At 41.7% G+C, this 144179-nt stretch overlaps 6 protein-coding genes across 11 annotated transcripts; 2 read left to right on the top strand and 4 right to left on the bottom strand.

Annotated features, from left to right (window-relative positions):
- Positions 1-23627: 23627 nt before the first annotated feature.
- trabd2a (TraB domain containing 2A) lies at positions 23628-79812 on the bottom strand. 2 transcript variants are annotated; one of them, XM_070988963.1, is made up of 7 exons: positions 79179-79812; positions 77697-78257; positions 55109-55255; positions 54355-54529; positions 33668-33758; positions 30133-30405; positions 23628-25201 (listed from the first exon to the last, which is right to left on the bottom strand). In XM_070988963.1, exons 1-7 carry the CDS (start codon positions 79281-79283, stop codon positions 25003-25005), a joined length of 1551 nt encoding a protein of 516 aa, XP_070845064.1. In that variant the 5' UTR covers positions 79284-79812; the 3' UTR covers positions 23628-25002. The 2 variants fall into 2 exon arrangements, with proteins under 2 accessions (XP_070845064.1, XP_070845065.1); XM_070988964.1 differs by having other exon boundaries at positions 23628-25198.
- Positions 79813-95346: 15534 nt separating this feature from the next.
- hook3 (hook microtubule-tethering protein 3) lies at positions 95347-118978 on the bottom strand. 3 transcript variants are annotated; one of them, XM_070988673.1, is made up of 24 exons: positions 118811-118978; positions 111938-112023; positions 111651-111723; positions 111492-111542; positions 111223-111355; positions 111044-111111; positions 110676-110738; positions 110276-110359; positions 107891-108054; positions 107650-107790; positions 107189-107276; positions 106914-107027; positions 106659-106769; positions 106415-106499; positions 106237-106306; positions 103935-104075; positions 103442-103529; positions 101820-101854; positions 101633-101715; positions 101406-101506; positions 101224-101328; positions 101047-101118; positions 100532-100668; positions 95347-100356 (listed from the first exon to the last, which is right to left on the bottom strand). In XM_070988673.1, the coding sequence occupies exons 1-24, from the start codon at positions 118865-118867 to the stop codon at positions 100344-100346; spliced, it is 2163 nt and encodes a 720-aa protein (XP_070844774.1). In that variant the 5' UTR covers positions 118868-118978; the 3' UTR covers positions 95347-100343. The 3 variants fall into 3 exon arrangements, with proteins under 3 accessions (XP_070844774.1, XP_070844773.1, XP_070844775.1); XM_070988672.1 differs by having other exon boundaries at positions 98730-98890; XM_070988674.1 differs by lacking the exon at positions 95347-100356 and having other exon boundaries at positions 100394-100668.
- Positions 118979-120950: 1972 nt separating this feature from the next.
- On the bottom strand, positions 120951-125338 carry rnf170 (ring finger protein 170). 3 transcript variants are annotated; one of them, XM_070989685.1, is made up of 7 exons: positions 125099-125338; positions 124226-124389; positions 124002-124077; positions 123318-123432; positions 123012-123085; positions 122680-122811; positions 120951-122284 (listed from the first exon to the last, which is right to left on the bottom strand). In XM_070989685.1, the coding sequence occupies exons 2-7, from the start codon at positions 124363-124365 to the stop codon at positions 122015-122017; spliced, it is 807 nt and encodes a 268-aa protein (XP_070845786.1). In that variant the 5' UTR covers positions 124366-124389; positions 125099-125338; the 3' UTR covers positions 120951-122014. The 3 variants fall into 3 exon arrangements, with proteins under 3 accessions (XP_070845786.1, XP_070845787.1, XP_070845789.1); XM_070989686.1 differs by having other exon boundaries at positions 120976-122284; positions 125115-125250; XM_070989688.1 differs by lacking the exon at positions 125099-125338 and adding an exon at positions 124875-125055 and having other exon boundaries at positions 120976-122284.
- Positions 125339-125613: 275 nt separating this feature from the next.
- Positions 125614-128114, top strand: gpn3 (GPN-loop GTPase 3). Its single transcript, XM_070988832.1, has 8 exons — positions 125614-125773; positions 125931-126039; positions 126434-126601; positions 126749-126873; positions 126998-127113; positions 127340-127436; positions 127531-127659; positions 127758-128114. Exons 1-8 carry the CDS (start codon positions 125726-125728, stop codon positions 127821-127823), a joined length of 858 nt encoding a protein of 285 aa, XP_070844933.1. The 5' UTR covers positions 125614-125725; the 3' UTR covers positions 127824-128114.
- Positions 128115-128168: 54 nt separating this feature from the next.
- arpc3 (actin related protein 2/3 complex, subunit 3) lies at positions 128169-131518 on the top strand. The gene is made up of 7 exons (XM_070988833.1): positions 128169-128287; positions 128678-128777; positions 129413-129489; positions 129869-129937; positions 130222-130348; positions 130739-130833; positions 131258-131518. Exons 1-7 carry the CDS (start codon positions 128282-128284, stop codon positions 131318-131320), a joined length of 537 nt encoding a protein of 178 aa, XP_070844934.1. The 5' UTR covers positions 128169-128281; the 3' UTR covers positions 131321-131518.
- A 171-nt stretch (positions 131519-131689) lies between these two features.
- Positions 131690-135519, bottom strand: LOC139348587 (ubiquitin-conjugating enzyme E2 G1-like). Its single transcript, XM_070988831.1, has 6 exons — positions 135075-135519; positions 134560-134662; positions 134366-134463; positions 134018-134196; positions 133455-133565; positions 131690-133274 (listed from the first exon to the last, which is right to left on the bottom strand). The coding sequence occupies exons 1-5, from the start codon at positions 135115-135117 to the stop codon at positions 133479-133481; spliced, it is 510 nt and encodes a 169-aa protein (XP_070844932.1). The 5' UTR covers positions 135118-135519; the 3' UTR covers positions 131690-133274; positions 133455-133478.
- Between the last annotated feature and the right edge of the window lie 8660 nt (positions 135520-144179).

Below are 144179 nucleotides of genomic sequence, written 5' to 3'. Positions count from 1 at the left end.
AAGAGGTGTCACAAGAGGAGGTTTATTTTCATTGGCAAACTGTTGAATTGAGTCTTAAACTGAGTACAGTATTTATATTTGCTTCCTGGGATCCCGAAGAGGGGATAAGGACTCATTCATTGATAGCCAAGAATGTTGATGAAAATGAAAATATTAAATAATTGGCTAATTAGACCTAAATACATGTTTTTGCCATACCTGCCATATGTTTTGTTATGAATAGGCTACTATACAGTACCTTATTAAGTGTAACATTTTCTATTTGGAGATGTTCTATTGATGAATAAGTTGTTGGTGACCTCAAATCTACAGCCTGTGGTCCTGTCTCCAGATGAATGTGGCTTTAATTTAGCTTATTTCCCCATGTTTCACATGGCTGTCATGGTGATGTTAACTGCTGGAGAATGTGCGTTGCTGCTTTAGAGTGTGAACTCTAAACGTTACACCAGAGAATTTGCTATCAAGAAATCACAGAATCAGAATGTCTCTTCTTTTCCCGAGGGGATAATTAGTACAACTCGCAGAAATGTAGTTGCAAGCATACATCTGAGTCAGAAATAAGTATGAGTCTTGTCTGCCTCAGTTATGTGCTGGTCCAGTCACAAGAGAAGTTAATCAATTGATGCAGACCTTTGAGTGACAAGTTTGGGGACCCCTGCACAAGAGTTTTGCCTCGAGGTAAGACAATTACATAGGTTTATTAGGTTTATTACCTTGGCGTGATACCGGGATGGTCCAGCACTTTGGCTCAGACTGAAATATCTGTTGCAATGAAATTTGTACATTCATGGTCCTAAACGGGCGGATCTGACTATGGTGATTCCCTGATGCACCATTTTTTCTTCAAAATTTAGTTTGTAATACTATAATTAACATAATTGGTTTGCTTTATATTATCTGTAAAATGAATTGCATTCCCATAGGCCTCAGCTACACTTTGCGTATGGTGCAAATTAGCAAATGTTAGCATGCTAATTCAACATATGCCCACTAAACATCAGGATGTTAGCATTGTGACTATGTTAGTGTGGTGACAGCATCAAAGAAAATCCTCATAAAGCTGTTAACTGCAGATTCATACCACCAATTTCCACCGGGCACTTCGTCCACGTTCTGTCCATGATGTGTATGCGATGGCGAATTGGCGTGTAGCATGTGTTTCAGAAGCGTAGAGCAGACTGAGCCAGACAGGGAGTCAGAAAAAACAAAACAAAACAACAACTTCCTACCTATGCAATTGATAGACATTCATGAAGTGAATGGGCTAGCTGCAAAATGATAAAGGAAGCTAATAAAACCTTGATATATTTACCCTTTATACGTATGGTTTTCCTGCATTTTAGTTTGTAATTCAGGTATTTTTCTAAACAGTTACAAACAGGCAGCATAAAGTTCATTTGTACGGCTGACTCAAGTGAGGCTGGCACAGAGAGAAAGGCAGACTCATGAAATGTGATGTTTTTAGAGCTCTTCTGCAGCCGACCAGACAGCCCACAACAGGATTGAACAGCACAGGACTTTTTTTTTTTTTTTTTTTTTTTTTTTTTTGGTTAATCCAGTTTTATCAGTGTTGCTAGATTCTCTGCAGACTGGCGAGGTGACTGGCCCACCGGGAAAACTCCCGTCAGTCCAGATGGTCACTTCACCACACAGTGCGACGAAAAATGGAGGAGTGGATATTGTAAGATTGTGGAGTGTGTGTGCATGGGAGGTGACTGGAATAAACTGGCCAATTTGGTGGGAGTGTTTTGACATTGTTTGGAATATCTGGAGACACGGTAATGATGACTTTGACTGCAGGTTAAATGAACTAATGTAGATTAAATCACATCTTGCAATTGAAATTTTTATCAGCAATCCTGATTTAAATGAGATATTTTATTATCCTAAAGCAGAATATTACAGTACTGACGGTATATTTCATTGTATATTACAGTGACAAATGGACTGTGTGAACTGCAGAATCACCACCATGAAATAGAAAGGTTTCCAAACCTCCATATCAAATTCGGCTTAAAGCCCCCATTCGGCCTTGGGCTGCACTGTTGTCCTTATCATTTATCAGAGGGGACAGGATTGTGGTAAGGGTTCACCAAAGTACAACTCCTCACAGATTTGTAAGCATCAACAGTGCCACCCACAGGTCTTAAAACATTGCCCTCTGTATCCACTCCATCAATTCTTCATACCTGCAAGTGATCTGTTTTAAGCTCACGTATCATGTGCTTTTTCTCTACATTTTGTTTTTCTTTTGTGTGTCCCTGATGGTCTCTTTTTGTCTATACAAAGAGGGGGAAAAAAAGGAAAAATGAAAGGAAAATCAAGATGTGCTTGTCTTGATGTGTACACTGAGCGTTGGAAGCAGGAAACAGCTGAGAGCAAAATGAATGCAATGAGAAGTCAGAGATGAAAATAAGAGACAATCAGAGAAGGGGGTGATAATAGTTGCAGAAATGATGTATGACAGTATAAAACGCATATTATCAGTAGGCTGTGATCAACCTGAGACCTGAGGGAGAGACAGACTGCATGGCAGGTACAGATGTAAGAGTTACTCCTACTGCATCAAACATTATCTCTCAGCATTAAAATGTTATTGAAATTCTCTTACAAACTTCAGCATGTAGTTTTTCTTTGTAAAAAGAAGTTGTTACCTTAGATTTTTCCAAAAAAAAAGAAAAAGTGCTGGAGTCAAAGATCCAAAGGTATTGACAAGAATTTCAAGTCCTACATTGCATGAATTTAAAAAAAAAAAATTCAATCTAAATATCTGCAAGACTGAGGAGAAATGCCAAGAGCAGGAAGAGAACGGAGAAGGATCAGTTAACCAAACAATACTGGACAAGAATACAAAGGACACTGACACTACATACACAAGATGGTGAGCCAATTAAATAGAAGGGAACGGCAAGGAAAGAATCTGTATAGTCATACCCTGGTGAAGACTCTCTGAGTCGTAACGTATTGGTTTATCCATGAATTTATATTCATAATTAGAGTGCTTCGAGTTCCTTTTGGACTGCCAACTGATACCCTGGACTTCCATTATAAGTAAGCTGGACAGTCACAGTTTTTTGTTTTTTTTTTAAATCCTAAAAATAGTGTGTATCAGACACTGGACCCTGTTTAAAGCATTCTTCAGACAATAATATTCTGCATTGGAAGTTTAAAGTCTCCATTATCTGCATCATGATCTCCATAATAATGGCATCCATTCACAATAATCTATTTTTGCAAACAAACCATTTTACTTTTCATTTACGTCCATGCCGATTTTGAATAAGCGCAAATGAAAACTCATATCTGGACTTGTTGACTGGAACAAGGACAAATACTCTGGAAGCGCGCTCATTTCTGCGAGGGCCTAAAACTCATAATATTTTAAATTGTTAGCAATTTCCCTTTTAATGAAATACATCCACATGAGTGCTGATAGAGAAAGGCGAATCAGTTCTTTGTTATGTTCTTCAGGCGCCACTGTCCCTCCAGGGTTCCCTCCCCGATGTGCCATTACGGTTTCCATTATCAAACCTCTCTGAGTTTACAATGAGAGTATATTAAAAGTTATGCTGTTCTCAAAGTGTTTTTAATTTTCAGGTTCTCGCTCAGCCCAAAGACCTCATACTTTAGCTCATTACCATTACTCTGAAGGGTCTGTTGGATAATTGTGCCATTGTTTTATAGTAGACTGGGGAATATTGAATATGTACTGCGTTCAGAGCTGGTTATAGCCAAAAATGATGTGACTACTGTGACAGATTCTCATTATATCTGCGGGTTAAAAGCAAATCACAGGTTTCTTCCCCATTGTACCAAACGTGTTTGTGAAACACACTGTGTCCTAGTGCTGCCTCTGCCAAGGCTGGATTACCTGCATCAGGGCTTCCAGGTTCACTGTGTTGTGGTTATTTAACTAATTGCAATTTTGTTCAGAATTTTGCTCCACTAAAGTACAACATCAACAGACATAACCCTCTCTCTTAGTCAATTGTACCTAGTTTGGTGGCCTTCTGGGTACAAATCTATCTTTAAAAATCTTAATTTTGTCTGATAAACTGCCAGAGAAAGGACAGATAGCATCCCAGCCCTGGAGTGCTGCTTTGTGTCTGGTGATCTAATAAAAATATTATGAAACTGTCACTTTTAGTCTGCTGTGTGCTCTGGATTTCATGAAAACTAAGAGGCAACAGGATATATATACTATCCACAGAGGGCAGGAGATGAGCGAGCCGATCGCAGCTCAGAGGTACATTTTTACCTTGGCTCCCCAGAGCGTTAATCGATCCTAACTGCTGCCACATATGAGAATGAAATGGACCATCAGATAAATACCGAGTTAGTTTAAAACAGTTCTTGTAATCAGCAGCTAATGAATACCAGGTGTGCCAGCTGAGGAAGCACATGTCAGTCAGGTTGAAGCAATGAAATGAAAAATCAGCTGCCACACCTGTTATTTATTAGCCGTTAGCCTAAAACTGCACGCTTGCAACTGCAAAAATGACTTTTCTTTATGTAGGGGGAGTAAATTGACTCTGTTGTTTAAACTGAATCCTCTCACATGCCTAGAATAGATGCACATAAAGACCCTGTGAAAGTCTTCTCGCCTTGATGCACAGGAGGTCTCCAGGACCCTGTGACGTCGCAGTTTGGTGTGGGTCAACAGAGCACACACGCCTAAACACAGTATCAGTCACAGGCAGCAAAGCACTGCTTTCAGCCTGGTGTTAAAGGTCATAAGGTGAGCTGTACTGTATGTGGATTGTGCAAAGTCTGCAAGCATGATTGTGAGAGCTGTGAACATGCAAAATGAACCTTCATATATTTTCTCCTCTTCCAAGGAAAAGCAATAAAGGAATAGAAGAGAGCTGTTGGAGAGCCTCTCTGACTGACTTCTTTTCATATAAAGCCTAAAACCCTATCACAACCTTCGAATTCCCACATGCACATCTGTCTTGTGGCCCAAATTCCTCCTTACACATGCACAAACACAGACGCACCCACGCAAACTGAAGTGAGTTTAATATTCCAAACAGAGATCTGGAAATCAAATGAGGCTTATAGGATGAAACCTGATAAGAATCTAGAGGGAGGAAAACACGGCTTCAATCAGATTTGCCAAACAACAGCAATTACAGTGATTTCTACTAAATGAATTTCAGCTTTGGCTGCAAGGCTTTCAGAAAACAACACTTCTCTGTGTCAAACTGCCATCTAGTGGTCAAATATTGCAACTGGTAGAGGGCCTCCAGCGCTGTCTCTATGGCAGACTCCCTTTTTTATTTTTTTTATTTTTTTTCTACTTTTTGACTTGTGGGCAAAAAGCAAAATGCCTTCTCTTCTCTGTCATGAATCACTGTAGGCTTCTAAGTTGTCATCCATCTTGGGCAGAGGTAGCCTCACCTGTTTCAGGGGCGCTGTACGTATCAGCTCTGATGTGCATCTCCTGTTCTGGTGTCAGTCTCCTTTCTCCCTCTCTGGCGCTGTCACGGCTATGATCGCTGACGCTTCCTGGAGTCGATGAGGTTCATCTGCTCCAGCTTTGCCTTGTCAGTGTCAGTTATCTGAGCGTCACTCTTGAATACCGGAGGAGCCACGAGCTGCTGCACAAGGCTCAATCTTCTGCCTCACGCCAGAAAGGAGAGCAGCTCTAATATGCTCTAATATGTTAAGCCTATGTGGGTATGCAGCAAATGATTAAGCTATTAAAAATGATTCTGTTTGATTGATTGGATTATCCTTGGCTCTTTTTTGTGGGTGTAAGCTGTCCAACATGAGCTGAATATTTCAGAGCTAATACAGTGTTGCTTTTTTAATTAAAATTTTCAGGTCAGGACAACCTCAGAGGTTTTATTCCCCGGCTTCTTAAAATCATCACCGAGCATGTTTAGTGCCCAGAAGGAGTCAAGCTGTCAAGGTGAGGGCGAAGGCTCAAATCCAACACCCACTGTCAAGTGAGGAGAAAATGAGGCTTAATAGCTGAAAATACATAAATCCATTTATGAGTCACTCATTTTTTGCACTTCAGACTTTTTTAATGATGTCACTGGTCTACTGCTAACAAGATTAGTTTCTCATACTGAACATTAATCTTGTGAGTCTTGTCATTATGCAACAAAAGCACAAAAAAGCATCGACCCTCTGTTCTTTACATAAAGAAAAAATCCCTTTATTTCTGGCTTTTTTGCTACATCTTCATAGTAAAAAACACTTTTCATAGTTTTCTGCCGCCTTGGCATGCTAACCAGTCCTGGATAGGTCACATCTCTGCATGTCACTATTTGCAACCCCCCTCTGGGTTTGTTTGGGCAGCTATCTGTCATTTGGGACCTTTTAATGGTCATGCTGTATTTACATGAAAATCCCCTCAACATGATATTTGGATTTCCATGAAAACATGATGACATCTGTTCACGGTGAGCCCGGACGGACCAAAGAACCGCACTTGGAATGTGTCCCTTTCCTGTCCCTCTGAAACAAAGTTGAAAAATTGCAGGAAAACTTTTTTTTTTTTTTTGCGTGTGTGGAATGAATGCACGACACAACACTGAGATGCAATCGCGAGCTGTTTACATGGCGCAGTGCAGGCAGCTTATTGAGATCAGTTACAAAAATGTGGTTTAAGGAAAGCCCGGACAGTCATTTTGAAAGAGAAGCTTGTAGTTGAAATGAGTGTGAATAACCGGGACGGGAGAGCGGTTTACAGAGGAGGGTGTCATTGTAAGAACATGTATTTTTAAATCACAAAAGGCAACAGGAGACTGGGGCAATCTTCAGTGTTATGGTGCTCTTTTGAGAGCTGGAACTCATTTCAGAATCACAAAATAACAGCATGCATTCGCCTCACACACATTCACCACATTATTTAAAAAAAGAAGAAAAAAAAACAGGAAAGCAGCAACTTTTCCTTTTATGGAGAATCTCTGTCTGTGAAGTTAAAGTGAAAATCCAAGGAGGGAGATGGAGGCAGAAATTAAAGCAAAAGAGTCAATAGCAGGCTTCATTTTAATTGCTGTCTCAACAGGCCAACGTCTGACAGGCAGGTAAACATCCAGACTGTTAATTTGCTTTCTAGCACTGCTTTGGAAGCTTAGGCCAAAAGAACATTTGGCTGTTTTTGTTTACACAGTATCAGTGTAACTGACCATGAAGAGACAATTTTACTAATTTTCACATTCGAAAAAATTGGAAATTGAGAGATCAACGTCTTATGTTAACCCGCAGAAAGTTAGTGATGATTAGACTTTCACCCCAGAAACAGAAACAGAAAACTCATTTAATGACCAACTATTCAGTTCAGTAGCTAATGTTTGTCCAATAGCTTCGTAAATGAATCCTATTCTGGGAGATTTTCAGGAGGAAGCCCTGTTTTTGTAGATGCTTTGGGACATGGTGATATTTCACAGTTTTATTTCAGCCTCTGACTTGAAATCAATCTTGGCAGGGCGATGAGTCGGTCTCAGGCGCTTTATATTCAATAACGTTATCGCCAGGTGCTCGGAAAGAACCTGAGGTGAAGAGACGGGGAACATGGAGAGACTTCACACTAACATTTGAGAGGTGGAAAGAATGGTTAAGAATTTCAGAGGGGCTGGTAGCACTGCCATCCTTCTTTCAAAAAAGGTGATGGATTCAGCCTAAAGGAAAGAGCTAAAATGTCTGGAGAAAGGCTTCACTGCAGAGGGTTTAATATGTGATCCTTGTGCGACAGGCAGTATTCTCTGCCATGCTATGCTTTCTACTCCTCAGTCTAGGTAACAGAACATGCAGTTAACTGGAGTGACAGACACTTTAATGAACACTGTTGTGGACTACAAAGGTTAAAATTGGAAACCATTCATTTAGACAGGGTGCTTTGTTAAATGCATCCCATCAAATCATAATACTTGGTGAAATGCAGCATGCTTAATGATTATGTGTCTGTAGTGTGACTGGAGTAAGAATTATTGTTCTACATCCATTGTGTTGGCAACTTTTTTCTTCAGTTCTGGAGTCAGGACTTGGCGGACGTTCACCAAAATTGTCCTCTGCACACACATTAAGCATACGTTATCTTCTCTTCTTCAGTCCCTCAATTATACGCAAGTGCTGAGCCGCTGCTCTGCTGCATATTATTGCCAATATTGCTGTATTTGTCCAACGTAGAATCTTTCACAATAAGTCAGCCAAAAATATGATCAATGATGCTGTCTGCTCAGGACCTCGGGGATCACAGAAATGTTTTACTTTGCCTGTCTCACAACATTTACCCCTAATGTTTATCCTGTCATTATGCACTCAATTTATGACTCTGATAAGCCAACAGAAGGCTGCAGAAGAATGATGTAGCTGTAGCTGAATTGTCAGTAGAGCAGTCGTGTACACACAAATCTCAATGGGATAGGATGCAAAACAATGAAACTTCAATACAGGGGGTATCCACACACCGGGAGCTTCCTTTAATTTTATTAACTACATCTCAGCCAGTTACAGGTTGTCCTCAGGCAAATACCCACAGGAAGGAAATGGGGATATATGAAACTCAATTAAGTAAGTAATGGGGGACGGCAAGTCATTAAGAAGCATATATAGTGTGTCAAATATCCATAGCTTTGAAAGTTGTTGATGTAAATAGATTAAGTGTAATCAAAAATATTCTCTATATATAAGTTGTCAGGGGTGTCTTCTTTCCCCCACCGCTACCAATTGTTTTTCAGGCCATGAGTACATATAGGACTTAGGGGGAATCAGAAGAAGGAAAAAAGAGAAAACTGCACCAAGACAAGGATTATATCTGTCTGAGGCACAAGAAACAAATATATAGGCTATAATAATGGGATATGTCTGCAAGAAAGGCTGAATATAAAAGTCCTCATTTAAACCATGAAGGTGTTGAGGGAGTAGAGTCAGGAAGTCTCCTGCTTGTTATGATCACCCCCTTCGAGGCGGTTTGTCAACTTTTTCAGTGCCCAGGTATTTTAAAGTGGATGCAACGAGCAGCTGTGGCTTTATGTATGCTCTGATTTTACTCCTGTGTCCCTGTGTGGTTGATCATAACATTGCAAATAAAATTACAGGAAAGGGAGCCGTGATTCAAGCTACTCCTATTCCAGGTTTACTGCAGCTGAACTGTCACGTTTATGCCATTTGATGCAATTTGTGCACAAGACAGACAGAGTTGTATGAGTGGAAGAGCATTCTCCAATGAGATGTGAAGAGGGAGGCGTGCAATGTTATTATATTTTTATGGCAATTTTGTTGGACTTACTGCCCTAAAAGTCAGCCATACTAACAAGAAAATGAACAAATACTGGTCCTTCTCTGATGCTGTGAAACCCTTCCATGGTTTTCCATTTGTAAAGACCAAGTAATTGGTAATAGTAATGATAAAAAGAGAAAAAAGGATCATCCCATCATCCCACCATTCCTCTTTGACTAGAACTCCAGCAGTTCTCCTCTCTGTCGATGCTCTATTTCTGGGGGTTTTGAGCAAAAGGCAGCCACCCTGCAGGGGTCATTAAAGGCCATTGGTGATAGAGTAAGTCACATTGAAAGTGCAGGTATGAATAGGAGAAGAGTTCGTTTTATCAGCTGAGACAGTATGAAGATGAGCAAAGCCTCAATCCCTGCCCGTGCCTCCGTGCTGCAGGGCTGTAAATATCCACTCGGTTAATGAGGTGTTCCATGTGTGGGAGCTTACATTTACTCTCCAATAAGCTTCTGCCAGGGACAACATCACTTCCCATTTCTTGTAATGGCATTTTAATAGATGCTCATTTAAAAACATCACTGCAGCCTCAGTGTAAGGGACAGCGGCAGGTGCGGGGGATAGAAAAGACTTAAGTGCATGTGTCTTTGCATGGTTGTGTGTGTGCGTTTGTGTGTGTGCTGGCCAAGTACAGCTAATAGTGGGAGGGACAAGTAGGGAAAATAAGGACACAGGTGATAGATACAACCCTGACCCTCACTCTTTTGCAAATGCGCCTTTTACTGACAGTGTTCCTGTTCCTGAGCCCATCCTTTATACTATCACCTGTTACCAGTGAACCTGTTTACCTGTGGGATGTCCCAAACTTGTTTGAAATGTGCAGCTGCATGAAATTTAGAATAAGCATACAATTCAGTGAAGTTGATGAGGAAAAAAACATTAAATATATTGTCTTTGTACTGTTTTCAATGGGATATATTTCCAAAAGGATTAGCAAATTCTGTTTCTGTTCTGTAGCAAATATGTTTACAATACCCAAACCCCCAGTTTTACTCCTTTTAGGGCCTTGGGGTACAGATTAGGAAGCTGTTAAAGTTCATCATCTTTCATCTCAGGCACAAATCCCAATCCTTTGTCCTGTTCTAACAGGCAGTTTTCTAAAAGGTAGATATTTGTATGTGGTGATTGTATCTTGAGGGTTTCAAGTGATTGAATTTGGCTGTGTTTACATCAGTACCTGTATGGTTTATTTCCCAGTCATGCATCAGGTAAATGAATGCAGAGTAGGTAGATGAATACAAATAGTGAATCATAGGGAAGGCAGCAGGGAAAACAGCAGAAAGCTGCAGTTCCAAATAATTCATCACTTAACTGATTGAGCTTTGGGCAAACTAAGTGCTATAGATTAGTAACCGACGAACTGATTAACTTCACTATATCTGAATTGTCATTACTGATGTATAATTTCTCTTTAACTATGGAGAGTGGTGTATTCATCTGAATCCATCCAAGAACAGAGACAATATGGAGGTCTTTTTGCCGGGTTTGTGCTCACTTTTCTCCTCATCAGTTCCACTCGGGGCCCAGAAGAAGACACTGTGCAGAATATAAAGAACAGGGAGTGCATACTTTAAACAAGTGTGCACAGTTAGTGTGGTTTGGTCTTGATGAAAACAGTCTCCCTTTGGTCTTATGGGGTCTAATGATTGCTGTATAGGAAGCTGAAGGGCGCTGTTTATTAAAATAATTTTACTCCCCCAAGGTTACAGCCATTTCCTTGGAATTTGTACTTAATTTTCGGGGCTGTACTGAGAACCGTATTGCGTCCTAGAATTTATGTTACTTAATATAAAATGTCTTCAATGCCCTCTTTAAAGAAAAGATGAAAATTTTGGTATTCCTGAAGAGAACCTCAGTGCAGCAGCATAAAAACAACTAGATCTAAAGTGTATAAAATAGATAAGACAATGACAAGTACTATATAATGAATATAAATCAGAATCAGAATCAAATTGTGAATTGTTTCAGTTACAGGTGCTCCTTAGAGATAGAAGAGGTAAACGTGGTGCAATTTAAAGAGAAATTATATATATATATATATATATATATATATATATATATATATATAGTACAGTTTGATAGCCACAGAATGATTTCCTGCCTGTGGCCATGTTCACTGTTGCATTTTGGTGGGATGAGTCTCTCACTGAAAGTACTCTTGTGCCTGACCAGCACATCATGAAGTGGGTGTGAGACGTTGTCCAAGATAGTCCTTAGCTTAGTCAGCATCCTCCTTTCTGACACCACCGTCAGAGAGTCACACTCCATTCCCACAGCGTCACTGGCCTTGCGGATCAGTTTGTTGAGTCTGTTGGCGTCCGCCATCCTCAGCCTGCTGCCCCAGCATGCAACAGCATAGAGAATAGCACTTGCCACCAAAGACTCATAGAAAATCCTGAGCATAGTCCAGCAGATGTTAAAGGACCTCAGTCGCCTCAGAAAATAAAGACACCTCTGGCCCTTCCTGTAGAGAGCGTCAGTGTTCTTTGCCCAGTCCAGTTTATTGTCAATATGTACCCCCAGGTACTTGTTGTCCTCCACAATGTCCACACTGACCCCCTGGATGGAAACAGGGGTCAGCGGTGCCTTGGTTCTCCTCAGGTCCACTACCAGCTCCTTAGTCTTTGCCACATCAAATCACTCCTGTATATAATATTCTGTATCATTCAAAGCTATATTGATGTCTTTTCTGCCAAGATTACCGAAATGAAAGAGAATACAACGGCACTACTACCTGACAAGTCAAATAAGATGACAAAATGCACAGTTTGTCCATGGGATTGATCAGAAACACAGCCATTGTTCATTATTAGCTTGTACTTTTAATAACCATATCTAAGACGTTAGAACAAAATAAGGGTGTAATTACATTTCCATGTTCTAATATTCTTTTTTCATTTATTCATTCATTCATATTCACAGTCACATTCATTCGTACTTTTTTTAATAAAATCTTCAATATAATAATAATACAGCTTTTCCAGTTTCCAGTTAGCCCTTACATTTGATGCAACAAAAGGATGCATCATTTTATTGCATCCTTTGACATACTGTCACTGTGTGGCCTTAAAACATCATGCATAATGTATAAAATGTATAATGCATGTTAATGCATTCATCCACTGATACACTGAGGTCATAGATTTATCTCCTCTGTTTCAAGCTTTATAGACCTCTGAGGGCCACATAATCCGCTGGATGTCACACTGGTACATCCATTTTGGTAATAAGTGCCCACTTCCCTTTTGCCACCAGGCATAAATCTACCCACTAGGAACTTGTGTGCAGAGTGAGTTCCTATTAACTTCAAGCAAACCTGCAATGTTTGTTTTCTTTACCAGAATAAAGACCAGAATTTTAATGTCTGAAATAGATGTAACATTACATTACATTTTTTTTAGGTAACTGCATTTCTATTGTCATGTCATTATGCTGACATGTCATCTATGTGTGGAAATGAGAAAATATGGGGCATTAATATTGACTTACTCTAAGAAGTCAAGAGTTAAGTTTCAAATGTTAAAATAACCACAGATCTGTGAATTGACTTCAAGCTCTCCCTCTCTTCAGCACTGACATACTGCATGTATTAAAAACGACATGTAAATTTTGCACTGAAAGGTGATTGATTTTTTTTTTTTTTAATTGTCTTAAATTTTTGAGTTGTGCAGCCTGTGTTTCGAAATTATTGTTAACTCCAAAAAATCCTAAGATTTGATTCGAGTTCAGCAGTGCAGTCTGTCTGTTTGAACAGCAGGATCATTGGGAAGAAAGCCAAATCCAGCCTTGCTGATGCTCTCTTATCATGCCCTCGACACATTTCAGATGTTGCCCTCTGTTTTTTTTTGTTTTTTTGTTTTTTTCCAGGCTGTAAAAAATGATTCTATGATCTTTTGTCACTGGGCGATTGCTCCAGGGAGTTTCGACCTCTGGCTCCTCACGTTTTCGTTCCAAGTTGGTGAATTTATTGTATCTCATAACTGTTTTGTTTGTTATTGATGTGATGTTATATTTTAGTATCTCTTTACTTGTTGTGTAGTGACTGAATGTAACTAACTGCTCATACAGAAATACAAGTGCAGTACACTCACACACATCTGAGGTACGTTTCAAAAAGTACTACTTTTACTACATCTACCACCGCTGTTGTTGTGTATCATCTACAAATATGATGCATATTTTTATGTTTTTATGTTATTATTATTATTGTTATCTCATGCCATCATCCACTTTCTCTTCTTTTCCTTTTCTTATGGAATATTTACTCTAATCGGGACAATAAAGGTGAAATATGGCACAGAATTACCGGTGTAATGGGCCCTGAAATGCAGAAATGCAAGATAATTCTAGAAATAGCACTTAGAAATAGCACTGTAATAAAAAAAAAGGACCGTGAAAGCTTGCAGGCAACCACATTCACTGAGGCATTTATTTTTCTTTAACATGTAGGAGTCTTAATCTATTTATTATCTGCTCATTTTCATATGGTCGACAGAAAATGAGCCTCATACAGTCAATGAATTTTCTCTCCTCCTCCATTTCTCCACTCATCATGATGTAATCCTGGTCTGCGCTCTGGTTGCGTCTGTCATCTGTAAAAATCTGTTACTCAGAAGCATGCAGCAGCTCCACAGCTGTCAAAATCTGTACAACAAAATACAACACAAGCTTAGAAATGAGACCTGTCCGATGGGCTGAATCACCTGCTGCCAAGCTCAGGATGCAGAGGTGGCAAGAGCTTATTCTGACAGGGCTGATGGAGAGGCGTCAGCTGGAACGCAGTCCCTCAGCTCACAGGCAGAGGGCAGCAGAACACACCGTTGTATTGCGGAGTGACTAACATAAAAGCACAGAGTAGGGATTTTCAGCACCACATCCCTGTGTTTTTCAGACCCAGCAACACACTCAGACAGAAACTGTTCTACCCACAGACCAAAGCACAAGAAACGCTATCTGGTGCATGCAGTCCAGTGCAGTGAGGAATGCACACACTTCTATATCACAGAAACCCATGAGGGCCAGCTCCTAAGGTCAAGACTCAGCACTTTACCTACACCTGAAAGATAAAGGAACACTCAGCCAAAACATTATGACCATCGCCGTAATGTTGGACCTGAGTGGTCAATGTTTTGGCTCACTGAACATCACAGAGCTGATAAAATGTTTTCTATTCCTGTCCGACCCTTGCCTCTATCTGTTAGTTACTGGCTTAGGGTTCATTTTAAAGTGCCCACAATATTTGTCAGTGTAGACTGACATTTCAGCTTATTCAGCCAAGATTTTCTGAATAATCCCTTCATTGAAGTTGTTTGGAAATGAAAGGCAAAAGAAATAAAACACATCAGGGTATATACAGCACCAGTCAAAACTTCAAAACCTTCTTATTCAGTGGGCCAGACAATTCAACAAATACTGGTTGAAACCCTGGTGCTTAAATACTTTGTAGGCAGGTGAGTCTTGATTGCTTGATTGATCGCACCTGTGCTCAGGAGGAGAGGAGTCTGGGCCCAACCTGTCGGCCCCGCTCAGCAGGATGGGCCTTGTTCTGTTCTGTTGTGTCTGTGACAGTGTCTGAAATGATGAATGTAGTGCATGGCTTCTATGTGAAGATACATAGCTTAAATATGAGTATAGCTACCCAAAATATGAATACAGATGGCCTAAATATAGATTGCCTAAACATAAATATAGATATTTGCTTTAATAATTTGCCTTTTTTTGGTGAATGGCTAGACATATCATTAGAAAAATACATGAAAGTCTTAATTTTCTGTACTATTATCTAATTTTATTGAACCTGGACTAGGGTAAGGCTTCATGCTGTGGTTCCATTGCTCACAAGGCCCAGATATCTTCGATTACTCAAAGCCAGTAACAAATATTGAGTCCTTTGTGAAAAAATTGAAAATCACACTTCATGCTGCCTAACTGGAGTTGATAAAAGACAGAAGTGGTGGACTGTAGAATTATTTTCCTTGATGGTTTTTTAAAAAGAGACACTTCAATGAAAATATTACAAATTACATATTGAATACTTTCTATGAATCTTTTCCTTGTGTCTGTCTCTCCCTGTCTGTGTATGCGTGTGTCCCACCTACTGGATTGGCTGTACCTGTCTACACCTCATCACCTGAGCACAGCTGAGACTCATCTGCCAATCACTCACCTGCTGTCCGGCGCGGCGGTCGCCTCTGAAAAATATCCTTCTTCTTGTATTCTGACTGTTTGTAATTTGTCAACACCAGCTGAATCAGTCTACCACAAAACAACAAGCAAACACATTTTCATCACACTAAGCGTCCACTCAATCATTTCACCCTGCACACATTCACAACATGGGTTAGTTCAATTCCATTCTCTTTATGCATGCATGCAATGTCGCACCAGACTCTACACTCATCCATTTAGGCTCTGTGGAGGAGAGGCTACGTGCGTTTTTGGCCAGCATATGCAGACTTAAAAAGGCTCTGCTTACCTTTGTTTGGGTGGCAACCACTGATCTGAGTATCAGCAGCTCCGTCCAAGCCTTCAGCTCCCTTGAGGCCCTCCTGGCTGCCTTTCTAATGATTAATTTGCAGAAAAGCGGTCTGAGCCAGATGGGTTCACATCCACTTACACATCAATAGAATCACTCTAATAATGATCAGCAGTCATAGGGGTCTGATGTGATAGGTGTATTGTGTGTTCCCAAAATGTGCACAGAAAACCGAGCTGGTCCCGGGATCAACTGAGTCAGAAACACAAATCACTCTCACTTACCCCTGCACATCACTGCCCCCCAAAGTTTATTGGTCTTTTCATTAACTGAATATACAGTAAATATCAGCACACTCCCATAGCACAAGGTACCAGACACCATTCTCATGGACTGATATCTTCATGGGAATGGACATCAAACACATTCTTGTCACACTTGGTTCCAGATATCATTATATTTGAAGGCGCACTCACAATTTCAAACCATTATATTCTGCAGGTCACAAAAAATTTAATTCATAGCAACACAAATATACAGAAACTATGCAATTATGATGATGTTATATTAAATGTTATCAATCAGTGTTACGAATGAATGTATTTGACTAATAATCAGTGTATCCACAGCCTGATACATCTTCTTCTTCTGTGCCACAGAGCTCTATTGAGCTCACATCAGCGAGCCACACTGCTGCACTGGGTGGTATTTTCCTCCATTACCATGAACACACACTCTGTAGTTTATTTGGACTGAGTCCCAAATGCACTGTCCTCCAGCTGGAGATACTCACGTGAGCATCAGATGTGTTTATTAATCTGCCGCCGAAAATGTTCCTCAGCAAATTCCTCCTGTGTAACATCTGTTAAACACTGTGCCCAGCTGTTTTAGGACATTTTTTGATTCAAACATATTTTCACAGGTAGCTCCTCTCTCTGAGGAGGAGATTGAGGCCTTTGTCAAAGCTGATATACTGATGGAGACGAGCACACTGACTCCAGAGAGAATTTTTTTTTACACGTTGCCCTCTCTAGTGCACTAACCTGCTATCACCACTGAGGGTCAGCAGTTCATAACCCTTCATGCTACAGCAGGTCTCTCCCCTGAGCTTTCACAAAGCTGCATCATATAGATTTTTTTTACCCCACAAATCAACAAATCAAATGCTTTAACCTGCTCATTGTGGAACGATACTCATCTTAATTGAGATCAGGAAGTTTAAGGTGTATCAACACCTTCGGCATCATCCACTAGAAACTCATTATTCTGCTTGTGTGAGTCCATATTGATCCAGGAGACGATGTGGGGGATCCTGGCACTGTCCCTCGTCTGTCAGCAGACACCTGAGGACTCTCTGAGCTCAGAGGAGGCTGACACAGCTCTGGGATTTCTATCCTAACGTAAACCCAAGAGGGGTAGGTAAGGTCAGTCGTTAGTGTTAAGGTAAATCTCTGAAAAATGAATGTAAGTCTAATGTGTGTGTGTGTGTGTGTGTGTGTTGTGACTCCAAGTTCGAGCTCCCAGTGTGGGCTTCCTTCTATCAATAACATGCACCAAAAAAATAGTTCCCGTGAATGGGATCCATTGACCCGGGCTATAACTGAGTGACACCCTGTGGTGTAGTGCTAGCGCACAGATGGTTCATTTGTTTATAAGCTGACAATCACAGGCGGACCAACCCTGAGAGGCACTGACAGACATAAAAATGCTTTTTTGCTCTAAAACTCCTTCAGAACTGAAAATGTGATTTTACATGCACAGGGAATACACAGCTGCTTTGATCACTGCTGCGAGCATCGAGAAGAGGCCGCTTTCTCTGAAAGAAAAATCTATTTCAACTCATGCTGAAACTTCAAAAGCATTTGTTTGATTAGGTCACATACCTACAAAAATATCCCGATTAGTCATGATTACAATGCATTCTGTGGTAACATTAAAAAGCTTAAGAGGAACAAAACTCCAAAACATAAATTCCTCTCACAGTTTGAGGTTGGGCTTTGGTTATTCCTTCAAGAACCAGTCCCAGCCCTTGTTGCACAAACACAACAAGGGCAGGTTAATGGAAAGGCCTTTTTGAGTCCTGTTCTAGTCAAGTATCCAATATGCCCTTACTGTGGGACAGTGTGCCAGCATGCACAATACCAGAGCCCTGACACTGAGGCCACTTAATGAAATTCAATCATTTTATTATCTACACCTGTGCTTTTCCTGCTGTGACATGTCAAAATGTCGGCCGTTAAAAAGACCTGGTAATTAGGTTTGAAACCAAACTGTAATAAAAATGACTCAGGTGTACTGTCAGAGCTACTGTTTAGACAGTAAATTTCACTGGAGCTCTGTATTCAGTTCACACTCCCTTTGAAAGGCTTTATGGCATGGAATGCCTAAGCACAAGCAGACGGCAGTATTTCATTTCAGGTTTCTTCAGGTTGCTGTCTGAAGAATATCAACATGTTGCCAGCAACTATGACATTTTGAGGGGGACGATTTATTGCTCTGTTTGTCTGTTCAGTTATTTATTGGAGTATTCCTAGTATTCTGAAACCATAGTCCCGGTCCACAGAATAGGTAGTTGTATGTACCTCCTAACTATGGCAATAACTAACAATCATTCAGAATAAACAATTTAATGGAAAAGTGCAGAGCCCAGAGGGGCACAACAGAGGAGAAACAGATGCACAGACCTTGCAATCAAGACAATCAAAGCCCTGAATATTTCCAATATATGCATCTTCCATTGTCCTTGCACTGATTTAACCTCACTGAGACAAATACATTCCTTAAGTTTTCAGTGTTTCTGTGGGCAGATTCACACAGAGGAGGTAGGCATTATGAAAATGTTCCAAATCCAGCAGGCCTTTGGGAAACCCAGCAGATGCAAAGGGATCTTGGGATCTCGGCTTGTAGCACCTAAAGTGCGATGCATTGATGTTTAAAGGTCTAAAACTCAAATCCTCATGGGCCACGTTTTCTTCCCCTCTGACAGTATACTGGCACTGGATGCTACAGGATGAGGCAGAAAACAAATATTTCTTGCTGGGGCTGGAGAAACCATGTGTGGAATTATGTTTCTGCATAAAACAGCCATCTTATTGAAATTAAATGCAATTAATTAAAGCAAAAATGCCAAACATCTGCTGGTAGCAGGTTTGCTATAATGAGGATTTGTTGCTTTTCTCGGTTTTCATCTTATTGCAAGTCCAAAACCATTAAATGTGTTGGTTGAGGGACAAAAACAGTGTAATTTGAAGATGTCTGTGAAAATTTCTTATGGACTTATGACTACTTTTTGCTCATGCTAATTACTAATACTTAAAAATTAATCCTCAGCTGCAAAAGTTATTGAGACGCTCAACTGTCTATTCAGATGATATACGATACAATAATTGTCTTCAGAGAGAATGTGGGACAGTGGGAAGGGCAGGCACAATAAAAGATGTCCTAGATGAGGAAATGAAGAAATAAAAAAGAGCAAACAGTGACAAAACATACATAATACTTGTTCTCCCCTGTGTTCAGATGTTGACAGACAACCTAATAGAAGTCCTCTAACAGAGAAATCCTGTTGTTGACACTAGGAGCACCCATTGGTCAAAGCTCAAACCTGCGCTGATAACATATTACATATAACCTCAAGGGTATTTACTCTATAAATATACAGAGGACTCAGGCTACAGAGCACTTATTACCGTGGGTCTCAGTTAACGCACCGCTATGTCTCTTAGACTGATGCAGCACTAATAGCCACAGTGAGACCTACTCTACACACGGGCTTATTTGTGCAAGACTGTGAGGGATTGACCAGTACTTCATCAGATAAACATTAACACGCTAGACTTGTTTTAACAATGGGAAAGTCATTTGGCTTTGTGGCTCAAAATGAAGGAGGGGGCTGGTTGTACACATGGCTGGACCAAAGCGTAATTGGTTGGATGAATGTTTCAATGGATTGGTAATAATTGGTGAAATTAGTATCCAGGTCCTCGCAATAAAAGAGGTGAGAATTACTGATTGATCTGGACTGGATCATCGGCAGGACGATGTCAAAGTCATGAGGTGGAAAGATTCATAGAAAGCATTTCTACTCTTAGTTTTCGTTTTTTTGTTTTTTTTTGTAGTGTCTCTTTTTAAAATAAGAAAACATCAAAGAAAACAAAATCAGTCCACCACTTCTGTCTTTCATTAACTCCATTCAGACATCCAATTTTGTGATTTTCCAAATTTTGAAAGGACCCGATATTTTCAAAGAGGACCAACAAATAATGGATGATTCCACTTTTCCAGACTTATCACGAGGACATCGACCAACGAGATTTTCAATGCCATGTCTTCATCTTCGCCTGGTTTTGTGCTCCACAGGAAACAGACGTCTGCATGGACATCTGCTTTCAATTCCTACAGGTTTGCTCTGTCCAATTTGGCAGCTCCACCTCCAGTCCGGTGCATGGTGTGTTTTTCTAAGGCCCATTTTCTTATTTGATTGCGTTTTAAGGAGTAGATGTCTGTCAAGAGCATATTTGTGTCATATTGTTGCGAATGAGGGCATAATGAGAGCAAAAATCCCACAAGCGAGGGTCATAACAGATCCTAAAAAAAAAAAAAAGGATTATATGATTTGGATGTCAAATTTGTCGAAGTTGCACCTATTTATATAGATATCACTTGGGCATGAGTTCATGTGCATGTAATGCAAAGGTGATGTTGAGCCAAGTGATTCTGGTTGAAATACTATCCTCCAGCTAATTCACATCTATCATGTTCACTGCATTTCAGCCTAGAATTAGACTCACCTGTTATCAACATGGAGGCTTTACAAGCTTAAAATTATGGTGAACACAATTAGAAAGAATTGTCTGCTGGTTTCATGTCTCCTGTCCGCTGGTTAGCTCTAATGCTACTCAGTTTGACTTGCAGAATTCACACCATTATTCATGCAATGTTTCTGACGGTAAATGAGCTGTAACATCTGTCAGCGAAGGCACTCAACGGGAGGCAATTAGAGGAGTGACCTGCACCTTTGTTTGTTTATTCTTTAATAGAATGACTGAGTGACTTGCAAGGTCTGTTGTTTTAACGTTTTGTGTTACATGGAGCAGAGGAAAGATCTCGTTAAGAGTCGCAGACTGGGTTTAATGTCTTTGTGCAGTTTGCACTGGCTACACTTATGACTTCAGTTATGAAGTCTGCTTTCTCTCTGCACTGCTCTTTTCTAGCACACAGTCACACAGTGAAAGTTACAGATGTGCCACATGTTCAGCTGTGCATTTACACGTAGGATCAGCGGAAAGGTCAAGGGGGTCATTTGTTAGAGAGACAGATTGCAAAGGCCAACTGATTAAGCAAAGTGTCGCAGGTACAGGCTGAGATAATTCACAGAGGGAAAATCAAGAGGCCGTTTGTGTTAAATATCAGATCAGTCTGGGATGACCTTTGAATTCCAGATGTTATTTAGCAATCAAGTGAAGCAATTCAACTGTGTGTCAGGTCAACTTTCACATTTCCAAGAATTGTCCATAACCAAAGGAATAGCCTGGACTTGATTTCATGTGGTATTGGAATAATTGGAAAAATGAGGTCTTGAATGGGAAAATTCACATCAACAACATGTCAAGTCAGAACAACAACTCAACAAAATTTACTACACAACTTACCAGCTTTGACATCGTATACACAGAAACATGGTGGACGAAAGTAAATGTTTAGCTGATGATAATTCATGCATGCGTCAATTTTTTGCTCACATGTAATTTGTAATACGGTATTTAGTTGTAATCATTGGATGCTGTCCATGTTGTTTCCACACTATGACTTCGTGAACAGACAAAAGTTGGAAGAACGACCTCCAAAAGCTGTAAATGGGACCGTCTGAGGAGCATCTGCATGCATCTCTTGGCGGAGGGAAAAAATAGGACAAGAAATACATGAAAAACATTGATTATATCCAGGAGTTTAAGGTACATCACCTGAGTTCTCTCGCAACGTTTTAATGCAAGAAATCAAACAAAGCAGACAGAGAAAATACTCAGTTACATCTTAGTCAGGACTTTGTGGACCAAACCACCTCCCTCTCATACCTCACACCTCATTTACATCGATAAATCTCATGTTTCCTGTCTCAACCTTGCTCGTGCACATCAGTTACACAGACCTCTCTGGCCTCTTCCAGCACACAGTCACTCCTAAATCAAAGCACAAACTAGCAAGTCAATTAGCTTTCTTTTCCTGTTGATATAACAAATCAATTAGCTCTCATTTCCTGTACATCTAAAGAATCCCTTAGCTCTGGTTTCCTGTTTGTTGCCTGCAGGATCGACGTGCGCTGGCCGAGCAGCTGCCTTGTTTGTGGCAGACCACATGCACACATCAAACAGTCTCTAATAGTAGCCTTATCACAGCACATTAACCTCGCATAAACATGCCATGAACCCTGGGTCAGGTCAGGAGGGAAGCACATGCGTCTGTGTGTTTGTGTACCCACCCACACATTTGTTCAGGACAGCAAGAACATACGATCAGTCTGAGGCTGACTAGACTAACAGCTTGTATTAGCAATTAATAATATCTTTTAACGTGCCTTGAGACACATTACATCATTATGTGATGTGTATTTAATCTCCTATGATGTTAACATGTATTGGGGCATTTAAAGATAAAACTCATAAGACCTTTCTTGCACGTGCAGGGTCGCATTTGTACAATTAAACAACCTGCTACATCGGTAATCTTTAAAAATGTATATCGCCACCATCTTGCTAATATGTGCAGTCTCACAATGATGAATTTATTTTTTTCCCCCTGTGAGTCTGTGTGTGTGTGCGTCATCATGGCTAAATGTGGTCCTGGAGACACGTATTGTAGCAGGAACTACCACAGAAGTGGTTTCAGGTGTTTATACGTCTGTCTGCCTGTGGCCAGATTTTGTCAAGTGATAGCATCACAACCGTGCAAGATACAGTCACGAAACGTCACAGGTGTGTCGCTGAGATCAAAGTGAAGGCTGAGTCTGAAGATGGATTTGGTCAGTGTGTGTGCTGTAATGGAACGCATGACACGTGAGAAGTGAGTTTGGCCAAACATGCGAACTGTGTCAGATTTGTTAAATATGCCGAAACATCCATGCATGGTCAACTTTAAATCTATTAAAAGTGGGTTTGTCGTAAATGTAGAATGTGTCATTACTGGCAACAGTTATGATCAGTTGTTTGACAAGAATATAGAATGTCCAGCAACAACTGAAAGCTGTTCGTGTGTGTGCGTGTGTGTGTGTGTGCGCGCGTGTGTGTGTGTGTCAGAGACCAAAGTCAAGTAAGTAAACATTCATTTCCAGTGGGATCAGTGCTGTATTAAGCTGTGATAGCATAGCTGGTATTGTTTTCACCTTCGGAGTCTCTCTCTCTCTCTCTCTCTCTCTCTCTCTCTCTCTCTCTCTCTCTCTCTCTCCCTGTGTGTGTGTGTGTGTGTGTACGTCACGACACCTACACCTCAGTGGTACAAGGAACTTCCAATGAGGCAATATTCAGTACTTTGGCAGGTGTTCATACGTCTGTCTGTCTGTCTGTCTGTCTGTCTGTCTGTCTGTCTGTCTGTCTGTCTGTCTGTCTGTCTGTCTGTCTGTGTCTGTATGTCTGTCAACAAGCTTTACGTGTGTAGATGTGATCCAAATGAAGTTACTAAGTTCTGAAATCAATAATGTACACGGTTCAGAAGATCAGCATGAACTCCCCCGAAGATGCCATGGTAAAACAGCAATGCATATTTCTAAACACGCAAGCAGAAATGTAATAACTCTCAAGGGCAGGTCCTCAGTGACTTCCCAGTGATTGGCTTTGGAGCCAAACATGAGCAGTAAAGTCAGATTTTAATCTAGATAAATATTTTATTGTTGTCATGGTAATACTATTACAATCATCTCATGCCATAAGTGAAATGTGAAAGACCTAAAGCACTATGCTGTATGTGGTCTGTCTGTGTAGACAGCTTCCTGTACTGAAAACTGAATTATTATCATTACCATCATATGCATGTGAAATCATACTGGAAAACATCCGAAATAACACATCTGGACATCATAGTGACTGCAAAAAACACAAAAACAAAAAACTGGGAATGTTCCATATGGCCTACAGCAAAACTATAGTAGTTAAATAAATTAAACAAATGATCTCTATGTGGAAAAAAAAAAACACGCACACACACATAATATGTATCCTTTCAGCAGACACATCCAGCAAAGCAAATGATAACACTGATACATAAAGTAAAATACAATCATATGTCCCCTCCAAAATGTCATTTCAGTGGGACAGATGACGCGGGCTATGGTGGTTAGTTCCTGATTTTCTTTTCAAAAAATATACTGCATATCTATTTATATATTTATATAAACAACCACAAAACTTTTGATAATTTTCTTTTTTTTTTAATAATTCTAAAATACATCTATAATATTTAGAAACAATATGTACAATTTCCCCCCTTCCCCCGGCAGGCTTTTCAGGAATTCTTCTAAAATGGAAGAATAAATTAGGGTCTGGAGAGGAAGGCCTCTGCTCGGCAAGGCCGGGGGGTTTAAGAGCTAATAGACTTTATCTCACACCCACACACACACACACACACTCTCTCTCTTTCTCTCTCTCTCTCTCTCACACACACACACACACACACAAAGGACATATGGTTCCAGTTGTACTTATTGAAGGTATTTGATATTCGGCAATAGTTTCTACAACGTTCTCATTTTCAGTCACTTCAATGAGCTCTCATATTCTCAGAGGTTTGATGAGTATCTACTGTAACACTGTAATCCATCAGGGAACCAGCATGTTCTGTAATGTCAGTGAGATGTCCCAAAACACTTCCTGTTTTCTTTCCTGCTGTATTCCGTGTACCCGCTCCTGCTGTGTGTGTGTGTGTTTGTCTGTGTGTGTGAAATAATGGAAACCTTATGAAATGTTCAATTGTTACATAAACTTGCTCATAAAGGCCTGAATTTGTGAGAGACATGCCCTGTTGACATGAGTTACCATCCAATCCCAACAACATAACATTATCACACTTAACATCCATGGAGTGCGGCGTTACCCGACAGCTAGAGCTGATTTCACATCGTTTCTCCATGCTTTTTTCTCTGTTAACAGTCTGTGAGAGACTCCTTTGCAGCCTCCTCTGGATACTCTGAAGCATGATCAGACCTCGCTTTACATGAGCTGATACATGACACCACCATATGTGAGAGTTTATCCTCAAAGAGGCTGACTGTTTTTCTAGAGTCCCAGCTGACGCTCTACCAGAGGAGCGCAGTCCACGACTGTACTGCGAGCAATGTGCAGAGGAAGACGAGGACAGGCGAAGAGGACGAGGAGGTCGATGGCGAAGATATGTGATGGTAGTTGTAGTGGCTGTGGACTCTGTCAGGTGGCTGCACTGTGATGTAACCATTGATGATGCGAACCAGCGGGGGAGGTGGAGACTGGAAATTACTACTGTTGAGAGAAGAGAGCAGAAAAGATGATTTAAAAAAAAAAAATCAGTGGGCTCAGACAAACAAGGTGTGTATTTAATTTTTCTGGACCTTCACCAGTCTTGAATTTGTATGTGTGTGTGTGTCTCTACAGTATATATATATATATATATATATATATATATATATATATATATATATATATATATATATATATATATATATATATATATATATATATATATATATATATATATATATTTTTTTTTTTATTTATTTATTTTTTTTCCTGCTGTCAAAAATATCATGTTATTAACGCTTTAACGCAAATCAATTTCAACGGCGTCATTTTTTTATCGCGAGATTAACGCTCTTTGTGACCTAGTGAACTTGTAGTTTTTTATAAGCTGTGGCCACTGCTAGTAACGTAAGAAAAACTACAGGATCTGGTTGTAAACCGGAAACAAAACAATAGGCACGCCCCATGCACGTGTTTGGTCTTGTCCACTCGCTAGCTGTAAAAGAGTAGGCTACTGGTTTGTGCGGATGTCAAGCGTGAAACTGCGAATTGGATGCGAACAAGATTCTGAATAGAAAGTTTGGTTTCAAAAAGTTGCCAGATGGGTCGACTGACAAGACCGAAGTTATCTGTGTGTTATCTGAGTTATCATTAAGAACTAAGAACTAAGGACAAGCTTAGCCATAGCCATAGCCAAGTAATGTTCATTCTTTCTGGAGAGAAATAAGAGGCTGGGTTGATAAGCCTCTGGTGAATAAACAGAAGAGCATCATAGTCTGACTGCTTGCATGTTCAGAGGAAACTTAAGAAAGGAAAGTTTAAGCCATGGTTTAACTGCACTATAGCCTGAGTCCTAGTTTACAATGATGTGCACTGTAACTTTATCTTGTATCACCCTGTTTTGATCCCTTAGAAAGGGTTGTTGAAGGGGATTTTTTGTAACAAAGTATTTATTTTTTTGTCATCTGTTTATTGACAGTGTTAAATTGTGTGAGATTTTGCTTCAAATGCGAACGACTGCTCGAAGTGAGAATGTTAGTGTGAAATATAACACTACACGTTGTTGTTTTCAATAAAAAACATTTGCACAAAGCAAGCCTATCTACCTTTCCATGTTGATAAAAGTATTAAAATGATAACTCAAGGGACATTTAGAATAGATAAAAATGTGCGATTAATTTGTGATTAATCGCTAGTTAACAATAACATTCATGAGATTAATTGCGATTAAATATTTTAATCGATTGACAGCTCTAATATATACACACACACACACACACACACACACACACACACACAAATTCAGCATTCTGCTCTGTTTGCACTGCTAAACCACAATACCGTTGTTTGTAATTGAAAGGAAAATCATGGTGTAATCTGTGGAAGAACAGGACTCTGTCTACATTTATCATGCAGTTCGCCAGAGAAAACATGCAGATTGTGAGAGAAAAACAATGGAAATATTAATGATGGTGAAGCCTGTACGGGAAAAATAGCTTTATAGAGGAATCCAACGCAACAACACTGGCGAACCAGCAGAGCTTTCACGAACACAAAACTCCTGGGCGTAAAACTCATTGATCAGCTCATGGTTATATATCTACAGCCTGCCCGCTTCTGCTTCCTTTCTCAATATTATACAGTCTGCCATCCTTTGGCTGTCTCTATTTCTCTCTTTATCTGTCCTTTTCTAAACAAGTCTGGCAATTAAATCATTTCTGCTCTCCTGTTTGATGCAGGGACTGCAGTGCTTGGGTGGTTTTGACTGGGACGAGGCCAGGCAAAACAAACACGCAAGTTCCTGAAGTCAGGGTCTCCTCATACCAGTGGGCGGCAACAGCAATTTGACACAGCATTATAACATCCAATATTAAAGAAAAGCGATTGCAAGGTAGTGTTTCCATTTTACTGGATGTATGTTTTGTTGGGCAAGATATCTGACAAGCATCAATATGAAGAAAAATGAAAACACGGCTATCATAATTTTAAAAAAAAAAGGAACTAAATCCTGTCCCAGTCGTCGTCCTGACTGCAGACAAATGGGAGTATGCTTAGAGGCAGACTGCAAACTCTTTGGCTGAGGAAGGGACACATTTGGAAACGTTTGGAGAGTTTCGTGTCAGTCAAAATTAGATTGCCAAAACATGCTGCGTTAGAGTCAGTGATAGATGAGAGAACCAACACACAGAGAAGCAACGGCGAAGAGTGACACGCTTCATTGTGTAGTTCCTAATAGAAAAACATCATTTTTCTGTTCAGACAGAGGCTTGTTAACACGCTGAACTCTTTTTGGTGCTCAGTGTGAAATATTTCCCGCACAATTTCTCGAATCGAGCTGATAATTGAACCTTTTTAGCAAGACTTACTGCAGAGTTTCTCTGAACAGATACTTTAACGTCAAGAGAATGAAGTTATGAAGCAGGTTTATTTAGGTTTGAGGGCAAGCAGAGTGTAAGGAAACCAGGTGTGACACATTGCTCTGCCGCCCTGCATCAAACACAAGAGGACTGTGGCACTGTAGTCGCTTCTGTTTCCTGGCTTCCCTCTGCCTTTCTCTCACGGCCACCTTTTCAGACGTTAAAATATACAAAGATGTGCACCGTGTACACTTTGTAGCGTGTACACAAACAGTCTGTTTCCTTTCCATTCAAAATACAGGGTCTCTCAGAAAGAGAGAAAACATCTCTGCAGACATAATGTACACAAACGTTCACAAACCCCCTCTGTTCCAGTGAAGAACAGACGCTACATGGTGGGTTTTCTTTCCGTCAGTAATTTGGAACAGTGTATACTGTACATGGAAAAATACATGTTCATACGGGGGTAAAAGGCACGATATGCCTACGACCAGAGTTCTGCACGGGTCCAAACTCTTACCCACCTTAGCTGCAGTTATTTCTAATCCAAACTATTTATAGTGCCTGATAATTGTAGGCAGTTGTAGAGTAACCATTTTATTCATCTCACTGATTCTGTTATTTCACACTGATGGACTTCTATGCATTATGCTGTTTTACGTGGTGTATTTGCCGTTTTGTGATGCCCAGGGACAACAGATGCAAATTAGCAAGCTAAGAACGGTGCAATTACTTTTATTTGTGCGCTGTTGCTGCAAAAATAAACATTAAAATTAATGAATTAAAAAAAGACAGGTTAGAATTAGAATAAAAATCATCTGTTTCTTCCATGCACACTCAGTGAAGGACTCTGCTCAGGGGTCTCACAGCATCAGGAACTGCAAACGAATGACTGTATTATATAATGGCTCTAAAATGCTTTCAGCAGTCTTAGCTGATGCTCAAGTCAGGGAAACATGCTTCAACTTACAGAGAAATACTGTATATACACACCAGTGTATAGTTGAGATTCTGTGGGTGCAGACTGGAGCACCCACAGGAAAATGCAACCAAAGGCGAAGAGAATTTAAAGCAACGTGTATCAGCAGTGGAAGACGAAGTGTAACAAAAGCTAACATCAACACAGAATGAAAGCAAAAAGGTCCGCATGGGATGCGCAGCTGGTAATTCAAGGCCATGTGCAGACAACTTGGAAATGTGAACCACAGATTTCAAATATTGGACTGATTGTTGTCCTGAGTTTACATCCATGTGTGAGCAGTCCAAGTCTCCGTCTGCATAATGTTAAAACTAGCCATAGCAAACAAGCTCTGTGTTCCACACGAATTAAGAGCCTGGGAGGTTTGACTCCAGCATGCAAAGACACGCTCATTCAGGAGACAGATACAAGAAAATACACACATAAAAGGGCAGAATTTAAGGACCAGTGTGTAAGATTTAGACGGATCTATTATTATAATTATAATAATTAGCATTATTATTATAATTATTATTATTAGTGTATAATGACATGAAAATAAGAATGGTGATTTTGTTGTCTTAGAATTAACTCTGCAATCTGCGACCTCACTGCTAGAAGCCACTAAATCCTACATACTGGTCCATTAATTAGATTCATGTAAGAAGCTAAATCTGATTTTATGACAGTATTACTTATCAGCTTTGGTAATTCTTTGATTAATTAATTAAGGTATTAAGTTACCTTGACCTTAAGGCTGTGCAATTTTTTCAATTTCCCTGAATTAGAAAATGACTTGTGAATGTAGCCTCACAACCAGAGGGTCCTCGAGAAGTTTGTATGTTCTCTTTGTGTTTGTGTGCTCCGATTTCACCCCGTAGGCCAAAGATAAATCCTCTCATGTGCTGAGACCTTAAATGGATGGATGGATGGATGGATGGATGGATGGATGGATGGATGGATGGATGGATGGATGGATGGATGGATGGAAGGTCAAGTAAACCTCTTTGTTTCCTGCCCGCGTGCAGAATCACATCTATGAAAACGAAATATTTTGCCCTGACAGCAAACTGGGAGAAGTTTCAACACAGCAGACCACACCTTGCGCAGAGGTCTCCATATTGTCTGAAAGGTGAGCTTGTTTTGTTGTCCGGTTAGTCCCTGCCTGAAGCTACTGTGAGACTAAAACCGGATACTTAGTAGGAATTCCCAGGCTGCTATTTTCACATCCAAGACACTTATACCAGTTAGGAACTAGTCTGGACGCATACCACACTGCAGGGTGTGTGTGTGTGTGTCTGTGTGTGTGCAGACTGCATGAAGAGTGTGGTGATGCGATATGGTGGCTGTTTGAGCCTGCGGCGCCACACCAGGAAGTGTCAGTTTTATTCTATAGACAAGTGGAAAGACTGCGTTACACATTTCCAATTTCCCCTCTCACATCCTCTCTGTCGCCTCTTGTACCCTCTTCTTTTCTGCCCACCTGTGACCTAAACTCTCACCCTTTCGACATTTCTCCTCACCCCCTTTTCACAGGAAAAGAGACAGACAAGTCATTGATGACAGATTTATAGAAAAAACAAGACCCCTCATCGTTTCATCCCCCTTCCTCCTCTTACCTCTCCTCGATGCGAACCCACAGGTCATTAAAATGCCGGTGCCTCTGCTTCTTCTGCTTGTTCCTCTTCTTTTTCTTCAGCATTTTCCTCTCTGCTTTCTCCAGCAGCTCCAGGCTATCCGGTGGCAGAAGCATGTGGGGTAACAGATCGTCCTCTAGGGGACGCCCCTGATCGTCCTCTTTCTGGGGGAGCTCATGGAGGAAAGGCTCCAGGAGAGGGGACTCGTCGTGGTGCTCCTCTGAGTCTGCCGAGGCAGGTCTGGATGATGACCTCCTAGAGGATGCACATCACAGGAACATAAGATACTTTCAAAAGAAAGAGGAACAGGTAGATTTTTACACTTAGCTGTTAAATGTGACCTTTGATGCCAGCATATGTGTGATTTGACCGCACAAAATCATCAATATTTCTTGCTTTTCTTCTTTAGAAGCAGCCTCATGAGTTCAGCAAAGACTATAGATGTGAGGTTTTTGTTGCTGGCATGCACAATACGGCAGACAAAGCCATACTTGTTTTCCTCTCCGCATACAGAGAAGAATCCTCAACCAAAAATCTGTCTTTTGCATATCAACTGCCTGTGAGTATTAGACGCTGGATCAATGGCAGAGAAATGGATCGTGGTGCAGGAGTGGTTTCTGTGGATATCATTAAACATTTTGGCATGTTTTCTGTCTTGTCTTTTCTTTCCTTTCTCGCTGTGACTCTCCCTTTGAATCCATTGTAACTGCTGTGAATCTGGCCTGATTATAGCTGCCATTCTCCATTAAGGAGCTTTCAGAACTGCAGTATCTTGAAAGTCTAAAGTCAGTCAGCTTTAAATGATAGACGTTCTGTGGGCCTTTAATGTGGCCTGGTGAAAGCAGATGTGACATTGAAAATGTTGTTGGTGTCCCATCCAGCCTGGGAAGGACAGGTGAAACCACGGTCGAATAAAATCAAAGGAAGGAAGGAAGGAAGGAAGGAAGGAAGGAAGGAAGGAAGGAAGGAAGGAGACGAAGAATTCCTGTTATGTAAGAACAGGATGTCGTGGACCTTCCCAGAACCAATAAGCAGTCTAATGGAGAACATATCCAAGATTTTCTGGAAAAACAAATTAAAGCATCGGAATGGGAAGTATGAGAGAAAAACCGAAACTCATCCTTTGATTAAAGACACTCTCGCTTCTGATGAGCTGCTGGCCATTTCTGATGAGGTCAGCTCAAACAGTCACCGCGCACGCGGACGCACACGTTTGCCCTGGTTCAAATGCAGGTTCATCACAGACCCGTAATCCTGCACTGAACGCGGAGTTTGTGTGCGTGGAAGTAGATTCACCCCCTTATTCACTCACACACACACAACAGAACAGAGATTTGCAGTGAGATAGCCACCCGCACAGCGTGCCATGGTAGACTGCACTACATGCTTCACAGCAGGAGGTATGAACTCTGCAGAGGTTGGCCTTTTCAACAACACTTCAGTGGTGGCTGGTGGAGGTTGTCAGATTTAACTGCAGTGCGATCTACAGGTCCCAGTGAATAAGAGACATAATAATAAATATGAGCTCCTTATGGCAATCGCACTACCTTTACAAAAAGCTCAAGCTTGGTTTATGATAAACGTTGGAGTTCTGCAGGTTCATTGTCACAAATCACATGACTAAATGTTTTGCTAATGTCTGCTAACACTGAATCAGTTGACAAATGTTTTAGTCAGTGCAAAAGATACTTTTTTATGAAGGCATTTTACTTTTACTGCCTGCTTTACTGCCTCTTTGGCTGCACACACATTTTGAAGCTTCTCGTTTAAAGAAGCCCCACCCTGCAAGTTGACGGGATTGGTTCCTTACGTATGTAATGTATGAAAGCCTGGCTGTCTGAATTTGTCATTGATAGAGGGCCGTTCTGAGGTGGAGATGCTCAGCCATGGCGCTGACCGCTTATTTCACTCATTATATATTTGTCAACATGTCCATATGATGTTTTTTATATGCTACAAGGATAAAAACTCAATTTTCTTTGGAAGAGGTCTTTACGATCCAGATTAAGAATGCTTTTTTTTTTTTTTTTGAAGCAGCAGCAACATTAAAAGTCAGGCAGCAGTAATTTAACACAGCTCTGACTCAGTGAACAGTGAGGCTGATCAGGGGCATAAAATTACAAATAGCACCGTGTGCATCGTTCCTTTGAATCCCTCGTGCATGTGAGGGCAATCAGAATCACACACAGGAAGGACGGACTCCATTTACAAAAAAAAAATACTGTATAAAGCGGTAAATACACTCAATGGCTATTGCTGAAGGGTTTGATTGCATGAAAATCTTAAGGATTGTATACAACAGTGAAGTTTATCCTTCTAATACTGAAAGTTTAAAGGCAATGATGATCCTTTTATCTACTGTAATAACGAGACTTCTCATAATTTGGTGATTATGTAACTTCGTTTCTGTGATTACCAACTTCCTCATTAAAATGAACCTCTTCTGTTGATCTTAGAGGAGTGGTTCATTACCAGTAAATTAACAAAACACTGATTCCCCAGTGCCAATAGTGCTAGTAAATTAAAAGACCTCACAAACTGAAATAAATACTCTTGTTTAGGGGCATTTGGAGAGAGTGCCTTCTCAAAAAGGGAGAATCTCTCAATGGATGACTAGCGAGTGCAGTTTTTGATTTGCAGACAACACATTTCTCACAACGGCTGAGGCAGAACTCGAACATCTGTTTTGGGTCTGCAAATGAACACAGACCAACTATGGATTTGTGCTTACTTGGAAAATGATTTCCCATTTGAAATCCAGTCAGTGAAAAAGTTGAGAGAAACATATATTCCTGTCAGGGCCATGAGGCAGCGGTTGCCCTGTATCATGTGGCCGGGACATGAAACCTTACACCCATTTAAGTGATAAAATATGGGCCTTTGAGTTCGACAGAGTTTTTTAAAGAGTGTTTTCGGAAGAAACCATAATGTGCAACAACTACGGCGAAACATAACATTTTCTGTCCGGTTCTCTATCCGTCATCTCAGTGTTTGTCTGCTGTTTTCTTTGTCAGTCTTCTCGTGTCTTTCAGAAATTTCCCTGCTTTTTATGGAAAATTAATACCTAAAAGTGAAAAGGTCCCAGACCAATCTTTACACTGAAAACATGAGCTCGAAAAACTTGCCGAATCAGGAAAGGTCCTGAGAAATGTACTCCTTTATCTTTGTCTCCAGGAAAAACTTCAGCTATTCCGGTAAAACTTTCATAATGAATCATCTAAAGAAAACTCAGTCTCAGATTCAGCAAACATCCATCTGCACTTCAAAGTATCTGAGAGATTTTTGGCAGTTTGACTCATGAACAACATGATAAATCATTAATATAGAGAAAAACATTTTGATTTCAGAGGAAAAACTGCAGTAATTTTGTAAAATTAGAAGCTCATATAATATGGGGGGGGGGGGGGGGTCATTAAATGCACAGTGTGCTGTCATGATAAATCACAAACTGCAGTGTGTTAATGTGCCACTGGATGATGCATGTGTGTGTTTAAGGCTATTTTAGCAGTAACTTTACCTGTTTATGGGCTGCCCAGCAGGGGTGTGCTCCACCTCGAATCCCTGGCGACGAAGCACATCAATGACTGTATTGTTGCCAAGAAAGTGACCTGCGACCAAAAAAAAAAAAAGAAAAAGAAAAGTGATGACCTCCATGTCTGAATACGAGTGACGAGTTACTGCAAGCAAAATGAAACAGACGTTTATGATTCCTCTAACTGCGCTTTTTCAGGAGATCATAGGAAAAGTCCTCTGTGTGGTTTTAATACAGAAATAAAGACTCGAGAGAGGACACTTTGTCCTGTGCTGGAACAATGGCACTAGCACGCACACTGAACTCAGGCAGGGAGCATAATGACACTTGACTAGCAGAGAGAAGATACTGGTGGACACTGTATAAAGCTTTCTGTTTGAAGGGATGAAAATGAAATGAATGGTTTGAGATTGTTTAACACAGACATGAGGGCAGTATCGACCTTCTCGTCTAAGTCTTGCAAGAAAGGCAAACTAAACGGCAATCATCATCAGTGGGGTGAAAATCAAAAATCAATCCACAGTATAAGGAAATGTATTTGGAACCACTGAGAACAGAAAGATCGTCTCTGCTCCCATTCTTGCCATCAGATGCTCTTTCCCTCTTTTATACTTCCGTTGCCTCCTTAACGCTTTTCTCTTTCCTCTCTTTTTCGCGGACTGTCCCTTCGTTTCTCTTCACCTCTTTATCTCTCTTCCTCCATCCTCGATCATATCTGAGCTCCTTTCTTCCGCTTCCATTTTCATTCCTCCATTCTCCTCCGCTTATCTCTAACTTCCCCTCTTCTCCCTCTTCCTCTCTTTCTCGCCCTGACCCTCTCAGCTACATGAAGTGGGGGCATTGAGGCTTCAGGTTGCCATGTCAAGAGGTCTCCATTCTTCCCCTCTCTCTGACAAGGGGGAGCAGGGGCCCATTGTTTGGGCCTGCTCAGCCGTGGCACCACAGAGCTGTGTAAACAATGAGCCCCGGCACTTTCATTTGGCCCAGAGCCATCGATAGAGAGGCTGGCCCAGACACAGTATGGATGCCATGATGCTGCCTCATCTCTAGAACTAATAGGTATTGGCTTAAACTATGTCCCAGCATGTAACAGCCATGGAAAAGTGAACTTTAATAACTTAAATAACTTTTTCTAAACTAGTCGACTTGGTAAATGCAAGTGAATTTTGTCTTCCAAGTGGCTCTGAGAGGAAGACTGATGCAGCTTTTGAAAAAACTGACAAGCTTTGTGCACACTTTTGCCTTCTATTTGGCCTGTATGTATGTTTAAATAGGAAAAGTTACGTTAATGTGAGTCTCCACATCATAGGAACTGCTGTGTGAGAATAACTGTTAAAGTGCAAAAGAGCCATGCCTTTATTCTTACTCTGAGCTGAAATCATTATCAATACAGGTGGTCAGTTCCATGAATACCCAGCAGCTCTTAAACTATCCGTGGGAGTTGGAAACCGGAGTGAGACAGAGAGACAGAGACCGAGTTTTCCAGCCTGCCCACGTTTAGAAACAACTCAGTGTGATTTATGTGAGTTTACGTCAGGGGATTAAGGTGGGACAAATGGAGCTGTTCAGCACAATGTAGGGCCACAGAGGGGTGGGCGGACTCCAGAAACTTCAAAGGGTCACACACACACACACACACACATGCATGGAAATGCACAAATTCTAGTAGGAGGTAAACCATCAATTCTAACATGTCCCCAAAGGCTTCAGTGTGTTTTTGGGGACAGAGTGTGTGAAGAGCTGGGGGGAAAAAAAGGTTTGAGACGAACGCTGAAGAAAGAAGATATTTATATATATATATATATAAAAAAGCCACAATACAAAGAAAAAGAGAAAGAAAAAGGCTAAAACGTGACATTTGTGTGCACTGCAAAAATCAAAGAAGCTTATTTTTATGAGATCAAGTTATGATGAGAACACAAACTCCTCTTATAGTGCATTTCCTCCAAATACGTATGCTTTCAATTTTTGGAGCAGCCTGAGTGTCATTAAGCAACATCATAGAAAATCATAGACGGACTACACCAGAGTCCAACAGTCATACTTTAAAAAAAAAGTAGAAAAAAAGGCCAATCCTGCTGCTTACCGGTGCAATGAAGTCACGGAATTACAAACAAAAACATCTTTAATTAAGAATGATTGACGATGCAGAAAGAGGCAGAGAGCAGGAACAGAAAATGATGTTTTATTAGAAGGTCTGTACTTTCCTCATGTATGATGTAGCCTTTGGAAGCTGACCTAAATTTTGAGGCCACTTGATTTGTGACACTATTACAGACATCAAAAATGTAGCTCAGAATCATATAATATGTATTATATAATGCCTGAATTTAATAATATACAGGTGCATGTTTTTCCATGTTTTCCTCATTGGAGGTGAATTCATTTTCTCTGCAGAATGCTCTAAAAAGACAGGTCCATCTTAATCCCACTGGGAAAAACTTGTGGTTTCCTGAGCATTTCTAAGTTTTACATATGTTGTAAAGCTTTAAACGGGGCTCACAAAACAAAGAAAAGACTTTGCGGTGAAAAAACATCTACTGCAACACAGAGAGCATCGAGTGAGCATCAGTGTCTGGGTAACACGCGACATTTTTAGAGCTTTGGCACTCGAACGCAGCAAAACTACTTCCATATTTACATTTTCAATTTCTCCTCCCATTCTTCAGTATTTGCTTTAAAACAAAGCACACATGATAATTGTGAAGAGCGCTGACGGCGTGGCGCTGACACATAAATATTTAGCGTTCTGTATTAAGTCTGGTTCTGCCACGCTGCTTTCACACATGTTTTCATTTCACTGCATGTTGACTCACACAATCACCATCAGTTTTTCTGCTTGTTAGTTGTCTCACAGCAAATCCAAATGAAAACATTGCTTTCTTGATAATTTCATGTTCTTACTGAGTCTAATTCCACTCCTCACCATGCCACTTATTACAGTTTTCCATCCTGAGGACTCACTTCAGCGCTGCTTTAGGTTCCTACATAAGGAACAGTAGTGGTCATGTTCATTTAGGCTCCAGCTAGAAACCTGCAGGCCATGTTAGGCCCCAGACCACACTTTAGAAGCACACTTCTGGAGCAACATCTGGAGCGACATCTGACAGAAATTTCCACAGACTATTTATTTAGGGCAATTTCATACATTTTAAATCTATGAAATGGGCCAAACGTATGTGCATCAATGCACAATATGCTGACTGTATGTCTTTCCAGCAGCGCTGAGAGAGGGCAGATGGTAGAGATAAAGACTGGAGACGGACCTGAAAGCTCTCATTCACAGCTACCTGCCCACATGTAGTGACATTCACACATGGGACCACTGAGTAAGAGGGTCACAGATTAGCTCGTGTCACGGTTATAAAAACTTACAGAGTTTTTAAATGTTTACCGAGCTTTTCTATGAAGTGACGGCTGCAGTGTCTAATGATCAGGTGGCGTAGTTTAGATGCCTTTGCTGAATGGGTGCAAACTTTGAGTAGGGATGGTTCGCTACTTGTTGTGTAATACAAACGCAGCAATAACTACATCTCCTAGAAAATGGGTTTGTGAGCTGCTAATTTGCTTGGCCAAATGAATTTTGGAGGAAACACAATTGCTGACTTGATCCAGGAAGTGGGCCGTTCTTATACTGTGAGGAGGAGGAGGAGGAGGAGGAGGAGGAGGAGGAGGAGGAGGAGGAGAACAAGGTAATGTTGTTCAGTTATGGCTCCTAAAACATTTGATTAAGGTCAAGATTGTGGCTTCAAGTCAACGTCCTTAAGGTAATGTAACCATAAAATCATTACACAAGAAATATGCTGACCACAAACATCAAGGGCGTATTCACACCTGCCTTGTGTGGTTCGAACCAAACCAAAAAAATCGTTGGTGCGGACCTTTTGGGCTGGTGTGAATACAAACCATCGAACTCTGGTGCAGACCAAACAGCTATACCGAGACCCAGCCGGAGAGGTGGTCTCGGTTGGCTCCCAAACGGACCCCGGTGCGGTTCGCTTGATATGTGAAAGCAACCGTGCTCGGACTGACCCGGTCCTAAAAATGATATGCCTTTTTGGACGCAGCAGGCTCCCATTGCTGCGGGCATTATGGGAAATGTTTTGATTAGTGCGGTAACTCCAAAGATTAGCAGCACGTTATCAGACCATTGGGTTAAAATGAGTTGCGGCTCAACGTGGAGCGAAGAGGAGACGAAATGTCTTTTGGAGATTTGGGCAGACGACAACATAAACAGTATGCTCGACGTTGTGACAAACGCTTCTGATGCTCCAAAAGTTCTGCAAACGTTTGTAACTGTATGACAAATCAATACGAGTGCAACACGCTGAATCTCCATAATCTCCATCCCCCCCTTTTTTTTTTTTTTGGTTTATACCCCGTTACCCTGCCCCTGACTGTTTTGTCCAATGACTGAACAATCTTTGCACACGTGGGTTTGTTGACAAATTCTGGGCCTCTTGCGAAAACTGCAATGTGAAAAGGAACCGCACCAAACCGAAAAAGAAACACTGTATTTTGGTCCGAACCAAAGACAGCGGACCAAGGGGCTTTCCTGGTCTGAATACACCCTTAGATACTGTACATTTAATGCAAGAGTCTCCTTATTGTGCTGTTACAAAACATATTCTAGTCGCATTATGTTTCCCACAATTTGCCAAATCAGAGTCATTGTATATGAAAGGGAGACAGGTTTGCTTAATGCAAATAAGGAAGCTGCTCTTAGTCCTCCTCTTTTAAGGCGAGAGAAACCTTTCTTGCACACCTGTACTCGGTCAGAAGAACGGCAGATGAGAGCTGAGGCGGCACCCGTCCTTCAAACGGCATCCAGTCTCCACAATCAGCGGCTCACATTATTAGAACATATGGTAAGCTTTAAATAGCGTTCCTTTTCCACACACATTAATATTTACATTACAAGCTGTAACCAGGGCTCAAGCAGCAGTTCTCATAACATTACAGCATGTTGGATAAACAAATGCTGTACAGGCAGCACTGAGGCCATTCTGCACCGTATAGCCTTCGCTAGCTGTTTATGTACACACGCTCCCTGCGAGTCATCTGGGCTCAGCAGCACATAATCGCCACTAAGAACTGAATGAAGCCTTTTATTGAGGAAGATGACAGAGAGGTGTCTGGTACTTTCTTTAGTCTGTAGTATGCAGTGTTTAAGTTTGTTACTTCCTGGAAGTAACTCTTATTGCCAGTGACATAGAGCCACAAACACTTGGCTTGAAAGTACCTCGCAGCTGGCCAATTTTTTGGGGCTTTCGCTTGTTGTGTAGATATTTGACACGACAGTGGTTTTAAGAACAGCAATGGGGCATAAATTACAGCACACTCACAGAAAGAGAGTTATTAAAAGAGAGACTTAAGCTATTCAAACTATTGTCAAAACTAAGTAATGGACTGAGTTTTAGGACTTGACGTTTCTAGGACAATGGAAGCACTAACCAGGCAAAGATTTGAGTGGAAAATCACTGTTTTGGCTCGCAGGGCTGCTAACAGACAAGCAGTCTTCAACAGCGAAGGAGACGCAGCAATCCATAAAAGTGACAGTCATGTCAGAGACAAATAACAGGAAAATTACTGGTTATCCACTGGTATAAAGATCACACAGCCGTCCTGGTGTTCTGCACAGAATGCCAGATCTATATTAACACACATATCAAATGTCTGGAAACACAGGCTCTGCTTACAGAGCACTTCTCCATGTCCATTTTTTAGACCACTCTGTGCTCTGTCTGCGATGGACAGTCAAACCACCTACTCTAATAATCTACTACAAGTCAAGTACAATTTGTTTGAAAAGAACAGGACGCTCAAAACAGAGACAAACGTGATTAAATGCTGTCAAGCTGGTTGAGAATAATTAAATGTGGTATTTTTGCTTTCACACGTGTAGTGTACTGCTCAAATTTTCAGGAACATTTCCTGCATGGGATCAATATTCAGGGAAATCCGTACTGCCAGTTTCCCAACTCGAGACTGAGTAACATTTCAGGGAAAATGCTGGGACGTCTGTTGTGTGAATGAAAGCAGCAATATTGCAGGAACAGGCACGTAAAGGGTGCTTTCAACATGGAGCGAACGAACCAATCACAAGACTCCACTGATGACGTATATGAATCAGCGACTTGTTTAAGGCTTGTAAATCAAGAAACACATTGTCTTGCAGACTTGCTGAATATTAAATACATCCCTTGCTCCATCTAATCCAGCAGTGCCATGGCATGTGTGAAAAACCACAAGATGGAACAAGCACAGCTGCGTGCTTGGTTCACCCGTCAGTCATCAGCAGGATTCACCCTCTTGGGATCATGAGCTGTGGTACTAAATTTCAAGGAAATCCATCAAATAGGCCTAGTTGTTGTTGATACTTCATTCTGGACCTCCCAACCGGCTGCCACCAGCACCCCCAGGGCCGCATTGCACGAGTGGCTAAACGTTAGAAGGGGACGAGACAGGAATGCAGCACAGCACTGTTTTATGTAAAGACATCTTAACCACAATTCAATTACTGGACAGCAGCAGCTAATGTTGTTTTTTAAGTGAAACTTACATAATTTATGTAGCGTAGCCAAATTGTGGTGTTGAGAAGAGCCTCTTAATGTTAATATAATAGTCATCCTAGCAGGCACCAAGATTCTTTACCACTGGATGAGCCATGGAAAAATAGCTTCAAAAATGGCTGTTTTCGCCTGGAATCAATTTACTATGATGTTACTTGCAGCTATATGTTGTCATTTTCATCCAAAGTCCCTGCAGGATGGGGATACTCTTAACATAATAGCATAGGAGAGAAAGTCAGTAGCCAAAACCAAGAGACGTTTGGTTAAATGCGTCTGCATACAAGCCCACAAATTCAACCTAACCCCCCCCCAAAAAAAATCTCACCGTCAATGATTCAAACCAGTCCAAAACCTATCACATGTTATATTTAGTTCCAATCTGCTGCATTTCTCAATTCTTCTTCCTCTGTCTATATCATAAAAATAAATGGTATGCTTTAAAAACACAACCACATATGATTTAGCCCACTTATGTGTAGAAGGACAGAAAAACAACATAGACTGCTGCAGAACCAGAGAAGTCCGGTTTAATGGTGAAACCAGTGACTGAGCCAAATCAAACCTCCAAATGTTGTTTTAGTGCTTCTGCTGCTCAGTCATTAATGACCTACTGTACGGGCCTTGTTTGTGAAGATGATGTCATAATTTCCTTCAAATCGATGCAAGAGTTAAAACTTCAAACCCACATTTACGCTACATCCCGGATGAAACGTATTTAAAGTCTCTGTAAGCAATTTATTCTCAGTTGTCCAGGCTTAGCTGCCTTTATTTAAAATGCATCAATTCTGCATTCAAGAAACTGTGATTCAGTATCCACGCCATGATGGTTCGTATTGTTTTCTCTATATTTAAGCCTTGAATGAAGAGAAGAAATGTCTCTCATAAATGGCAAAACGAGCTGTGATGTGATTTCCAACAATAAAACGCATTTCACCTCCTGTTGCGACTTCCCCGCGGCCCCAAAGTGTTAAAATCACTGTTATAGTTATTGGCACCTCTTGAAATGGTTCAATATTCTTGACAACTTATCATAAGGATCAGACAGCTTTTCCATTCAAATTCCTCAGGGATATGGTTTTGAGCGTAGGACACCAGTGATGTGAGAAAGCTGTGATAAAAGACAGCTGTGATATGGCTGTGTGAATTTGAAAGACACAAATACGCCTCTGTTCCATGAAATAAGCCTTTCTTAAGTCAAGCCAAAGAATGCTAACATCTGAACCACCACCAAAACATTTGTCTTTCTATCTCTCTCAGCCAAAGTGAGGCGCACAGTTCAGAAACAGGAATTCAACAGGTCACTCTTTTATTGTTGAATTGATACCGATCGCCGTTTCGCAAACACGCACAGGCTGGCGAAGGAGAGATGGAGGGAAGAGGAGGGAAGCGGAGGCAGAAACAACAGACGGGACGTAGGTGCGGACAAAAAATGAGACAGTTCGACAGAAGCGGAGACGAGGGAGCAGAATGAGCGCTGATGTCAACCGCTGCATTTAACATGGAAAGAAAAACACTGAGACAAAGGGAAAAACATGCAAAACAAGGCAGGAATGTTAAGTCGTCAGATGCCAGACTGTGATTGCTGAGGATAAGAGCATCCTGTAAGGCCTTCGGTGTAAGGCTAAAACACTTCTCTGCTGAGACTATGTAGACTGTATCTTGACGTGGTGCCCATGTAAAGTCTGCCACACTAAACGGGAACGGAGCCTCTGTCAGTCAAGCAAGTGAATCTGGGCGTAGAAAAGGCAAATCTTTGAAGACGTGTGAGCAAAAGGAGGCGAGCAACTCCTCCTCATCTGCAAATATCCTCCAAGAGAACCCTCAAACAGACAGTAGTTGGTGTTGCAGCAGAGGAAATGTGAGCCGTGGCTTTCTTCACTTGCACCTCATCTGTAACTTTCACCCATCAGGACAACCTGTTGTCTACCTGAGCGAATTTATTATCTCACAGTAGACGCGTCTCAAGGCTTCTGGCATTAATGTCACTGCCCCAGACAGACATTTAAGACTGATGATCTGTTAGAAAGCATCTATTAGAGATTTATTAAGCTAGCATTTGGGGGGATGTGACAGGAATGATGGGAGAGGTGGTTTGTTTAGCTTACAGAGAACGCTTGATGAGTAAAATTGCATGCAAAATGTTAAATTTGCATGAAAAGAAGAGGATTAAAAAGACGGATGATTAGACATGCACACATTTTAATTGCTTTATCTTGCCCCGGGCCTTTTCTTTTCACATGATTTACACTTGGCCGTGTTTATCGTTAGAGTAAAAAACGGCTAAACTGTCTACACGAGTCTTCTTGGGATCATGCTGAGCAGCTTCGGCTTTGAATTTATGCTGAGAATAAATGAGAAACAGAGCACATAAGAGGCCTGTGGTGTGAGGTTGTTTTTTAAATAAACCCTCACTCAAACTTTGTGGTGGCACACAGCACTTTGGAGCCGTGTTAGGGATTACATCTGTCAGGCTGCAATAGTCTCTACACTCCCTCTCAGCGCAATGCTCAGTTTGGCTCTTTCTGCCAAGAAATTACGGCGTGTGCACACACACGCGCACACACACACCGGCTCATTCGCTGTGGTCGTATGAAAGAGTGATCAAAGTTTGAAAATTCTGTAAAAGTGAGCAGTTTTGACTAAATAAACGCGGGCACTGCCAGCTCCGAGTGTCCCTACTGCTGAATGTCTAGAAAGACTCGAAATGCTGTCGCAGAGAATATTTTTACTATAAAAGCAAGCGAAAAGAGATTTTATGCAAAGTTTAAGGGGGGTGGGGGAGGGGATACCTGCCCACCTGACCTCAGGTTGGCTGAAAAGAGTTTTCCAGGTTGACCATAAACGTACCATACGTTATTTGTGTGTAAAATCCTAATTTTCATAGTAGCTGTAGCTGTCAAATAAATGCAGTGGAGTAGAAAGTTCAATATTACACTCTGAAATTTAGCTAACTGGAAGTTTAAAGAAGTGTAACTCCTCAAAATTGTACTTAAGTACTAAACAGAAAGCTATTGGACTATAACAGGCACATTGTTGCGACTTGGCCTGTAAGGGTAACTATTAGAAACACAGGCAGCGTTCTTATTTCCTGTAATACAATGTCATTATTATTATTATCCTTCTTCATACATCTGGTTTAGTGTATTTTCTATCACAGCAGTGTGAGTCTTAACAGGATAAGAAAGCAGAAAAACACATTTCTGTTCTGCAAGATTCTGTTTATTCTTTCTGACTTTAATCTGTGCATTTTTTTCACTTGAATTACTGGATAACTTTTACGTCTTTTAGCCCAAATAAAACAATCTGAATCAATCTGCGATAAGGAGCTGCAAGCAGACAAAGCGTTGTTTTAAGGGGTCACAAATCAGCATGGTTATGGACCCCTCTGATTGGCCGTACTGACTGAATGAGACCATATGGGCTCCACTTAGTGCAGAAATGAGGGATGAATTGTTGGTTTCGCAGCAGTTTTCAATTGTTCAAAGACAAATTCATCCAAAGTGGACTGCAGTAGGAAACTGAGATTGCTTTCTACCAAACAGCACGACCAGCCACGTTGTACTTTAGATCAGCTGCAGACTGTTGTGAAATGGGGGTTTGATCACGATCATTCCGCTCTTTCACCCAGCAGGAGCTCTGAAGCTGTAACAGCGTTTCTTTTGTGGGTTTTTTCTTCCAACAAACGCGTGCTTTTGCTCGTCCCAACCTGCCAAAATGTACTCCTGCAGTTTGCATACTGCGGCCTCGACACTGCTTCCTCGGAAAACACGCGTACCCCTGCCAGCCTCGGATCCTGCTGCGAGTCTCTGCTCGGCCTTTCAGCTGTCTCGGTCCAGAGAAAGGGGGTTCGGAGGGGAGTCGGGTGCCCGTTCGCTTTTTAAAAAGCATTCCACGTCGTGCTTTTTCTCCGATGTTTTCTCACAGAGCTTCCATCTTAAACATGTGATTTAGGGTGCAATTTTGTGCCTATTTAGTTTGAGTAATCTGCGAGAGATCTTGTAGATGTCACATGAGGCCTGTGTATCATCAGTGATTTAGGTCTAGGTTATAACTAGGAGCAGATCCACAGGCCTGTAAATTCACACAGGCTCTGTTTTTGGCTGTCTTATCTTACTCTATCTCTCCCTACATCACTGTATTAGCCTTTGTTTTCCTTTATACCTCTATTTTCTGCCAGATTTCTCTCTCTCTCAGTTATCAAGCATCTGTTAATCCCATTTCATCCCTAATCATTCGTTCCTCTATCCCTCACTAACTAGTTAACCGGAGTGTGTTATGGATAGAACCGAGGGCTTCGTCCTCCAGGTCTCCTGCCTCCCTGCAAATACTTCAGTGTCACAACGAAGCATGGCCAACTTTTACATCTGCACCCACTAAAGCATCTGAAACAGCCTCAACAAAATCGTGTTTTTTATGATTACATTTGCTCCAGACTTTCAGTGACGTAAAACAGAAGTTACAAACGGTCATATTGGCATGTGGTAATTAAACCTGGGCCTGTTTGTGTTAATCAAGAAGATTATTTTGTTACTGCAGCATCAGTGGTTAGAAAAGCTTTCTTTTTCTTTCATTTGCTTAATATCTGACTAGTGAAACTATGAAAAACGCTGAAAGATATACGATAAAATCTCAGAAATATGGATATAAAATGAGTTCTATCATTAATTTTAGGATTCTTGTGAGATATGAGAGAAGATATGATCAAGAAAGGAAGCTGCAGTTTCAAAAACATGCATTTCTGTGCAGACGTAGCCCCAGAAACCCTACATCTGAAGAAGTGATTCTTTAACATGCACTCTCCCCAAGATGCCAAACATGAGGTTTGGATATATAAATATAATAAAGCTCATTTGAGTCTAAAAACGGGTGCTCTGTGGCATCCCAGAATCCTGCACTCTGGGTACTCACACAGCTTGTGTGACAATGTGCAAACGCTGTGTACGGCCAACAACACAGGCTCATTCATACAGTGAACCAGAGCAGGCCCCGCTCCAGTGAAACAAAACAGTATTGAATAACTCCACAGTGAGGCAGAAGGACAGAGTGGAAGCCACGAATCACACAAGTCATGTTTTCCTCTGTCTCCTCATATCTTCATCCCCTCTGGGCAGTGTGCTGCTCTCCTTTATGTTTGAGCCCCCAAATGAAAAGGGACAGCTCCTTCATAACAATTCCCGCTCAGAATCATCAATAGATGCATTGCTGCTCACTAGCCACATATATAATTTAGCTTTCCCTTTCATATAGGAGTGAGGTATTTCTGGTGCAAATGAAAGTTTAGCCCCTGGGCAGGCGTGTTAACGTTCCAGGTGCATCAGGAAACACTGCTGGGTTTGAATGGGGTCAGGGGTGAGGAGTTCAGCTCCTTCAATAAATCACAACAAGCTGTTGTGACAAGCATTCACTGCTATGACTGGGAGAAAAGTGTGGGCTCTATGAAATATGTCTTTCAAGTAGAGAGACTGAGGCCTTTGACCCGATGAGTGCAACAAAATGTATATGTTTAGGTGCTTTTCACTCAGCAGCTTAACAGACAGTTAGTTATTTGGAGGGGCTGACAGGTTTATCCTCCCATTTAAGAAGAGACAGAGACGTACCAGATGATGCATCGCAGACGCTCCTGACATGTTAACGTTCCACCGGTTTCGTGTTTTCCATGTTTATCTGGCCTGTATTTAGGATTGTAAATATGCGATATTACGCTTAAAGAGGAGGCTCCGAACTGAGGAGAGTGGCGAACAGCGACAGGTGATCAGTAGGTCAGTGTGTCACATCCCATAAAAGAGAGGACGACAGACACTGTCATCACGACTCTCCATCTGTTACAAACAGACGTATTTTAAAGCAGAGCGGTGAAGAGTGGACAGCCGCTGATAAGCAGGGGCGGACGCTGACAAAGTGCATTTACATTTCACTACATTTTTCGAGTATCTGTGCTTTACTTGGAAAGTTCTGACTTTTTTCACTATGTTTGTATGCTTTCTGGTTCTATTACAACGGTAATAAACAGGCCCCAGGGATAAAGTATCAAACGTCTGCCTTTTTTCAGCAACAGCTATTCATTGTATTTACCCTAATATACAGCAGTTTTCTCTGTTAGTGGCAGAGTCCGCCATTCCCCCGCTGGACTCAAATGGCCTTCACATGCACAAGGCATTCATCTTTCCCACTGATATCACCATTTACTTTCACTCTCCTGCAGCCAAATGAAGTTAAGTCATTTTCTTCGACTGTTAGTTCAGATTAAAAGCATTGAACTGCTAAATCACTGGACTTTTATTGTGAAGCAGTCACCGGAAACTCAGTCTATTTTAGTTTGTATTCATGGATTTGATGGATTATGGACCCACTGGTTGTTAGGATATGCAGTATTCAACTGACCTTGCTGTTAGCATCAGTAACAAGAGCTATTGGCAAATCAACCTTGACTGAAATCTTAAGAATTATAACTCATAAAGACCAATCAGATAAAACAAATAAGGTGGCAGAGTGGCGAGGAGCGATGAAAAAAAGCACGCTCTCCAAAACTTTCCAAAACCATTACAAATGACCAGGACAAAAATGAGTCCCGACTGTTTTCTGATCTGCGACTTCGAATAGTTAAGACAAAAACTGCGTGGTTAATGTCAGGGGAAGATCGTGGTCGTGGCTGAAGGAAAACAGTCGTGAACAGCGGTCTCCTACGCCAGCCACGTCACGCGTCGCGTTCATCCACTCTGACCTCCTGATTAGACGTTGCAGCGCCACAGCCTCATGCTGCCTCCGTCTGTTCTCGTTTCCAGTAGAAATTAATCCTCCAAGATGTAACTCTTCAAAATGAAAACCTAAAGAACAAGCTGGAGCATAAAGGTGTCATTCAAATTTAAATGCGGGACTTAATCCAGGTTTGGCAGACGCTTCGCCGCCGCCTGCCCGCTCCCTTACCGAGCGTGCGGTGGGTCTGCTCTGGATTTTAATGGTGCTGCATGACATGTGTGTACTCATGTCAGCGACTGCCCCAAACAGTTGTAAACTGGCTGTTTATGAGGGTGAGGTGCTGTGAAAAAACACCACATTTTTGACTTTCACACCATCTGGGGAAGGAAAAAAAAAGGAGAAAGAGGGCAGCGACCGCAGTGATGTAGTGCTCGGTGTGAAAACACACTGCAGGGATGTGGGCCAGGTATGCGTAAGGCTTGGCCTGAAGGTTTATGACAGAATTTGAATGTCCCATCAATCAGCTATAACTCAGAATCCAAATATTATGCACACAGGCGTAGTTAAGGCATAGTTTGTATACAAAAGTCATTAGAAAGATATTCATTTAATATACTTTCAAATTCCCTGAATTCTCTTTAGATTATTTAATAGGGTTGAAATGATCTATTTCCTGTCTGACAGCATTATTTACTGTTCTGCATCAGTCAGTTCCAGCTCTTTACTGATGCTGTACGATGTTTACACTGAGGGAAATACTCCCTGTTTTATTATTTTTTTTAGCGGTAGGGAAAACTCTCCACACTGCAACCGAAGAAAACACATTTAAATAGACAGAACAGGAGAAAATGACAAAACATCTTCATCAAACTGATGACACATGTGCTTCAAATGCATACAACATAACCAAATGCACAAATGCGCCGCAAATACTCACAACACTGCCTGCATGACTCAGATATTATTGCAGATCTGCTTGTTATTAGCCTGCCAATTCAGATAATCCAGGTTCATCACTCATTTCTCCCCGGAGACAGATCAGTTGCCGTCTGGGCTACTTGCATCGCGTTTCTGTTCTTGTCTTTTGTTTGTGTTGCGAGTATTTGCAGCACATTTGTCTATTTGGTTGTGTTGTGTGTACTGCGTGTGTTGTCAAATTGATGAAGATGTTTCTTTTTATCATTATTTGCTCGTGTTTTCTCTATTTGCACGTGCTCTCTGAAGCCGCAGTGTGTTGAGCTCTCTGCCACTGTACATCATCCAGTCCAATGGGGTTATTCTAGATGTCTCGGGCATCCTTTCAAACACATTTCCCAACACTTTGGCCTGGCATATTTGGTATCTTTATAAACTTTGAGACCTCCAGTAGAAATCAAACCAGCGTTCTGTGGGCTTGAACAAAGTTTGGAAAAACAGTTTGTAATGATGATATGCAGGATTTTGTGACTACCAGGCTTAACTTGGTAGGTTTTGCTGTTTTACTTTTAGCATAGTTTACCATGGTCGCTAATAAAATGCATTTTATTGTGTTTCCTGGGTATGTTCACCAGCGACGGGCAGTACACAGTAAATCAAAGCTTGAAAGACTAATGTTTTACTTTGTTTGCTTCTTTTGTCCCATTTATATGATCATATTTGCAGATAACATATGAGATCAAATGCAAATGGCGACCCCCGTACCAGGAAACACTTAAAAATATACCACCTTTGCCAGCCATTAAGTCAAATTCCTTCTTCAGTATTAAATGTGGCTCTGTCAGCACACGGAGCTGGACTCACTAAGTACAGTGTATTAAGTGACTAATTCCCCGCTCCAGTACCGAGAGCTACCCACATACTGACAAGGCAAGGTGCTCCGTGTGAGTTATGAGTTCATGTCAACCTCTGTCATGAGCCACAGCGCAGTGGCCAAGACAGCCATTTATTGCAGGCTACCCACCGCACTAAACAGCTCACTAACCGAGGGGTATTCACTTTAGCGTGGCCATACCAACCTAAATAGCAAAAGATCCAAAAGCAAACCTTAATTGTCTGTGAAAAGAGTCAAACATTTCAAAGTACAGTAACCGTTAGAGCCTGTCAACCACACTGGCAATTACACCACCGCAAATATTTAAATTTGTGGTTTGGGAGCGGAGTTTGAGGGGAATCATGATGTGCTAAGCAGCTTGGGGCTGAGACTGAAACATGGATGCATTCAAGCTCAGCCTGGAAAAAGACAAGAATTGGTAAGAGCCTGCAGAAACGGAGCCCTCAGCCTTCAGCGATATGTAAACACATCATTTTACTAAAGACAAGAGTGCCAGCGCATGGCAGAGATTATAAAAGGGAACACGGGTTCATATTGTATACATGGATTGGGTTACTGTACCTATGGAGCGCAGCAATAACCGCTTCCATATGCCTGTCTGAGCATATGGCGCTTTTTCAACATCATCATTTACGCTGAGTGATGGCCGTGGTATTTCAGACAAACAGATGGGGGGAAAGACAAATTTCTAGGAGGTATTTACTTACAGTACAGCAAAGTATAGCGAGGCATGACAATACTTTAAACTCAAAGCAGGGAGACAGGGCAGCGGTTTATTACACATTGAAAAACTGGAAAAAAAAAACCTTCATATTTCTACCCTCACGGATACGACTGAGTGCTTTATGTTAAATTTTATCGAAGGTACTCTTCTAAAAATACTGCAGGCCGGCCGAGATTCAAATGCTTCCTGACAGAGTGTAACAACGGGCCAATTTTATCTGTCAAAAATACAAATCCAGCCAGCAGGCACATCTTGGAGTAACACTGCCTAACAAAAATAAGCAGATCTCTGAAATCTTGCCAAATTCCAAAAAAAAAATTGCCATCACAGCATTTTTATTCACAACCTTTTGAACGTGTCAGCAAAGGTGGAGGCAGCGGCTCTGTTTTACTGGACCTCCTTTGTTTCATTTAACGCAGAAAGGCTGAAGGCTCTTCAGAAAAATCTAAAAAAACTGATATGATAAGAGACTTTGTGTGGCATGTTAGGGTTTTTTCTTATTCCATTAATCATCTCCCGCCATACTATCATCACCCGCCATAATCAAACAAACTGGGTGGTCATCGCGGGTGCGCGCTACATAAACATGACATTATTGTAAGCAGCCCTCATCATCTCCCAGTCTCTCTAAAGTCTCCAGAAAAGACGACTTCATGAGGTCTTAGACAGACAAAAAAAAAATGACGAGTGTGCGGCGTGCAGACAGAGAGGGAAGGAGGGATCCAGAGAAAGATGTGTGTGTTCCTCTGGGCTGACCGGTGACCACTTCTGTTTGTTTGACTGCTGCCTTCCTGACCGCTACTCCGACCAGACCGCTGGAAAAACAGCAGCGAGGGCTGGGAGGTGAAGCTGGTCACGGGCCTCATCCAGGCCAGTCCGAACACAAGCAGGATCGATATCTCAGAGCTGGTGTGACAGTAGTTTTCTAAAGGAGGTGTTGACTCATTGAATGCTTGATTTCATTGAGAAATCTCTCAAATAGCTTCACATAAACAAACTGCACCCTGCAATGTGTTACTCCTCTTCCAGTGTGTTTACTGACTTGGCCTCGATGTGTAAATGACTCTTGATTAATGGCACATGGTTTCAGACAAAAAAAATCTCATAGAGGGCGTTCTGTCTAACCAGGCGCAGCCCTGACTTACTTGGAAACAAATATCTTAAGGTCACAGGACATCGAGACGTATTAATTCAAGATTTGTTGTTTTATACTTTTGAGGCCAGGAAGAGGAAGATTCTTATCTAATGATGGGTCGAGACTTGGTCCATAAAGAGGAGACACTTGTAGAAAACGAGACAAGACAGAGAGAATTTGTGTGTGCGTGTGTGTGTGTGTGTGTGTGTGTGTGTGTGTGTGTGTGTGTGTGTGTGTGTGTGTGTGTGTGTGTGTGTGTGTGCGTGCACTGTAAGCACATGAGAAATCATTTAGGGTTAGAGAACGTTAGCTCTGGTTTGGCAGTGTGTGACTGTCGGCCATTAATGCTTTCTCCATAAACAATTTCCAACCCCCCCCAAAAAATCACTAAATATTTCTTCCCCATAAACACAGAAAACAATGAAAAGCAGCACATTCACTCATTTTTCTTCACTACTGTTTCACTTTTAACACTTGAGGATCTCACTGTTGCAGCCCGAGCTTGCAGTTCAGCTTCTTTCAATTACAATTTTCAAACATTTCTGCGAACATGGAGAAGCTATTCAGCTACAGACCAAGATTGATGATCCTCTGGGAGCATTTTGCTCTACTGCAGCGGCAACGAATACAAATCTATTTTAATTTAGAAAATTATTCACGATGCAGGATCTTGTTTTTGTGATGGTCTTTGCAAAGAAGTTTATAGCGTTTGCCTTAATGGATTAAAACTTATTGCAATGTACTTATTCAGATGCTCACTGTCATCAATCCCGAGACAAACAAACATGAACAAGGCTTCCATAAACATTAAATCACCCGGATACCAAAACACTTTTCTGTCATATCTTAAGTTTCTTTTGGCAAAGCCCAATCCGCATCCGACCAGGCAATTTGACAGGGGATAAATTATTGTGTATAAACTGTTTTGTTAACTTGTTGTGGCAATAAAGCTTATTACAGGGAAAAATGAAAACCCTCAACAATTTTCCACATAGGTCAGTCAGGAATCTGCAGGCCAACTCCTGCAGGCTAATGGGATCATTACTCGGGAAGAGAAATATGCTAAATATGTGGTTGCTCTTTCAAAAAAGCACAAAGCTAATTCCACTGAATCCGATTTGAAGTCAAGCCTGGATGACTTTCAAGCAATCGTGATTTATCTAAAGCTTGCAGCGCTGCAATTTAAGGGCCCGGTTCTTTCCGAGCTTGCAGCACGTCGCCGGCGAAATGAACAGGCAGTCGTCGCTCCCTGAATGTGCTGAGACGTCGTTTTGTGCAGATTCAGAGAGACATGAGATGGTCACTGATAAGACTGCTCTCACACCTGATTGGAGCAGGGAGGTTGAGTACGCTGACATAATGGGCTTCATTGTAGATCGAGTGTGTGTGTGCGCGCGCGCGCGTGTGTGTGTGTGTGTGTGTGTGTGTGTGTGTGTGTGTGTGTGTGTGGGTGTGTATGTCTGTCCTTTGACCCCTCCAGGGATAATTAAGGACACATTTTACCCAGGTCTGTCTTGGGTATAGCTTGGGGGCTGGTGAGTGTCTGTCTGTCTGTGTGTTTGGTGTGTGTGTGTGTGTGTGTGCATTTTTGTGTGTTCGTACATATGCACACGTGCACGCACCGTAATGTGCCCCATCCCGTCCCTTGTACACGCCGACCCAACCTGCCCTCCGTATGCCTAAGACTAGTGCTTCTGGGCTGATTGCCCATATCACTTTCACTCAGCAGCGTGCACACACACACGTAAATACACACAGAGACACACACCTTTTTAGCCCTTGTAAAGACACCTCCTCAGGGACACGCCGTGAAATGTAGTCCTTGTTAGGGCTGCAGTGTGTATGTGCATGCGTGTGTGTGTGTGTCTGCTTTTCCTCAGCTGTTTCCTGCCAGCTCAGAGACCAGCAGACTGTGAAGGCCTCTCTCTCTCCGCTCAAAGTTCGCTGCTTCGCTGCTTCTAAATGACTAAAGAATCTCTGGACGAGGACCCTTCTGACGACGCCATCGCAAGAAATATCTGGCCGTGAAAGTGACGGCACTTCAGTTTGATCCTCTGTCCTCCACACATATCCCATAATGTACTAAATTGAGCTATAGAGCAACAAATTGTATGTTTATGTGCCCTTCACTTTAAAAATATCATAAACTTTTTATGGCTTTTCTGGTTTCAGCGATGATTAATTGATTTGGTTAGCTTAAAAGTCCACATTGCGCCATTTGAGTGCAATGAACGACAAATTTACGACAAGCTAAATGGACATTTTCATTTAAGCATTTAACTGCAGCACATTTCCATTAAATAATAATGTTGACCATTATTTTTTTACATCTTATGATAAATTTATGACTGATGGTGACAATTGCTTGTTCATTCATATAATGTGACAAAATTAGTATTTCAGTTATACATTGAAAGTGTTGGATTGTTGGATTGAAACTGATTTATGAACACTTTCTTAAGGGGAAGTCATTTTAAGAAACTATTCACAACAGAGGCGTAAATGCAAACAGATTAATAAATGAAAAATAATCTGAGCTGCGACAACTGCGGTTGATGTTTTTCTTCTTGTTTTGTATGTGTGTTTAGATATGTAGCCCTTTCTTGTGTGGGAAGGGTTAAACATTAGAGCACATCATAAAAACTAACTAACTTAATCTGGACTAAAAAGCCACCTGAGTCAATGATTAGAAAACAGCCTCGTCTTTATTAGGTGTGAACAATGCTTTGATTAAACAACAAGAGGCCACACAAACCAATACGACTCCCACAGGAAAAGACCGTCTGCCTTAGATACACATCAAAACATGAATACGCGCACACACAGAGGCGTGCATGGTTAAGTAGACAACTTTGTGCAGTCTTCTTTGCTGTTATCTGCTCTCTTTATCCTCCCCGCTTTACGCCAAGTCTCTTACCAGGCGGCTGCTACTTATGAGGCTGCTGCATAGTTATAGAGGAATTTTAAGTATTGAACTGACATGTCTAAAACTATGTGAAAGGGCTCCACATGTCTGTTTCTGGTCAGTCCCCAACTGATAAAAGGATGTTTTATTGAGCCTCTGCTTTAGAGAAAGACCCGACACAACTGTGTTTTATTTGGACCCTAAGCTGATAAAGCTGTAGATCAATGGTTTAGTCGAGTCTGCTTTAGTTTAGTCAGCTAAGCCACTGATCAACTGCAGGGCTGCGTATTTCCCCAACTGAATCCACAAACAATCAGAGAGGAAGCAGAAAAACAGGAATTTGTCATAAAAGCTAAGTAAAGAAGCATCCTGGGAAAAATCCTGAGACGGAAAATCAGATTTGTCACATCCAGTGAAGAAAAAGGGCGATTGTGGAAACATGTTTCTCAATATCTCCAGTTTTATCATATCTGAATTTCCTTATCTGAGAGAAACTGTGTTGCCATTCTGAATAGAAAGACGAAACTGATCAGCTGGGATTTGTGTCCTCACAAGTTGTCTTTGTTTTCTCTTTCTCTGCACGAGTTTGTTAAGCTGCTCAGACTAAGACGCCTTCTGTCGCCTTTGCAGAAGTGCTCTCCAGACAATAAGAGGAATTTAATTCACTTTGCTGCAAGGATAAAAGTAATCTGAGTGCATGATAAAGACCTAAATTTTTGTCTGACATTTTAGGTTGAAATGTGCGGAGTTGATGCTTTAATGTCACAGAAATGTCGTACTTTGCTTCCTTATCCCTTTTCATGTCTTTATAGAGTGTATTTAGCACCGACCTGCTCCAAAGGCGAAGAAGAAGCTCTTGTCGGGGTGTTCCTCGAGCAGCGCCTTGACCCTCTTCCCCATCCTCTCGTTCCTCTTGTAGATGAGCTCCTGTCGAAAGTAGCTGTCTATTTCCTGGGCAGTCACCTGCTCGCTGGGTGGCAGTGTCACGTTATTGAAGTTAGGGACCTAAGGTGGAAGGGGTGATGGTTCAGTCAAACAACGAAGGTGAAAAGGAGAAGAGGGAGAGGGGGTTTCTTTTGTTTCGTCTTCTCCAGAGCTTTCATTCCGATTTCACAAAAGAAAAGGGAGAAATTCTGACAACACAGTTCTCAAAGTTCCCTCAACTTTCTTGCCAAATTACAAAAGTGATAATGAAGCTAAAAAAAAAAAAAAAAAAAAAAAAAAAAAAACTGGCCAAGGTGCACATGGATTGCCAAAAGGAAGACTGGCAGATAATAGAGAGAAGGTCACAGCAAGGATGATGAAGGGAAGAGCCGAGCAAAGAGCAGAACAACTAAATTGGCAATAGTAATAGTAAGAAAAGAAGCTGGACGAAGGGAGGGTGTAGGAGTTGGTGTGGGGGATGATAGGTCAGTCAGAGGGTTAGGGGTTAAGGTAAAAGGTCAAGGGTCATGTCACTGGGACACTCCAAAAGGTCAAAAGGTCAGAATGACTTTTAGCTTATTAACTACAGTGAAAGTAGCTGAAGTCCACTCCTACATCAGATAAGATAACTAAGGTAAGATAGGATCAGACAAGACTGACCTGTGAGGTGTCATGATTGAAGATGATGGAGTTGAGGTCTCCACAGTTGTAGTGCCTGATGAGGTCCTCAGTGGTGTAGGGGACCTGGAGGCTTCCTGCTCTTAAAGACTCCTGCTGTAATAACGTCTGGTTCAGGGCAAAGATCACCTGCAATGAGACAACTTGTTGTAGATCAGTCTGTTTTCACCCTGGTGGAAGATCAAAGCTGTATTGATCACGTGCATGTATTGGATCACGAAAGGTAGAGGGATTCATCCTGAGGGGAACATGAATGTGTGCACAAAATTTCAAGACAATCCATCGAGATTTCTCACTCATAACCTCAAATGTGAACCATGTGTTGATAGAGGAAAAGCAAGGGGATCACCAAAGTCATCGGGATGCATCATCTGGGGACCATGACTGTATGTACCAAATATTGTGCTAATCCATGTAGAACATGTTAAGGTATTTCCAGGATCAGTGAAAAGCTTGACTGGCTGGCAGCACCAAACGAAAAATAAGGGGATCACCAAAGGCAGCAGGATTCACCCTCTGGGGACCATGAATGTCCATACAAAATGTCACATTAATCCGTTCAACATTCACTGAGATATTTCGGTCTGGATCAAAGTAGTGGACACATGGATACATAAAGTTTAGGCAGGAAAGATTAAAGTTCATTTTTAAACATTTTGACTTTCTATCTTTTTATTAAACCTTCTTGACTGGCAGAAACAAAGACGTGAGCTCAAACCCAAATAGGTAATTAACTAAGTGAAAGACTTCGATTTACTGAAGCAACTGTTACAGCAAAAGACAGTTTTGAGTTTCCCCTGCCAAAACGCTCTGCGCTCTGCCGCAGAGATTCAGCTTTTGTGCGAGCGTGAAATCAGCCAGTGTTCGGCGAGAGGGCCCTGGTGAGCCTGCCGCCTGTGATCAGCACCGCAAGGACACACATATGCATACATGCACACCGATACACATAAACACACACACACACTGAAGGTCCTACAGGTCCACACACGGAAACCACTGCTACTCACCTCAGCACATGGTCTCCCTCTGATCTCTCCACCAAACACACACACACACACACACCTTTCACCCTGTGAGCCATTGATGTTGATTCCCATAAAGGAGGAAAGTTTGTATGGTGTATTTGTTTCTCAATGGAAACAATCAGTCAGATTGAAGATGTGTTTTGTCAGCTGTGGAACTATGTAAATGTGTCTACAGTATGTCTGCACGTTTTTACAATTGACTGTGCGCTGTATGCGTGTGTGCACGTGTGTGTGCGTGCATGCATTTGCTCAGATCTTTGTCAGATGAATTCTGTATTGATATGCATACCCCTACGCCGACCGGGCCGACCCAAGCGGCTGCTTCTTTTTCTTTTCCGTGTTCTGTTTTCTAAGGTGCTCTGATGACACTTTTCTCTCTCCGCTGGCCCATTGTGGGAGGCTCGGTAATGCAGTGGAGAGGAGGAGAGGAGGGCAGCGTGGAGCAGATGCCTTCTTGTCAGGGGACAAAGAACCCCTCCGTCACCCTCTCTTCTCCTCTCCTCTGCGCTCCCTCCAGCTTTCATCGGCCGCGCATCAAAGTGGCGCTCTGCATATGAAAAGGGCCCCGTCTTTATGCCACGCAAATTAGCCTATCGCCGCCCCTCCCCGACTCATTTCACAAAAACACCCTCACATCTGTGCCATGTCCGTGAAGGAAGGCCCTCATCTGCAGGGTCTCCCCTTTTTCTCAGCTCCCTCTTCTCCTCTTTCTCCACTCGCCGTGCCTTTCAGCCCCTTAAATTATGGCTGTGAAGGGAGGAGGGGGAGGGAGACGAGGAGCGGGGGTAGAGGGGGAGTATCAGTCATAGCCAGATAAAAAGAAAGAGAGTAAAAAGGTTTGGGGAAGGAAGGAGAAAGACGGCAAGAAAGCACAAGCGAGAAAGTGAGGAAGGATACAAAAAACAGGAGCACAGAGGAGGAGTGGAAGAAAGAAAACCTTGATGAATGATTTCTTTCTTTCCGCTATGATCCTCCTCTTCTGTTAGTGCACTGTGGGTCAGTGGGTGCATTTTCCCACTCGGCTCCTTTCATCAGGTCCCCCTGTTTCTTCTCCTCTACCGCTGCCCCCATCCTGCCCCCTCCAGCACGCACACACAGACACACCCCTTGCTGATATCAAAGCAAGCGGAGCCAATGAAAGTCAATAATTGTCCTTTGTCATGGAAATGTCCCCTCTTGTTGAGATGGAGTGGGGCGGGTGTGTGCATCCAGAGCAAACATCATCACAGTCAGATTCCCACATGTGGAGATCTGGAGTGTTTCGGCGGCTCGGCTGAAAAAACCCTCGCTGCTCTCGCTCTGAAGTGTGTTGGCTTAGTTTAGGATTAGCAAGAAAGAAAGTGGCAAGCATGCTCGGTGGAGTGTCTTTGAAGAGAGGTTACATTAATTGCATTTATGAAACGGGGGCTCACTTTCCAATAGTCATAAAATCAGCCCGTTGAGAACTGTAATAGAAAAGAAAGATGGCAGTAAAGTTGTTTGAAACTGAAAAAAAAAAAACCTGCAAGCATCATTAGAAATGAGACATTTCAACCTGTTTCACTCAAGCAGACTATGCACTGAACACAAGGACCTACACCTATGCTGCATATTTCTATCACACACATGCAATAAAAAGGACTGAGCTGATATCATCTTTGACAGCAGCATGACATTTTCATTGCCAAGACAAACAAATCCAAGGAGTCACCTTTTCCATGAATGACGGCAGTTTGGCGACACAGTTTCAAATCAGGGGATTACGGGGATTTGACTTTACTGTATGTTTTAATTCCAGTTCATTCAAACTAGCTTGCTTCACAACTGACAGCCCCAGGGAGGAGAGGGGGCCCTTTTAACAGCGGGACGGGATGACGGCATGACAGCTTGCAACGTTCAACATCGGCTGCTTTTCAGTTTCATCTTCACTATATTTCAAGCTTAACGCAGCCGTCTTATTCACCATAGACATAACAAGGAAAGATAAGACGGCGTCTGCGACACATTTTGTGTGTATATGAATGTATAGTGTGTGTAAACTGTATGTGAGGTCCTGTCACCGGACAAATCTGCTGCAATGTGAGCAGCTGGTAAACACCAAGATAAACTCCTTGGAGGGTAAAGCTCATTAATGTTACAGTGATTGCAACCGCTAGCACTGGAGCTGGGAGCGTTTCGATAACTTCATTATAACCGAGTTTTGGTAAGATTGCATGTGTGTGTGTGTGTGTGTGTGTGTGTGTGTGTGTGTGTGTGTGTGTGTGTGTGTGCGTGTGTGTGTGTGTGTGTGTGAGTGAGTAGAAAAGCATGTCTCTACATTGAAACAAGTATTTGAAGTGTAGCCTGTCCACACTGTTGACAGACCATGTGCACGCACACACACACACGCACACACGCACACACACACACACACACACACACACACACACACACACACACACACACACACACACACACACACACACACACACACACACACACACACACACAGCACTTGCAGCCAATTCAATGAGCTTTGGCCATCTCCCAAGTACAAATGAAGACTTCCAACAGCTCCTCTGTTTCCTCCTGACTCCTGATGTTATCTGAGTAACACAAGTCTCTCTCTTTCACCCTCTCTCTGCCTCTGTCATACACACACACACACGCACGCACACACACACACACACACACACACACACACACACACAGTGGGATAAGAGAGAGACCTGTCTGTAAATTCTACAAGAAATCAGAAGAGAAAGAAACACAACAGGGAAACCAATAAGAGGGAGGGAAGGACAGAAAGGAAGAAGACAGATAAGGAGAGAAATGGACTCTCGGTGCTGATGCTATCAGTGAAATCGCAGAGGAGGAGAGCGCAGACAGAGATGAAGGCAGACAGAAATAGACAGAGATAAGGATTCTGAGTTACTTACGTGTGATGCTATCAGTGAAACGTTAGTGGGAGCAGTCAGCCCTAAAACAAGACCTATCAGGAGCACAGCGGCGCTGCCAGGGTTTACAGAGCAGCGACTGCGAAGATCAGCCCGACCTTTACCCACCAGCACCTGCTTACCGGACTACATTGTTTAGTTTGAACTGCAGGAAGCAACTTGTCCTTTATCTCATCTTCCAGGGAAGTTTTCATGCGAGTGATTTGTTTAGGACTGATTTCTGGACTGATTGTAAAAAAAAAAAAAAACACTGCATGGGACCCAATGACTGATGAGGTTTGAGGTCACAGTTTTACATGTTGACAGTTTTTGAGCGCCTTCGTGTTTGCAAAGGTCTCAAGTGAATCATGCTGTCTTTGAGTTCGGGAAGGCGTGACAAATGAGTCGGTTTTGTGGTCTTTCACCTTGTCAGAAAACTGCAAAAGTACTTATAAAATAATACTAAATACTACACCTGCCAAGGCAAGGCTGATCCCTAGTTTGTCGCACTGGGACCCTCAGTGCAAATGCGGTTCTAGTTTCCTAAATGAATATTCCACTGAAAATCGGATCGAGGAGAGCAGCTGTGGCCAGCCTGGATTTACAGCAGGAAGCAGTGCATTTAACTAAGATGTGCTTGAACCGCACTGAGCATGTAGATAAACAGTGGAGAAGTTGATTATGCTGTACAAGTGCTTTGACATTTTGATACATTTTGCCTTTTTTTTTGCACTGATATTGGGTCAGCATTGGAAACCATTATCGTCGAAACTGACTGCAGTAGCCATCCACTGCAGAAACGTCTTTCAGCTGCTTGTGACACCTCCAAATGATTTGTGAGCAGTTCTACGTACATTATGGGTGGAGCATTACTTTAAATCCACAATCCAATGCCATCGTTTCCCATGCTGCAATGCAAGATTTTCTTGTGTGCGGACATTTTCAAAATTTCAAAAAAATTCTTTTTGGTGGTGGAAACGCTGGAAAATTTATCAAACTCCACATTAATCCAAAAATGACTGTTAAGAGATGCTGATGGCTACGGCAGCTGCAAAGAAATGGCCACAGGTATTCACTGACACTCCCCACACATGCGCACGTGCACATGCACGCACACACACAAACACATCTGCACATACATAAATCTTTCACCGCTGCACAAGTGAGCTTTCACTTTCTGGCAGAAAACCCACCATCTTAACACAGCCACACACACACACACACACACACACACACACACCTGTCAGTTTGAGTTATCTATATTGTTTTTGTCCCCCTATCCTACCTCTACCTCCTCTTTTTTTCCCTCCCGTCACCCCTTTTCTCTCCTTCCAGCTCCCCCTGAGCACATTTTCTCTAACTCCCCCCCCTACACCTCCAATCTCACTCCTCCATTCATCCTCCTATCATTTTAGTCTCCCTTCCTCTCCCCTTTGATCCCTCCTTCCCTCCCTCTCCTACTTGCATCTCTCTCTCTCTCTCTGTGTCCTTTGATCCCATACATCCCCTCTATCAGCCAGGTCTTTAAAGATTTGACCCCTGCATTCCTCAGGTCACTCATGACCTCCTCTCTGCGTGTGTGTGTGTAAGTGTGTATACACCTGTACAAGATTAGATCTTTTCTCTGTGTGTTTGTATGTACATTTATACAGTGTGTGTGTGTGTGTGTGTGTGTGTGTGTGTGTGTGTGTGTGTGTGTGTGTGTGTGTGCGTGTGTGTGTGTGTGGATTACTGCAGCCTCTGCAGAGCTCAAAGCCCACCTTTGAAGATAGCTTTATTAATTTTCCAATATGAGACAAAAGAAAGGAAATATGGGGGCTAGATTTCCCACACAGCAGAGAAAGCGAGGAGAGAGTGAAAAAGACAAGAAGGAAGATGAGGGTGTCTTTGCCAAACCGCACAGAGAAAAAATCCCCAGGCCTACATCTTTGACAATGATGACGACTAAAAAATAGTTTTTCCCCCGTTTTTGAAAAGGAAAATCCATCCTCTGGTATAATTGATATATCTTATTCCTTTTGATCTTGAACAGTTCGATCAATGAATGCTGACATGAACAGCTATCTCATACAGCCAGACAGCTGAGGTCTGTGTGCACACAGAATGTTTCTATCTCTTCAAAGTCTACATGAAAAATGTGCTTTCACTGGACAGGATAAATCTAAGCAGGGCTCATTCGTATATGTACTTGACACTCTACAGCAGCATTGACATGGAGCTGCGGCTAATGATTGTTTTCGACAACTGTTCCCATCATTTAATTAATCTTTTAAGCCATAAAATGTTGGAAAACACTGTCACAACATATCCCAGAGCACACAATGGTGTCTTCATGACGCCAGTTCTGGCTGATCAACAGTCCAAAAGATAATCAAATTACAATGAAAGAAAAAAAGTCACCGCTCTTGTCATTTGAGAAGCTTGAACTCACAAGGCGAGAAATCATTTGAACCCCTGAGCCATCGAAATCTTAATGCTCATGATGTGTCAGATAATGAGTCAGGGGTCGACCACACAAGACAGGATCCCAGGTGCAGGCTGTGCAAAGGTGCCCCTGAGACAGTTCAGCGCATGGTAGCAGGGTGCAAGACGCTGGCAGGAAAAGCGCACATGGAGCGCCACAACCAAGGGGCAGGCATAATGTACAGGAACGTCTGTAAGGTCAAAAAGGGAGACACCTCTTAAAGCCTAGATCCTTTTGGACCTCCAGATCCAGACTGACAAGGTGGTGGTGGTGAACCAACCAGACATGGTGCTCATAGACAAACAGCAGAAGAAGGCAGTAGTGACAGACGCTGCGATCCCGGGCGTCATCGAGAAGAAGGAACACGAGAAGCTCGAAAAATACCTGCAACAGTTCGATCAATGAATGCTGACATGAACAACTCTCTCATAGAGCCAGACAGCTGAGGTCTGAGTGCGCATAGAACATTTCTTCCTCTTCAAAATGTACACGAAAAAAAATGTGTTTTCACTGGAGAGGATAAATCTAAGCAGGGCTCATTCTTATACGTACTTTACACTCTACGGCGGCACTCACAAAAAGCTGCGGCTAATGATTGTTTTCAACAACTGTTCCCATCATTTAATTAATCTTTTAAGCCACAAAATGTTAGAAAACACTATCACAACATGCACAGTCCGCTCAGTAGGGTGGGTCTCCTACAATGATCATTTGATCCAGTGGATCATACTGATGGCCAACACACAAACCACATTTATATGAAGACATGGATACAGTTCATCTTTTACTGTGTTGTCTGTGTTTCTCCCCCCACCCCCACCCCCACCCCCCTCCCTCTCTCTCTCTCTCTCTTGCCCTGTAAAAACATTCTTGTGGGGTGCATTTACCTTGGTGCCCGGACGCAGCCAAATATTTAGGCTGTCACAGGGAATCAGCCTCAAACCAAATGGCTGGAGGTCTGTGCTGGTGTGTGTGTGTGTGTGTGTGTGTGTGTGTGTGTGTGTGTGTGTGTGTGTGTGTGTGTGTGTGTGTGTGTGTGTTGGGGATTGTGGTGATTGAAATGTCAGTCTCTCAAACCCCCCACTCTATCCAGCTTCAATACACCCCCGAACAAGCTGTACATGAGTCCCAGCCAACTCACCCTGAGACACACACATCCCAACTCTACATCTGTGCACACTGGTCCATAAAACGCTGGACGACAAACGAGTGAAAGCTGATGGAAATAAAGGGTCGGTCACAGTCAGTGATTCGCTGATCGATACCACCAAAAGAATAACCGATCGCCAACAATTCTAAATGAATCATCAGCAAAAATACCAAATATTTAAATGCTAAATATTTGCTGGTTCCAGATTATCAAATGTGAGGATGTACTGTTTTACATCATTGAAAATTGGAGTCTTTGACAAGACAAGATGTTTTACGATCATCTTTGGCTCTTTTTGGCTGATTTGCTGACATTTCATTAGACTAAATGATTGATCAAAGATAAAAAAAAAAAAAAAAAATCATTGGTCACTCGCACACACACACAGAAACTCACAGACACTCTGACCAAACAGGAGAGAGTTTGTGAGAGCTGGCAACCTAATACATCCAGATTCCCCCTACCTCTGTTCTGTTACTCTTCCTATCTCGCTCGCTCACACACACACAAGCACATACAAAACCCCACAGAGCAGCCACTCAGTCCATTAGTCCACCAAGAAACAACACGAGGGTCTTGAAATCGCAGCGGGCCACAAGGAAAACAGCCATCAATCTCTACGACTTGTCTGTTGACTGAAGGAACGCTGTTAATCTTCAGGACAGCGCGAGTCAAGAAAAACACTGCTGAGCTGTTTCATGCCGAGATTCAAACCAATACAGCTGCGAGCACTTAGCATGGATACACACTGACCATCCGCGCACACGCAATATTCACACTGTGTGTTTTATCGTGCAAACAGGGAGAGAAGTGCAATAAGATCAAGATTTCATGCAACAAGTAGCCTCGTTCAACATCACTGTATTGACCCTCATCATTGCATGTGTCTTCATAGCAGCACATACATGTCTGCACCAATATCAAGTGTGTGTGTAAACCTGTTGTCTCAGTTTGCTGACACTGCATTTTCTATTTGTGTTTTTCTTTCTTTTCGCACACACTTCCAAAAACACACAGAAATATACATCTTGAGGCTCTGTGTCTGTCTGTTCCTTTGTCTGTCTCAGGCTGGGCATGGTCTCCTCCACTCTCTGCTGTCTGCTGCCTAATTACCTGCGCACCTGCTTCGCATCAGGCTCATCAGACCAGCAGTATGTAAGCCCGGCTTTCCTCACCTCTGGTTGCCCATTCGTCCTGATTTCTGCTGTGTTGAAGCGTATCCCCTTTGCCTGCCAGTCACGTTTCTAAACGGCTCACCGGGAGTTTGAGTTTTAAGTTTTATTTTGGCCAATTTTCAAAGACTCAAGGAATGACCTATAGTAATGCAATTAATCAAACTGAATGAAAATCACATGAAAGCAACATATTTCATCACTGCCCAATGAAAATCAGACACAGGATCTGGAGCTTTGATTTAGATTCTTAGGTCTTTAGTGAATTAAAACATTTTAAAGCCTCCTGGATAGACTGAAAAACAGGGTTTTTTTTTTCCTCAGCTCATAAAGAGATACATTTAGATTTAGGAGATACATGTTCTTCACTGCGTTAAATATTTTCTAATGTGCAATTATACAAAGACAGATTTTTTATATTCTTTTGTATATAATGCACATAGCCTCAGCTGATTTCTTTTGTGCCTGATTGTCGTCTGTTTGTTCTTTTTCTACGTCTCCTTTTTATTTCTGATACATGTGTGATTTATATTTCATGCCTTAAATGATCCTTACGTAATCCTTCTGCGCAGGCTGATGGGTACAGCTTTGTTCGGATGCGTTCTCAGCGCTGGACAACAAAAACAGCAGACAGCAGCACCAGGAATAAATCTCCAACTTTCGACTGTGCAGGAGTCAGATAGAGACAGACAGCAGGAATCAAAAACCCACACAGCGCTATTTACGAGTATCTGCAATTCCCTTCAACCACTGGCCCAAACTCAGAACCAAGGCATCGCTGGCGGACCAAGCTGAGCAGGCCGCGTGCACACAGCCAGGGACGTTCACATTAATATGCATGTAAACACTTTTCGTCAGCTTGCATCAATTCCCTTGTTCTAAACAAAAACACCGACTCAAAGCACAGTATGATCAGACTGGACCTTTAACTTACCAGTACAATCTCTAAACCTCACACGCACATTCACAGAGCGAGTCTATGTCATGGAAAATTGGATTTAGGCTCCAAACCATCTGAGAAACGCATGTGTTTGTTGTGGTGAAAGACTGATCAATAAAGGAGACAAAGGGGATTGAGAGATAAACAAAAGGCGAAAACAGCATTGAGAGACAGACAGCGGGAGGAAAGATAGACGATGCCTGTAGGGAAGGAAGAAATGACAAAGTGATGAAGAGATAGCTGGAAAGATAGAGAGACAGAGAGGGAAGAGAGAGACGGTTGTTGTTGTGCAGACGTCTGCTGCGACCCACAGCCTCACAACCACAGACTTATAAACAGCCGACAAACTATGAAAAACATCCAAACATCCGAAATGTGTTGGGAGTTCAGTTTTTAGAAAAGTGTCCCTTTGCATTCGCTGGGGATGGGACACGCATAAACATGCTCCTGTCATGTGAGGTTAGGACCAAAATGACAACTGTCAAAGCTACACAAACGGTGCGCCATGCACTAAAAAAAGATTTCTGCTGAGGGGACGAAGTGCTGTGGCGAGAGAAGCAGCAAATGAAAGACACGCACTGAGAGACTTGGGGACAGACGGCGGTTTGCCTTTGATTTGAGATCACAAATTGGGGATTCGGCTGCAGACCAGGTTTTACAGTACTCCGCAAACCCGAAGATATTTCATTTGCAATACAAAACCTCACATTCCACAAGTTGGAATGTGAGAGTCCTTTGCATTTTCTTTTGATAAAGGATTTCAATAAATAGATTCATTTACTGTCAATCAAAGCTAATCAAAAAACCGAGTGTCCTGTTTCAGCACAAGATTACGCAGGACGTTGAAGGTGCAAAGTCTCTGTCGTCTTATAGGAAGAGGAGGCTCAAGCAGCTTTCACAAGGGATGCAGCTGCAGATTTCCCCCTCAGACAATTTGGCTTCTTTAGCGCTTTGCTAGTTGTCTCCAGTTTCAGTGGAAACTCGCAAATCAAAGTGCTGACTGTCCTGAGCTCTTTGACAGCTGAACATTCCTGTTGATTACCATTACAGCTGATATGATCGAAATTTTTGGCAAGAGATGTACTCGTGTACAGGAACATTAAAGTTTTGGTGCATCCAAAGTGACGCTGGGCTTGTTCAAACCCTGTAAAAGCACTCATGTTTGCCATGTCCCATGCAATCCAAGGTAAAACTGAGTGAGACCATTAAGAGTCCATGGTCGCGCTCGTGTCTCTGTGAGGCTCTGCTAAGGTACAGCAATACTTTGAGCTAAATGCTATTTTCAGCATGCTAACGTGCTCACGATGACAATGCTAACACGCTCATGTTCAGCAAGTGCGCTGACCATGTTCATCATCTTAGTATCTTAGCAAGAATTTGCTAATTAGCACTAAACACAATACAGCTGAGGCTGGTGTGAATGCTGTTAATTTTGCAGGTATTTAGTCATAAACCAAAGAACTAGACAAAGTTTTGACCTGTTGATGGCACTTAAAATAATTACCTTCACTATCTCCTGATGGCACTACAGGAAAAGTCAGGGGATCACCAAAGACAGAGTGATTCATCCTCAGGACAACATGAATGTTGTACCAAATTTCATGGCAATCCCTTGAAAGGTGGTTGAGATATTTCATTCTGGACCAAAGTGGTGACCAGCCAACCGCCAAACCAACACCGCCATCCCTAGAGCCGTGCAGCTTGCATGGTTGAAAGGTTATCATATCCAGAAAAGGTGCCCAAAGCTGTGAAAATAACACCAAGGTTGTAAAAACCTCTGTAAAAGGATCAAAACACAGAGAAGACAGACAGACAGAGAGAGAGAGAGAGTGAAGCGGAGTGGTGAAATGTGCTGGGAGGCCAAACAGTGGCGTTGCTGTTAAGCTCTCACAGGTTTTATGATCTCAGCTACCGCAGGCAGACAAAACCCCCAAAACACAAACAGTCTTTGGGTCGAAACAACCATGAAAACCTTCATCCACAGCATGGAACTGACTCTGGGAGGTGGGAGGAATCTGATACACATGTTTATGTATGTGTTGGTGTGACGTGTGTGGACGCTTGCACGAATGCTTAAAAGCATGTGTGCGTGTAATAGCTTACATACACATCTGTGTGCTCTTGATTATTTAACGGTGTGTGTGTGTGTGTGTGTGTGTGTGTGTGTGTGTGTGTGTGTGTGAGAGAGAGAGAGAGAGAGAGAGAGAGAGAGAGAGAGAGAGAGAGAGAGAGAGAGAGAGAGAGAGAGAGAGAGAGAGATAGGCTAACTATGCAGCAATGAAGCCCCACGGTCACTTTTATCTGTACAAATTCAAGTACCCTTGCTTTGGTTTCACCCTTAATTGAGTTTTTAAATTCCATCTACATATTGCATCTAATCTCACATAATATAGTTCATTGTATAGAGTGGAAGGGAAGAAGCAAGAAGATGAAAAAAAGAAATGAAAGTGTCTCTATCAGAGGTCATGAATGTTATTTGCTACTACGTACTTCATCGGAAACTTCCCAGATAAAAGACCACAGACGCACAGAGTGCCAGAGAGATGGACTGCCATGCCGACAGAAATGCATCACACACAAAAACACAACCACACACCACAGGTTTACACAACCTCTCTCCTTTTCTCTCCTTTATGGATGCAAAACGAGTCCGAGCAGCAGACCATCACATTTCCAGTTGTGTTCAGACCAATATCTGTCAGTCATCCAAGGAGCAACAACTATTAATCAAAATGAAATGTGTTCCACTGAAAAGATCTTATCTAGAGGCTACAACTACAGGCTGTTAGAGCTGGCAACACTGTTTTCTACATGCTGCAGGGAAACGGTGTGTGGAGCACGTGATATTAAAATCCTCAATTAAACTGCTGTGTTCTCAGACACAAAGTACAGTAAAAGATCAACCTTCACCTGCATTCAGCTCTTCTTTCTGTTTGAGGAACAAAAGGAGGCAACAGCTGATGAAGGTGCAAAACGTTTGATGATGTTTAAGAGTGCCTTTGTTAATGGCCCGATCAGACAGATGTGGCCACACCACGAGGTGAACTGCTGTAGGTGGCTGTGCTAGCTGTCATTTTGCTTGCCAGCTGTGCTAGTGCTAGTCAGTCAAAATAGCTGAATATCTGATTGAAATCCTGGTTTGTCCAGGCCACTACACCATGTCAAATTGACCTCCATCTGCCACTGCAGTACATTAAAAGTGACCTTTTAGACAGTTTATTGAAACTGTCCAGTAAAACACCTTAAAACTAGACTAATTATTCAAGCAGCCTGTAGTAACGAACACTAACTGGACACGATCGTATGAGCAATTACATGAATATCAGCAGGCAACTCAGTGTAGGCTGAAAAATTCACTGAGCTGAAAGACACTCTTGTTGCTGTTAAAGTTGACTCTTTATTTTACTGCCGGTACGTGTGAAGATATGTAACGCTGTCGGGATATTTGCTTGTCAGAGTCTCCCTCTGGTCAGAACATCTGTGGAGAACAGCAAAGGCTCACAAAACCCTCCTGTGTGGCGCTCACCTGTGAAATTCCACTAAAGCCACCAAAAATGTGGACCAGAGCCAGAAAGACACAAGTGGAGTTATGGTGAAGTTAGCTCAAAAACTATGTGGTCCTTCTGACTCTAGCTCAGCTCTCTATGGGCTTAAAGCCGGGAGCAACAGTTTAACATTGTTTGCATATGTTTAAATATGTTTTATCAGCGTCTGCATAATATGTGAAATCACTCTGTTTTTTGCTAATTCTTATTATTCTTATTATTAAAACATCTCTATGCAAAAATAAGGTTGCCTCAAAGTAGGTAATAGAAAAATGAATGCTTTTTGAGATCATAAATTAGAAAAACAATTTAATCCCAAATTGCACAGTGGCTGCTGCACAAAACCTTTCCATGAGTTCCAGGTGACACTCAGTGAGGAAGCAGAAACCATTAATCCTCTGTGTTGGAGCTTGTGGACAGCTTTGGCTTCGTATTGCTCGGCTGAAGTCCAGCCAGGTTTGGCTCATTTCTACCTGCGGTGAAGAAACTTGATTTAATCCAGGTCAGCCGCAAACCTGACCAGTACAGAGAAAACATCTTTACCTTTTATTTCTTTGAATTTTAATTCAAATCAATACAGTGCAGATGCAGGTTTCCTTTTTCAGTTCTTACTTCAACTATATATTATTTAGAATAAAACAGGTGTTCCTCAGGTGTGTAATTTCTTGTCTTTGAAATTATACGAACTGGAAGTTTAGGTGGTCTCCTGCATGTCTGCTCAGAGCTGAGATAAGATCATAGTCATCTGATTCCGTTAACATCAAACTGTCAACATTTCACTGCTGATGTTTATCCGCATGCTAAGAAGATCATTACTCCCATCTTATCTGATAGCTATCATGTCTGCAACCACCTCTTTCTGTTAGCATGTAGCCATGACATGCCACAACTGCTAAGTAATCCATTAATGTTCCAGTCTGCTAAAAATGTATGGATTCTTTATCATTTATGGCAAACATTAATTGCAGGATGAGATTTAACCACGGTGCAGTCTGAATTTCTCATCACATCAGTCATTGTAAGTTGTGCCCTCTGGGTTAAAACATGTTAAAACAACGGAAACCTCTCATACGGTGAATTGTGCTGTATTAAATGAAGGTTTTAGCTGAAATCTGCAGTGTTTCGATGTAACAGGAGCTGACTTTGAAACAGGACTCATTTTTCACAACTACTCAAGATGTATGTTCTCACTACAATTACTTAAAAAAAGAAAGAGCATGTACGGAATTCCTAAATTTTCATCAGTCATATGCTAATTCACTACCAATCGGTCGAAGCTTAGCATTAACAATGACCCTGGGGTCTTGGCCACATTCAGCCTGCAAAAACCTTAACTTACACAACAATAGAGGGCATGATGGGCACCAAACAAATTGAAATTAGCATCTTAATTACTCTAATGGCTCTTACGTATAACTTACATAAGCTTTCAATACGGGAAGGCCGCTGTTAGTGAGTGCTAAGTACATTTGTAGATGCTGTGCTTTTCTTACTTAAATGAAGGTGGAGGCACACTGCGAGATAGCACAATCGCAAACGCGTCTCTCCACGGGCTGTTTGCCCTGTGCAAGATTTCACAATCACATGTTGGAACAGTGAATGGAAAACGGCCTGCTGAAACCCAGCAGTGGCAGACATATCTGTTATTCCATCTGTAATTACACTCAGAGAGCTATTTTTACTTGTCTCAGTTGAGTTATTATACATTAATCTTCAGAGCAGATCGAGTCATTGATTAATTAATTGTAATGAACTGTGTTCCGCTCGGGCCCATTTGGCTCAACTAAAGCATTACTGTGAGTTGTATTTTGTGTAATCAGAATCTATTTTAACAAACTGAGAGTTTACAGTAATACGCATTAAAAAAAAACTATTAACAGAGGATGTGATACAAAATATTGACTGGACATCTCATGGAGGGATATTTTAGGACAATCTGCACTGATCTTGTAGCAAAACTGTGTGTTTGTTCTTTGGTCTATTTTGAAATAACGATGAAACAACATGAGTTAAAGAGGACCGTGTAATAACTGCATGGATGCCTTATTGAACTTTCCAAAGCCAGCAAGAGACTTTAAGCATGCGGGTTTAGTGTGCTTTCAAAGGTGCAGATAAATCACGCTGATAGGCATTAACTAACATGCACTACAGATTATTTTAGGGAATCAAACATTAGAGGGGGCGCAGAGCGATGATCGTGCTACTCGGCCGGCACACGTTTTCATGACCTGGTCTTAAGTCAGAGAGACAAGCTATTAAATCCCCATTTGAGCTGCAGAAGCCTGCGTTACACCACCAGGAAAAGCCTGCAGCAGTCTCCAGAAGTCAGACTCTCCTCCACCGGAGTGAATCACTGTATAGACTTTCAAGGATCTAAGCTCTTTTTCTTGGCACACGGTTGGCACCATCCAGCTGCATCTGATCCGCTTTCACTCAAATGTGCTTGAAAAACAAAATGTTGACTTACACAGCAATGGAAACTCAAATTTTGTGAACTTATTCTACCCTGATATGACAGTAGCAACGAGTGGAGATTTGCTCATGATCATACGAAAAGTCTTTTGTGGTTCTCCACAGAAATGTTCAAAGGCGCTTATTAGTATTTTAAAAAAGGCCAAAAACCCACACATGCAAGGGTTTGTGGGAAGAAAAAAGATTGAAGAAAGTCAAAAACACTGTTAGTTAATATGTCTAGAAAGAGATTGGTGCCTTTGTCGACTTGATACTCAACGTGATGAATTTTGTGGCAGCTAGGTGGTTAAAAATGTCGCCTGAAACCGTGGGGATCTTGGGTTTGAAGCTTAGACGTGGTTCTTTCTGTCTGGTACTGAATGAAAAGGGCCAAATGGTTTGGGAGATCCTCAAACGACCCAGCACACATTCATCTCCTCATCCATGGCTTGAAAAGCAAGATCTTGCCATGATGTATTTTTGACAGACTTTACACGTCAATTTCTGTCTATAAAGCTCTTGGAAAAAAAAAAAGGTTTGAAAGTGAGAGGAGCTCCGCATCTTTGTCTCCAGTGTCACGTATCCAGACAGATGGACAGATAATATCTGAGGGAATGTCAGACATCTAATATGGATCTGTTTGGTCAACAGTGGGGAGGAAATCAAGCACCTCAGTGCCACTTGAAACCAGGGACTCCAAGGAAGCCGTGAGGACATGCTGAGGATTCAAGCACAAAACGCATGCACATACACTGTATGCACACGTACAAACGCTGAGTCATGCACAAACATGCACAGAAGTGCACAATCATGCACAGACAGACCCAAACAATAATAAACAGATACACGCAATTACATGCACAAATACACACCGGACAATTACACACCGCACTGCAACTAAACATGCAAAGTTTACTGCCTTTGATCAAAGAAGAATGAAGCAAAGTTTGAAACTATTTGAAGACCAGAAAACACCAAACATACTTTCTGAGGTTTGTGACATTGCGTTTGAGCTGGAGGTTTCCTGCAAAAAGGGAGCAGCTTAGCAGGTGTATCTGTTGAAGTGTATGTTAACATATTTCACTTTAATCTTCCTTCCTGACATCTACTTTTTCTGGTTTTAAGAAATTACACAGCATGTTTCCTGTTAATATCTCATCTGACGGCATTTACTTGGAATGACTCTTTCATCGGTTATTTCAAAATGTCCACACAATTCATCATTTGTCTAAATAACAAATTAATATTCTTTAACTGAGACAATTGTCTGGCAGAGCATTAAAGTCGAACTCAAAATACCTTAATGAGCTTAATAAATTTGACTACCGGTTAAGATTTATTGCTGCTCTTGTCATTTTTTTGGCTGTGTCTACCCATGTGAGTTTCTGTATACATTTCATCACTGCAGGCCATTCGGCTCTGATGAGCGCTAAATCAATTGACCGGAGAGTTGGGGTTCTTTCCAGTGGGACAAATGAGATTTAATCAGATTTGCTGCCTGTGTGTTGCTGTTTAATGCTGTCATCATACCAGCATGTGTTCTCTCCCTCCCTTACACACATACACATACATACATCCAGAATGTGCAGTGACCAAGAATCAGAGAAGACTGATGAGGCTGCAGCGAGGAGACGGTTAGCTTAGCTTCACAAAAAGCTCGGAAACAGGCGGCACAAGTTACCTAGCAGAACCTCTGAAGCTTGCTCTATAGATCTTGTTTGCAAAAACATAAACATGTGTTTTATAGGGGGTGGCTATTTCCTGGGTGCAATGGCATTACTATGGGCTAATTCAACCTTTCTCCAGTCTTTGTACTAAGCTAAAAGGCTGCTAGCTGCACCTTCATATTTACTGGCCAGACATGCCTTACGTTGCCAAAATACTAAACTTTGAAACCTTTAGCCATTTTTCTAACCAAACTACGACAATGTAAAGCATGAACACGCTAGGCGCTCCTGCAGACGGAAGAGTGCAACATGCATCAGAGAGTGCCCGACTTCATGATCAGTTAGTTATGTTTCATATTGCAATCGTAAGAATCCCAAAGATTTCCACCCCAACTAATCATCACTATCGTCATCGTTCTCATTTTGCCATCTAATCTCATTACAGAAGGGTTTGAGTTGGATTTTCCTCTGCGGGCTACCTCTGGAAATCAGGGGCAGCTTGCCCAAAGCGCTGCCCATGCCAGGCTGGAAAATGAGGACGCTGTACTGTCCGTGATGTTGAGCTCCGCTTTTCATCGAGGCTACAAAACCAACACACTTAGCAGTCGTTACGATCGGGACAGCGGCGAGTGTGGGAGTTTTCAGATGTTCACACTTTGTGACAGCATCTGTCCCATCCAATGAGTTTTGGTTTGGTTGAGTTTAGTGAGCCGTCTGTTCGCATGTGACCTCTGACCAGATCTGATTTATGGTACTAGACATTTTCCCACAAATCTGCTGAATCAAGAACAAACTGTACTTTGAGTTACTCAATGTTAAAGTTTAAATCCACGAACCGAGAGAGCTTTGCATTTTCGCTGTAAGTGAGAACAGACTTCCCTGCGTGCAGAGAATATTTCAGGACCAAGGGGTCAAGATGATGTGTTTTAAAAAAAAAACAGTAACTCTACCCTTTAATCCCAAATCTTGAACGGAGTTATGTAAGGAGACAATATCAGATGTAAAAGTCTGCTATGGGCCTGATATGCTGAGAGTCATATTTAAGGAGGAGCATTCTTCTGAAATTAGGAATGGAAATGTCTAAATTACAAACAGACAGTGAGATATGATAATTGAGTTAAAATTGCCAGTGCTATTGAGCCTGGCTTATACTGAGTTTTACTTCAGGCAGAAGTTATGTTTGGTTTTGGTTAGAGAAATACCTTTGCCGTGTCTTATGTTTCTCCTCAGGCAAAGGAAGAGAAGAAGAGAGATGAGAATTGAAAACGTAACGAGAACCGAATTGCTCCATTAAATGAGAAAACAACTGTATCTTCGGGCTGACAACCTTGCATTTCTCTCAGGTTATAAAAGTGGGTTTTGTTTGGATTTCAGCAGACCTTGCCTTGTGAAACCCAGCAGATCCAGAGCCCCGTCAGTTCAAGTGAAAAGAAAACACCACAACTGAAGTTACAAGGTTGTCAAACAGAGGTAACGTCATGATACCTTTAATGGAGACGGAGTCACGCCTTCTTTCCTTAATGGCTCCTCTACTGATCTCAGTCTGCATCTCAGCGCTCCTTGTTCCAGTCCCTCCTCGTCATGAATGAACCAAATGGGCTTCAAACATTCCTTCCCTGTTCTCATAGACGTACACTGAGACCTGCATTCATCACCTCTCCATGCACCATTACTCCCAGTGATGGGAGGAAAGAAACAACACTGTCATTAGCAGGTCCGCTCCACTGAGGTGTGGAATGTCCCGCGGGTTTCCAACAACAGTGACAGAGAAAGCCGGCCTTCATGCGGCTATTGTTGTCCTCAACAAGCTCACTTAGTGTAATGGGCAAGGCTGAGCCCGCTCTTCAAAAGACGAGGGGCACCACCATGCAAGAATAAGAGCAGTCATGCTTAGCCAGATTAGAGATCTGAGTAAAGAAAGTATAATTCATTGTAGTTTGAAAATAATGAGCTCAATGGGCTTCATTTATTGTGGCAGGCAAACTCAGAAATGGACACATCGCTTGTAACATGAGATTAAAAAAGTACGCTATTTTTTAAAGTTATTTTATAGCCTAAATCCAAAAGATTAAGTACTTGAATACAGCTGGACAAAGCCAGAACTACAAATATATAACAGGAATCAGTTCATGGGGACATAATGAAGGTGGATATAATGAAGATCTTAAACAATTTTTTGAATATTATAAGGGAATTCTCCCGTTAAGAGAGGCTCGTCAGGAGCAACATAATAAGTTGACTAAGAGATTATTTCTTATAGTGGAGGTGCACTGCGTTGCATGAAATAAAGAGCACCTCCACTAACATCAGAGGAAATGATTTAGATTTATTAAACACGATATCAGTTATTAAGACTTCAAAAAAAGGACAAGATTTGATGTGTTAGGATGTGTCCAATCGAGCTGAGCAGTTGATTAATTGTTCCTTTTGCAGTAATTTATCAGAGAAAACCCTTTGAATTTTTAGAAGTCAGGGAAAATAGAGACAAACAGTCCCATCAGTCACAATCAGGTGCTCATGTGGGAGAAAAACCTCACAGCTGCACTGCAGGTCAGACGCCGAGCTGAAGTTAGTCTGATAATCACAAGCTGGACACGGGTTTTCCCCAAGGGTCTGAACGGAGCTGAAGTCAGTTTAAGGTTTGCAGTGATGAGCTGGAATTGAAGCCAGCAGATGATGGTGGGATTCACCACCTCTGAAGAAGAGAACGTCTGCATGAACTCTGGCTAGAAATCCCCTGAAAATCAATTTGTATCATAACCGCATTGAAAGTAAGCCAGCAGGCGAGCCCTTCAACAAAGGCATGAGGAGAGAAACTTTCATGACTTCAATACACGAAGTACTTTATTTTCCATTTGCCCGTCCCTTTCCTTTAAGGTCTGCTTCATGCCAAATGTAAATGGCCAGTGAAAACATTACAGAGACTATTACAGACCGTAAATATGGTTCTCCAGTTGTAGCCTGATTAAACAGTGCTCTCAGTCAAGAATGGCGGCTGAGGCGGCAGCATTGTTTCGCCGTCGTGTATCTCACTCATCACACTCTATCTGGACATCTCACACTTGAGTTGAGCTAAAAGGCTTTAAATGGAATTGCCCTTTTCAACTACACTGCAGAGCTGTGAAAAAAATATTTACTGAAATATTAAGCGGGCTGCTTTAAAGCCAGCGGGGTGAAGGCGTCCATCAAGTTGCTGTTGATTAGATTGAAACTGAGTGTGGAAATTATGGAGTGCCAAGCTGTGTGCTGTGCTGGTGCAGTGTCGGGGTAGGGGTTGTTTCTGGGACACTAGAATTCATTGTTGAGCCCGCTGGAGGCTTTGTGGACCTAATTCAATGAAAGCTGTGATGATGGGAGGTTTTCTCTCTTTATAGCCCTGTTGACAAATCCAATTTGAGCCACCCACTTTCTTTCTCAGATATCCATAACAACAAGTCCGCATGCCTAAATGACAAGGTAAGTCGTTTGCCAGAAGAGTCCGGTGTAACAAAAATGATCTGGAACAGGATTAATACAGTCCTTGATGATGATCAAGCCTCATGATCAGGCTTTATTTATGCGTCTGCAGTGGCCACTTCATACCTTTTCTCCTTTTCAGAAAAACACAGCTAGCAAACACTGCAAAAACCCTCCACTTCACACAATCTGCTTCACATCACATTGAAAGAACCTGGTTTACCATGATGTGCATCAATCTGATGCTGACTACGAATTAAAACCCACGGCATGAGTGCCTATGCTGAGATTCTTCTTGTCAAGCATAAATCCACCTTTAAAGGAAACCAATGAAGGATATGTGATGCAAACCCTGTTCTCAAATCTTGAAGTCAAACATCCAATCATCCACCCCAACATCCCCCGAGAAAAAAACAATCATTACTGGCACAAAAGGTCAACCAGCGGTGATGCTGCGGTATTTCTGGTGAAGACAGTCTCATGTAACACCAGTCACTAGCACATCAGATCTGCCAACCTCGAGAATCAAACGAGGATGTGGGAAATAATGATTTCATCGTGTAAGAATGCGTCATCATCAGAGGTGTTTCTAACATTTAATCATCTCATCTGAGTCAGAGAAAGAAAACCTCACCAACTCTTTCTTAAGACATCGCTGTGGGAAACTGATTTCTATTCAACTGCCGATGGAAAGAAGTGACAAAAATCATCAGTAATTTTAATTTGGCTAATTATGCTCCCATTATTCCTCCTCATCTCATGAGAAAAAAAAGTGCTGCTGGGTGGTTTAGCCAGAGACTTGTAGTCTGAGGGGCCAACAAGGCCTGCTTTAAAATAACAACACTTTAAGCTTCTGGGTGTTAGGCTAAATGGTCAAGTGTAATCCCCTTAGCTCCTGACCAGCATTAACAGAAATTCCTCAATAATACGCAACATGATTTCATAGGGACTGCTGCCTTTGAGAGATGTTTGTAATGCTGAAAGGGTCACCGGGGGGCACGGACAGACAGGCAGACAGGCAGACAGGGGGACTTAAGTGTGCTGTTGAGGAACAAGGTTCCTTTTTTTTCTGGCGATTTCAGACTTGAGTCATTAGGATCCATTTTTCTTTAATAACAAAGTACGTGGCGGAGCACGGCTGAATGTTTGTACAGCTGATTATTAACACCACACCTTGCTCCGCTCAACCAGGCTATGGGAAAAAGAGGGAAAGATAAAACTACAGGCCTCTGTGTAAAAAGAAAAAAAAATCTGAATCTATACATCTGGTCTTTGTCATTTGTATTACACGTCTTAGTCTCTTGAGCTGGCTTATTTTCAAAAGAGCAGATTTGACTTCTTACGGGTAAACCCAACAGCTACGTCACATAGCACATATCAATGTACCATTCAGAGAAAGGAAGTAGTTATGGCGCAGTCACCAGAATGTGCCGATTCTGCTTATCAAACTTATTAAAATCTTGTTAAAATCTTATCAAATGACAACTAATGTCACAGAAACAATCAGAATCTGATATGATTCTAACTTGTTGGCTGGTTTTGTACTGAACTGAGCATGACAGCTTGGACTAGCATCAGACTGAACGTACTACAGGTAGCAGCTGCTTGAACTGTGATGCCTTCACGTTCAAGATATAATTCATGACATAGTAAATGAAGCCCATCTGAGCGGTGGTGACTTCAAATCTTTGAACTGAACGATATGATACGAATGATGGTTTCAAGCACTGTGGAGAAGATGCAATGCAAACAACCAACCAGCCAAACCTGAGGCCTGAGCACCAGTCAGTCCAGTTTCAAACTCACCTGTGAGAAGTTGAGCCCATTGAGCGGATGGCACTGTTCCTCCACCTTCTCGACAGCGCCCGTCCTCTTCCTCATCCTCTCCGCCTCCTGAGCCAGGTACAAGTCCAGCACCGGCACCCCTCGGGTCTTAATATCTGCCTCAGTTAACGAATTCACCATCAGCATCACCCAAACGGGCCGCTTCCTCTCCCAGTTCCCAGCGATGGCGTTGAAGAGGTAGTCCGCGTAGAGTCCCTTCCCTCTCTGATCCGGCGTCATCCATGAAGGCATCATGAGCTTCACATACTCAAGGTGCCTTTTAAGTCTCCGATAGATGTCCCTGGGTAGGACATCCTGCAGGTTCTCGCCCTGAGGGAGCAGCTGGCAGCTGGTCAGGGCTGAGATGGTGTAAGGGTCCGTCAGGTCCAGCTCAAAGTAGACGATGTTGCTCTCCTGGAAGGCCTGTTTGGAGTTTTCAGGGATGAAATCCCAAACACGCGTGTAGGGAACATGGATTGTACCATAGAAATATGAGGGAGGGTCCCGCTTGATCGTCCACAGGAAGGAGTTTAGGTCAGTTTGCTGAAGGGAAAGATAAGAAAATTTAAAAGAGAGGTGAATTCACAAAGCAACAAAGCAACATATTTTTCATTTAAAAGCGGCTTCATGCCATTTACTTAACATGAGCCAACACTGGGCCTGTCTGACACCAACCAGCGACTTGTCTGCGGCAGGCTGTTTATTACACAGACTGCTAACAGACTGATAATGACTTATTAACAGGCCACTTAGGACCCAAGTGCCAAACCAACAATACACATGTCAGTGATTGTCAGACTGCCAGCTGAAAGTTTTGCCTTCCTGCTTCTGCTGGATCAGACCTGAAACGGTCTGTGTGAGTTTGGGGGAGCATGACAGACAAGCTAAAAGCAAAGAGAGATAAATAAAAAGGAGGTCAATCAATTTCACTCAGTTGGAAAGAACAAGAAGGACAAAGTGACTCTTGAATTGATGGCTTTTTCCCAAAAGCACACACCTGTATGGCCAGTGTGTTAAGACCCGCATGTTACTAAAAGCCAATACACAAAATCAGTCGATTCATCAATTAGTCGATTGACAGAAAATGAAATACACTTTTCTTTATCGAGCAAAAAAGGGGTGAGTGGTATCTGAAACTGTTGTACACAGTTTATGGACTGAAGTGTCAATGGATTTATTGACAAAATAACAGACGAATCAATAATGAAAATAGGGTTCAAAGGGTTCAAAGATTGGAGAAGTGGCCCACAAGGAGATAAAACTTTACACTGAGAAGTTGGACTCATGCATGTCAAACAGCAAAAAGAAGGAAAATGGCACTCACTGACACTTTCTACTACAATATAAAAAATAATGTGGCAGTTTGGAGAGGTCCACTTAAGACATCATAGCGGATAAAATCATTATAGTTACTTCTGCAATGCAGCGTGTTTTCTCTTTTATTGTCGCTTCACAATAACTTACTTTCCTGTTCAGCTCGCAGTTGCTGGAGTCCTTCAGCCTCCACTGGTCAGCCCGGACCAGCAGTATCAGACAGGACTGAATGAATGCGCCCAAAGTGCCCCGCATCGTCGCGCTCTCTCCAAAGTGTGCACGGTAGCTCGCTTGTTTCACAATGTGTTGCACCCGCTATTCCCCAGAACGCATGGATGAAGTCTTACTTCCACAGCTCCACGCGGTCGCGTAAAATGAGCTGACAAGCATCCGACAAACCGCCGGGCAGAGTCATGCTGGCTTGAGCCCGGACATGGACGCGCTGCTGCCGTTTCACGTGTGTTTGGGAGAGAGAGAGGTGGTCATCGGAGTTTACGCATGGTCACATCACCGTCCCGCTGCCGCTCGGGCTGCTTCCTCCGCGCCTCCTGCCCTGCATCGCCTGCTTCGCGGTGTTCTGCGCAGTTTGCACGAGTTTATCCAAAAGTTTGAAGGTTTCCAGCCGCAAGGAGCCAACAGGTCCGCGCCGCGTCAGCGCACCTGAGGCCAAAAATGAGTAAAAGTTGGGGTTATTCTTCAAGCTGTCTGGTTGGTGAGGATCAATCTGGTGTGAATAAGCGACGAGCTGCACTTTTCTTCAACTTTTCTACCTGTTTTTCTGCCAAGTCTGCGCTGTTTGTGTCCGTGGCTCTCTCCCTCCCCCTCTCACTCTTTCCGACGTGTGTGAGCATCTCTGTCGGGCGACTCCACTTTACCTACCCCCTGGGTTGTCTGCATACCCCTCCCTCCATCTCTCTCTCTCTCTCTCTCTCTCTCTCTCTCTCTCTCTCTCTCTCTCTCTCTCTCTCTCTCTCTCTCTCTCACACACACACACACACACACACACACACACACACACACACACAGTTGTAATCTGATTAAACAACGACCCGCCCGCGCGTTAAGTCTCCATTCACATCATTCATGTCAATAAACAAGGTGTGGAAGCCTGCAGACCATTAAGACCATTGGGATTTACAATGACTGCAAGAATAAAAGCCGTAGTTAATGCCAATATATGCCTTAAAGCTCGGTTAATATTGTAGTCAATTCTCACCACCTTTTTTATTTTCTCTCTCATGTTGCCCCCCCCCCGTAGAAAGCCTGCAGGCAATCGAGGGTGGATCCCGTGGATAGATTATCATGCCCTGGTAGGTAATGCCTTACAAACTGGGGCATTAACATGAAAAACCCCGCAGTAACAGCGCATCTCTGAGTTACATGGGAGCTCAGAGGTGCAGCTTTTTATGAAGCTCTGCAGACTTCATGTCATCTGTTCATTTTATCCCCATACATTAATGTGGAGGCAAACCTCAATCATTTGGTGACATTTGTGGAGCCATAAAAATAACAAGCATTGCTCTTTCCTATTTAGGGTCCAAGTAGTTAAACTGAGCCCAAACTTCAACATCTACCACAGTAAAATGCAACATACACAGTAATGCAGCACTATATTCAATTCCAATAACATCGTAATAGTAAAACACTGGCAGGTCCTAATGATAACGTCAGTTATTATTATTATTATTATTATTATTATTATTATTATTATTATTATTATTATTATTATTATTATTATTATATAATGGAAACCCAACAAAATGATGTCTAGCAGAGGTTTGGAGAGGACCTTCAGGCGACGTGCTAGGGATATTTTTGTTTGCTGTCTATGCATGCAGAACATTTGTAATCCAGCAAATAGCTGTTAAAGTATAATATTTGTGCATATTAAGTGGAAAAAAAAGCATTGAAAACAGCTTTGTTTCAGCCAGGTGGTTTGTTAGAAAAGGGTATGCTTAGCATGAAAGAGGAAATAGACTTCTGTGTTCATGATGGAAGATCAGTGTGTTCTTGTTCTGTCCTGTGATTGTCATTTGGTGCTGTGTTGTAAGCCCATAGATGCAATGTGCAATGAAAAAAGTGTTGAGTACAGAATCAATAGCTGATTGCTGAATTGCAGATGTTGGATTGAAGTCAAGTACACATGGAGTATTTGGACTCATTGGTATGTATCTGTTGTGACTCTATGCTCAAACTCCTGGTTCACAGAGGGGCAGCGGACACATGTTGATGTTGTCAGACGTCTGAGTAAATACAAAAGGGTTTGTTGACGCGAACGACGGCTTTGGGTCGTCATGACTGTTGGTTGGTGTTTGTACTCAAAGAACAGGCTGGAAAAGATGAGGATGAGGCCCGGCTGTCTGGCACAGCAGTCAGGATTAGGCTATCATACATCAGTGGAAACTCACCCTTGAGAATAATATTAACTAATACACAGTTTTAGCAGTGTTTTTGAGCAGTGTTTTTGCTCATAAGGGGAAGATATTTAGTCATCTTAAAGCTGAGCTGAAAGTAGAAAAATGCACTTATGTATGTGTAACCATTAAAATTGTATGGGAGATACAGGCCATGCATACTTAATAGCCAAGTTCTACAGTGTTTCTGCTCACATGTGTGTAGTATGGACCCATGATTGTAATGTGAGGCAACTTTGCCGACGCCTGTTAAAGCTCCTCCTAGTGGAGAACATTATTTTTGCCACATGTGCTGCTCCCCTTCCAGCTTTGAACACACAGCTCCTCCATGCTTTAGCAACGCTGCCACATTGAGTTCAGTCATGCCATGCAGAGACATTATTCAGAAAAGAGGAAGCAGAAGGGTGAAAGTGATTGAGTGATGGACGGGTGCGATGAAGAAACCGTCAATCATACATATACGACCTTCTCCAAATGATTTCTGGCTCAAGCTAATTCAGCCAACCTGTTGACCGATCCCAATGAAAAAAGGCCAAAAATAGTGTGATTGTTTTATCAGAAAAGATGAAGGAGAACTACATGGTGGTGGTGGTGTGTGTGTGTGTGTGTGTGTGTGTGTGTGTGTGTGTGTGTGTGTGTGTGTGTGTGTGTGTGTGTGTGTGTGTGTGTGTGTGCGTGTTTATGCTAATCTTTGTTTGTGTTGTGCATCTGGATAAAGGTAAAATGAACACCTGCAGCTGCTTCCTCTTTAATGTCTGAAAAGGCTGAGATGCATGTGATTTGTAGGCATCTGCATGCATGCACATGCACACACACACACACACACACACACACACACACACACACCTGTTCTTTATTTCCATTATCTGCCCACTTGGCCCACAGAGGTTATTCTATATAAATACTCATCCAACATACATCACCCTCTGGAGCTCTGTGTAGCATTACACATGTCAGTAGTGCGACCTGTTAGCTGCTGCTCTTTTTTTTTAGTTTATTGTGATTTATGGCAGCAAACTGAAACCACATACATTAGTTCTTGACTTACACTGAATGCAGGATCAGGACCGGGGGTCACGATCCTCAGATAGTCAGGAATCCGTTAACCGGCGTACCACCCTGTCACATCGCAGAGCAAAATGTTTCCATACTTAAAAGCATACAGAGATGATGGGTGAAATAAACAGCCTGATAATATGAGCTGAAAAGTGTTTTTCTTTTTGTAATATAGTTATAACTTTCACATTCTGTCAGGTGGTACCCTCTTTTCTTTGATACTGAATGTTATGTCAAGATTGTTTTGACTGATAGTTACTTAGTTTTCAACTGAAGGTTAACTGAAGGTGTCAGGGTTTTTCAACATATAGTGCAAATGACAGACAATTTTTTTGTCCACTTCTTTGATGTTTAATTATTTGCTTATTTGTTCCATTTTGATTGAATTCTGTATTTGCATGACCCTCCATCGTGATCTGTCCCCCGTTTCACTGCGACATTTTAGTATTATTTCACAAAAGAGAATCTGTTTGAAGCCGCATATGGATTTCAGCGACCTCCGTCGATACTGATACTCCAGCAACATCTGTACATTTCCACTTTAAAGTGGCTCTGTTTGTGAAGATCAAACAGGGCTGGGGTCTTCTGAGGGCTCCCGAGCAAACATCTGATTCTGCCTCTATGGAGAAATCTTCAAAAGGATTTCACAATATGGAAATGGCCACATATGGTTCATTTTATGAAGACTGGACGGTGGATGTATTTGATCCTGTCAGGTGACCTACACAACGAAACATTAAAATATGACAATAGTGACAAACATTTGTCGATTCAGCAGCACAGCCAGATTATTTTAAGCCTTAACACAAAGCCAAAGCAAAGATGGAAAAACATAAATAGCAATAAACAGTATGTATGTGTTTGCAAGCTTGCAAATGCTTCCAGGTTGCCATTTATAGTTTATATTGTTTGTATATCTGCATGTGCACTCACCCTACACGTTTCTGACTTTTATAATCCTGAAAACAGACCGCAGAAGACAGGAAGTAGCACGCTGTTGGACAGATGTATCCATTCATGTTACACATGGTCAGAGAAGAGAAGAGAAGAGAAGAGAAGAGAAGAGAAGAGAAGAGAAGAGAAGAGAAGAGAAGAGAAGAGAAGAGAAGAGAAGAGAAGAGAAGAACTGTGTAAGCCTTCCAGTAAGAGTTTCAGTTCATATGACTCAGTCCATTTACAGATGGTCAGTCACATTGACCATGGTCCACTTCCTTCACAGCACATTAAACTCTGATTGAAAAGACCTGGCACCAGTATCTGCTATTCCGTTTGCGCGCGTGTGTGTGTGTGTGTGTGTGTGTGTGTGTGTGTGTGTGTGTGTGTGTGTGTGTGTGTGTGTGTAGATCTATGTCTCACTGCATGTAGCAGTATGCCTCTCTGTGTGGGTTGGTCAGAGGTGAGACGTGTCCTCCACAGGAGGTCGAGCCATAAAAGTTGCACAAAAATGTTCATCTGCCACATGTCTACATCCTTATTATTCAGTCAATTAAATATAATTTAAGAAAGGGGCAGAGATTCTGATTATCATTATTATTATATATTATAGTCTGATCTAGATGGTGTATTTCAAAATAATGCTGTCTTATTAATTTTTCACTCAAATTTTACACAGATTAGACAAAGAAACAGCTCAAAGAAAAAAACACAAACATGTTATCCATTTACTTTGTGCACTTACAATGAGGAGTGGAAGCTGCTATGCTGCTAGGCTAAATATTAGGGTACAGAGCCAACATGTCCTTATAAATGACAGAATGGGTCCTTTGCCAGTGACTCCCAAAATGAGAGATATGACCACCGGAGAGTACCAGCGACAGGCGTACTGACCCTTCATCGTCACATGGTGTATGTGGGGGAATAGTAGCAGTTTGGTTAGATTTAGGCAAATCTACTTGGTTAGGTTTAAGAAATTGTTTAGATTAAAATAAGTAAGTTAGTTATGATCTGAAGTGAATTCAAAACTTATTTTAACAGCATTACCTTTAGAGAAATTTGCTAACAGCATTGTTTCCTGTGTCTGTCAGGCAGGGAAAAAAGACTTTGTTTAAAGTGTAAGCTTAAAGAAAAAAATGCAAACCACATATATTTTACTTTGTGTGAAATGCTTATCTGACCTAACTAGTGTTTCTTACAGTAATCCCCTCTATTCTAATCTGTGACTTCCCAACACAAGCAGCCCAACTGTCCAGATAACTCCGCTTCAGTGAGTTCCATACACTGACCTTCTATTTTTAGGGATACAAACCGCATGATTGCCGGTTTTGATATTCACAATGCACTCAATTATCCGGTTCTTGTAAACATGCATAGTGTCAGATTTCAAAAACAAACATGACATTAACGCCGGCCGACATGCAGACCAGGAAAGTCATGACTGCACGGTTCGTTGTGATGGAAGTGGTTGTGTGACTGAGCCGTTAGTCACAGCATCAAAGTGAAAATGGTGTTCATGGTAAAAAGCATTTACTGGAATCCAGGGTGTCCTGGCAGCTCTGTGGGCAGACACACATACCACGTATGCTAGATCCAAAGGTCTGCTCCCAGCTCATGTCCTTAATTATCAGCCCCCCACCCCCAATCTCCTGTTTCTCCTCTCTTTATTAGGAAAAACATATTTTTCACATGTCATTGATTTGTGTTCAAAGACAATCCGCATAACGATTAAAAAAAAAAAAAAAAAAACATGGATCAGTTTTTTCATATTAGGTGTAATTTTGGTTTGTTGAGGACATTGTTACAATGCAGTTTCATACTCAACACAAATACTGACAAAGAGAGCGGTGTGGTTGCACTCAATGAAAAGGTCATATCACATTTTTCTTAAATTCATTTTGCCAAAGTCAGAAATTAAGATGACAAAACAGAATTAGGATGACCGGGGCGGACTGGGACAAAAAAATCGGCCCTGGCATTTTGGACCAGACTGGCCCACCACATTTGATAACTCACACCTTTTCGGTCTTTTCTGTCTCTTGAATGAGTATACCAACTGTGCAACTCTTTAAAACCTTAAGCCATGCAATGAGTTAACAGGAATCAGTGAGAGTGGACACATTAAATATTTCCAAAAAGTCTAATTTATTAACACTACAAAAAAGTACACTCCACCACTCCATGACAGTAATGGATCTTTAAGCAGAATTCATCGTATTGGGTGTACCTATGTGTTTCAGGGAAGAAGAAAAAAAATAGAGATGAGAAATGATGGATCAGATGCTAACTCTTCCAAGAGTCAGTCTCAATAAGTTGTGAACTAACCCAGTCCAAAAGGTTGAATGTAGCTGAACTCCTGAATCAACTTTGAACTCTGTATGTTTGAGAGAGAAAGCAAGAGAGATTTAATTATTGGTCAGTCTTCAAGATAAAAATAGCAGTGTAGATACTGAAAACTTAACAGGGATGATGACACATGAATGAGAGAGAGGGGTAAATACACAATGTCTTAAAAAAAACTATACAGGTATTACAAACTGACTGGAATACAAACTAACCTGGCCATAGAACATTAGCCAAAAATATGTTATTGACGTTTTATCATTGTCAAGTGTTCTGAAAGCAGTCCATCTTACTGCAGGTTTTACTGCATGTCCCTGTGCAATGTCGCCACCACCGCTGTCATCGGCCACAGGAGCTGATGAAGGCCCTGCCTTATTGTGCCTTTTTGTGCCTTTTTGTGCCTTTTTGTGCATTTTGCAGCGCTGGCTTGAAGAATCAGCTCCTTTTTCTCTCGCAGTTTCTCTGCACCTCCTTTTCGTTTTCTCTCCATTCTCGCAGATCCTAACAGATTACGTTACCGACGTAAGAGAGAGGAAGTGTTTCATGATATGATTGGGCGACATGAGCCCCGTCACGTGTCAGTGAAGAAAATAACCTATCGGCCGCAGAGCTGAGTGTGTCGAGGGCCGGTTGGTGTTTACGAACAAACTCTTGCGCTGACTTTTTTTTTTTTCTTCAAATGCATTACGCTGCATGGCCAAAACGAAAGGGTGTGTGACGATGTGATCAATCGGGCCGCTGACCTCAGACCAATATTTAAAATAAAAAACAAAAAAAAAGTGGCTGACTGTCGGCCCAAATAGCACGTCGCCCCACCGGACAAATGCCCGGTATGCCAGATGGTCAGTCCGTCCCTGAGGATGACTGATCAGGAGATATTGCTCGTCTCTTTTCAAAGCTCTGACAGGCGATGAATGGCCTTTGCAGAATGATATGTATGATGGTAATGACAAAAAAATAACACTCCAACTGAAAGCTACAGTAAATGCTAAGCTAATCATTTTCATTCAATAGACTAATTCGTCCAATAATAACTTAAAAACCCAAAATCAGCAGATTAAAGGAAGTCGTAAGCATCCACACAACAGTGCGTTCTCCCTTTTTGTGCATCACATGACATCGTCATCACCTCACACACCGTGATGTGACATTCAAATGTGCAAAGGACACCTGTGCAGCTTGACAATCCGTTCCAGTGTGGCTTAGATTTCTGAGTTTATTGGTATGTTTGGCATCAAATCACAAACAGACCGAAACAATTACAACGAAACATGTTCAGTTTTGTTCATTTAATTTGCTGAAAACAAAATCCAGTTTAAATGTGAAATGTATCCCGTTGCCTTTCCAAGGACCGTCTCCAGTTGAGGTCAAAAGTTGATTCTGAGCTGTTTATTGCTCCCAGACAGTGTTAGGTAAAGAAAAATAATAATTAGCTTTCCTATTATTATCATTCCAGCTCCACCCTTCACTTCCAGCCCATTCCAAGAGGAACCTCTCCCTCTTTCCTCTCGCTCTGATGTGCAGTGTGCATGTGTATTCAGATCATTAGTTTTTATGGTGACATGCTTAAATTGATGTGTCGGTTGTCACTGCCAGAGGCTTCAAAGTGCTCAAAAACAACATTTCTTTCCACTTTCCAAAAAAGTAGAAATAGAAGTGGATTGTTCTGATATTGATCTTGACTCTGAACTATACTGCAACACACTGCAAACAGCAGTTTGCTTTTTTTTAATCATGATTATGGATCATTTAGTCCACTCTACTAACACTATGGTAGTTAAAGGAACTTATCTCGATGTTTTTTTTTCTTCTGGTTCCAAGCAGATTTGTAAAAATAACCACATGCAGAGCAACATCCAGTTAATTCCTCTCACACAATGAGGACAGCGAGGACACTCTTCTTTGATGGCTGCTGATGTTGTGCATCAAAGGACAGATTTATTGACAAGCTGGTCCTGTATCACCTGGAGGAGGCAAGGCAGTGGTGACCATGACTGACTTTGTGGGATGTAAAGCAAAATGTCTGAGTATTCCTTCGAGTTGTTGACCACAACATCACTATGCTGAGATACACATTATTCTACATATCAACAGGGGCGGGGCTTGCGGACAGGCATGCCATGCTCGGAGCCCCCGGCCACCAGGGGGGCCCTGGCCACTTATTTACAACGATTATTGATAGGCCTGGGCTTTCAGGGACCTCTGTTGGTCCGTCACTTTGAGAGCCACTAATCTATTTTCTCAGTATTTATCTCAAATGTAAATTGTGCATTTATCTGTGCAAAAACCAAATTTCTGCGGTGTGCACAGGTGGGGCGGGGGCCCCAGGGATTTCTTGCTTGGAACCCGCAAGAGACCCTAGCAACGCCACTGCATGTCAAGCAATTTCCAATCAACTCTATTGCTTTCAGTAAAGAGCTTTCACACTCCCTACTATCTGCTGACTCTGCACAAATTAAGAGAACCGACGAAACCTAAAATTAAACCAAAAGAAATGTTTCAGTGCTGGGTTTGACCATACAATTGCAATTACCGTGCCTGTCTCTGATCGGCCCAACAGTGTATGACTCTGGAGTGAGGTAGGAGTGTGTGTGCAAAGAAATGAAAGCTCCATCATGACTCACTCAGGCTGTCATGGGTCCATAAATCAGCTGCAGTTGCTGCCGTGAAGCCTCACAGAGTTTCTCTGTCTCATCTTTACGCCCAACATCTAACAGACACCTGTCGACAGTCTAAAGGATGACTTACCTCACTTCTGCACTCTTTTTCCATTAAGCTTGATCTGCGTCACACCAGAACATGAGTGGGGAGGGGGAGTGGGGTGACCAGCAAAACCAGAATTAGTATTACTGCAGAGAGAGAGGATGAAGCGGTGTGAAGGAATGCAGCTGTTCAAACAGCTCTTTGATATAGTGGTCACAGAGCCCAGTGTGACTCACTCTTGCTCAAACAGCGTGGAGATCACTCAGACGTTCATCCCTCCGGCCCGGTGGTTTTCTACTCTCTGTCGGCCTGTGTGTGCGTGTGTGTTTGAGGGAGCTTAAATGTGTTTAAATGTGCACAGCATCGGCTCCACCTAAACTTTATGACCTAATACCAACATGCACTCTATTTATGAAGCTTGTTAAGTTCCGATTAACCAGCAGGAAGCACAGGTATGAAATGGGAAAAGTTTCAGGTGCTTTAAAACATCTCAAGTGTCGATTGTTATCTCCAAGTTTGCATTTAGTATCATTTCTCCTGCGTGTTCGTCATGCTCCTCGCGAGCATCTGCTCATGATAGAAAACCTGAATGCCCAGAGAGACAGTGAGATGAAAAAATGGATATGGAAGGATATGGCAATTTTCTAATTTCCCTGTTTGTGCTGTAGCCTGGAGCCTGTGATGTCCCACACATGCCGAAATAACCCCACAAACCTAAGCACAAGTCAAACCAATTGGAATGTGTTACTAACTGTAAAAAAAGCACGGGCTTCAGTGGTGAAAACCATGTACAAAGTGTCTCTTTTTCCCGGCAGTGATAAAATACTTGTATCCGAGGCCCCATGCCTTTGGAACCACTCACCATGAGAAAAACAATAAGCAAAAACTGCATCTTTTTTATTCATTACCATGAATAACTGTGAATTAAAAGGTGCCCTGTGGATTATGCATTATGTGTATCCTTATGTGTATCCTTGAGGCCTGAAAAACATGCATACTTGTGTGTGAGAATACACAAAACAGCTGTAAAAACATAACGTTGCAAGTGGTAGCCTAGTAAGTTATTGTTGTAAAATGAAATCGTCTTGATTTATTTGAGAGTCCACTGTGTTTTAAAGCTCTTAACAATAAAGTTCTGGCTTCACTCTGATGGTGTGTCATGTCAGTCATTTTTCTGTCTGTTGATGGACAATATTTAAAAGCTTCATGGATCCATTCAGAAGATTTTTGCATTTTAAAGAGCCATCGCACCAACAGCAGCAATTAAACTCAAAACTGAAAATTACAATTGCAACTATCAGAGTGTACAGATCTCTGCAAGGTGTGTCTGGGGGTGTGTGAGTGGGCAGGCTGTGTGTCCAGTGTGTATGCATGAGGGTGGTGGAATGAACGGGAGACAATATGCAGGTTACATTATTGAGGTATAACCAGAGTAGACTATATGGAGATAAACCTCAGATGCAGTGTTCTTATAAAGCCAACAAAAAGAATCTGCCATCACTAAGTTGGCCGCCATGTGTGCTGTCCTGAGCAGAAACTGAAGCAGTTGTTGATCACTTGTGGCCACTAAAAGCCGGTTAAGAGGAGTGAGGAGTCAGCATTAATGGTGGCATAAAACAGAGTCACAAAATAGCTTTTCCAAAGATTGTGAATCACCATAACCACAAGAGGTCCTTGAACATACAGTCATAAATGTGCACAAAAAATAATAGACTGATGTGTCCAGTGGTGTGCAAGATCAGCTGCAGAGACACACACAACCTAACCCATGGGTTATGCTTGGTGAGGATAATTAGGCAATGACAGTACACATACTGAACCCATAAAAACTCCTTTTAATGTACGTCAACTTTGGCCTCTTTCACTTTTCTGTGCTACTGGAGATTAAACCGCCGATAAATACAATTTATGATGCGATCAGGGCAGAGATGAATTCATTCACGTTAGACAGACACTTAAGCATGATGTTCGCTTCTGAGTCTGTTCATTAGACCCTCTGTGTGTGTATGGAGGAAGCTCAGCTATGCTAAATATGAAACTGGAATCAGAAAATGGTTATCTTAGCATAGCAGAAAGACTAGAAACAGCTAGCCTGACTCTGAACAAAATCTTCCTACCAGCACCTCAAAAGCTCACTTGTAGACATATGAAATCTTGTTTAAGTTGTGCAAAGACAGAAGTGTGAACATTACAATCTGTGACTTTAAGGGGGTTATGTGCTGGACTTTTTTCAGCTTTCATTACACTGTGCAGGCTGAAAGCTGGTTTACATATGGGCCAGTTCTGTCTTAGCAGGCGTCCATTGTTGGGCCAGTTTGTATGGGCTAGTTCTGGCAGTTTGTTGGGTTGATCAACACAAAAAACTCAATAATATCGTAAACATTCATAACTTTTTCATGTGCCACGAAAAGACTGTCCACCAACTTAAGAATTAAAGTCAAAAGTCATCAAATGTTGTCATCGCTGAATGTGAGGCATTTTAACTGCACAACAAACCACTTCAAATAAATCTTCATGTCAAATGAAAGAGATCTGTGTCTCAAAAAACATCACATCCCTGCTCAGCCTGCTTGTCGGCCTTTTCTAAACCGCGGCCTGTTGTACGCAGCGGCTGTCAGTCAAACCGCTCCCCTCGAACCCTGCACGGATCCCCTCGCTCACAGAGGTCAACACAATCTACAGAGCCGCTCTGCCTTCCTTTTGCTCTCTGACTGTGTCAACAGGCTGAGCATGAGGTTTCAGTTTCCCCGCTGCACTTCTCACCTGTGCCTCGTTGAAGTCGTGCCAGAAATGATCATGTAGGAGTGGAGAGGTCACCTGCGTGTTGGCTGGCGGTGAAAGTGTTCTCGTGTGTGCGTTGGAGGGCGGGTGTCCGTGCGTTTTGCATGTGCGTGTTAAACTCTCAGGTCAGGTATCTGACCTCCAATCCAAAGTGCTTGTACACCACCTGATCTGTGTGTTTCTGACTGTGTATGTGTGTGTGTTGCAGCGTGTGCATCAATGAGAGCCTTGTGTTTTATCAAGCCTCTGCCCCCACCCCCCCCACCCCCAACACACCAGTCCGATTGAAATGTAAATTGAAAGTGTCATAAAACCCATATTGTCAGCCAAACGCTAAGTTATGAAGAAATAATAACAGGCTCTTTCATTAGGGAAATGACAGCTCTCGTTTTCTCTGATTTTCCTTCCCGGTGGAACGATCCCGTAATTACTTCAACATTGAGAAACAGAGAGTTGAAAACACATCTGGGATCAATGACAAGATTTTCTTTACATATTAAAAACAATGTTCTTGCTCTGACAGCATTTTCCTATAAGAGCAACAATGATCTGTAAAATAGGAGCACTGTACTTTCTTTGCACCTACAGTGCTCCCATTCAGCCGACCCTCTCACGGCATTAAGGCCGTCAAACTATTCTGATCTATGTGCTCAAACTTGCTCCACATCCAAGCCACATGAAGTGAAACTCTCATACATTTTGATGTTGTGTGACATATTGCATGTATATAATTCTATTTTTGCTGATGCTGGTTGTGAAGTTGAACGGATCTCTCTGTTATATTTGAGAGAATGTGCAACCATAATGGCACGATAATGAATCAGACCCCATGCGGTCATGTTTCGAATAACAGCCGAAGAATTAGGGGCTTTTGTCTGGACCACACGAGTGGAATCGTGTCAGTGCTGCTAGTTTGGCCTCCCCATTCATAATGTTCATGACTCACCGTCTGCCTGTGGTGTTATTCTGTTTTCTCTTTGACTTTCCCTGACATCTTTTTCTTTTCCTCTGTTTTTTTTGTGGTTGAATGTCGTTAATGACACAGTAGAGCAACTAAAACATGCACTGACCAGAAACCAATCAAAATGCGAGGTTACATGGACTCAACAACCCTGCACTCTGACACACTGACAGTAATCAGTGTTGCTTTCCTATAATTCCAATGACCAGAACTATTTTATCACCTGAAACCTGAAATCTGCCAACAAGGACATATTGAAAACTATACTGCAAATTGTTTCGTTAATATATTGCTAATAATATAAGTAGTAGGTAAATAGCCTTTACTGGTTGCAGTAGGCTGCCTCGGTGTGTTGGTGCGCGTTGTTTTGTTTTGTTCAGGAGAAGCTCTCCCAGCTGAGCGTGCCTGACTCCACCTGCAGGTGGATTACAGACTTCCTGTCTGACAGGAAACAGTGCGTGAAGCTGGGGAAACACGTCTCAGACGCAAAGACCATCAGCACTGGATGCCCCCAGGCTTCGTTCTTTCTCCTCTGCTCGTCTCCCTGGATACAAACAGCTGCAACTCCAGTCACCAGTCCGTCAAGCTCCTGAAGTTTGCGGACGACACCACCCTCATCGGACTCATCTCTGATGGCGACGAATCCGCCTACAGGTGGGAGGTTGACCATCTGGTGCAACCAGAACAACCTAGAGCTCAATGCTCTAAAGACAGTGGAGATGGTTGTGGACTACAGGAAAAACTCAGCCTCACCTGCCGCCATCACCCTCTGTGACTCCACTATTGACACTGTGGAGTCTTTCCGCTTCCTGGGAACTATCATCTCCCAGGACCTCAAGTGGGAGCCGAACATCAGCTCCCTCATCAAGAAAGCACAGCAGAGGATGTACTTCCTACGGCGGCTGAAGAAATCCAATCTGCCAAAGACAATGATGGTGCACTTCTACACAGCCATCATTGAGTCCATCCTCACCTCCTCCATCACCATCTGGTACGCTGCTGCCACCGCCAAGGACAAGGGCAGACTGCAGCGTGTCATTCGGTCTGCAGAGAAGGTGATTGGCTGCAGTCTCCCATCTCTTCAGGAACTGCACGCCTCCAGGAAAGATTGTGGCTGATCCCTCCCACCCCGGACACAAACTCTTTGAGACACTCCCCCCTGGCAGGAGGCTGCGGTCCGTCAGGACCAAAACCTCACGCCACAAGAACAGTTTTTTCAGTCTGCTGTCAGGATTATCACCAAGGCCCGGAACCCCTCCGACACTCGTCACACTCCACCTCTGCCTCATCTTGTCACAGACTTGTGTGTATATATTTATATTGTTATATTTTTTACTTCTTTAATAGCTTATTTTTAGTAGATGTGTCATGCACCAACTTCACCAAAACAAATTCCTCGTATGTGTGATATTGTACTTTGCAATAAAGCTTTTTCTGATTTACGATGTGGGTATTATACAGATTAGCAAGATTTAAAGTCCACAGTCATGCTAGCAGCTCTGTGAGGCAGCACTCTAAATGCACTGCTAAATGCTAACATCAGAATGCTAACATTTGCTAATTGGTGCTGAGCACAAAGTAGGGCTCCAGCTGAGGCTGATGGGAATGTCATTTGTTTTGTAGGTATTTCATCATTAACTACTGGACAAATGAAACCAAATGAAAATTTGGACCTGAGAATGGCACGATATGGAAAGTGAAGGTATCGCCAGTTATTACAATTCACTCTGAGGGGCAAGGATGTCTGACGATCCATGCAGTAGTTATCGAGACATTTCACTCAGAACCAACCAACTAAAGTGCAAACAGACATTGCTATCCCTATAGCCTAAATAAATAAAAATAAAATGACTATTTTGCCAGGACACTTCTTCAGAATCCATGCATCTCTCAAAGTTCTGCCACAGGACAAACAAATGTGCAAATGTCCTGTTTAAAATATCACACTAATGCCCAAACAACACATGGCTGCAATTATATAGCACTCTGGTCCAAGGTGCTTTCTAATTTTTGCCTCTCCTTCACCCGTTCACACACAATGATGGCAGCAAGCTACCATGCAAGGTGCTGGCCAGACCATCGGGAGCTGCTTTGGATTCAAGGAGCTGGGTATCGAACTGCCAACCCTGTGATCAGTGGACAAACCACTCTACCTCCTCCTCCTCTACCATTACTGTCTAAATGGTCAGTAAATTGTTTTTAGGACCTAACTGGGATAAAATAAACCATCAGAGCACATGACTTGACCCAGATATGGAACGTGATATAAGCTCACTGGACTGGATCTCCCCTTTGTTCAGTCAGGCCTGCGATGATGGAAGTGAGTGAGAAACCAGAGAAGTGTATTTTTATTGACTCTGGACCTCTGCCGTGAAATGTCAGGAGGAAGCACCCAGAGGCTGAGGCTGCAGAGAGAAAAAGAAGCTTTCAGGAATGAAGGATGGGACACTGATACAGGGAAGTTCCTGTTCCCACAGCCTCGAGGGGCATCAGGCTTCATTTCCCAGGCAGAGCTGTGTTTGTGTGAGCACAGATTCAGTTCATTAAAGAAGCAGATACTGGAAAGGAGAATTCTCCACGATCCTTAGCTAAAACACAACTACGACAGAACAGAGCCACATTAGAGAGGGTGGTAATTCACCATATAACTTAAAGGCTAAGCCTAATCCTGTATAATGAATAGAAGAATCATATATTATGTTGGTTTGTAGGGCGTTTTTAGCATACATAGCAATTTGAATCATGTCTCCCATGATTTGCCATCTAATGATCTAATGAAAGCAAAGACACCAAGTGCTCAAACAGGCCTAAACTTGAGTGTTTGTTTGTTGCATGATTTGTTACCTAAGGATCATGTGACTTTAGCCTGCCCTAAAGGTTTTTGTCCTCTTGTGCGACTATGAGAAATCTCTTTCACTCTGTCAAATGATGCATTATTTAAAATATTGATTATATCAGGCAAATATGAGGTCTGGGACTAATTTATGTCCACAGTGCAGTTTCAGTTTGTGTGTGACACAGGAAATAATTCAGGAAATGTGTGGTATCTCATAGAGTGAGAAAAATTTAATTTATTTATGTCGGTCATCATGTAAAAAACGAACAAACTAGACAAGCAGCCTATTTTATACAAGCTTTATTTACAATGTCATTTCCAAGTTTCGCAGTGTAGGAAGCACGTTTTCATCAATAGGTCCTCACCGGACAGATGCTATATGAAATCCATCAAAGTCGACACAAGTTTTATTTTCTCATTCTCAAATGGTCAAACACCTCCTCCACCACTGTTACATAAAGTATGTACATAGTGTGTTTGTATACAAGCATTATAAAACTTGGCAAATGGAAGGTTATTTGCTACTTCAATATGTAAAGAAAAGTTTGCCAACGAGTACAAAAAAAAAAAAATACAGCAAACACTGCACGCGTATTCTGACCTGTTAACAGCCACATGTCGTTTGTTTCGCCTCTTTAATACGCTTCTGACTGGCCCACAGTGCAATTAGCAGTCAAGTAACACTCGGGAACACTGGGTACTTATTTTAGCTTCAGCGTGTAAGTAATACAAACACATTCTGACTTTTTGTGAAGATTACTGCAATACTCATTCAGTAAATTGTTCTCTAACTAACAATTCAGGAAAGATTTGGATGATAGCTTGAACAATACATCAAGATGTCAACTTTCCTTCTTTTTTCACAAGGAATATGCATTAATAAGGTCTGAAAATGGCCCAAACTCGCTGGCTTCTGAAATCAGTTTGTCTGCTTAGATTACTGTGATAATCCCAATGATAACCTTTGCCGCAGTATCTCAGTATTCGCCAGTAATATTGAGTATTTACAGACATAAAAGCAACAAAATACAGTGGCTGACTTGATGGGGGATAAAAGAGGACAACATATTATATTTTCTCTAAGGGAGATATTAAATAAAAAAAGATTTCCGCAACATCCCTGATGTAACTTTAGACAGGCCGACCACGATGTGGATGTGTTCCATTATATACAGATTTCTTACCAGACCAATGACTGATGGGGATGGACGGCTGAAAGAGCTCTGTGTAATATAACTTACAGCTCAAACTGTGGATGTTAATGGCAAGTGGTTTACAAAACACAGATCTGGACAGTAACAAGTAGAAACGGGACAAATCACGTCATCTCTTCACTTTACTGAATTTGTACTGCGAATGTTTGTTCGATGCTCACGTTCTTATGTAGAATCTGATTTGCTAACTTATTTAATGCGACCACACATGCGTAACCAACAGCGAATGAGTCTTTTCCCGCAAACACGAACCCTGTCTTCATTGCTGTCACTAAAATACTGAAAATGTGATCGTTTGTAGGGTCACAGGAAATTCACAAACCATTCAGTGAATTAAAAGTGTAAAATGTGCTTTTTGTTGATGAGAAAACATTCAGTTTCAGACGTGACACGTTTCTTAGCGCAGTCCAAGAAACTCCTCTTCCTGAACTGACTGGAGGGAAATGGAACCATGCCGCATTTTCTCCTCTTTACACTGATCTTAACAACCTCTGTGTCATTTTCATGAGATGGAGACAAATGCGACACAATTTCCACCCAAGTCCTCCTTTTGTTGCATAAGACAAGTATTTAACAGTATTTTGATGTCCTATGAAAACTTCACATCAACTGTAACAGTATAAGTGATGATATAATAATACTACTAATATAAAAAAAATGTAACAACACTGCTGTACAAGCGGCAAAAAGAATAAATAAGCCATTAAGATAAAAATGCACGGCATGAATTAAACCAAGGTTACACAATATAACGTTTTATGAGTAAAATAGGTTAAAAAAAAGAAGAAAACAGAAGAAAAGCCCTCATTAAACCTACTTCATCTAAAGTTTTTTGTCAGGAAAACTATAGTGTGGATGAGATTAAAGCTCATCTCAGGCATTTTTTTCTCTTTTCAAAAACACAATAAAACTGGTCTTAAAGGCAGCACGTCTTCCTGCCTTAACTCCTATAGATGACCTATTTTTTTTTAAATATCATATTTTAAACAAAGGCACTAAATTGGAGGATTCAACCATCTCTCTCATTTGAAAAATGTATGCACTTATGCCTATAATATGCATATATCCTTAGGTGTTTCTTTTCTATCTTTCTCGTGCTTTTTGTGAACTTAATCTGGAAATAAAGTTTAAGACATTTATTTTAAAAAGATACGCAAAATGTCCAGTGTAAGTTACAGCAACATTAAGTTAACTTTCCCTGTTACTGATGCTATTATGTGACTTGTGTAACTCTGTATCGCGGTTAACGCTACATGTTTGAGCAGTCAACTTCCTCCGTGAACAAATAATGCCAAAAAAACACGCTGACCGCTGTAAAACATGCATGATGATTTGGAACTGCCTGGTGTGAATCCTCCTATTGTATATAAGTGTATAGGCGAACAGGATCTTTCCAGATTGTTGCAATAAAATTCCCTTTCTACATTTTTAAAATTCTTTGTCCTTTCAATCCAACCAAACGAACGTACCGCACATTAGCCTACGTGAGCTAACGTACAGATTCCTATTCTTTGTTGCAATGATTCAATGCAATTGCTTTTAAAAAGACCTCAGGTTATTTGCTACTTAGACAAATAACATAGATAACATAGCAATGTGTGTAAAATGTGCATTTTATGGAGAAAATGAGGCTACACTGGCATAAAATTCCATCAAAAGAAATTACAAGTAGGCTAATGGGGGCTTTTATCCTGTATAAAAGCATAACTGTAACAATGTTATTCATTTAAAAACAGTTATTTTGCCATCCTGTGCTCCTACTGCAAAATGTCCAAAAGCCTACAGGGCACACAGTAATGCCCCATAAACTCTCCTTTCATCCAATACTTGTTGTACTCACTAATACTTGAGATAAAAACACCGTCTCAGATGCCATCTGGCAACATGTTGAGGAGAGGCAGGGCAGAACGGCTGTTTAAAGGGGAGCCGACTCCTTTTTTTTGTTATGCAGACTTTTCTTTGCAGGTTACACCTCTCAAATATTTCTCACACGGATGCAAACTCTCCTCCGACCATGTAAATAAAGACAGATATGTGAAAATATGTCATTGAGGTATCCTGGAGCAGCCAGCCGACGTCAAGTTACATATGAGTACTACAGAAAAGCCTTATTAGTTGATTAACTGCTTGATTGACAGACTATATCCTGCAATATTCTGCCCCTGTTCGAGCTGTTTGGAACATACTGGAGGTTGAATTGGAACAGACTTGATGTAGAAGCACAAGTGGGTATGTCCGTGAAGAGTGAGGAGGAGGAGGAAGGAGATGGAGGAGAGGATAACAAAGAGCAGGAGGGACATGAGTAAGGAGCTGGAAGGGTGGAGAGGAGATTAATTGGGTGCAGGAGGGTGAGGGTTTGCTTTTTTTTCTGACCTCATCCCTCCTCAGGCTTGTCTGGAGGTTACAATGCACGACCCTGCAGAGGAGTTGTTAGTGCTCATGCTGCTGCTACGCTGGTTATTCGCAGGCTCGAGTCAACGCAAAGTCATGCAAACAGGAGGCAGGCAGGTAGATCATGCATGGCGTGCCTCAGCCAGGCCAAACGTAGGCCAAAGACAGGCCGGGCCGGGCCGCACCAGGCTCGGCCAGTTCATTGGTGTGCCAGTCATGCAGTGATATTGCTGTTGGGGGAGCAGAAAGAGAGATAACAGTGAGTCGGTGGGACCTGTTATCATGGAACTCTGGCCTTGATGTAGACACATACACAGCAAATGAACAGGGTTAATTTGAAGGCTTAAAGGTCTATCATGTCAGTCATGATGTGCCTTAAAAACAAGGACAATGTAAACAGAATGGAAGAAAAAGAACAGGTTAAAGAGAGGATAGAAGCAGCTACAACAACAACACCTGTTCAAAATTCAGATTTAAAGTGACATGGGCAATACTGTACAGTGCTTTCAATGCACCTTGAAAAACCTTTTTGACTACGATAACAATCAACTGATTCTAAAATGATATGGAAAGTAAGTCCACTTCAGTGAGCTACATTAAATAAACACCTCTTCTTTGTTGACTTACTGGCATTAATGGCGATCTGCAAACCAAATCCCTTTTCATCCCAATAGTCCCAGGATCTAAAACTCAGCAACTATCTCACAGCTAGAGATTCCGTAAGCACACTTCTTTCTGTGTGTTGTGTGGAGGGAAGCCTGCACTGTAGTAAGGATAATATTAACCAAATAGTGTGGTACATACATTTAAATTTAACACTTTGGCACATGAGGTGCTGTCTGAGACAACCTGGTAAATGCTGGTAAAGGTAAAACCATGTGAACTGATGCCTTTTGCAGTTTGTTCGATGGCGGCTCTTCAAGAAAGACACTGAAAACCAGTCAATGGAGCACATTTGTAGACTGTAACGTCTGAAACAACTCCAACAGCTTTCCTTGGAGGGAAAATCAAGGTTCACAATTATTGCTGCACTGTCACTTTTTTTTTCCCAAACCATGTCGTCCTATTGGAGATCATTCAGCCCATTTAGCAAGCGAATGGAACAGTCACATGTGATGACAACACATCTTCCTATGGCTCAACGTGTTTGCTGCTCACTATTGACCTAAACTCACAGATCAGAGACATAATGACATGGCAGAAGAGCAATATTTGAAGACTACAATTCAAACACCGACAGGTAAATGAACAACTGCTGTTACCTGCTTAAAGCTACATCGTAAAAGTTAAAACAGATAACGCAGGCCAGAAAATCTGACAGCTCCAGTCAGAACACAAGATGAACCTGTCACAGGTAGAGATGTGCATAAATACTGCATGAACGGGCAGAGTGCTTCCTCTAAACAAAAATGAAAGAAACTTGAGAAGAGGATGCGATTCTTCTCTGCCTTGGGGTCCAGATTACATGCCTGGCAAAGGTTTGCCACAGAGCACGGGTTGAGGAAGGTCAGTGGTTGAGAGGGAGGAAGAGAGGCCATTTGGAGTGATTAGTCAGACTCTATCAAATATGCTGGGGTGTGAAAAAGGGGAGAAGCCTGGCATCACAGGAAGTCAGGGTAAAATATGCTTAGTCAGGAAAAAAAAAAAAGTGGTGCAAGATTTGGGCAGCCTTGTCTGGAATCTCTACCTCATGGATCTGATCAAGAAAAAAAAAGGGAAAATCAATATGCAGAATGCAAGGAAACAAGAACGTCCATTAGAAATGATTGGAAAAGGTGTGCCTTAAAAAAAGGCACATCTACTGTATGCGAGTTCACTGGAGTTGTAAGGTAGTTTTTGTTGCAGTATTTGTCTGCCCTGCTGCCATCTACCTTGCGGTAGCTGGCTGGACGTGGCCTGGATAGGAGCGGCGTGAGCTGGTGGCTTGTCTCTGCCGGGCCAGGAAGGACTGACCGGAGCCGGTGCTGGCAAGCCTGTCTTCAGCTGCCTTCTTTTGCAGAGACATACCCTGGGAAAAGCACAGAGTGGAAGTCTGATTAATGCTCTTAATGATCACAATCAGTGTAACAAGCAAGAGGAGACTCAATAGCACAGTGCGAACCAGAGCTAATGCACGAGCACTAAACTGCTGTAACAAGAAAAGAGCAGGAGTCAGCAGAGAATTGGCTGTCATCACTTCGCTAATCTTGATGCATGAGAAAGCAAATTAGCTCAAGCACAATATTAGTGCCGATTTAACAACTCATGCACATTAACACCGGCTATCGATCAAATGTCTGACAGGGCAAACAATAAGCTTATACAAAAGCATATGCTGCCCTCTGGTGGTTAAAATGTAAAAGCTGTGACTGGTGGCCCGGTTTCAGGCCGTGCAGGTCCTTCTTACCATATTGTACCAGGCAGACACAATCAGTTTCTCCTCGTAATCTCTCTGGCCTTTTGTCTTGTCCATCTCTTTCTGTTTGGAGTAAACATAAAGCCACAAAACGATTAAGCATTTTCACACACACAGGACCACACTGATCTACAAGCTGCAGAGTCCAGAGTCAAAAAACTTGACTACCTCAAGTGAGTGCAGCATCCTCTCCTTCTCCTGCAGCTGGTTCTTCAGGGCCTGGACCTCTGGACCTGAACCCTGGTTCTGTTTGGGGTCCAGGGTCCGGATCACCTGGAAAAGACATTACCGTTTACAGTAAACTCTCCAAAATAAAGTCCACTTGAGTTAGTAATAAAAAAGATACTCACACTCTTAGCTTTTTCCAGGTACTTCTTATATCTCTCCTCCATCTGTTTCATGTCTTCATCTTTCTTCTTCAAGGCCTCTTCCAGCTCGTCCACTCGTTGGCCTGAGAGGGAACAGCATCAAGGTTTTTTTGTTCAAAATGATAAGAACAGATGGTAGGAAAGGATGGAGGTCAACAGGCTTCAGCTGCACTTCACACATTTAGAATTCAACAGCGGCCCAAACTCACAGCTGGCATTGTATTTAGGCTCCATTTCGTCGATGAAGGAGTTTTTCTTCAGTAAGTCGTTGTTCAGCTCTCGCAGTTTCTCCCTGGTGAAGGGAATGAATGATGAGGACATGTTACATATTTTCATATCAATATATTATCTGGAACACGAAAAACAGAGTTCTGGGTCTGTAAGACAATAACTTACATGTGCTCCTCATATTTCTTCTTCAGAATGGAAGACTGAAAAACATTAACATTAACATTATTACAACCTTATTATTAACTTCATTTCAGTCTTCTTCACCTTTATCCTAGTTCTTAACATTGCTCACACATTACCAAAAGGTCTGCCTGTTTGAAGAGGATCGATTGTAATTAAAGGCACCCCAAGGTAACAGAATCCTGGACATTCCCCTTCTCATCCAGCAGAGGGAAGTGTAGAACAGAAAATGTTTGGATAAGCCAGTGTTTCTCAATTCCGGTCCTCAGGCCCCACCGCCCTGCATGTTTTAGACGTTTCCCTCCTCCGCCACACATGATTCAAATGATCAGCTCGTCATCAAGCTCTGCAGTGACCTGATAACAAACTGATTATTTGAATCAGGTGTGTTGGAGCAGGAGAAATGCAATGTGGACCTCAAACCACAAAAGCACACAGTCACGTGTCTAAGGTGGTGTGAAGCAAAATCGTGTGAAATCTTTAAACTAGAAAGCAAACAGCATCAAGGAATGAGGAAAGCTGGGTCTCAACAGGGAGGAAAAATCTACATGTAAAGGGATCTAAGGGCTAATTAAAGATACGTTTCTGTTTCTAGCAGGAAAATGCAGAATTCCAACACCTAGCTAGGAAAAAGTCTTGCGTGTGTACCAACTCAGTGTAACAGATGCATAAAAGGTACCAAACGTTTTCAAAGTCCGCAAAGAACTATATTGTATTTTGGAGTTCTTATGTAATTCTCTACAAATGTGTGATGTATGTAGCACAGTATTAGCATTGCATTATGTAGAGTTTTTACAATATGCTAATTTATTACATTCTGAGTTGTTACACATTTGCTTCAGGAAGTCAGAAAAGAAAAACAAAAAATAAACAAAGCAAACACCTGAAGAGTACAAATCGTCAGGAATCACAAAGTTATACTTACTATAGTCTGAGAGTGGGAGCATTTTATGAAAAGGAAATGGAAATGTATTTTACTGACTGCAAGAATCATAGACCTGCCAAATGTGGATGCGTTTACATCTGTGTGATCATCTGTCAAAGTGTGTTTTCCATCTTTGCACCTGACGTTTGACACACCAGCTGCATCCCCAAATGCCTGAAACATACTAATTCTACTTAAATAAAAGATACTTCCTACATCGCTGGAATAATACAGCACGGAAATCAATTTTTCCATTCTCTGTTGACTCTGTACTTGTTTTTTAGAAACTGCACTGCATCTACAAGCACTGAAAATAAGTGTTCAAAATACTTAAAATAAGTGTTTTATTTTCATTTTGAGTGAAAAGACAGATTACTGACAGCATGGCAGGAAAAGAACTGGAAACCCCACAAAAGAAAAAAAAAAGTAGTATTTTAAATTCAGATTCATTATTTAGTAAAGAAACATAACAGCTCATGGCATTAAAACCCAAATTACCTTTCAAAATAAAATATCAAAGACCTTCAGCCTTTAGGAGAAGCTGTGTACTGCAGTCTTGTGGATGACCTTTATTAACCCAGTGTGGTATGAGGGGAATTTGACTTTCTGTGGTTGTTGACATCGTTTCAACTGGTATCAGAGCTATACACACACAATACAGACCAAACATTTCGTTACTTACATCGTCTGCTTTGGAGCCCTGTTCTTGAAGATTCTTTTGCAGCTCCTCTACCTGGCTCTGTTCCTCCATCAGGCGCTGATTGATTAGCCTAGATAAAAAGCACAAAATCCAGTTTGACGAGATAGTTTTAGCACATCAATGAGCAAACTTCAAGCTACACAGTGGTAGATAAGACACCAGAGTGGCCGGCATCTGGTTGAAAGGTCATTGACTGAAATTCCAGTATAGACAAAGAAAATCTCTGTGGGGAAATAAATGGGAGATTGATCCATGTTCCAACACAGGGAAACACCATTCGCCCACACTGGACATGTGGCTCTCAAAAATACACGAACAGACCAAAAGATTCTTGGGAGTAAAACAATGACTTTGCTGTATTTTCCTTTAACTGCATTAAGATACTGAGCACAAACGAGAACAAATTTAATTGTGTATTTCTGAGGAAGTTGCTGCAAATGCTGCTCGGCTCCCTGTTTCTGTGCTCTTTGCTGACCTGTTCTCTGTCTCCAGCTCATTTTTTCTTCTGTTGGCATCCTCCAGTAGACTCTGCAACAGTGCAATCTTCTCATTGTCTGACCCCTCCTGGGCCAGCTTCAACATCTTGTTCTCATGCTGAAGACGAATCAAATGTTCTCTGTAAAAACATACGGGGACAGAAGCAGGTGTTAACTTCTACAAACACTGATTACATATAGTTGAAACAAGCAGTCGGACTGTTATATAACTGTACCAAGTCATTGATTATTGTCTTCATAATAAAAATAGATCCTCCACAATCTGATCACAGTAGTCATTTTTTGTCAAAATATTGTGTTAGCATTACTTTTTCATTTAATTCTAGAACACATGCAGACAAACTGCTTTGTAGCTACAATAATCTTTAGCAAACCTGTCGGCATCTAGTTGATAAAAACACTCACTGTCACATGAATATAATTTTGTTAGCACAGAGGAAACAGCTCTTATGCAAGCATTATGCAATCAGCTGACTGAAGCCTAGTTAATACTAAAACATTTGCAGCAACTACTGTAATTCTGCTGTACTGTAATACCACACGTGCTGGACTGTCAGACAGACTGACACTGCCACCTGCAAGGCTAAAAATATGTTTAAAACACTCATCAGGAAGCCATTGTTGCTGCAAAGTTAAATCCCACACCGTTCACCCGACTGACTGACTGTTTCCTGACGGTGATACACTGTCTTTATACAACTTTATTTCAGGTCTATTTACCACTTTCCATGATGGTAAAGATGGCTTTTACAAGAGTTTTGTGAAAGGCAGTCAAGAGGTTTGTATTTGTAGTGGCAGCAGGTTAAACATACTTATTGTAAAAGGGTTGAGAAAGTTTAGTTTTCACTGAGCAGTGCTGTCATCCTCTCTATTGTAATTTAAGTGAATTACTGTGGAACCAGATTGTCCACCCACTTTCATTTGCCCACGGATTTATCTTCTCTTCGTCATATAACAAAAATGAGAAAAAGTAACAAAACAGAGCGCTGCAGACAGTGCAGAAACATCAGGCAGAAAGACGGAGAGCTTCTGATCCCCCTTCAATCAATCTACTTAACATAAAAGACTGGACACGTTGAGCACAGCCCTTCTCAGTCTGTATTCCTATTTATTTTTCAGGGTGTGGCTGCTGACTCCTTTCCAACAGGAGAACTCACTAAATGCTTCCAGGCGAACTCACAGCTGCTGGCTGGCAAAGATTAGGCCAGAAAATGCAACCTGATGAGAGATTCCAATACGGATTACCGGGTGAAATATTCCACCAGCATGACCGGATTTCTTCTAGTGGAGTTCTGAATTGTACCCCACAGCAGATCAAGAGGTGAACTGCATTTCAAGCTGTTCTGGCTGTTTTACAGTTTGGGGAAAAAAGGATGGGCTCTAATCAGTCCCAGATGCTGCTTGTAAAAGCAACAGGTTGAATCTGGCAAAAAGATAATGAGCATAAATCACCCAGTTACTAAATTTGCATTTGGAGTTCTTCTCTTTAGATATCACACAGGAAATGTCAACATCTTAATTCTTAATTCTGGGTAGAACAGCGTTTTCGTTATTCCACCTCAAAAAGGTAATGAACACCCTGGACTGGGTTAACTTGTGTTTTTTTCCCCTATTCGTAGGCTTTAAAGGATTGGGATTTCAATGTAAATCCACATTCTGCTTGGTTCACAAGGCACGTTGCACTGCCGGCAGAAGACCCAGCCCTCTTGGAAAGCAGCAGTCAGGCTGATGTAACTCACATAACTATTATGTAACTCGCGACAGAGACAGCTCTTTTTAGGCCAAACTCATCTAAAACCTTAAAACAGCAAAAAGACTGAGAGCAACAGGCTGGAAACACCATGTGGCTACAAAGTGAACGGCAGCACCACAGACATCACACACACACACACACACACACACACACACACACACACACACACACACACACACACACACACACACACACACACACACACACACACACACACACACACACACACACACACACACACACACACACACACACACATCAGCAGAGACCCAACTGTCAGCCCCTGTCACTGGAAATCCCCCTCTCAAATCTTATCCTTTAGCTTGACTGGTGTGTGTTTAGCATGCAAGTAGCAACACTGATTGCCTTAAACTTCAGACATAAAATCTTAACTAACCAACTTAATGAACATAACATAAACACGCTAGATGATTTGATATCTGTGCTCCATAAACAACTCTTTATCGCTACCTTCTCTTTATCAACAATCATTGAAGTGAAACAAAACGTGGGGTCAAAGGTCATACCGAATCTCTGGGGTTGTGATCTCAGCAGCCAGCGAATCAGAGCCGTCATTGCTGGCCAACGGGAACAAACCTGAAACAAACAGACAGATAGCATTTAGGCTTGACCAAGTAGACTGTGAGTAGCTTAAAAAAGCCAAGCTCAGCGACTCATATTTGGCCACTAACGACAGTTATTTACCTGATGTAAGCCGTCCCTCCTGTGCTTGTACACAATGTAGTTCCTCGATAGTCTCCTTCAGAGAGTCTCTCTCCGTCCGCATACGCTACAGAGAGAGAGAGAGAGAGAGAGAGATGTGTGAGGACTGGTTTTGACATGTATGGTGAGACATTTTCATGAAAAACCTATACTTTCTGCAGAGTAAAAAGAACACTGTTGTTAGAGTGTACCACCTTTATACTATGAAAAAATGAACTGGATTTACATCTTTTTCTTTTTGTAGAGAGTCCACCTTCTCTTTGACGCGTTTGTACTCAAACTCCATCTTGTCAGCCTTTTTAGACTCTTCCGACAGTCTGTTCTGAAGTTCGACCACCTGTGCAGACAGAGGGCAGTTGATGAGAGGACAAATAAAAAATATACCTATGTGTGTGCAAGAGCTCCAAGTTGTTGCTCAGTCAGGGACCACGTGAATGAGGATTACTGCATGTGAAGGTCAACATGGCTGCTGGTTGGCTACCTGTCTCTTGTATGTCTCCAGCTGGCCCTTGGTGGCATTCGCCTTTCGTAGCTCTTCTTCCAAACTGACGTTGGTCTGCATTAACACTGTGTTCTTCTCCTCCATTAGCTTATTCTGGAATATAGCGACAGAAACGTAAGCTTCATGAGTGCCGTTGAGCTTTGACAAATATTGCCGGTTGATGATCTTAACAGAAACTAAATGTTTTTGCTTACAAACCAATGGACATTGTGTGATGTATTGCAAGAGGAAATGAATACACTGTGATTGAGTACCTGTCTCCTGAGAAGTCCCATGTCCTCCAGTTTCTTCTTGTAGTGTTCCACTGTGCCCTCTAGCTTTGAAACTTTGTCTGATGAATGTCTGGGAGGGAAAGAGTTTATTTTATGACGTTACACTCAGAAAGGAAAGGAGAGGGAAGCTTTAGCAAGGCTCTGTTTGTGTAGCAACACATGATTAGTCAGAAAGAACAGGAGAGCGGTTCAACGATATATTAATTATCCTGTGTCTTTCACTCCCCTCAGGCCTCTTACACCTTTAAGATCACATCAAAGCTTACTGAATGCACTTTATGGTAACTTTAAATAAACTCTAAACAAACATCTGTAATATAACAAATGTGAACATTAAAAATTGTGACGCTTTAAGGCATAACTGCATTTTTATGTATAATGATTCGTTTAGTTTGTTTGACTCAGGTAATGTCAGTATGCTGAGAGCCAAGGCCCCGTCATACCTGAGGACATCCATCTCATCCTTCAGAGACTGGGCTTCATCAGCCAGTGACGTGAGGTCTTCATTCTGTGACTTCACATCCAAGAGTTCTTTTTCAAGCTCTTCGCAACGGATCCGGTAGTCATCTTTTGCCGCCTCCAACCTAAGCAAGCATTAGCAACAGCAACATGTTTGACATCAGCATCGCTCAATTCAGCTCTCGTTTTCTCATGACAGAGTCTCTCCTTCCGACAGCTCCCCACCTGAAAGTTTCCTCCTGTAGTTGCTCCAGTTGTGTCTGCAGCTGGAGGTGTCTGCGTCCAGCAGGGCTGTTTATATCCTCTATGGAGTCAGACTGGTTAAGTCTCTCCATCAGGACCTGGTTTTCTGCAAGCAAACTGCTCTTCTCTTCTTGCAGAGCTGCCACCTGTGCGAGGGAAGACAGCGAAAAGGAACACAAAGAATGGAAATGCAAAACGAGAAGGGACAGGAGGAGTGGAGGACAGAAGGATAAAAGGGAGCATGAGAAGGAAGGATAGATGGATAGGATGTTCAGATAGACAGACAAGGGAAACAAGTTAGAAAGTCTTTTCACATTTTGTCTCAAGCTACCTAAATGCAACATTTTCTTCACAGCATTCAATCCAATAGGTTATTCACAGTCAATGCAGCACTGATTTTGGTAAGCAAGCACAAACCAAAACACACTTCAACAAGGCAAACCAGCAAACTCCAACAGAGCGAGGAGGGCTACATGTGGTTTGATGTTGCCTTCTAAATGTGATAGACAGGGTATCAAACTGCACACAAAGCAAAGCAGAAGCTGTTTTTTGTATTGTGCCAGAATACTAATTACTAAGGCTGTTACATCTCAGAAAATATGAGATGCATTGTATTTTTGCTCTACGGCATCTAGATTCAGACGCTGAATTGTTTTGACACCTGTAGAATTTATTGTGTATTATTTATTTTCTGCATTATATAAGACTTTACACTGTTACTAGCTATGTCTGCTTTTTTTTTTTTTAAATCTTTCACACTCCCATGTGTAAAACATATGCCATTTAAACATCAGTAACACTGTCATGTGGAAGTGTTTTGGGAGACCTTGCACCAGTGTGGAAATTCTCTCACTGCAACAAGCCTGCATCACATCAAAGATGTGATCAAGACAGCTCAAAAAGAAGAAAACAGAGTGGGACTCAGCAGCATCCATTCTCAAAAACAAAAGATGGCATAGTTAATTCCTACAGGCACTGAGTTACATAACTATTTTGTGCATTTTTTAAATCCAAAAAAGGGGGAAAATATATGAATAATATAGTATGTGTAAATATTTGACATATATTCAACAGTCCTGTCAAGAAATAACTCCTTCCTGCATCCAAAAGCCAAGATTTTCCTCTACTGTTGCTGTGGGAAAGCATGAAACACACCAAGGTAAAAAGACAGAAGGTTATTAGTGAAGGGGTGACAACTGACACGTCCACACAAAACTGCAGTTGTGGCTGGTGTGTCCCAAAAGGACCACGTGCATATGTGTGCACAAACACCTGTGCACAAGCGTGTACACACATATGCACACATAACTGGGAGAAGGGGAATTTGGATTCCAAAGGGGATGCTGGTGCAAGCAGACTGAAAAAAACAAGAATAATCCAGGACTTTTGGACACACCACACATCATGGATGGAAAAAAAGAGACAGGAAGAAAAGAAATTTTGCATTTACCCTCTCTTCTAGCTCATTAAACTCTAACCTCAGTCTATCACGCTCCTCTTGGACATGGAGGGCCTTTAAAGCAAGGCACACAGTATTGAAATAGTCAGGAAATAAGAGGACACAACAGGAGAGCAGTAACCCTTTAAATAACAGCTCCGTTTTTCTGAACAACTGTGGCATTAGCAGGAGGTTAAACGTAAAATTAATGTCCATTACAATCAGCTGCTGCTCTTTTTGTGACATTTTCTAGTATAGGAAAGGTCTGTGAGTAGAAGCTGGGTTGGTACCATGTATTTACAGTGTAATTAAACAAAAAAGGGAGCTGTTTTTAAAGTGTAACCAAAAATTTTAGCTGTTAAAGTATGAAGTACGACACAGTAAGTTAGATAGTTTAAGAGTTACAAAATGTATCATAAAAAGAAAGAATAAAACATTTAATTGGGTGAATGTGGGAACACTACGTATTCATATCATGTTATGTTTCTGTGTACTTTGAATACGTTCAGCCTCACTACATGACTACATACAGTATAGCTATTGTACATAAGTACAGATTTATCAACAGTGTGTTTCAGGTTTTTTTTTAGATAAAAAAAATACTGAATTGCATCGTCTGAACACAATTATCATTGCTCAAGGGAAACTACTGATGCCTGGCACTAAACAGTAAATGAAAAATTTAACCAGCTGCATTTTCCTGACAAAAAGGAGATCTGACTCATATTTTTAGCACTTTAGAACTCCCACAGTTTTAATCACAGCACCATGAATATGCAGCTGGTATTGTCATAATAACCAGCCACAAATAATATGAGCCGCTGTAATAGCTAATAGACCTCCACAACCTCGCCAACCACAACCTTATTCAGACACGCTGTGCTACGCTGTACAAAAGGAAAAAAATGCAAAAAATGCATAAAACTAACCTGCATGTCAAGCTCACGACACCTCTGGGAGATCTCTTCCTTGGTAGCCAGAGCATCATTCAGCTCCTCGACTGTCTTCTTCAGCTGAGAACAGAGAGAAAGAAACAACAGATGAAAACCACACAGATATCACTTCAGTTCCGCAGCTCCGGCTGTTTCATCATGACGGCTTTGTGTTTAATGACATAGGTGTTGAGGTTTCATTGAAAAATCCACATATCTGAGGGTGTATGTGAATGTTCAATATTGTGCTTTAAAAGTCAAGTCCATTAAATGTACAAATGAGCAATCATGAAAATCCACAGAGGATACAGCGTTACTCCTAAAATTTGAGACCCAGCACTGTTGGAACACAGAAGTACATTAAAAGACACCACTGAGCTTCTATAAAGTCTCATACCTGTCTGTCCAGATCCACATATGAGTCATTTCCTCCCGTCACTGGAGTCTCTTTACTCATCAGCTGCAGGAACACACATAAATAGGTTAATGATTGGGTTGGAAGATGTTAAGCGTACACAGCACCAACACTTGTTACACTTCGATTCAGCAATGAGGACAATTAGCAAGTTGGACTGCCGTGTCAGTCCTGCATTGGCTGACAGGACACAGGATTATCAGATCATTCTGCAGATGTGGAATCCCAATCCATCCCACAACCGTGTTTCTGTTAAAAAATCTACCCACCTAAACCCATTTTATTCTCAATATTTACCAAATATCATCTGCAGATAATCTGACAGCGGTCTACATTTCACTGTGTTTCACCTCTTGGATGGCTGTCATGACAACATGCTGCACTGATTCCTCCATCATCATTATGGTCTGGATGTATTCTAGAAAACGCACAGAAACAGGCAAACGTGTAAGTTGTTCATGCAACGTGACATCACAATATCAAATTACATATCGCACACATACACTGACAAGAACACAGAGATATGCACCTTGCTTCTGTTCACAGTTGACAGCACAGCCCAGGATAAGCTGCAGCATCCTCCCAAGCTCTGCTGCGTCAGAGTGCTCTCCAATGAGGTTAACATCTGGTAATGTGAAGTCGTTAATGTGTTGACCTAGCACCTAGACGTGGACAAAAAGAATGTTTTCAGAAAGAATGGAAACATTTCATCTCCGCATCATCAACACAACTAACACTGGAGGCTGGATGCTGCCGATCAAGCCTTATTTCAAAATGAATACAAGATAGTCTTCTTACTTCCTGGTTATAGTCGAGGATGCCTTTCAGGATTTTCTTTAGGTTGCTGATCTGCAACAAGCGAGAACCCATATTGAAAATAACAATACGACTAACACAGAGTCTACTGATGTACTACAGCTTACTTACGAAAAGGCTGAGACACACACACAATCTTACCTTCAACCTCCAATTGTCCCCGACCTCTGGCTTGATTCTGCTAATCCATGCGTCATTAAAATACACTACATCTCTAGAAAATTTAGACAGACAAGAGAAGGGGGATTACAAAGTGTTTTTCTGAAGTGCGATTAAGCAAACAGATTTTCATCCCTCACCCAAACCCCAGTTTGCACAAGGACGCCAAAAGCATGCAACAAACAACATACAATGTAAATGTAAATTTAAAAAAATGCAGCGGATAACAAATGCATTTACTAACACACCAACCAACAATGAAAACTTACATTTTCTGCAGAGCTTGGGCCATGACGATACCACTCGTCAAGTCTTCTACTGTCTTGCATGGAGCCTCCACACCAAATGTTTGGATCTAAACAAAACACACACATGCACACGTTGCAGTATAAAGGTATGCAATTACACAAAGTTACCAGTTTAAGTGCAACTGCAAACTAATCTGTTTGCAACACTCAGCAACTATTTTACATGACAACCTCTCCTTAAGGTTCCAGCAGGTCAAGTGTGGGAATGACACTTGGGTCTTGGGTGATCAGCTGGACACCATGTTGAGTTTAAAACACATTTAGACATTGATATTGTATATGTCAAGGCTATTTTTAAGTATTATTGTTAGATACAAGGCTTGATAAGTCTCTGCAAAGCAGCATTTTACTGGTATCTTTCTACAGTGCAGTAGCAAATATAGTCACAGTGATCCCCTGAAAACTTTCGCTTGTCATCATTGCTCAGTTTCTCTTACATCACCTCTATCACGTTTTTCAGACCTTACTTGGCACGTCTGTTTTCTTTCTACCCTTCATATTCTTCTCTACCACTTCTCCCCTAGATTGAAAGTCTGTTGCCCAGACACAACTGAATAGTTTTCAGTCTGCATGTCACCAGCCCACGTGCCAAAGAAAGAGGGGAAATTGAGAGCAGGAATGTTGGAATTCTGACAGGAAGAAAATGACAGGGTTGAAACTCTGCCTGCACATCGTTCCGTCTGTCTCACTTTTCATTTCGTGGCAGCTCTCAAGCCCTCAGTCATGGATCTGCCAAGAGCATAAGGCAACACAGAAGAGATTCAGCAGACTGGCCAAAAATTTGAGAGATTGCCTATTAACCAGGAACACAGGTTAAATCCCTGATGAGGTGTTTATTGTGGATTCACATGAACTAACTGGGATGAAATGATCTTAGTGCTTTAAGTCAGAGTCCAGCTGGACTTGAGTAGGTTCACATATATTTTCAGCTCGTCATGGTTTCCAACATAAAACCCAAAGTTCTTATGATTGGAACAATTTTAGAGTGAAAAGTATGCTACAAGCTTGGGTTGGCAACAATTTGTCATTTCATTTAATGCTGTCTCAATCCACTGCCATGTTTCTTAAAATAAACATGACGCAAGAACAACACAGTCTCAGCCTACTGACTCACCATAATCTGTTTTGAACAGGTTCAAGTAAGTTTAAAAACAGAAGGGAATTTACCGTGTGTGAATAATTTACTTGTTGATTTATCATTAAGTAAATTTTTAGAATCAATTCCCTTGGTCTTTGAAATGGAGCATCGTTTCATTGAGCTACAGAAAAGGAAGATAAATCAATGAGACCTGTATTATCATTTCTTGGCAGAGGCAGAGTTCAGTAAGCAGGAAGACATTCAACACAGTGCACAGTAAAGGACGGGCTTCACATCACATGAGGGCGTCATGATACTCAGAATAACATCCACACCATCACCTGATAAATTCAGCTGATGTCTCCAAAAGGTGCTGGTTTACTTTCGAGTCACAGTTGGACATTGACTTTCATACCTGCTCTTTAATGTGGATTGTGAAGCTCTTTTCTTTTTTTCATGCAGCAATGACCACCAAATGACCTTCACAGAGCCAGTTAGGCACCCAAAATTCTGTCAAGAGTTTCCTCAAGTGCACCTTTATACTTTGTGTCAAACTCATCCAGCTACAAAAAATCAGTTAAAAATACTCAAACAGAAGTTAGATCAACTTCTAACCAGGAACTTCCACTCAAAACATCCAAAATTGTTGCTGTGACCGTGTATATAACAGCTTTCAAACAATCAAATGACACTCAGCCACCCATGATCTCAAAATGTCTTTATTATCATTCCAATTTCTACTAACTAGCCTCCAGGGCCAAGGGCAAATAAGATATCCTCTCCGTGTATCAGTCAAGCAGCGAGCAGCTAACCAAAACAATTCCCCTCATTACATAAGACCAACTGCAAGTCAACTACAGGTGAGAGAAAAACTTGACCTGCTTCAATTACTCACACGTTGACTCCATTATCTACCCATACAGCCAAACAGTACTGCCAAATGTCGACTAGAGCGCAATCAATTGATTACACCATTTCCTGTGATGCTGCGTTAGCTTGCAGAGTGGCTTATACGTTGGCTTCCTGTTTGAGATACTATTACTACACAATACTGGCAAGTGAGATGGCACTATATTTCAAGTCATATTACATTGGAAGGAGGAGCATTGTCAAAAATGTTGAACTGGTATTTTTCATAGGTTAAAAAATGCTGTATTGCAAAGATGTCAGCAGCATGTAAGCAGCACTCTGAAACATATTTAGATTACAATGGCTGGGACAGACAAATCACTCTTCACCTGTGGCACAGTGCTAAAATTTCATTAATTTGAAACACACAAATGGTTCTAGTTTATTTGAACTGTGGCTCAACTGGGCATCACATACGAAGAGGTGTAGGAGTGTAAATTGCGAGAGCAACTCATTGAACTCATTGAAAAGTCCAAGTGGACAGCAATGCACTGTCAACTACAAGCAAGAAGATTTCTGCAAAAGGCAGACATCACAACTCCTTCATAAGGTCTAAACACTATCAAAGTACCTGTAGTAATGTGCAGGTAAAGAGATATGCACATAGTTACATACAGAATGACAAGACTTCATTGACTCTCATCATTAAAGGAAGTGGAGACGCAGTGGATTAACTTAATGGAAATGTCCCCACACAGCTGGGAAACTCTTTGGCTACATATGTGTGGTTTTACCTCATCAGCTTCAATGATGTTTTGTAATTATCTGCTTATTCTGAAATTGATGCAGCAACACGTTTTAAACAAGTCTAGACAGGAGCAACTTAAGACTGGAAAAGTTGTGGAATGCTCCAAAAACACCTGTTTGGAACCTTCCACAGGTTAACAGGTTCATTGGTAACAGGTGATAGTATCATGCTTGGGTGTGAAAGGGGGCATCCTCAAAAGGCTCATTCACAAGTTAGTGAAGGACTTGTCTATTTACAGTTATAATGATCATTTGGTAGATACAGTGCTAAGACTGAAACTAACATCTCTGTGGAAATAGTGCAAAGTTTAGTATTGGTGCTGAACCTCTAAGCTGTTAGTTCTGGGCTTAATGCTATGTCAATGGCCTGTAGCCCACAGTGTACAAGGATTAATAGGAGCTACCCACATTTCAGTTGTAACATCTGAACTCTTCATGGACAGCTCCGAGCTAAGCCACGTCCCTCACATCATCAGGGTCACCTCCAGATCAGGTTATTATGATTATATCAATCACTGAACCTTGAAGCACTGACTGCCGATTATGAAGAGGTTAAACACTTTTGCATCCACTAGAATAATATTTTCTGTATTCCCTTATTGTATTATTCCTATTACTGAACAAAACAGGTTGAACAGCTACCCTGTGCAGCTCATACCTAGCAGGCTTAAAAATGTTCCTTTCAAGTTCAACAGCAATAGCCGACTAAACAAATAGCTGTAAATTTTGTTTTTTGGAATTGTAACTTTCATTGTAATTTTAGTACTTCAGCTCTTTCAGCCTTGGTAATGCAGCTTCTTATTAGTTTTAACGTTTTACTGTGTCACTGAAACCGCACAATACCGATTAAGTAGCACATACACGCTTTCTCATGGACTGGATGTCCCCCACAAAACACCTGGTGCTAATTCTCTTCACAGTATCTGAGGTCAAGTTAGTGTTCCATCTATGTGTGTGAGCTGGATGATTGAAAAATCAATTGATTCTAATCAGCTTATCTAGAAACAAAGCCTCATGTGAACTGAGGAATTCTGATGCTGTAGTTTGATCAGATTTGCTCCCGTTCCATGGTCACATCCTCCATAGCAAATTCTATAATGCAGGGATATTCGCAGCATTTCACTTTCAACCAGGTGTCTGATTCTGACCAGCTAACTGTAGTCACTTAATGTAGAAACTAGTTAATCCAATCCTTGTTGTCTGATATTGTAAAGCAAGTGGGTGCCTTGTGGCGACAACATTTTCCCTGCTGCACACAAAGAGCAACAAAATAGAAAACAAACTCCAGAAATCTCTGATGTCTTATCTATTAGAAGTGGGTATGTGTTCATTTTTGAAAAATCACTGACCTCAAAAAATAAAAACATAAACAGTAATCATTCTCTTGAAAATACTGACTCAATTACACCAAGTAAGCACGGACATACACAACTCAGCAAGGGACGGCCTGAGGTCAAAGAAGGAAATCCACACCTATTGGATTGTGGAAACAGTTGGAAAAGGAGGCAGCGGAGCTGTGGAAAAAGCATGAGTCACATGACCAGGACTAAAAAACTGAGCTGCAAAAGCACTGGCATGAACTCACAATGAATGTGATCAGCGTGAAGAGGATACTTGTCCCTCTAAACTATTATTACTTCAATTACAGCTCTTTGGTTTGATGATATGCGTTTCTCCAAAAGGAAGAGGAGCACAGCAATGCCACGCCAACCTTGTGCAACCCTGACAGTCTCAGTGAACATGCATGTGGTGCCTGATGAAGTCGTTTCAACTTAAATAAATGTCTGCTACCAAAAAAAATAAGACACAATGCAGCCAATGCACAGAGTAGTCTTGACAATGTTAAGCCAAGTGTATCACTTCCATGTAAGGCATGAGAGAGGCATAAATGTCAGATGTGATTATTTTTTTGTGGTGCTGCCCTATACTGTATATAATCCAGTTACTTTAAGCAGTTGTTTACCTCTATATGATAGAGGTTGTATGAAATACTTAATAATATTAATATACATGGTATTGTGCCAAAAATTTCAGACAGCTCATGCATAAGGTCATAATGACTGCTGTGCTCAACTTAAGTCAATAATTTTCTGGTACACCACATGAAGTATTCTACGCACAAAGGTGTTTATGTTGGTTAAAAAAAAGGAAAAAGACATCGTTTAAATTATCAAAAAAATAAAAAAGGCTGCCAGCAGATAAACTCCAAAGGCACATCAAAAACTAACTGACATTTGGCTGACATTTGGTTATATTTTCCCCACTGATACCAAGGAATATTTCATGCTACACACATATGCTTCCTTGACTAAAACCCCTAAAAGATCCTAAATTCCATTACTCCTTTGCTGATCTTCACAGCGAATGGTATTACAATGAGCTTTCACATTTACTGTGCAGTAGTACAAAGACAAAGCATTTGCTTCGTGTTTCTCAGTATCCTTTCAATCAAAATGACTTGGCCTTCCTGTTGCACTGACCTAAAGCAGAAACAGTTGCGAAGACATCTGCATTGCTATTTCATAAGAGATACGGTGTCCCATGTTTTAATGACAATCAGTCAAGCTCAGTGTTATGACTTCACAGCTGACAGGTATGTGAGGAATGTTCACCGGCCACGCCATTACTAGGAACAAGAAAGGCCATTCTGAGCTGGCATACACACATGTAAGCCAAGCTCTGACAATAAGAGGTGGACAGGACAGACACAGGAAGCAGATGGGCCACAATTGTGCATGAACTGAATTTACCAAGCTGCTAAATACATTTTGTACCAAGCACTAACTTTGCTTCAAATAAAGAGTCATTATGCAAAAACTTTCAGTTTTCGTTTTCATAGTTACGTTTTGCTGTTATTGCATTTTTTTTTTTCAAAATGTTCAAATGAAATGCACAAGATCTGAAAGGCCAATTTCACAAATAGGAATCCACAAACTGATTTCAACCATGATCAGACAACATGCGAAGAAGCACATGATTACACAGAAGCAGGGTAAAGGGTGGCTTGCGTGTACTGAACTCTATTATAGCCAACACCAGATGCATGTTTTCACTATATACAAGGCTTCTGACATTCATGTCAGGAATCTCTAAATAGTTATCATTGTGTCACCTCTGCCAATGTAGTCAAAAATTTTGTTCACACATCTGAGTAAGGCTTTGTTATGCAAGCTGGAGTATCATAAATATGTATATTTGGTCACCCTTTTCCTCGTCTAAATGTCTACATTAACGTTACAGTTGAGAGATCCTGGATTTAATACACTCTTAAGATGTGTCACATGTACAGCAAATGTGCATCAACTTAATTATCATACACACATCAGCATCACCCATCTCTGCTTTAGAAGAACTGTTGTATCAAACCCAAAACAGTGGCATATTTTAACAAGTACAGGAAAAAGCCATGGTAAGAAATGTATGATCCCAGCTCTAGCCACGTCGCTGCATTTCACCAATGTAAACATGTACTAATCGGTAGCATGTGATCCTACAATGTGATGCCTTATTCCACCTTGGCAGCATAGATTCTGTTTCGGGCTTTGACGATCGTTAACGTTATAACGTTAAATCCTAGCTAGCTATCCTGCAACACTTTAGATCAAGATGAATGGGTGAGGGAACGCGGATATAGTGATACATCGAACAACAATGTCAGGAATTTAGACTCAAAGCAGATACCAAGCTGTAACGGTGTATCCTAAATCCAGAGGAAAGAGATTTTGTTAAAAAAAAAAAAAAACGTTGGACCATAATAAGGCCGACGTCTGCTGTCTGATCCCCTTACAACATACGACAAGGCATTAGCAAAGTTGAGCTAGCTAAACACCTGATTGCAGAGGTAGAACCAAAATTACACTTTTAACTGGGTATGTGGTTTACTGGCGGCTAGGAAGCAACACATCAGCAGATAAAGCAGCGAACAGCTGGCCCGCATACGTAACCAACATGAGCCCGTGTCATTTTCCTCTAGCCTGCTAACGTTACCCCAGCTAGCTTCTCGAGCTAGAATTAGCCTTGTGTGCTAGCTAGCATAGCCGGTGCCGGAGAACTGTCTGTCAGCTAAAAGAAGCCCAGGAACTTCATATTTGAGCACCTACCCATGTCAGGAGGCTTTCACAGAGTTCCATTCGATCCAAGGACTCTGATGTACTCATCGTTACTTAGCGTAGACCGACTTTGTGTGGTGAACAGAGCCTGAAGTTACCAGTCGGCTTCATGTACTCCCGAGGTCTCTCCCTCTCTGGGTGTCTCTCAACCCGTCGGCCAATCGTCGGGTTCGCTGCCTATCCAGTCCGGCGTCTGCCAGAGGAGGGCTGGGTGGGCGGAGTCTGCAGTGGAATATAAAGGGAAATTACCACCATTACAGAAAAAACTATTCCTGTGGGACATGAACGTCACATGAAATATATTGAGTACTTTCTGAAGCTAGGTGAGAGAAATATGAAGCTGCGTTTAGTGGTTACAGTATAGTAGTATATACAGCCACATTCAAGTGTTGACACGAACCCAAAAAAGGGACATTTGCTTGCAGGCTTGGATTAACTTAAAGCAAAAATGGTCAGCGGTTGACCCCCTTTTAACCCTCTTTAAAACAGTCTTAGCTATCCTTAGTTTGGGAAGAAAAAAAAATGCTGAAGTGGGGCTGCATCTTAGGGCTCATTTCAGGGAATTGGCATGAGGTGTGTGGGAACAAATAATATATATGTGAAGAGCCATCTGTTACATATTTCTGACATTATACAGTAATTTTCGGGCAGGCGTTTCCAACCTGGGGAAGCAAGTTAAACTGCAGGGGTCATGAGATGATAGCAAAGGAAAGCAGTAAGCATGTACTATGTCACACAAAATTCTATTCCTCTAATTTCTGCTATTTTCCTCATAATATCTGAATTATTGTACCACGTCAGGCCTCTGAATTAACTCAGTAACACTCTTGTTGACTTGCAGCCGAAATGGAAGCAGACTACAGTGCGATTCGGTGTCCTATCTACCCCCCTTTCCCTGAACAACGTCAGAACCAAGTTTGAGAAAGTGCACGGCTGAGTCACTTGTGCAGAAAGGCGGAGGCGGGGGTGTGCTCAGAGAGAAGCCTGCGTCATGCTCGGACAGAGTTGTGTGGAGCATCACCAGAGGAGAGACACACCACCAATCTCAATAAATGGCAGAAGTGTCTCTGAGGTTTTGTTCTGTTAATGTTTCACAGCCTCAGTCACATTTTTCTGTGGAAAACCCTTGATCTTAAGAAAGGCAGAGAGAGAGTTAGGATATACAATATAAATGAGGTGTGTAGGTGTAAGCTTGTATGAGCAGAGAGAAGAGTAAATCCTTGCATCCAATTCCACATCTGTGAAATCTTTTGATATGTACTTGGACAATATCACAAATAGAAATGACATCTTGGAAAATTCTCATGCAAATCGCACCAAAGCCCTGACTCTTGCAGTGTCTCCAGTATTTTCCCACCAAGGTAAGACTCTCACCTAACCAGTTCTCAGCTGCAGAACAGCAGAAGCAGAAACAGTTTGGCTACCAAAAACAAAAGGGCGGAGATAGCTCAAACACCCCAGAGACAAACTGGAGGAGACATTAATCAGTAAAGACAGTAAAAAGGTATGACACAGCTCGGCATGTGCCACGCCTTTAAATGAGACATTCCTAGAGGGAGTTGATGGTTGACTGTCTTTTTTTTTGGTGTCTGAAGCTGTCAAACTGCATCAATTTTTGCAGCTGATCTGCCACATGAGCCTCAACCCCTTCCCTCTACCATTCATGAACATGAAGGCCAACAACAGCTCAGCAAATAGAGCCACAAGAAAGCAAATTGGCCAGATACAGTTTCAGCTACAGCTCTGAAGCAGCCATTTTCAGCCTGAGGGTCAGGACCCCTGTAACTTTAGGGTGCCAGGAAAGGCTCAGCATAGACAGGAAAAAAGCTCTCCTTCTACAAATGGAAGACATTAGCTACTCTAGATGACCGTCAATTAATCTATCACTTTTGTTTTCTTGTCTGATAAACACAGACCAGAAAATTGAGTATCTCTCTTCGGTTGGACTGGACAACAAAAGCTGGTTCACTTAAGGGATAACAAGTCAAAAGGGTTGAGAAAAAATCCTCAAGAGCTCCTCTTGATGATGACTTCAGCTTACATTTCACATCCATGCAGTCCCCATGAAAACATTGCTTCTCAAAGTATATACCCTTGAATAAAAAGCAAAATACTTCCAAAAAAATGAACTGAATTGAACACATGAACTTCATTTTCAGTTTTCAATTTCAGATTCATTTTTAATTCACTTACAGATATAAAAAGCCCCAAAAATAACTGAAGAATTTGAAAAGCTTTGTCTTGTGCTTGTTGTTCACCCACTGTCTCTGAGCCTGATTAGGACTGTAAAATCAACACACAGTTATTACAATTTAGGTAAACTTAGAGATGACAGTTAATATTCAGAACATGACACCTTCGGTTTGGCTTCCTTTTCTGATCAAGGGGTTGCTACTCTTAACTCTTGAATTAAAATCTGCCAATTGAGAAGTTATTACTGCAGTGGTCAGGGTGTCCTGTATGCCTGCAGCTCATGTGGATGCATGCAGTGAGGTCCAGACATCCTTCAGATTTCATCAATAAATCTCAGCTGCTGGAGGTAAAATGATTCAGTGATTTTCAGACAAGCATGAGAAGCTGCGTTTTTCAAGTCATCGTGAATATGCATAGTGACGGGTAACTTACAAGCAGGCTGTGAAAACCACAGTAAGATGTTTCCAGTAATACACATTTGTCTGACGCAACACAATCCAGATGCAGACAGCCAAATCTAAATGCATATACATTAAGACACTGCCATCAATACGGTACATTCAAAAATCACATTATATTAAATAATTGTCTCCATTATGATCATATGCACACTAACCAAATGACTGACTTTTGGCAATGCTGTCATGGAATTGGCTGGTAGTAATGTTACTCATTCAGTCTGTGCCTGAATGGACTACAAAGATTGTCCAGCCGGTTTCAGAGCAGATACACACATCACATCCCTTCACAGCCACCCTTGCGTTGTCCTGCTGTTGAGCTTGACCTCATTCAGCCTCTGAGCCATAAATGGTGAATTCTATATACAGAGTCAACATTCAGAGGTCAATCTCTTGCAAACCCCTCTCCAGTGATGAACACCCCGTGATTCAAAGTAAACTTCTCTGGGAGAACCAGCACTATTGATCAACTGTCCTTTGAGCAATTATTCAGCCTCTACATGTCCGCCTCGGGCGCTGCGTTCCCTTCTTCCTGAGAGAGTGCCTAGCCATTCAGTCTCTGTGTGACCACCTCTCTGTACATGATGGAGATGTACACAAAGAGGAGTAGGATCACAAAGAAATCGTCCATGAATCCCAGGAGACCGAAAAGTGCCTCGGGGAGGATGTCGAGCGGCGAGGCCAGGTAGGTGAGTGCACCAACTAGGCAGAGGAGAATCCGAATCCTGAACATCCAGAAGAGGCCACCCACAGAAAACATCTCTCTAAAGGCATGACGAAGCAGGGTGGGCACATCTCGCAGCCTGTCCATTAACTGAGAACACAGAGGGGAGAAAATATTACGAGAGAGCCTGTTCTAAATATACTCCTGCTTATGATGTGCTGCACATGTCAGTAGCTCATTTGCATACTTGCGTGTTTTACCAGCAGTGCTACAGATTCTACAGTTTGGAGGGGCATTAAAAGGAAAATTCTCTTTACATTTTAATACTCAGAATCAGAGCAACTGATACTGCTGTTAACATATTTTAAATTACATCTATAAGAGGTCATTAGCAATGTCTCTAGCAGCATCTACAGCCCACTTCTATTTCAGCAATAATTGCTTCTCACATATATGTACACATAATTTAAATATGAATATAAAGCAAGCCCGGTCGAGCCTGTAACTCTGCAGCTTAAATATGTGTCTGGCTGTTGTATACTCACAGATCTTGGCTGGCCTGAGAACCTGCGGTTATAATCATTAATGTCTCTTAATATCAGCAGAGGTTCTGCGTCTCCATCCTGGACCCTCTGAGGAGCGGCGTGCTCATGAAATAGCGGGAAGAGCAACGTTACCTGGACAAGGAAAAGAAAACTTTAAATGTTTGGCATGGCTATAATGGGGAAACAGAAACAGTGTAACCAGGGATAAACACAACTGTGGGTAAATTTGGAAGCAAGCAATGCTAATAGCTACCAGTAGGTATGGCCGCACAACGGTAATAATAAAAGCTCAGGTTAACTATTCTACATCCAACATTTATTTAAAGTCTCACCATTTGTCTGCAGATGGGGCAGTTGATAGCACCCAGCCAGGTGCCATACCTCCAGTAAGCTATAATGCAGGAGCCTGAGCAGAACAAAGACAGCATTTTACTACATGGACACACCACAATTTAACAGTACAATTAATTAATCAGTTCTGCTTTGATTAATCTGAATTATTACATCTGGATTCTATATTCATTCTGACTTGTGCGTATCATAAAAAACTCAGCTATGTCAGAATATGTCAATATACATCCTCACTTTCTCTCTGTGACAGTGTGTTTTGCTTAGTGCACATCACTAAACAGTCTTACCACAGAAAAGGTGTCCACAATTGGTTTCCACAGGCAGAACGGCCTGTTGTAAACACACCGGACAAGACATGTCTGTGTAATACTGCTGCCTGGTCTCCGCCTGAGAATTTTCATCCTGACAGACGGAAATCAAACACATAGATTGAACGTTTGATTCGTGATCACAGACACTGCGGTCAACAACCCTGCAAAACCATGAAGGGTATTATCTTATTTCAAAACTGCAAAACACAAGGCGTAAAATGATGTTTGACAAGTGCACAATTTGTTTGTGGTTGTTTGACTTTTATGTCCCCAACATTCTGCTACTTTCTGGCCCACTTAAACACTTAAAATTGGTTCAAAAAACTAAACACATTTTTTACACGTACACAAAAACAAGTATTATTTTAAAGTGTTCTTCCTCCTTATACAGATAAGACACTAGCTTAATAATACATTTGGTAATTTGGTTCAGCTGTAAGTATGAAAGGGTCTTTAGCCTCCAAATTACAATATGACTCTCGCTGAATCTATCTTTTCTAATTTCTTTTCTCACGCAAAACACAACAGGTACTGAAGTCGCAATGCTTATTAGCATTCTACATCCAACTGCGAATTCATTAAAAAAATAAATTAAAGTTTCATTGTTTGCATGTTATCTTTGTCAACCACATTTCGCTCAAGCTGTATTTGTGTGCCTACCTGCTCTGTTTGGAGCTGCTGTCGAACGGCTCGAACGTGCTCCTGATTCTCAGGATGGATGTTCTGCTCGTCTTGTCTAAAAGGTCAAAAGGCAGATATTTGGCATGAGAACAGTCCTCAGTTGAAACAGCACATAAAGGTATGCAAAGTGTCCAGATGAGTTTTATGTCCAGAGTTTGTCATTCACATAAACATCCAAGTATCATCCTGAATTTACTGCTTACCTACAGAGCAGAGTGAGGAGGCCTGCGAGGAAGGTGACACTGAGCACCACAACAAACAAGACCTGGTTGCTGACACCCTCAATGAGGGTGTCCTCATCTTGGATCAGGTAGTCCAAGTCCCCACATTGATTGTCCTCCATCACCCACACTCATAGCCTACAACGCTGGAGGACACAGAGGTTAGCATTTCACTGGACACTCTCCTGTCTCTAATGTTTAACTTCTCTCCTAGAAAAGACGAACTTTGACTGTGTGTCTTTAATGAGAGCAGAGTAAGAGAAGTCCTGTCATGTCTAACTATTTACAGTGTTGCAGCAGATTCAAGGTATTACAACGAATGGCATTAAGCCTCAAACTTGTAACCATGATAGGCTTGTTTCATATCAATTAAGCCAGCTGATAATAACACGTCATCCAATCGCAGAAGATGTTCACTTTCCGGACATTATGAGCTCGCGCTGACTGCGCAAACAATGATTTAGCTTCTCCACCCACTGCTAGCTAACTTTAGCGATGGCGCAGAGTAGGCTTGACTCGCTACTACTGTAAAATACTTTTGGACACTGCTGACGTTGATTTAACCATAGTTGTGTCGTTTTACTGTCGGACGCTCCTCCGCCGTTGGACACTAGCTGGAGTTATTACGCACCGATAAGTTATAATGAGAGGAGCGGCTGGGCTTCTAAATCCGGGCTCAACCAGTGTTAGCTACCCTTTAGCCTGGTTAGCCAAGAGCGTCTTTAGGCGAGCCGAAAAACGACAGTAACGTTTGGACACATGAGCACAATACAGTTAATTAAGTCTATGTCTCCTCCCAGTTACATTGTATTATATTGCAGTACAAGACGGGGCGTAACGAATGACCTCACCTACCTATAAGAAGTCCCACCTTCCTGTCGAGGCTCCGTCAAGTCCATTCACTGTCTTGCACCTGGAGACATTTTGCTTTCAAGCAGTGACAAATGTTAAAGGCTCAGTCCGATCACCACGTCGTGAACAAGTAGCCAAACAGTCGCTTAATCAGGAAATATTTTGCGTGCTGGTGCTGCTCTGACAGTTTGTTGATTACTCCTTTCTATTTTCTTTTTCTCTTCTTTTGGGTTTTGGCAATTTAAACGCTTCTAGGCGCACTACCGCCCCCACAGGGTAGTTGGTTTGGTAGACCCCAGATATTGACCAAGCAAATCTTAATACAAAAAAACATAGCTCTGACAATATCTCAGTGTGTTTCCCATTTCTATCTATCTATCTATCTATCTATCTATCTATCTATCTATCTATCTATCTATCTATCTATCTATCTATCTATCTATCTATCTATCTATCTATCTATCCCTGGTGTGCTATTTTACATGTTATCAATAGGTGGCAGTATAGGGCATTACAACAGCTGTGAATGTCGCCGACTACAAGAAGAAGTACTGAAGCGTCAGTCCAGAAAACATAGCATGCTAGATTTTCGAGTTTAACTTCACCACAACACATTTTCATAGAGGCGAAATGCCTCGTTATGCGCAGCTGGTGATGGGCCCGGCGGGTAGCGGTAAGGTAAGCTATCACTCAGCTATACATGCTGAAATGCTTTCTTATGCTATTCGGCTAAAGCGCTAAGCTAAGGCATGGGGTTGTTTTCCCAAATACGCCGCGTTCAAGTTATTGCCTCCTTTTATTTATTTATTGTTGGGAGTTTTGTTTTCCATTTCAGAGTACCTACTGCTCCACCATGGTCCAGCATGTAGAGAGCCTAAACCGCTCAGTTCAGGTGGTCAACCTGGACCCGGCGGCTGAGCACTTCGACTATCCTGTCATGGCAGGTGAACACAGCATGTTTTTATCTCCCAAAAGCATGTGCTTACAGAGAGTGATTTTTAGCCGGAACAGAAGGGTTATAAGATAAAGACATCAGAAGGTTAATGTAGAAATAGATTCAGATAGTTTGTTATTAAATGCTCATAGTGGGTTTGATTAGTGTTTTATGTCTAATTTGAAAGCAACTGTAGCACTGAGACGTGGTTTGCTAAAAATAGATATATGTATATGGATGGATAGATGAGTTGATCACCTACAGTGTAAAAATACACTAAACTAGGACTTAAGTTACTGTGACCACACACAATCTAATCTTTGCTGTTTGATATTGCATTTAGTGCACTTACAGTCATTGTTATTTTGTTCTACAAGTCAACCTTATTGTTTCCGTGTCCCCAGACATCCGCGAGCTTATCCAGGTGGATGATGTGATGGAGGACCAGTCCCTCAGATTTGGCCCTAATGGAGGCCTGGTCTTCTGCATGGAGTACTTCGCCAACAACTTTGACTGGCTGGAGGAAAGCCTGGGTCATGTAGAGGATGACTACATACTGTTCGACTGCCCAGGTAAACATTATGGCAGAGGCATGCTGAAGTCAGTGCAAGATGGATTTCTCATTCTTGTTTGTACTGCGTTTGGCGCAGTATGTCGTGTTGCTATGCTATGTTTTCACCGTTTCCAACACAGTTTTGACAAGTTGCTTATTGTTGCAGGTCAGATTGAACTTTACACACACCTCCCTGTAATGAGGCAGCTGGTGGAACAGCTCCAGCAGTGGGAGTTTCGGGTGTGTGGGGTCTTTCTGGTAGACTCCCAGTTCATGGTGGAGTCTTTTAAGGTAACATTCGATCTAATCAGTATCTTTGCCCGTTTATTTGAGTCCCTGTTGTGTCTGAACACACATCATTTCTTCCCTTAAGCCTGAAGTGCTGTGAGACATCTCCCCTTTTCTCCCACTGCAGTTCATCTCAGGAGTCATGGCTGCTCTGAGTGCCATGGTGTCATTAGAGATCCCTCAAGTAAACATAATGACAAAAATGGACCTGCTTAGTCCCAAAGCAAAGAAGGAAATTGAAAAGTAAGTTTCACATGAACACAGTACAACAGTGTGTTCAGTTCAGTTCATGAGACCTGCACCAATGATTCGAGTCTTTTAAGTTATCTTATTGAAAATAGTCTCAGTCTCAGTTATGTTGTTCTTCAAAACCTAAACCTGAGTGAAAGAGTAAGCTATTTTCTTAATTCTTGTGAATCTTTCTTCATCTGGCACCAGCATTTGTCATGCCTGCTTTCTTTTACACCAGGTACCTGGACCCAGACATGTACGCAATGATGGAAGATAACTCCGATACCATCAGAAGCACAAAGTTCAAGAAGCTGACTCAAGCCATCTGTGGTCTGGTAAGTGAAGCCCTTCATTTGATACTGCATTTCATTTTGCACCAGAATTTAGGATTAATTTATTGAGACTTTCTTTCTCCGTCTGTGTGTGCAGATTGATGACTACAGTATGGTGAGATTCCTGCCTTTTGACTGCACAGATGAGGAAGGTATTAACATAGTACTGCAACATATTGACTTCTCCATACAGTATGGAGAGGACCTGGAGTTGAAGGAGCCAAAGGTGAATCTAACAATATGGTGTAAATTAATTGCAATGCATTTTGCCATTTTTATATTGTCATTCATTTGCTGTCCTTCCCATCCTTTCCTTTTCCACAGGAGGTTGGTGAAGAGCCTGGTAACCTAAATTATGATGAGATTTTTCAAGACAAAGTGGACAGCTGACTCCAGGAAAAAAAGACACTTGTCAGAGTTTAAAAAGCAAACAGTTGAGTCTGATGAAGAGCCAAGATTCGCTATTATCAAGCCCAAGTGGAGAATGGCTTGGGACTGCAAGGACACTGACAAAAGACAGACTCTGAAGATCTTGTATTATCTGGTGTGTGTTCAGAAGTGTTTAGTTTTGTATAGCTAATTCATGTTTCATTATTTCAGTACAGTATTGAAATTGAGAAGAGTTGTTATTAAATACATTTGTTAATGCTATATTTTTAAATAAAATATTACACAAAGTGTACGGCCTGACTGCCTGTGTGGTGTATTAGCGCCTCCGTGTGGCAGCTACGCCCCATAACATGTAGCCACTTCCTGTAAAGCTGAAGGGTGGGACAGGCGGAAGCAGAGGACTGAGGTGCTACTATTATTCTGTCGCTGAGCAGTTGGACTGATATTTATCACTCAACATGCCGGTGAGTAAGTTCTACATTATTACTGACCAGCAGAAGCGTGTACCGTGCGGTTTAGAGCAAAAAAACCTGCACTGAAACTCGCTGGGTGGTAACACGGGCCTCCAAGTTAACGTTAGCTGTGGTGACGTTAGCATAGTTTGCTAGCCGTGTTAGCATTCTGCTCGCAATTAAACGCTAATGATGTTGAACGTGTCAGAAATGAGAAATTCGCTGTCGTTTACTATTATGCAAATTCCCCTTTGTAAAGCATCTATTAAATATATTGTTTGGTATCGTGGTAGCATAGCCGGTACACGCATACGTAGCGGTAGAAGAGGTGTCACCGATGCTATCTGATAGAAATGTAGCCAGTAAAAAAGATGTGACAGCAACTTTTCCTCTGTTTTTAAGGCGTATCACTCAAGCCTGATGATCCCCGACACCAAGCTGGTGGGGAATATGGCTTTGCTTCCCCTTAAAACCAAGTTCAAGGGACCAGCCAAAGGAGATGGTAAGGCTGTATGGTCGTTTTTAATAACAAAGTGGAGCCAAATCCTCCTGATCTCTCAGACAGACGCGTTGCGTTCAGGTTTTAATGGGTTATTCACTTGCTCCAGTCATTTTTTGTGAAGGGTTCATACCTTGTTGTGACACGTTGCTCAGTTCCTGATACGTGCATCAGCTTCACTTCCATATATGGCCTAAAAAGTGCATCCTTTGGTTAAACTTCTTCATTAAGGTCTCGACACTGTTTCCAGGTTTGCAGTGTCTGTAAAATGAAGTGAGTGTCCCACATCTGAAGATGGAGGAATGTCCTGAGCAGAAAATTGAACTAAGTGTTGTATTTTCCTCATTGCTAAACAACAAGCACCAGTCTGCCACTTATCAAGTTGTTAAAAACTGGATATTGTAATTGTGTAATATTTGGCACAAGAAAAGGTGTTTGGCAGCTCAAAGTGATTTCTCAGCAGTTTATACGTCACAAATCAAAAATAGAGCATTGCAGAACAAAAAAAGATGTGCGTGACCCAAACAGGAAATGACTCCCTGCATTGATAGACATGCATGCTTTAAATGGTAAAAATGTCTGCAAACACTAATTGCATTGTATAAATGTCTGTCTTTATTACCTTCTTTTCATTTCAGGCATAGAGTCAGACATCATCGATGAGGCGATCTACTACTTCAAGGCTAATGTTTTCTTTAAGAACTATGAAATCAAGGTAATACACGTATTATCACTTGTATATTTAGCAAAAAGAAGAAACAAAGATGAGCAGAACCTTTTTATGACAGATATGATATTTGGGTGAGGGTCAAGCATTTACTCCATTCATGAGCTTGTTCCTGTGTATTTTCTCTTCCCCATCTTTCTCTCTCTGTCTCTCTTAAAGCAGCTGGGCATTTTCCACATGCCTCAGCTTGCTTCTTCCTGTTCCCCTCAGCCATGCATAGTTGCTCATGATCTAAACTATGCAGCTTTTTACTGTTTAGACCTGGCTGGAACTGGAATAATTACATCATGCTTTAGACAAAGTACAGTGTGATTGCAAGTGTGTCAGCCAGTGATGTATATTTGTGTGTGTGATGTGTTTCTTTCAGAATGAGGCGGACAGGACACTGATCTATGTCACACTCTACATTTCTGAATGCCTAAAGAAGCTACAGAAGGTAAATTACATTATGTTCAGGTACAAGGGGTGCAGTGGTGGATGTCTCCACTTTCCACTGACTTCTTGCAAATCTTAAGATGTGTAGCATCAATTAAAAAAGTAGGTGTTTGAAACCAAGAGCAGACAACCCGCAGGGGCTTATTAGATGGTTTTTATGGTTTCATTAAATGATAAGTAGAATTTTTTTTTTTTTGTCAAACACAGGAAGAAGGAATTAGCTGCTTGAATGCTTATTCAAAACAGGAGACTAACCATTTGTATTTGTCTGTATGCCCTTTACAGTGCAGCTCCAGGAGCCAGGGAGAAAAGGAGATGTACACTCTGGGTATCACTAACTTTCCCATTCCAGGAGAACCTGGCTTCCCACTGAATGCCATGTATGTCAAACCTGCAAACAAGCAGGAGGAAGGTAAGAACCAGCGACATGAAGTCTCACTCAGCTGGACATTTCCCCATTCATATTGTTTGTGAGCAGTGAATGTTTAAGACTCGTTAATGGTGTACTCCGAGTTAGCGCCAGTTTCCTTGTACCCTTCTCATATTTCATCTGATTCCCGGCTTGAAGTAATATCAAGCCAGAAATAGCAATGCTGACCAGAGCTGCTTCAGGCTGAAGTGCCGTTTCATGCTTGTGTGGTGTCCCTCAACCTTGCTCTTATACAGTATGAGCTCTGTTGTGTTTTCTGCAAAGAACATGTTAAAGGTATGAGGTCAGCAATTTAAGCAGTGTCCAAGGACCCCTTTCCTAGTTTTGATGTTGTGGTAATGATCATAACGCTACTTCTGCAACCATTTCCAGATACTATGAGGGCGTACCTCCAGCAGATCCGCCAGGAGACCGGCTTGAGGCTATGTGACCGTGTGTTTGACCCCCAGACAGACAAACCCAGCAAGGTAAGTCCGACTTCTTCATATGCACATAGCATTCACACGAGGTATCCGGTGATTCTCCTAAATTATGAACTGGTTTCTTGAATCAAGGTGCATCGGTCAAACCGGCTGTGACCCACATTTCCTGCATTTAAGCCAAATTACCTGGGAAAATGTAACCTTTATTCATAATACAGTCATTGAGTTAACTGCACCCGAGACTGTTGTTTCTATTACTATTGTAATGTGAAATAAGACTTTGTTACTCAAGGACATGATAGAAAATTTAGCCATAGCTTCTGTCTAGCATCATCAGCACTATGATGTGTATCCTGTTGTCTTGTGACAAATTGATTGTCTGGTGTCAAGTTTTGTTTTTTTTTTCCTATCTTGCCACAGAGTGCAGAAGCTTTGGACGCTTTTCATAACTGAGCTTTGTCTCTTTCAGTGGTGGGTGTGCTTTGTCAAGAAGCAGTTCATGAACAAAAGTCTGTCAGCTCCCGGACAGTGAACGACTCAGGACCCACAGTTTCTATTCTACACCTGCAGGATGGATGGATGGAGTTTTTCTTTGGGTGGGGTGTGCTTTTTGTGTCCCTCAGATGATTTTATACTCTTTCAGTTAAGGATATCTCTTCTGTTGTCTGGATGTTGACCATATTGAGCTGGTACTTAATTCAATAAAGCAGTGATGGAGATTGGACAATAATGTGGCTTATAATGTTTTCTGTTCTGATTGCACTTCACACTGAAAACGAGGCAGACGTCCAGGCCTGATTAACAGTAACTCTGAATGAAGTTAAATCTGAACTCAAGCTCTGAATACATCTGTTAACTTAAGATGACGAGGGGTAGAAAGAGTTCACGAATCAGTCAACACTGTCCACAATGAGATTTATTACTTGTTTTCACAATGTAAAATTCACTGACTTGAAGAGTGGGTGCAACTGCATACCTATTATTCGACAAATCATGTCCTAACCAGACATAAAAAAAAAAAATTGCTCTTATTGTTGTTTAACTGATTACAATGATGGCTGCATTCTTTTCCCAGTAAGCTGTGACAGTGAGCCTGAAGCAGCAAAATGGAATTCAGCCATCATTGATTTAATCACGTACACCTGTGGCTTGTGTGAAAAAGACCTATTTAAAGTGCTACTGTTCAGTATCGACACAGGCCCTCTCCCACAGGCAAGCTGAATGCATTTTCTCTGTACAGGTGCATTGTTCAAAAAGGTTTGACAGTTTTCCAAACAAAGACAAGTAGTTCATATTTACACAGGTACAAAATGTAGCATGTACATTAAAAATATATCGGATTATTGTCTTTGGTTTGTGCACAATAGTTTATCTGGATTCAAAACAAGCCTTCAGATGTGGGCCTTACTGGAGATAGGTTTCCTTCGCTGGCAGTCAAAGTTAAGGCAGTGCTGGGTGTCAAGTTCCCCCCTCGGGGAGAAGAGGAACACTTTCTCTGCAGAACACTGAGCCTACGTTTACACGTAGCAGGGTATTTTGGAAAATGGGTATTTTGGCCCCTCTGTTTTCAAAAATAACATCATGCACACAACATCGTTTTCAAAAATGTTGTCATTTACATGAACCCAGATAAATATGCCATCAAGCGCATCATAACTATGCCAAACCTATGGGCGCGAGTGCAAACACAGGTCGCTCACATGACGTTAAGTATTCAGTCGCATGTTGTGACGTTTCGGAACCTAAAATGCCGTTTAACCCAGTTTACACGCCGACAAATAACCCGCGTTTTCAGAAATCTCCAGCTTGGCCGGAGTTTTTAAAAATGATCGTTTTCCGTGAAAAAAAACTCTGTTTGCGTGTAAACGAGAGGCCAAACTACATGAAAACATATGCATTTTCCCTAAGTGTAAACGTAGGCTCAGTGTCCGGGGAAAGGAAAGATGTATTTCCATCCCTTTCATGACTGCAAACACTCCATAATTGCATAATTGATGAAATAACTGTAGAATGGCTGGCTCAGAGTGGCAGGCTGAAAATAAAAATAAAAACCTCCATAACAGACAAAATGCATCTTAAAATAATCTCACTCTAAATAAATAGGTAAAATAAAGTAAACTAACTTTAGAAAATGGGGCATTTATCAGAGGCGACCGATGAGTATGTACATAACGGAGAAAGAATTAGTCTGTGTAATTCACACTTGCCTTTAGTCCACCAGCCGGAAATGGTGGTGCAAAATCAGAAAGTAAAATTTAACTTTTGGCAGCAAGAATGCTACTGCCACTAAGCAATATTCAGAAATATCAACAACTCTCAAACTGCAAAACACAAATTAGTAGAGAAATAAGGGTTTATACATGTTTGTCTCTGGGAGTCTTCTTCTTCTTCTTTGGGAGGCAAGTTGATGTTGGTGAAGTTGTGCCCCGTGGTCATCTCGCCCACTTCAGAGTAACCAGTTGTCAAAGCCCCTGTGCAGTTCCAACCTGAAACAAAACGAACATCTCAGTTTGGGTAGCGCCATTGGTTAATGTTGTGTACACCTAAAGCGTGACACTAATATGGTTTTACAAGGAAAGACATCATCTAGATGAGCAGCAACAGTAACTTCACACATCCAAAAAACCTCTTCAGCGTGATGAACCCTGACAGGTGGCTTCACTTACTGTGTTGACGACTGGAGTGTGACCTTAGTCGCAAGCCATCTCTTGACTCCTCCGCACACAGCGTGCCACCTTTTTCTTAAAAACTCCTCTAGGATCCTCCCTCCACTCTTTCTGTAGGACAGAACAAAAACCCTTACACTTCCTCTTCTGCTTACTTCTTGACCACACATTTTGCACAGAAGTTAGCAGCACAGCTGACTGACAGACTTCACTTCAAACTTAACTCTGAACTGTTGCCTTTTTCTGTCTCGAGGCAGCACCTCTGAATAAAAACATAAGCTCTTTTAAACCAACCACGCAACAACGGGGCTTTGACAGGCTGTGATTTGCACACCCCAGGGATCCATGTCATCCACTTGTTTGTATTTCCATTAGAAAAGCAAGATTGAACGGCAGCGACTAAACATTGTCGGCTTTTTGTACCTTTGGACACACTGCACAATTGTCCACATGTATACATACATTATGGACACACAGATTAGGAATAAAATGTCCCCTACAACAGATTAAGTCTGGAATATACATCACTGGTAAAACAGCCTCCGCAAACAGTTAACACTTACAGCTGCATCCACATTGGCAGGAGAGTCTCCATTGGGGTCTGCCAGCATGGAGATAACACTTATCATGATGGACTCTACCGTATGGATTGGCAGCCAGCGCTCTTCAGGCTTCTCATAGCCATACTTATCCTCGCCAGGTTCGTGCAGGATGGAGATGCAGACGTCGCCATTTTTTGCCACTGGCAGAAAACAAGAATACACAGAGACTGCAAACCCTTCTGTACTAAAGCTGAAGATCAGATACTATACTGCAGCTCTGCAATGGCTGAAAAAAAGAGAAAACTCAAACCCAATAAACTTAATCAAAAGCCATTTGAAAGAATTTGGAAATCTTTTCATGGGACTTACCATTTGGATGCCAGATTTCTGTAACGAACTTCATCTTTGGAGGCCTCAACGGATAGTCATGGGGGAAAGTTAAGGTGGCTTTGAAGAAACCTCCTTCACTACAAACGACAAACAGATGTACAGTAGGGATTATGAGAGGACACACAGCTCAGCCACAGGTGAATGTGAGTTCACCGGTAAACAATTTCACTCACAATAATGTGTCTTGAGGCCCGATGACGACCACTTCCCACTGATAGATGTCATCATCGTCCACGAGGCCGGCAGAGAAGCCTTCCACTGGGTTCTTGTTGAGCTCTGAAACAGAAATCAGAATCAGAAGCACCAGTGACCAACAGCATAAAATGAAATAAAATGAAATAAAATAAAATACATATAGACATGTATACATGTCTAGAAACGGGATCCACATTGACAGTGATAGTGCTTGATGACATGTACTTTAAAAACGGTGTCATCGATTCATGATGGTGTGTGTGTGTGGTGACTGAAATGCTTTCAGTGGTTATTGAGCAACAGCAAGCTTTCGTCATATCATCTCAAACAGCTGTCCGGTACCAAGTTACGCTATCTATAACGTTACACGTGCAGTTCAACTTTGTTGTCACGAGCGGTTATCTGTACGTAACAACGTAAGCCAAACAACTAAAACAACGGACAAACGAAGTACAGTAAAACAAGCTCTAGTAGCAACAGTTAGCCAACTTACCTGCTAATTGTTTACGTAGTAACAACGAGGACTGTTCCGTCATTTTATAGCTACTGGTATATCTTTCTTAATTGTTATTTGTGTAAATTAGTGTCAACTAACTGTCAAACTGTCAACGCGGTTAAATTAAGCATCGGGTAAAGAGAGTAAAGCTCACGCTCCACGTTTTCTTCTCGTCTGTCCGTCAGTCTGACAACACCAATAACATGAGTAAAAAAAACCGGAAGCCGGTTGAATAGTTTTCCCTCCGATTAATCTTTCAGGCAAACGTCGCTTCCTGGCTTGGTATTTTCCTCAGTCCGGGCCACCAATTAAATGAAAGTTTCAGTTAGAGCCATGGGTGGAATGTAGGGCTATTGATTTTGTCAAAAGTGGTGTATTTTTTGTGTACTTAAGCCAGTGAAGGAAGTGCTGCCTGTTAAGCTAAACCCAGGAAGTAAAAGTCCAGATATCATTCTTCCTCCCCGTGTTGCTTTGCAGCAGGCTATTCCCGCTTTGGTGCATTACTGCCACTAACCGGTTGTAATGAGCACTACACGCTCTCTTTTTGTATTTGTACACAAAGAAATGGTTTTCCCAGTTTGATGTGGAGGAACTTGACAGGCCTGCACACAGGGCCTGTAGTTTACAAAATCTGCCATGCTGAGTATTTTACAGATTAAGTGCAGTAGTTTTAGACTCTATATTTAAATTTGACTACTAGGCCCATTAAATGAAAACTGCAATAAAATCATCCAGTATTTTCCCCACCACATTTATTCCTGGTAGTCTAGGCTTTAATCATTTGAGCTAATATAGCCATAGCCTATAAAAAAGGGTCCTATTCTTAACTATCTTCACTACCTCATCACTTATCGACAAAACATGTTCCCTGCTGAAATGATGGCATACCATACTGTCTTTCTCTTGCTCCCTCTGACATCTCCTTGTTGCTGTTTCCCCTACTATATACCGCTTCCATATCCCTTCAAGACAGCTTTCAAATCTTCCTCATCTCACTGTCTGCTATACTTGTGACATCCATAACCTCATGGCTACTTTTGCTTGAATCTCTAAAAACACCAAAGCACTCCTTACATCCTCTCAATACAGTGCCACCAGAAGCTCTGAAATGATTTCAGGCTTGACCAAAGCTCATCCCCCCTAGTGGCGCTCTCAGTGCGTCGACTGAAAGAAAATTCCTGCTGTAATGTTCTTTTACAGAGTTAAAATCTGACCTTCCCTCAGGCAGCAGCCTTTGCAAAATGATCATACTGTATGCACTGCAAATCTATCTGTGAAAATCTGCAGTTGCAATGCCAAATTCTCCTTTCACAATCTCATCATCATTGAGCTTTCCTTAACGTCTCCACTACAGATTTATTTCAGGATTTGGTAACAGCCATGATGTAACACGGCGTGAGCTGGTCACAAAGCTGTCTCATTTACGTCATAAATCTCTGGGTGGACATGCGGCTAATATTGTACATCTGATGCCTCATTTGTATGTATGCATGTATATGTGTGTGTGTGTGTGTGTGTGTGTGTGTGTGTGTGTGTGTGTGTGTGTGTGTGTGTGTGTGTGTGTGTGCCAATAGAATCCTAAATCCTACAAACTGGTATTGCAATATGCAACATGCTAATGGTCTTGGTGAATAGCAGCACAGAGCTCATATATTAGTGTTACATACTCTCATATCTATCTTCTTGAAGCTTTTACTTATGTTTTAGCAGACACTGGTAGAGAAATCAAACCTTGTCTGAAACTCTGAACCAACCTTGCTTCTCCACCTTGTAGACATTAACTACCCTCTCTACAAGATGCCTGCGTGCAGCTGGGTACATAGCATGCTTTCGTGGCTTTAAAATTGGAAAACTGCATGCTTTTCCCCTGACATTCAACACTACATCATCTAGTCTCGAAAACATCCCATTGCTAAGGTGACTGATGGCTAAGGTGATGCAGTTTTTCCAGCAAAAAAAAATATATATATAAGTTTTAATGAGAGTTTTCCTAATTTATCACACACTGGGTTACCTTAAAATTGCATTCCTCCTCCTCACCTCCCTAATTTTTATCAATTTTGACTTGCATGAAAATATAGTTTTCTCTGTCTTACATGTGGTAATAATCTTGTAACATTTGTTTTTTAATAGCCTTCCTTGGCCAACCATGCTTTCACCGCTGGCTGGTGTTTCACAGTCCTCAACACTCTGATTTAGCAGATTTAATTATAGCTTTAAGGCCACTGCTCTTAACCTCTTATACTCTACCATTATTTATTCTACTTGATATTTTCTCACAGCTCTATAGGCTTTTTTCCCTTTCACAATCCACATTCAAGCAAGTTTCATTCCTCTCTAACACGCTACAAATTGTAAGAGTTCATCCTCAAAAGTATCCAAATATATATCAGTTTCTTGGCCTTCAGAAGCAAATAATTGCATACAACATACCCTCAATCACATTTTTGTCTTGAACTCATCTGTATCCTGACTGACCTGATGGTCTTTGACCCCTCCAGGAATTTCTCTGCTGCTTCAACAAGCACTCCGCACACTTCACATCTTTTACTGACTTATTTGTTATTTGCTCACAGGCACCCATCATAAATGCAGAGGAAAAAGGGTTTTTTAATCAAATATGTATCAGGAGGAGTTTCTACTTGAGTTGGTCTTGAGGGTAGTGTTTTTCTTGCACACTCACAGATCCTGACACCCTCACTTCTTTTAAAAAGTTTTTTGCATATGATTCTTGCCACATCTCCCTGATCATCTTACATCCAGAAGCATAGCATTAATCCAGGCAGAATGCTGGAGTTATGATTGCAGTCGCTGGTTGGCATCAGCTGTTTGATTCATGCTTGACAATCATTGGTTCATTCTCCAACTGCCTGGCTATGACTAGAAAGGTCCAGTCGTATTGTCTGTTTTTAATGGCCATACTTACAACCTGTCTCACCATTACTCTGCTGATATGCTCATGCCAACACCACATGCTGCCACAGCTGCACCCAAACCCATTTCCTCCTTATGTGCTGTATTTTTCATATTGGTCATCTAGCTAAAGTTGAATGTTCATATATGTGTCTGTTAAGGGGAGATTTGTTTTTCTTGCAGAGTCCTTGTTGCTTCCTACAATCTCTGAGAGTAGAGCCTTTCCAGACAAGTCTGACTGTATAACCACTTGATATAAATAGTTCCTTAAGATTTCTATTTTGCAAACATGTTGCGGTCTTAAACTGGTACATAGATGCAGTCTTGTCTCGTTGTAAACTCTCTGAAAATTATATATCTAAGGGAAATTCAATGTCAGCACCACAAAAGACAACATTTTTGCCTTTAATGCTGCATGGCCTGTAGCTGGAAACTATGCTTTCCTTTCATGGCTTTGGCCAATTCAGTCTTCCACCTTCTATTTGCCTCTAACTGTAACATGCAAACAGAAAGAGCCTATAAAGAAGAAGAGAATGAAGAATGACAAACACACCAGGAATGATTATGAGGGCAACGTTGCCATACATATCTTATAACAGAATGCAAAGGGGCTTTCGGGAACTGTCGTCCCTGGTCATGATTCTGTTTGTGATTTTCATGGATGGGATCTCAAGAGGAGGCTGCGGGCTCTCTGCTCTTTGCAGATGATGCGGTTCCACTGGTTTTACCAGACTGTGACCCTCAACATGCACTCGGGTGGTTTGCAGTCAAATGTGAAGCAATCAGGATGAGAGTCAGCACCTCCATGTCTTAGGCCATGGTTCTGTGCAGGAAAACAGTGGGTTGCTTTGAGGGTGAGGTTGAGGGTGCAGTGAAGTGTGAGCTTGACAGGCAGATTGGTCAGCAGCACTGCAGGTGCTGCACTGGACCAATGAGGGGAGGAAGAAGCTGAACTGGAAAGCTTTTGATTTACCAGTCCATCTACGTTCCAACCCTTACTTATGGTCTGTGGCAAATGATTGAAAGGAGACTCTGGATACAAGAGGTTACATGAGGTACATGAGGAGCATGGACATTCGGAGAGAGCTTGGGTTAGAACTGCTGCTCCTTCTTGTAAAAAGGAGGGGTTTTAGGTGGTCCTGGTGTCTGATGAGGATACCTCCTGAGGACTTTCCTTTCGATCCAGCTGGTAGGAGACCTGGGGGTAAACCAAGAATAATCACTGGAGAGATTATATATCTCATCTGGCTTGGGAATACCTCGGGATCCCCCAGGAGGAGCTGGAGAGCTTTCCTATGGAGAGGGATGTCTGAACTACCTTGTTGGATAAGTAGCAGAGGATGAATGGCTGTAATGCTGATTGCTAAAAATACCACTGACAGAAACTATACTTACTGTGTATACACTGGTCTCATATAAGGTAATGGTACTATGAAGTACTCTATCATTTGGCAGTGATGGAGAGTATTGATGTTAAAAATCCCCCCATGCATTTCCCTCTGTGCATATCATCAAGGGCTGCACTCAAACCAGACGAGGAAAAGACAGAGCCCTAGTCAGTGGCTAATAGCAGCTAATTTGTTGCATTGATTCAAGCTGTCTCATTGCTGTTCTGAGGTCGAAACCACATTTGAGTATGCTATTGATACTCTTTAAACTTAGAAAGTGAATGAGTTACTCATTCACTTTCCTACATGTCCTCACTTCAGAATGAAATGGAAAATTATACCTCTTTAAAATGCCTTGAGAAGTGCCCACTACTGGTAATTACACTGTCTATGTAGCAGCCTGAAACCTGAAACTCACATATATGGTTGCTATACTTTCACTAAATATGATAAAGGTCCATCCATCTATCTTCTATGCCGCTTATCCCTTTCGGGGTCGCGGGGGGGCCGGAGCCTATCTTGGCTGTCATCGGGCGGGAGGCGGGGTACACCCTGGACTGGTCGCCAGCCGATCGCAGGGCACAAACACACAACCATTCACACTCACACCTAGGGGCAATTTAGAGTCACCAATCAACCTAATGAGCATGTTTCTGTGGGAGGAAGCCGGAGTACCCGGAGAGAACCCACGCATGCACGGGAAGAACATGCAAACTTCACACAGAAAGGCCCAACCCAGGAATCGAACCGGCGACCTTCTTGCTGTGAGGCACACACACTACCTGCTGCGCCACCGTGCAGCCCATGATAAAGGTCTGGTGTGAAAAAAAGATCAAGTGCAGATTGTGACCAGCTTTGAGAAATGACTTCTATTATTCATGTTTGTTTGAGCCTGGGTGAAATTCAATGAAGGCCATTTACAAACACAACCAGTTGTCAGTCAGGTGCATGTCACCTGAATACCACTTAATGTCTTTACAGTCACAGGCCTTTGCTGTCTATTCACCGACCCTGTCGAGAAAAGCTCTAAACATAACCTTTAAGCTGATTCTGATGCTCATGGAGCGTTTGGCTCTATGAATTCAGTGGGTGACACTGTGTCTTTCAGTGCTGAAAGAGAGAGAGCCTTGGGCACTGCTGTTTATAGAAACCAGCCCAGGTGGACCACCGCTTGCTGATTCTAGTGCTACTTGAATGGCTCTGTCATTCATGAAAATTTGATCAAAGCTAGTTTCCCAAACTTCGGTCTGAATGGATCCAGTATCAGCTGTGAATTTGACGCCGTGCGCTGTTGTTTTTAATGTGTTTTGAAGCGAACTGCAGAAATCTGAGCTGCGCAAACCCAATGCCTGATGCCTTGTTTCTTTAAATTTGCGCCATCCCGACAGTAACCAAACACGGTATTGTTTTTAACACTCCTACTGCATAAATGTCTTGCAAACCGACTGCCTCTTTGTAAAATTGCATTGGTGTATCACTGCTAGAAAGAAATATATTACATGACTACTCATGAAACGTGTAGTGTGGCAGGAGAAAGTCACTGTCATGGTGCTAGAGCAATTAGCAGAAAGGTTGATACTACGATTGCACTGAGTGCTGGTGGGATTACTCACTCCCTCAGGACTCTGATAGTAGTAAAAAAATCACAATGAGTTACTGCCCTAGAACAAACAGTGTGTTTTTTCTCCCCAGACCAAAGTGGATTTTGTTCACTTTCATATCTCGTAAACCGAATAAAGTAATAATAGATTCCAATCTCAAGGGTGCAGAGATTATGTCCTCATCTACATCTGTTTGCTTTTCAGTCTCTGACACACATATGTCAAAACTACTGCCATGAAATTTGCAGTGCACATTCAAGCATCAGCAGGAAGAGGACTATTGATTCTGGTGACCCCCTGACCTTTCCTCTGGCAGTGTTTGTTAACTATGTCTGCTACAAGTACTGCAGTTTCTCGGCTCGGGATCATGAGTCCTAATAACTGGCTGGACTGTTTCTGGCCAGCTCACGAGAACAGAATTAAAGTGTTCATCAGCAGACATCCATAAGACTACATATCCTGGCTGAAAAGAGTGAACAATATAGACCAATTACTGCCTATAATACCGAATTCAACCAATGGCGTCTGTTAAAAATGTAAATGTTTAACCACTTTGACGCTATTAATTACTTGCAAGGGTTAGGGTTAGCACTAGATACAAATATGAATGTGTTACTCATGAAAACAAGTCATGTGCAAATCCAGGCAATTTGTGTTTCTCTTCCCCTTTGGTGGCTATTTGGTTTTGAAGTGAGAATGTTTGATGAGTCCCTCAGAGTTTATCCACCTACACAGAATCCAGACTGAATTCCATCTTTGCTTTTCATCACTGAACCTTTTCAACGTGTGTGTTTTAATCACCGGGGAGGTTTTAACGGTGACTGCAGCTGTTTTTTCCGGGGTGGTGCAAAATTGTTTATTTACAACGCTGCACTGTGGCTCGTAGTCAAAAGAGAGACAGGTGAAAATATCTGTATCATAATCAGGGAAAGTTTGAACGCTTCCTTCGATTGGTTGGAAAGATAATTTGAGTTTAATGTCACTTGCTTTCATTTTCTCTGCAGCGAATCTGAAGGACTCACTTTGTGTATGTAACATTTCATCACTGCAAAGGCTCACTAAAGGGGGAACTGTCGCTTTAACTGAACAAACCATTCCTCTGTTATACAATCAACACAATCATCATCATTTTGCTTCATGACTGAAGGATGTATTGTCACAAAGCAATGATTTCCACATCTATCCAAGGCAAAGCATTATGATGTGATTCTTGATTGTCATAATAATAACCTTCCTTTCATGTAAGACTGACTTTAATACAAGCTCTATACAGAACCTTTCAGTTCACCAGTGATCAATCAACTGGAGGCACTTTGCACCGGCAAGTAAAAGTATTATGTGTGCGGATTATCTTTCAAAAAATACTATTTGATTAAGGAATTCTATTTCCTTTCTACGGGAAATTATACTCAGTGAAAATGGGAAATTCATTATTGCATGAACCCCACCTCAACACTCAATCACCAGGAAGAATAAATGACAAGAAAATCAGTTAAGTTATCCAAATCAATGAGAGTCATGTTTTCATAATCACATCTGTTGTTGCGAAGGAATTCAAAAGATGGGAAAGTAATTTAAATAATTCGAAATCTTCTGAGTTGCAAAAAGAAAACACTGTCATTTACATTTTCCAAAGGTCCAGTGGAGCCTTTGCACTGTGGGTTGATGTAAGCTTTCAATAGATGGCAGTGTGACCCACGCTTTATATAGAAAGCTTCGACACTGTGCCTTCAAATATGGATGACTTTAAAAGATTACAACCTGCAACTTCGCTGATTTGATTTGTTTGATAGTTTACCTATTTTTATCTATTTTTTTCCATCCAGAGAAAGTTGCTGCGCATGCAATTTTCGGTACAATCTTGCTCGACAAACACACCAGAGAGTGGCTTACTGCAACCGCTACTGATTCCTGTGAAGTAATGTGTGAGATAAGAACATCACTTTCGCTCTCTTACATCCCTCCTGATCATCAGGGGAGGTGCATCTGTAATCTTACAGTTGCACCACTTTTCCCACTTTCCAGGACACAGGCAGTCCTGTTATTCTAGAAATTTAGACCATAAGTCAAAGTTTAAAGGCTCATTATTTAATTATATTATATCCAGTTATATGTATGACAATTTTAATGGGAACAACACTGTTTTATTTGACACATTTAGCAGAGTTTTATACTGGATTTATGTATTCAGCCCTTATTTAGGCTGAAAATGTGCCTGGTTTTCTTGTTAAACTGTGCCACCACAATTTAAGAAAACCATGACAAGGTTAATCATTTTCATGATAAAATTGCTGAACTACAATTGTATCTGTAGAGCAACTTCCAAAGCAAAGTGAAACGAGAAAGCAGCTCAAAAAAACTAATCTGATCTGTGCTGAAATCACAAATTTGGCCATTTTACTCTGATGTTGGACAGTTCTGTGTAACTCTTGCCAGTGTGCGTTTTATTTTCACATTGATACGACCTGGTTTAAATAATGGAGTATTAAATCCCCCAAGGACAGCTCCACACCCTGCATGGCTGATTACATCCTGCTTTGATTTAAATGCACTCATCCCTCACAAACATCACCGGAGTCCTGCCCGGAAATTAGTAGGCCAGTCAAAATGATTAATAAATGGCTGGTAAATAAATCTAATTTTGTCACTGTCCAGCTGACACTTCACACTGGGGCTCCGATATCACCCTGCCTGTCCAAATTAGGGCAGAATTATAATAGGCGGTTTCCCAGCATTCACAAAAATCTTCAAAGAAAGGCATCTTTTGGAGGAAGACCATTAAAGTTTGCTTTTTTATTTGTTTGTTCAATCTCTTTCTGTTGGTGAGCTGTGAGATTTAAGACAGAAAATAAGTGAAAAAGTATATAAAAGGTCTCTTTAGGTCTTTAGGTCTCTAGAACTTCAATTTAACCAATCTTGGAAAATATATCACTCTTTTGTTGCACAGCTCACAGCTCAACAATAAAGCAACAACCAGATGAGGCGTCACAAGCAGACTTTGCTTCATTTTCAGGGGTTACAAGCCAAAAAGGTTGAAGACAAGTGTTGTACACAATAGCTTATGAGCTTGTAGCTAAGATGAATAATGGGTTACAGGAGAATATGACAACACTTGTGCGCATAATAGGCCTCTGATGTGTTGTTTATTGCCTGTTGACATTGCTGTGCTGGATCTCTAGAGCCGCCACTGTAAATACATT

The sequence above is a fragment of the Chaetodon trifascialis genome, chromosome 20, assembly GCF_039877785.1.
Source record: "Chaetodon trifascialis isolate fChaTrf1 chromosome 20, fChaTrf1.hap1, whole genome shotgun sequence".
Classification (NCBI taxonomy): domain Eukaryota; kingdom Metazoa; phylum Chordata; class Actinopteri; order Chaetodontiformes; family Chaetodontidae; genus Chaetodon; species Chaetodon trifascialis.
The sequence above is the reverse complement of the archived record's forward strand: the minus strand, read 5'-3'. Positions and strand labels throughout refer to the sequence as shown.

Bases quoted from the DNA above. Each gene is read 5' to 3' on its own strand.
- trabd2a (XM_070988963.1), bottom strand. From the start codon at position 79,283: ATGCGGGGCACTTTGGGCGCATTCATTCAGTCCTGTCTGATACTGCTG. The intron at 78,258-79,178 runs GTAAGTTATTGT...CTTTCCCTTCAG, and splicing joins ACTGCGAGCTGAACAGGAAA to CAAACTGACCTAAACTCCTT. The intron at 33,759-54,354 runs GTCGGTGCTAAA...TTTTGGTCGCAG, and splicing joins CTTCTTCGCCTTTGGAGCAG to GTCACTTTCTTGGCAACAAT.
- arpc3 (XM_070988833.1), top strand. The intron at 129,938-130,221 runs GTAAATTACATT...TGCCCTTTACAG, and splicing joins GCCTAAAGAAGCTACAGAAG to TGCAGCTCCAGGAGCCAGGG. The intron at 130,349-130,738 runs GTAAGAACCAGC...AACCATTTCCAG, and splicing joins TGCAAACAAGCAGGAGGAAG to ATACTATGAGGGCGTACCTC.
- LOC139348587 (XM_070988831.1), bottom strand. From the start codon at position 135,117: ATGACGGAACAGTCCTCGTTGTTACTACGTAAACAATTAGCAG. The intron at 134,464-134,559 runs GTGAGTGAAATT...TGTCGTTTGTAG, and splicing joins GGGCCTCAAGACACATTATT to TGAAGGAGGTTTCTTCAAAG. The intron at 134,197-134,365 runs GTAAGTCCCATG...GTTTTCTGCCAG, and splicing joins AGAAATCTGGCATCCAAATG to TGGCAAAAAATGGCGACGTC.
- gpn3 (XM_070988832.1), top strand. From the start codon at position 125,726: ATGCCTCGTTATGCGCAGCTGGTGATGGGCCCGGCGGGTAGCGGTAAG. The intron at 126,040-126,433 runs GTGAACACAGCA...CCGTGTCCCCAG, and splicing joins CGACTATCCTGTCATGGCAG to ACATCCGCGAGCTTATCCAG. The intron at 127,437-127,530 runs GTAAGTGAAGCC...CTGTGTGTGCAG, and splicing joins CTCAAGCCATCTGTGGTCTG to ATTGATGACTACAGTATGGT.
- hook3 (XM_070988672.1), bottom strand. From the start codon at position 118,867: ATGAGTACATCAGAGTCCTTGGATCGAATGGAACTCTGTGAAAGCCTC. The intron at 112,024-118,810 runs GTAGGTGCTCAA...TGTTTTGTTTAG, and splicing joins GTGAAAGCCTCCTGACATGG to ATCCAAACATTTGGTGTGGA. The intron at 106,307-106,414 runs GTAAATAACTGT...TGTTTGTTTCAG, and splicing joins GGAGGGACGGCTTACATCAG to GTTTGTTCCCGTTGGCCAGC.
- rnf170 (XM_070989685.1), bottom strand. From the start codon at position 124,365: ATGGAGGACAATCAATGTGGGGACTTGGACTACCTGATCCAAGATGAG. The intron at 124,078-124,225 runs GTAAGCAGTAAA...TTGACCTTTTAG, and splicing joins CTCCTCACTCTGCTCTGTAG to ACAAGACGAGCAGAACATCC. The intron at 123,086-123,317 runs GTAAGACTGTTT...TGTTCTGCTCAG, and splicing joins TTGTGGACACCTTTTCTGTG to GCTCCTGCATTATAGCTTAC.